The sequence below is a fragment of the Sus scrofa genome, chromosome 16 (genome assembly GCF_054392235.1).
Source record: "Sus scrofa isolate SSC_HxYL_T2T_F1_AM1 chromosome 16, Sscrofa_HxYL_maternal_Yorkshire_Landrace_v2.0, whole genome shotgun sequence".
Taxonomy (NCBI): domain Eukaryota; kingdom Metazoa; phylum Chordata; class Mammalia; order Artiodactyla; family Suidae; genus Sus; species Sus scrofa.
Window position 1 is genome coordinate 91,469,341 of NC_139398.1, and position 106,982 is coordinate 91,576,322.

General features: G+C 64.8%; 2 protein-coding genes across 12 annotated transcripts; one reads left to right on the forward strand and one right to left on the reverse strand.

Moving 5' to 3' along the window:
* The first annotated feature begins 19,823 nt into the window (after positions 1-19,823).
* Positions 19,824-59,902, forward strand: SLC12A7 (solute carrier family 12 member 7). Of its 10 annotated transcripts, none has more exons than XM_085001656.1 (25): positions 19,824-19,877; positions 25,827-25,938; positions 33,731-33,825; positions 34,208-34,330; positions 37,504-37,650; positions 38,720-38,774; positions 40,118-40,248; positions 41,413-41,654; positions 42,195-42,406; positions 43,261-43,428; positions 44,673-44,771; positions 45,037-45,094; positions 45,397-45,571; positions 46,083-46,201; positions 46,427-46,525; positions 46,851-46,970; positions 47,723-47,827; positions 48,237-48,405; positions 52,005-52,200; positions 52,587-52,756; positions 52,834-52,965; positions 53,663-53,770; positions 54,452-54,630; positions 57,482-57,615; positions 58,465-59,902. In XM_085001656.1, exons 1-25 carry the CDS (start codon positions 19,839-19,841, stop codon positions 58,554-58,556), a joined length of 3,279 nt encoding a protein of 1,092 aa, XP_084857782.1. In that variant the 5' UTR covers positions 19,824-19,838; the 3' UTR covers positions 58,557-59,902. The 10 variants fall into 10 exon arrangements, with proteins under 10 accessions (XP_084857782.1, XP_020932796.2, XP_020932797.2 ...); XM_021077137.2 differs by lacking the exons at positions 19,824-19,877; positions 25,827-25,938 and adding exons at positions 20,171-20,356; positions 55,020-55,034; XM_085001657.1 differs by lacking the exons at positions 19,824-19,877; positions 25,827-25,938 and adding exons at positions 21,552-21,663; positions 55,020-55,034.
* Positions 59,903-63,575: 3,673 nt separating this feature from the next.
* On the reverse strand, positions 63,576-83,049 carry NKD2 (NKD inhibitor of WNT signaling pathway 2). 2 transcript variants are annotated; one of them, XM_021077139.2, is made up of 10 exons: positions 82,804-83,049; positions 82,667-82,702; positions 82,262-82,362; positions 68,092-68,152; positions 66,818-66,945; positions 66,478-66,573; positions 65,782-65,929; positions 65,381-65,465; positions 64,952-65,079; positions 63,576-64,806 (listed from the first exon to the last, which is right to left on the reverse strand). In XM_021077139.2, exons 1-10 carry the CDS (start codon positions 82,826-82,828, stop codon positions 64,250-64,252), a joined length of 1,365 nt encoding a protein of 454 aa, XP_020932798.2. In that variant the 5' UTR covers positions 82,829-83,049; the 3' UTR covers positions 63,576-64,249. The 2 variants fall into 2 exon arrangements, with proteins under 2 accessions (XP_020932798.2, XP_084858109.1); XM_085001983.1 differs by lacking the exon at positions 82,667-82,702.
* Positions 83,050-106,982: the final 23,933 nt, after the last annotated feature.

The window sequence follows — 106,982 nt, forward strand, 5'->3', positions numbered from 1 at the left end:
GGGGACACCATCCACTGGCTCTCAGTATCTCCGTCCTCAGGCTGACCTGGAGACGTCCATCGCCCAGCATCCTTGATGCTGCAGGCGGGAGGAAGGGTTTCCCTGGCCCTGGGACCCCCCACCCGCTCGGTCCTTCTCAAGGGTCAGCTGTGTCCGGCGTCGGGCTCCCCCCGCCACTCCAGCTGTCAGCGTGGAACGTGTTCAGAGCCCGCGGCCACTGACAGGCATCAGCCAATAGCGAGTGGGGCTCAGCGGTGTGGGAGCCGCGGGCACAGTGCCAGCTGAGGGTCAGTCAGATGATTTACTGTCGTTCCTACCGTAGAACAAAGGGCTTATTATTTGACGCTGCTGTTAAGACAAGGTAAACGCAGTTTAAAAAAGCAAATGTGGGTTTTATTGGCGCCTTGGGCCAGAGCCAGAGAGTGGCGCACAGGCGCTTGTCCTGCACTGTCCTGTCATGCGCAGGTGTGTGGCGGGTGGCAGAGGGCGCTCTCTCACGTGGGAGCCCCCAGCCTGTGGCTGTGTCAGGAGCCGTCCCGGGCTCCTGGCCACCTGTGACCTGGAGGGACCTCCAGCGCTTGGTCTCGACCGGGCCCTCGGCGCCTCGTGGATTTGGCTGGGCTGTGCGTGTGTGGGGTGTGCGCTGGCCAGCGGCGGGGTCTCCCTCCTCTCTGCCTTGGACAGGATGCGAACCCAGCTCCTAGGGTCCCCCCACCCCCAGCCCCTGTGTCCCTGTCTCAGTCCGCGTCCCGGGGCTCCTCCGAGCAGGCCAGGGTGTGACGGTGTGCTTCAGAGCTGCGTCCATTAAGCACCATGGAGCTGACATGGTTTTGTGCTGGGGCAGGAGCAGCCTGTGGCTTCTTCACTGCGGGTGGCAGGCGTTGCTCCAGATGCCCTCCCCTCTCCCCAGGGCCCCCCATCCCGAGGGCCACATGCCTCAGAGGTCAGCTTGGCTCTGCGGGGCTCAGATTCCCCTCGGCCACGTCCCTGTCTCTGTGCCTGGGGCAGGCTGCACTTGAAACAGACTCTGAGTGGAAGGTTCTGGAAGCAAGGCCAGGGCTAGCAGACAGCCGCCATCCTTCCCCGGGGCTGCCCGTGAGGGGCGCCTCCTCCTGGGCTAATAGGGTCTGCGGGAAGCCATCCACATTGGCCAAGGGGACCCGAGGCCCAGGCAGCCTGTCCCTCTGGGTAGTGTGAGCGGGGGACCTGGTCTGGTCAGGTACTGCCCTTGGCCAGAGGAGGGTGGGCACCACTGCTGCCTGGGGGCAGGGGTTGTGTGGGAAGCCGGCAGGCAGGTGGGGGCGCAGCAGACCTTGGCCTCAGCAGTGCCCCCATTCTAGGCCTTGGAGACACCGACCTGCCTGGTCTGGGCCTGACACCCCCTCCGGGTGCCCATCTGGACAGGTTTGCTGGCCCAGGACAGCCTTCCCTCCCCCATCCTGCTGGCCAGCCACCCTCCGACTTGCTGTCTGTGGGGCTGGTGGCTCTTTTTGGGTGGCCTCCATGCAAGGTGGTGCCCAGCTCAGGAGCTGGGGGGCAGGCGGGGCCCTCCGGTGGACAAGCAGGGCCAGGATGGAGAGAACGAAGGGGAAGCTCACACACACACAGCGCAGGGCGTCTCGGGCTTTCTTTGGGAGCCATGCTGGACAGTCGGGCGCTCCGAGGGCTCACCTCCTGGGCTGTGGGGTAGTCCGGCTCCCAGAGGGACTTCGGGGATGGCTCCCAGACCTTCCCCAGGAGCAGACGGGTCGCATGTCAGGCCTATGGGGGACTCCCCAGCCACACCCGCGTCGGCCCCTGCCAGCCCCCCTAGTGAGCACCCAGGACCCAGAGCCTGCAGCGAGGACGAATGGGTGGGAAAGTCCACTTCTGTCTCTGGTTGTCCAGCCGCCTTTATCTGCGCTGAGCTCTGCTCACGTTGCCCAAAGAGTGGGGCCACCAGGAGAGTCTGGGGTGTGAGGGACAGGGCGTGTGGGGGGCATCTCATGGCCAGTGATCCAGGGCTGGCCCAGCGAGAAAAGCACTGCCTCGTTTTCTGGGCCGTATGTTCAGCATGGGGGTGGGGGACAGAGACAGAGGGACCGAGAGAGACAGGGAGATGGAGACACACAGGAGGAGGGGAGCGGAGAAGGGGGGAGGGGAGGGGAGGGACCCGCTTTCCTCCTCCTCAGGAAGCTCGTCAGGATCTGCAGACCTGGCCCCTCCCCTAGGGCCGTCAGTCCCGGGTCTGGGAAGGTGGCCGTCGGGGCCCAGAGGCTGAGCGGCGTCAGCGTGGCCCCAGTGAGGCTCGGGGGTGGGGCTGCCCACGGCTCAGACCTGAGGCTGCAGGACCAAGACCCAGGCCGTGCCCAGCTCCATGGTCTGCAGGGAGCGGCCCCTCCCCAGGTAGGGACCCCAGCCACGCCCCCTGGAGCGCTGCCGACCTGCCCACCTGAGGGAACGCGAGTGTCCCCACAGCACCCGGTTACAGTGACTCAGACGCAGGGCAGGCCGTCTCTCTCCACGTGGCTCCGGAGGCCTGCTCACAGCTGCCGTCCCTACAGCCGCCACTGGCCACAGGTGCCCACTGAGCACTTGAGACAGGGTCACTGCAACCCGGGAACTGGATTTAGCTTTTTAAATTTTTCATTAACTTAAATTTGAGCTCCGTGAAGCACATGTGCTTCGTGGCCGCAGAACTGCGCCTCCTGTTCAGGTGCCGGGCAGCAAGGAAGAGCACACGCGGTCCGGCCTGGGGCTCGGTCTGGGAGGAGACAGCGAGTGGAAGGGCTGGGGGAGCCGGGCGGGGAGGCACCAAGGACGGCTGCAAGGACCGTGCTGTGGACTGAGTTGTGTCCCCAGGTTCTGCTGTCAGAGCCACCACCCTAGGGCCTGAGCCAGTGCTGTCGTTGGAGCTGGCCCTCCGGCGGGCCACGAAGGTAAATGAGGTCACTCGGGTGGTCCTCAGCCACACAGTCCTTAGCAGGAGAGATGAGGACACAGACACGCCCAGGGGTGCGACCACACTAGGGCACAGGTGCATGTGACACCTGAGCCGCCTCCAGCCCCGAGGAGCGGGCCTGCCTGGGCTCGGCCTCCTCAGGACCCTGCCCTGCCTCACCCTGAGCCCCATCTGGTCCACCTGAGGTCACTCTGAGCTCTGCCGGCGGTACAGGGACTCTGCAGTTTGGCGCCGCGGCCTCGCCCAGACCGAGGCTTCCTGCCCCTCCCCCGCCGGCCACCTGCGCCCTCCCCCGGGGCGCTCCTCTCCCTGTTGCCTAGAGACCTGAGCGCCCTGGTCCCCCTGGACTGTGCAGCACAGCAGCCGGCACCGGGATCCTGAGCAAGGGCCGTGCGGGCCCACGTACCCCCCAACCCCGTTAACAGGACCCCCCGGGGGCTGCCGGGAGGGGCTGTGGAGCCAGCGGGTAACGCCGGCGTCCATCTCCATCCCGTCCCCCGGCCTGGGGACGCTAGTGACCCTCGGGGTGACCAGACATCCATGAGCCTGGTGTGCAGACAGCGGTCGGGACGGCCCCAGGGACCTCAGGGACCGCCAGGCCCCCTCCCCCGCCGGCAGAACCAGCCAACACCAGGGCCGCCTTCCACAGAAGGACCTGGCCAAACCCGCACAGGGGCCGAGGCTCCCTCCCCGGCACGGGGGCTGCAGGGTCCTGTGGGCCTGGGTCCCTCCACCCCCTCAGTCGGCACGAGGGGAGGCCCCCGCCTTCGGTGGACACGGCCCCTGGGTTGGACGGCAGGAAGGGGCCTGGAGCCTGTGCACCTGCCTCCTGGGCTCAGGGCCTGTGAACCGGGCCTGGCCCCGCCGCCCTGCTGCCTGTAGATGGGCCTCATCCGGGAAAGCGTCCAAAGGGTGTGGCTAGGGATGAGATGCAGTCACCCCGGAAGTCCCAGGGCCCCGAATCCAATGACAGGTGTCCTCAAGAGACACAGGGGAGGACTTCCCGTCGTGGCTCAGCTGAAAGGAGTCTGCCTGGGATCCATGAGGACGCAGGTTCGATCCCTGGCCTCACTCACTGGGTTAAGGATCCAGCGTGGCCGTGAGCTGTGGGGTAGGTCGCAGACGCGGCTCAGATCCCCATTTGCTGTGTCTGTGGTGTAGGCTGGCAATCTGTACGGCTCTGATTAGACCCCTAGCCTGGGAACCTCCATATGCCACGGGTGCGGGCCAAAACGCCAAAAAGAGACACGGAAAGAGACCCGAAGAGACGAGAAGCCACGTGAAGACAGAAATGGAGGCGGAGGGAGCACCTGCAAGCCCCGGACCGGCTGGATCCCCAGCAGCTGGAGGAGGCAGGAGGACCGGACCCCCCCACACCCCCCGCATAGCCTCCAGGGAGAGCACAGCCCTGCCCGGACTTCCAGCCCCAGAGCCGGGCGTGGGCGTCTCTGTGACAGGCCACTGGTTGTGGTTCTGGGTCATAGCAGCCGCGTGACCCTCACAGGGGCTCTCCAGGGTGGGCGTGCCAACAGGGCCTGGGTGGGTTCTCCTGGAAGTGTCTCTGGAGCCTCCAGGCCCTGGGGAGGGGGGGGCGCAGAGGGGATTGGGCTCAACGCCTGTGCTGGCCACCCTGGACCCTCCAGGGTGTTCCCATTGTGTGGCGTTGTTGTGGCCGCAGTCCAGGTGGTCTTGCACGTGCTGTTGCTCTGGGCGCTCGGTTTGGCCCTGGGGGGGCATCACCACATCAGTGTCTACAGGGCTAGAGGGGGGCCCTGGGGCAGGGGGCCCAATGCGGGCCCCCAGCCCATCCCTTGGAGACCACCCTGCAGCCCAGGGGCCCTGCACGTCCTCGCAGCACCACAGATCCACCTTCTCTGGGGCTGGGGGACTTCGTGGAGGTTTGCCTCTTGGTGGCTGTTGAGCCAGAAGACACAACCAAGCCAAAGATCGGGAGCAGGAAGCATTTATTTCCTGCAGTAAGTGAGGTGGACCAGGCATCTTTTCCAGAGCAGCGCCTCCCCAGGAGCAGACTCAAAGCTCAGGGCACATGCATATTCACAAGGGGAGTGAACGGAGGCGTGGCCTAAGCTCAGGGCACATGCATATTCATGAAGGGCGTGAGCAGAGGCGTGGTCTAAGCTCAGGGCACATGCATATTCATGAAGGGCGTGAGCAGAGGCGTGGTCTAAGCTCAGGGCACATGCATATTCACCAGGGCCGTGGACAGAGAAGCGGTGAGCCTAGAACTGGGGGCAAAGCTCCACACAGCCCAGGCCCCAGCTGACCGACCTCGGGACGGTCAGCAGCAGCGTTCACCCTCCCAGTGGGAGGGGCCTTGGCTCCTGCAGACCTCAGAGCTGTGGGTCAGCTTGTTCTGTGTCCCTGGAGGAGGAACTAGGACTGTTTTATGGCTGAATTGTTTCCCGACGGCTCCCCTCACATCCCTGAAGATCACGGATGACAGACCCGTTCAAGGCCAAGGGCTGTGTCCAGGCTCAGTTCACAGAGCAGCTCCTCTGATTGTGGAAAGCCACGCCTGGTCTCTGCCTCGGCGGACACCCATCTGCTTCCACCAGGAAGAGGAGGCTGGACCCTGCTCCCAGGCGGCCCCGGACCCCAGCAAGAGGGATCGCGGTGGGCCAGACGGCGGGGAGAGTTGGACTGAAGGGTGACCGGGAGCCCTCGGAGGCTGGGACCTGAGCCAGGAGCCCAGTGCCTAGAGCGGACCCTACATGGAGGGGCTGAGCCCCCGCCCCCAGAGTCGAGTGGCCTTGAAGCAGCCATGCAGGAGGAGGCTCCACGCTCCCCTGGACCAAAGCTTCCTCCTGTGCAGCCCCCCCGTGCAGACCAGGTCCCTCCTCCGAGCCAGCACCATGGCCGAGGGCCCCCCACGGCAGCCCCAAGGACACGGCGCAGGGCACGGGCCACTGAGTGTGTATGAATCGGCTGCTGCGTTTGCAGAAGCGAAGATGTCCCTGGAATTCGGCGGGGCCTTGTCCGTCCCTGGGCCGCCGCCTTCTGTCACCGTGGGCTGTCTGAAGTTTGCTAATGTTTGGCAACAGCCACACCTTCCCTGGGAGCTGGTTGTGGGCCTGTAACCCAGTGGGGTGAACGTCTCGCCCACCTGTTGATGCCCCACGGAGTTGGCGGTGACGTCAGCAGTGGACGGGGACGGTGGCCGTGGGGGACGCAGGTGACACCTGCCCCAGGCGCGGCCGCCGGGGCACCGTCAGGCACAGAACACAGTGAGCGGGAGGACCTGCGGGTGCCGCCGTCCAGCCCAGGGAGGACCAGCCGGCGGCGGCCGGCAGGCGGGGCAGAGGGCGCCTGTTCTCTGCGCTTTCACGTGCCGTCCCTGGTCCCAGACAGGGTGGGGAGGGGTTGTCCACTGTGTGTGGGACCTGATCCAGGGGCCGGGAACAGAGCTCGGAGCTCCGTGCTCAGCTGCCTCCACCTCGGTCCTGTGGGTCCTGAGGATGCTGTGCCATGAGCAGGAGGGGCCTCAGCTGCAAGGGCCCCTCCAGGATGCCGTGTCCTAAGCTGTCCAGTGTCCAGCCAGGACAGCCGTGCAGAGGCCCTGGGGCGGCACCAGGGCCAGGACGGGGCTGGATGTGATGAGGACCTTGCAGTGCGTGTGGGCGGCAGCCGTGGGCTGGGGACGCTGGCCCGGGGACTGGGGGCACTGGCCCGGGGACTCCGCCCTGGCCCATCACCGGCACTGGTTTGGCAGAGACCCCCAGGCGGGCAGAGACCCCCAGGCGGGCAGAGTCGGGAGAGGGTCTCAGCCGAGAGGGGGCGCAGGGGCCCTGATGGGGGTGCAGGCCAGGGAGGCCAAAGGGAGTCAGGAGCAGGCGTCCTGCGAGGTCGGTCGTGCCAGCTCATGTGGTTGGTCCTGAGCTGGGAGAGGCGTCTCTGACCAGGTCCTGGCCCCAGGACCCGTGGCGGCTGAGGCTATGGTTTGGCTTCTGGGCTGGTGGCTGCGGTGGTGGTGGGCTTGTGCCTGTGTTCTGGCCGCTGTGCACACAGTGCCTCCCAGCGCAGGTGATGGGGCCGCGTGCGGAGGCGGCTCCGGGTCCCTCCTGGACTCGGATGTTGGCTCGTTTTGAGGTGAAGAGCACCGTGTGGGGTGGACAGCCTGGCAGTGGAGGCCAGGTGACCTCCGGGGGGAGCCAGGGGCCTGGAGCCTGCGGTGACCAGGGGGCAGTCCCGCCGTGTCCTCAAGTCCCTGCAGCCGGAGACGTGACTCGGCGAGCGTGGTGAGGCCCGAGGACGCAGGCGTTCGCCTCCGTGGGAGGGCGTCCACGAGAAAGCAGAGGCCAGGCCAGCGGGAGCTCCGCGGAGTTCCCCACCCAGCGCCGCGGGCCGCCCTGCCGGGCCCACTGGTCTCGTGATTGGAGGCTGCGATTCTGTCGTGAGGAAGGAAGGTCCCTTGGACGCTGAGTCATGAGCATGTGGCCAGCGAGCAGTTCCGTCCCCAGGCAGGCCCTTGTGAGCATGCGAGTAGCTGCCTTCACCCTCCGTCACGGCCACGGTCACACCGTCATCACACGGCCGGGTCCTCAGAGGCCAGGGGAGGCCTGCTGGTCTGGAGAGGAATTCCTTTCCCGCGGGGTTTGCCAGAGCGGTGGAGACTGCCCCCCCACCCCTGCCCACAGAATGGAGGTGCCCTTTCCTCATCCACCCTCCAGTCCTTGGGGTGTGGGCCCCAGAGGGCGCTCAGCTCTGCCCGCGCCCCTTCTGTTGTCCACGTGCCACCTCCCAGTGCGCCCCCCCCGCCCCCGCTGACCCCTGTGCCACACCTGTCACAGTAAACAGCCCCACCCCCGAGGGCTGCCTGTGATGCTCGGCCTGACCTGGCCGCCCACCTGCCAGGCTGCCCTCATCTTCCTTCACGGGGCAGTGGCGAGCAGGGGCCCGGGAGGGACGGCCGCGGTGAGCGGAAGGCCAGGTGGTGCTGGGCTCGCCTGGGGGGCGGGCGGGAGCGAGGCCCAGGTACGGGGCATGTCTGTGCCTGTGTGCCTCTGTGGGTCCACGGCTCTGTGTGTGTGCCCGTGTCTGTGCCTGTGTGTCTGTGTTCATGTGTGTCTCTGTATGCACGTCTGTGTGCATCCACGTCTGTGTGTGTCCACATGTGTGCCCGGGTGTGCATGTCTGTGTGTGTGTTCACGTGCGTGTCTGCCTGGGGTGGGCTCCACTCTTGCATGGGGTCCATGTCCCCTGCACCCCCTCCCCCTCTGAGGTGGGGACACGGCCGTGTCGGGGGCACTGGCGACCCCAGGGAGTCTGCTGACGCTGTCGTCTGTGGGCCAGTTCCAGCAGCCCCTGGAGCCACACGCGACCTCCTGGCCCCGCAGACCTCTTCCTGCCTGCGCGGTGAGCGTCCAGCTCCATCTCTGTGCGGAGACGCACACCATTCAAGTTCACCGTCAGAGCCGTTTTCAGGGCACAGCTCAGCGGCCTTAAGCTCATCCACAGTCGTGTAGCCTTCACCACCGTCATCTCCAGAACTTTTTCCTTGTCCCAGACACTGTGCCCCCATCAGACACTGGCTGCCCCCCACCCCCCCCTCCATCTCCACGGCTCTGACCCCCCGGGCCCCTTACACGGGTGGATCCTACGGAAGCTGCCCTTTGTGGCTGGTTTCACGGAGCCCAGCGTCCTCGGGGCTCACTCGTGTCGTGGCCTATGACAGACTCCCCTCCTTTGTAAGGCTGAATAAGACCCCAGGGTAGGGACGGGCCACGCTGCGTGTGTCCATCATCCGTGGACGGACGCGTGGGCTGCTCCCGCCTCTGGGCCGCCGTGAACACGCTGCTGTGGACGTAGCTGTGCACGTAGCTCTGCCAGACCTGCTTTCCGTGCCTCTGCGTTTGTCCTCAGACGGCGGGTTATGTGGCGCCTCAGTGAATGTCTAGGGGCCCTCCATTCCGTTTTCCACGGCAGCCGCCCCGTTTCCCGTTCCTGCCAGTAGAGCTGGAGCTCCCGTCACCACTCACGCATCACCGTGTTCTCTTGACAGCAGCTGTCCTGATGCGTGTGGAGGGTCTTTAACACCCTGGAAGCATGTCTCTGCCCCAGACTGGGAGCCAGAGCTGCGTGGGGCGAGCGCCAGGTCCCCCAGGGCGGCAGCAAAACCCCAGAGCTTCTGGGGCAGCCGCGCTGCAGACTATGGCTCAGGAGGCCCAGGAGTCTGTCCTGAGAGAGGCTGAGGCAGAGGCCAAGCCCTGTCTCCACTGCACACGCGCTCCCTGAAGAGGCGGAGACCACCTGCCTCTGGCCACGCACCCCAGATCGCCCTCCCTGGACACATTCTGGGCGCCCCCAGCCTCTGCCGACTCCCCTTGGGCCACCCCTCCAGACTGGCCCGGGGCCCCTTGGTGCAAGATGCAAAGAGGCAGCAGCTGGCTCCTTCTGAGCCCCCCGCCTTCCCACCTCCTGTCTCTCCCTGCCCCTGTCCAGGTGCGTCCAAGGCTGCCCCGGCAGGGACGGTGCAGCCCCTCTTCCTCCCACTGCCCGACTCAGGGGTGCCCAGCAGAAGGCTGGCGGGTTCGGGGTCCAGTCACGTCCACTCTGGGGGGTTTGGAGCCCTGCTGAGCCCCTCCCTCCCTCACTTCAAGCCAACCTCCCATTGCCCTGCCCATCCATGGGGGTCCTCCCGTGTCAGGGCTCAGGGCCCCATGAGGTTTCCCCGGACACCGCAGAGGCCCCTCAGATGGGCATGCCTGCTCAGGACACTCGCCAAGGGGCACCTCCTGCAGCCAGCCTCCCCCGGGCCCCGCTGGTTGCCTGGCCGGAACCACCCACCTCTGGAGGGTTCTAGACGGTTCTGGAGAGTTCTGGAGCTGCCAGAGTTGGCCGCTTTGATGGGGCTGCAGAAAAGTCACCAGACAAGCCGAACAAAGGCACTTTTAAGCGACTTTCAGCCTGTTTTTGGAACCATGTCCAGAAGTGAACTCATGACGGTGACCTCAAAGACTTCTTGGGTTTTTCGACTTTCCTTCCTGGGAAGGTGGGGCTGGCTTGGCGCAGAGGCCCCTGCCACGAGGGCTGACGCCGCCCGCAGGCTCGGCCCAGGAGTCGGGTGACAGTGAGCAGCACAGATTCCCAGCCTCTGACGACAGCGGGATGCTGTCTCCTGTTGCGCCCCCTGGTCTCGGGGCAGCAGGGCTCCCCGGCATCTGGGAATGTGATCCCAGCCCAGGTCCTCTACCTTCTGCCTGCTTAGTCGTGTCGGCCACACCCCACCGGGGTCAGGCTGCTACTTTCCCCCAGACATGGCCTCTGGCTCCTCCTGATCATTTGCTGCAGCTCTGGAGGCCTGGCCTGGCCCTGGTCAAGGCCATTGGCATTTGGGGGGAGGAAGCCACCCTGTCCTATGCAGACCGATTTCTGAACGTTACTCTAACGAATGATCACACACGGGCGCTTAAAACGGTACAAATACCTGTCTCCCAGTCTGGAAGCTACAAGCCCTGAATCGAGTGTGTGCTCCCTTCGGAGGCTCTGGGGTGGGGGGTCTTTGCCGCTTGTCCAGCTCCTCTGCCGGCTTCTGTGGCTGCATCACCCCACCCCCGCTTCTAACGCTCACCTCCAGCCCCATAGCGCTCCTGTGGGATCTTCAAACCTCTCCCCACCTCCTTTTATTTGTCTTTTTAGGGCCGCACCTGCAGCATATGGAGGTTCGCAGGCTAGCGGTCGAATCGGAGCTACAGCTGCCGGCCTCCACCACAGCTCACGGCAACGCTGGATCCTTAACCCACTGAGCGAGGCCAGGGATTGAACCTGCGTCCTCATGGATGCTGGTCAGGTTCATTAACCACTGAGCCACATCGGGAACTCCCAAACCTCTCCTTTTAAAGCCACCAGTCGTGTTGGATCAGGCCCACCCCAGGCCCTCAACCTAAGTGTAACTCGTTGCGTCCGCAGTGGCCCTGTTTCCGGACAACGGCTGCTGGGGGCGGGCGTCAGGGCTTCTTCTGGGGGACGCGGTTCCTCCCTCTGTGTGGTCCTTGACCTTCCGCAGCATCTCCGCTGTGACCGCGCTTTACTGGGCCGTGTTTTCAGCCTCCTTTGGTTTGGAGCGTCGTCTGCGGTCAGCGGTGGTTTCTCCTGCAGCACGTGGGCCCGTGAACGTGTCGCTGAGCCTCAGTCGCCTGGGCTTCCCTCTACCGCTCAGGCTGAAGTGCCACGTGTTCCTCTGGGGTCCGGGGTGCTGCTCTGGCATTTCACGCCGAAATCGGGGGAGATTTGCTCGGGTGTCCAGAACGTGACCTGTTGTGCTCACCGCTCTATGAACTTGGAAAGAACGGGTCTGCGGTCGTTGGCGTGTGTTCTGGTGTCTGCAAGTCGGCCTCGTTACCTGTGGTTTGAATCTATCTCTGCCGGTTTGGGGGTGGGTCCATGTGTCCCCCGCTCAGTATCGTGGCTGAGGCGTGTTTCTAACTGCCGGGGTGCAAGGGCCAGCCTGCCCTTGGGGTTCTGCCTCAGGCACAGGACTGGGCTGCACCCCGGGCGTCTCCCCCTCCCCTTCTTTGGTGCCTCTGCTCTGCGCTGGTGGCTGGTCCGCGTCCTCTCGTTCTCGCTGGGGCTGCCTCTGCCTTTGGAGGGAACATGCACTCGCCTTGCGGTGCAAGACCCGGACCCCCCCACCTCCCGGGCACTGTGGCTTGTGTTCAACCTGCAAATGTATTGAGCGCTTAGTGAGTTAGACTTGCACCCACGGCTGTCGCCGGCTGCCGCAGCCCGTGGTCTGACCCATCTCCCACGTCCTCAGCCTTTTGGTGAACCCGCGGTCTGTGCTTCTGCGGGAGCCTCATTCCTCTCGTCCCCTCTCAGCTTTGCTGGATTGGAGATGTCTTTATTTTGCCCCATTTACCCACCGTGTTTGCCGGTGTGGGAACCTGGCCGGTGGCTGCTTTCCTTGGGCCCCTTAAAGACCCCTTGGTCCCCCCCGGCCCGGCCTCTGGGACCAACCCGACCCTGAAGAGGTGCATCCTCCCTGGTTTTGGTTTGCGACACGCGTCCGCTTTCTCGGAGGAGGCGGTGGCACGGTCTCGTCCCGGTGTTTCCCTCTGCGTGCAGGGCTCCTCTGCGCTGCAAGGGGCTCAGATTGACCCGTGGGCTCGGAGTTGTGACCCTGACCTACTTCCATGGCAATCAGCACGTATTGCTAAGAGGTGTTTTCAACTGACTCTGAGAAAATAGAAATTAATGACTTGCAGTATTTACACAAAAAAGCCGTTCTCTGCAGACGCAGTTACGCCCAAAGGCACAGCCCTCTCTCTGCTCTCCTGTGATTCAAGCCAAATATTTAAGGTTTGAACGAGGTAATTAAGCAGGGAGATGGTTCTCTAACTCAGAAACTGTAAATCAAACGTACTTCCCTCTCTCTGCATGGAACAGAAGCCAGCCCAGAAAGAGGCGGCTTTGCTTCAGTTTGCCGAGTAGAGCTGAAGTTTCAAACTTGCAGCCGTGGCTCAGCCAGCTTGGGAAATGGTTGGCAGAACTGACTAGAGCCGCCTCTGGCGTGTCCCCAGTCCCCGTGCTCTCCGGGACCACTGCTGCCAGCCGCGGGGGGGTCTCAGCCCAGAGCTGGGTGCGGCCCTCTGGCCCACGGGCGGCAGGTCCCCTGCCGGGGCCTCAGGACGGTTGGTGTGACCTCGGGATGGTCTCGGTCACCTTATCTGTGCTGTGGGTAATAATAGGACAGAAATCACCTTTGGGCCGGAGGGTGGCCTCTTATCTCCGGGCTGTGGCAGCTGTTTCATTTAAATGGTTGTCAGGTATTTTTGTCTCAGCGCTGCTGGCTCCGCTCTGAACTGGAGAAGGTCCAGAGAAGCCTGGGCACAGTCGGGCCTGTCCGCTCCGTCAGCGGCGGGTCCCCATCCCCGCAGAGGGTCGCGTGTGCGTGCGCCGCTGCCGTCCCGCGTGGAAACAGCAATGCCCTTGAAAGGCTTCTGTTTGTACTTGATAACTACCCTGGGACGTGTCCCTACCTCTTCCCGGGGGCGTCAGGCAGTAAAGCAGAACCGTGGGCGGGCGAGAGTGGAGCAGCCACGTGCCCGCCGCTGGCCGACGGCAAACCCCGTCCGGACCGGGAAACATGGTTCTACCTAAAAAGGAGGGCGGCCTGACACCTACCCCAGGTCGGAAGAACCTCGACACGCCGTGCTGAGCCGGTCACGGAGGACGAGCTCTGTGTGGGGTCTCCACCGAGGGTTGGAGCAGGCGGACCGCGGAGACGGAAGCGTGGGTCCCTGGGGGGTGAGCGTTTAAGGGGTCAGTTTCTCAGGATGAAAAAGTCCTGGACACAAGGGTGCTGAGTGTCGCACAACCCGGGGCGAAGGGTAAACTGAGGCTGTGTGAGCAGATGCGGGTTTGAATCTGGCAGAAGGGGTTGGGGTATCCCTCCCCAACAAGAGAGACAGAGGCTTCGTGGAGGGGACTCGATGGGGGGCCTGCGTGTGGCCCCGATGAGCTCAGTCCGTGGCCCTCCCTCTGACCGTGACTCTCTCTGACCATGGCCCTTGTACCTCCTGCCCTGATGGCCTGAGCTTCCATTTGACACTTAGGCCTCCAAGGTGCCAGAGCAACCCCATGTAGTGGCTCCTTGTTTAATGATTTTTATTTTTATTTATTTATTTTAATTTTACTTTTTTTGGGTTTTTTTTTTTTAGGGCCACACTCACGGCCTATGGAGGTTCCCAGGCTACGGGTCCAATCAGAGCTACAGCTGCCGGCCTACGCCACAGCCACAGCAACGCGGGATCCTTGACCCACTGAACGAGGCCAGGGATCAAACTTGTGTCCTCATGGTTGCTAGTCAGATTTGTTTCTGCTGAACCGTGATGGGAACTTCTCATCTTTTTTTCTAAAGGGAGAGAAAAGTCAAAAGGAGTTGCCAGTGTGCCTGAGGCTGGTGTTGAAGGTGGGCCTCGTAGCAGCCGTGACCTGGGCCACAACCCATGGTCCCCACGCCATGCTGACGTAGGCGTCACACTTGGTGGCTTTGAGGCTGCAGCCCCCGAAATCGCACCCTGTCCTCACCAGCCCTGCAAAGGGGTCAGAGGTGCACGCTGCGGTCAGCCGGGTGAGGCCCTCAGGGCAACCCATGCCCCGTGACCACTGCTCGTGGTCGCTTGGGTAGAGCTGGGCCATCAGGGCTTGTGGTCCCGAGGGAACCGAGCCCAGAAAGGATGGGAAATAAAAGAGAGCGAGGCCGGGGAAGGGGCGGCAGGGGGCTCGCTCCCGAGGCAGCATCTGGCCTGGTTCCTGTCCCCCCAGGTAAGTCAGCCCCCTGGGGTGGCTGTTTGGTGCCCTGAAGGCCACCCTCAGCTGCCCTGGGGATGTGGGTCAGGGCACAGGCCCCATGTGACCAGATCCTAGAGCAGACGCTGGCCCGGAGGAAGGCAGATGCGCTCCAGGCCTGGCCACACCGTGCTCAGGACTGCAGCCTCCTGTCCAGCTCCCCAGGCCTCAGCCATCCAAGAGCGCTGCCTGCAGTCTGCTCCCCTTGGGCCTGCACCCCAGACTGGCGCCCGTACAGGCCTCCCGCACCCGCCTGCCAGCCGAGGCCTCCTTCCCCCTCATGCCCAGTCCTTGGCCGCCTCCGTCCACCAGGCCCGGTGACTCGCCTCCTGGACCAGAAGGACCGTGGGTGTGTCCAGCCTCAGCTGCGGGGTCGGGGATGGAGCACTGACCCCCACCCTGCTGTGGCCCCTCCTGGGCTGGGGGCGCCTCCTCTGGGCCTGGCTGCGTTCTGCCTCGGCCCTGCAGCCTCAGGGGTGCAGGATGGCACAGCTCCCAGGCCCCCCCGCAGAGCCTGGCTCCTCCCACCACCACGGGCATATGCCGCCTGAAGAAGCGCACCCTCCTGCCGGCCTGTCCTGTTGCCGGGCATGGGCATCGCTCTGGGCTGGCTGAGGAATGCCGGGGGTGACGAGCCCAAGGAGCACGCCCAACACATGGGGCCATCCCCGTGCCCGCCCTCAGGTGGTCCGTGCCCTCGCCGGGCCACCTCACCTCCTCTCTGGAGTCTGCTCACGGCTTGGCCCCATCTGTCCTCAGCGGCCTCAGGGTCTGGACAGGCCGCGGGGCAGGGGGGTGGTGGCTGCCTTGACTCGGGGGTCCGCTCTCCTGCTCCAGGCGGTGTCATTGATGAGAAGTGCCCAAGGTCACTGAAGATTGCTTAGTTTCCTTTTCGTGAAGAGAGTGTTTTGCCGCCGGAAAGGTGTGCGCCGCCGTCACTTGGTATAAATCTGTGTTTGGCAGCCCTGACTTCAGGCCCTGCTCCTGCAACCTTGGGGCCTCCCTGATGGCCTTGTGCCCAGGCCCACCCGGGGGCCCCCCACGGGGTGTCCTGTGAGCAGCCCAGGGGACCCATGACGCTCTAAGGGGTGAGACGGGAGCCCGGCCAGCTCATCAGCAGAAAGGCCCAAGTTGACGCCAGTGCCACACAGCAGGACCCGCTGGCCTTTCGTGGGACCACGAGGCTGGGAACAGCCCGCATGAGGCCAGGCGGGGACGGATGGGAATTTGGAGGGAGGACAGAGCAGCAGCGGGGAGCCGTTAGCCTGAAGGAAAGTCAGAAGCGCCAGAGTTCAAAGCTGGACGTTCCTGATGCGCCCGCACAGGCAGCTGAGGCTGGCCTGTCCTGCCCACCTAGAACTTGCTGGGGACATCCAGAGGGAGCGGCTGTGTCCTTGGACTGGAGCCTCCCGGGGAAGGGTGGGGCCCTCCTTGCCCGCTCCCTGAGTGCGTCTGGCCTGGGCTGGGGGTGTGGTGGGAGCCCAGGGGGCGGGGGCTGGCGAGGCGATGGCAGAGGGGGGCTGGGTGGGAGAGACGGGAGGGGGAGCCCGGTGTCCTGAGGGCCCTGGGAGGCTGAGGCTGGGCTGGCTGCACGGGCCCTGGGCGCTGGACCACGTGAGAGAGCGCACGGCAGCTGTGCGTGGACAGGAGTGGACGTGGAGGTAGCTCCCCGCATGCGCTTCGCCCAGCAGAGCCGTGCGCCCGTGCCCAGTGTGTCTGTGGGGCTGATGGTCCAGGGGAGGCCCGTGTGGGTGCTGGCGAGGCCCTGGGCGTCTCGGCTCCAGCCGTGGCCCCTGGGACAGGGCTGGGCGAGGGCAGTGGCGGTGACCCTGGGCCTGGCCTTTGGTCCCAGGTTCTCGGTGGCTTGAAAAACGCAGCAGCATTGTCAGTGATGCTTCCCCAACCACTGCTCCAGGGGCTTAGCGTGCCCTGTGCATCCTCAGACCGCCTCAGGTCAGGGCGGGAAGGGCCTCTGCCCTCTCCCCCAGGCTCGGGTTTCAGAGACAGGCGGCTGCCGCTTTGTGGTCCTGTTGTGAAATGCCGCCTCTTCACTGACAACCCTGCAGGCCAGGCCGCTCTCCTTTTCTTAGAATAAAGCCGCCGCTAAGGATGGGCCCCCTGGCGCTGGGCCCGCCTCTCCCGCTGCCCTCCAGACCCTGCTGCCCAGGAAACCTCGCTGAGGCTGGTCCACCGCCCAGCGCCCTGTTAGAGTCCCCAGAAACGTCAGCATCTTCGGGGTTTCAGCCCAGCTCGCTGTGGTGCCGCTGTCCCCAGGTCCCCTCAGCCCTCCGGCCCCCCCAGCCCCGGGCCTCCACTCCACTCCCCCCTCCTGGTGAGACGACCCCAGTCTAGGCTGTGCCCAGAGCAGTGAGCTCTGATCCTGGCCTCTGGCTCCCAGTCAGGGTCCTGAACCTTCTGTGGTCACTGTGAGGACCCTGCAGGGTCTGGCCGTCTGCTGTCACGGAGGCGACCCCCAGCTCCCTGCGGTGCTTGGGAAGCTCTGGGCAAGTCCTCAGGTTACAGCCAGCACTTTCTCAGGAAGGAGCTCCCACTGGGTCATCACGGCTCTGATGGAAACCCTGACAGGAACGGTGACCCCCCCCCCCCGCCAAGGCTTCCTGTGCCTCCAAGGGGCTGCAATGGCTCCAGGTTCACCCCAGACTCTGGAGCTGGCTTCTGGTGGCCGGCTCAGAGCAGTCCGAGCTCACGAGGAGGCCGGGGTGGACTTTCCCTGGGTGACAGCGGACGTGCGCCCACCACTCGCCGGAGACGAGGGTGCTCGTGGAGCTGGAGGAGGGCACGGCGGGGTTGGTGGTCTTGGACTTTACAGGAAGGGGGGCCGCGGTGGGTTCTCACTCAGGTGTCTTGAGAGCAAGGTTGGTCAGGGGAACAGGCTTTCCCGCAGCACGGCGGGGGCCGCCCTTGCTAGAGGGGCCCAGGTTCAGGCGTCAGGAAGTGAGACGCCCTAGGACCCAGTCTCTGCCCTCTGGTGCTTGGATCCTCTGCCTCCCACCTTGTGTGTTCTTGTGACACGGCTTCCTTTTCTTTGCAGGAAGCAAAGCCTGGCAAGGCCTCCCCGGAGTCTGTCTGTTGGTGGGGCTCCTGCCTGCATGTTCTCAGACTCAGTCTGGCAGGTACTTCTCACTCCTGTGTGTGATCTGATCCTGGAGGCGGGGCTGGGTGGGAGGCTGGGCGAGCCCGGGACATCCCAGCACCAGGAGTGGGCCACCTGGCCACCAGGTGTACAATGGCCAGGCCAGCAGACAGCAGGAGCCAGGCAGCTCCCCGGGGGCCAAGAAGGGGGTGAGACTACAGTCTCAAGACAGGGCGTGTGTCACTTTGAAACAAGGAACTTTTGTTGGTTTGTTTGCTGGCCACACCGCGACAGGCGGAGTTCAGGGCCAGGGATCGAACCTGTGCCGCAGCAGTGACTTAAGCCACAGCGCTGACAATGCTGGGTCTTTAACTTGTTGAGCCACCAGGGAACTCCAGGAACTTTTGTTTGCTTTTGCTTGTTTTTAAATTGAAGAGCAGTTAAGTTACAAAGTTGCGTTAGTTTCAGGTGTACAGCTGCCCTCCCCTCCCGCCTGGCTCCTTGGCCCTTTCGCCTGGTGACAGCTGGGCTTTGTTTGTTTCTCAGGTGACAATGACGTGATTCAGAGGCCAGGCAATTGTTCTGCAGAACCCCAGGGCCACTAAGGTGCTGGGGCAGGTGGCCTGGCCCCCCCTGCTCAGAGAGGGTGATGGCCCTGGGGACAGGGCTTCTGAGGGGTTCAGACTGGGGTCACCACCAAGGGAGCCCAGGGAGGAGGGGCCCAGACTGGGGTCACAGTGGGAGTTGGGGGGCCGGGGGCCGGGCCTTAAGAGCTGGATGCGGGGCCCTCGAGGACGAGGGCCCCCACGAACTCAGCCCTCCACTCTGAGTGCCAGCTGCCTCTGCCGAGGCTTTACTGGCAGAGCCCAGGGCCAGAGGGCTGCCTCCTCCTCGCAGTCTGGGCGGGTCCCCGGCTGTGTTGTGACCATTAAGGGTAAAAACAAGCGTTTTACAGATGAGGAAACTGAGGCCAGAGGTCAAGGTCATTTGCAGGGGCCAGGAGAGGGTCTCTGCTCCTGTTCAGAAGCTGTGGTTGTTCCTCCAACTTTAGCAAAGACTCAGCCGCTGTTGGGAGGGTGGCCGGGGCGGGCGGGGCCGAGCGGGGTCCTTGTGGGTGAGGGGAGAGGCTTGCACCTAGCCCTCACCTCCCCCCCACGCAGCAGGGTGCAGAGCGAGGCTCTCCTCCTTCCCGCGGAGCCCGCCCCTCCCTGGAAGGACACAGGAAGCCTTCCTGTCCTTTGGGGGTGTCCCTCTCCCCACCTGCCCTGCTGCTGACCTGGTGAGGCAGCTGACAGCCACCCAGGACCTCTGCAGCCCTGCCCTCTGCCTGCTGTCACCCGGCAGAGCTTCCTTCTGCCAAGCTGGGGTGTGGGGGTGGCCTGGGCCAGCTATACCTCTTCCACCCCCCTCACCCCTGCTCCCCACCCCCCCACCCCCCCAACCTGCCACCCAAGGCTAGGGCTGGGGCAGGTGCTGGGTGGGGCTGGGTGACAGGGGAACATCCTAGGGTGGCCCTGGAGACTGGGCCTCCCTCCCTGCTTCCCGTGTCTTCCCCTGGAAGTGCTTTTTCTTTTTTTTGAGGTTTGGTTGTTGACAAGAACACAATGGGGAGGGGGACACAGGGCCTGTGATCGGGTTGGGGGTGGGAGCAGAGAGAACACAGGGCCGGGTGGTCCTGGGTGGGGGTGGGGGTGGGGTGGGTGGGGAGAAGGCAGGGCCTGTGATCCTGGGTGGGGGTGGGGGTGGGGTGGGTGGGGAGAAGGCAGGGCCTGTGATCCTGGGTGGGGGTGGGGGTGGGGGTGGGGGAGGGGGTGGGCGGGGAGAACGCAGGGCCTGTGATGCTGGGTGGGGAATGCTGGGCCCTGTGATTCTCCAGGAGATAAGCGTGGGCCTCCAGGCTTTCAGGCCCATGGAAAGGCACATATTTTCCAGGCGGTTGGGGCATCTGATCATTCCGCTACCGCGTGTCCTGACGTTGTGACCGTTTTTGTCCCATCGCTTACGTTTCTGTCACATTTTTGTAAAACCGTTTTTGGGGTGATTCGCTGCACCTAGAGATGCTACAGCTTTTTCTACTAACTTCTTTTTGACGGACTTTTGGTTTCTGCCAGATTCCATCTTTCAGAAGCTTGGAGGCTGAGTCAGGTGGCCCTGGCTAGTACGGAGCCCCTCCTTGCCCGCGTTCCCTGCTTCTCTTCCCAGCCCCCCTCTCCCCCCCGCCCCGAGTGACCCAGTGGGGCCGAGGGAGGCTCCTGGAGCCCACAGAGATGGCCTAGGGTCCCCAGTGGGCAGGGGTCCCGCCGCAGGGCCCTGATGATTTCTGTCTACTCGGTTATATCCTTTGAGCAGGAGCCGCCCCCTTCCCCGCTAACCCGGGCTGGGCTCCCTTCCGCTGGAGGCGCTTCCCAAGCCCTGGGCAGGGAGGGAGATCAGATCTCAGCCCCGGGCGGGCAGGCCCACTCTCGGAGTGAGAGGCACAGGGAGGGCAGCGGGAGTATGGCTGCGGGCCGGCGGGGGCGGTGCGGGCATCCGGAGGTGGGGAGAGAGCGGCCTGAGGCCGGCTGGGGCGGTGGGGGTGTGGGCAGCGCAGGAACCGAAAGTCAGCCGCCGGGGGGAGGGGCGCTTCGGCGCGTCGGGGGCGCGGGCCGCCCGGGCGCAGGCCGGGGAGGGGGCCCGAACGCAAGGCTACTGGCGCCGCCCGGCCCGCCCGGCCCGCTGCGCGCAAACTTTTCCTGGGCCCGCGGGGAGGCAGGTGCGGTCACGTGGGCGGGGCGGCCGCGCGGACCCCGCCCCTGCGCCCTAGTCCGGCCGCGTCGGCGGGAGCGGGCGGAGCTGAGCCGGGCGCGCGGCGCGGAGCGGGGCGCGGAGTGGCCGGAGCGCCGGGTGCGCCATGCCCACCAACTTCACCGTGGTGCCCGTGGAGGCGCGGGCGGACGGTGGCCAGGATGAGGCGGCCGAGCAGACCGAGGCGCCGGGCCCCCCCGAGGGCGCCGAGCCCGACTGCTCCAACCCGGGTGAGCGCGGGCGCACCTGCCCGCGGGACAAAGGCGGAGGCCGGGCTGCGCGGGCTGGCGGGGGTGGCCGGGGGCCGGAGGGGAGGGGACGGTGGCCCGGGAGGAAGGGACGGCCCTGAAGGGAGCGAGGGGGAGGCCCGGGAGAAGGGAGCGGCCCCGGCGGCGGGGAGGGAAGGGCGACCCGGGAGAGGCCCGGAAGAGGGGGACCCGGCCCGGCACGCCGCCCGAAGGAGGGGTGTGGGGCCGCAGCCCGCCCCTGGCCCCCCCCCCCGCGCCTTTCCCCGGGCCCCCGCCGGCTCCCCTCCTCACTAGTCCCCGCCACTTTGCCTGCTCCTGCAGTTCCCCTTTCTCCGCTCCCCACTCCCGCCCGCAGAGCCCCCCGCCAAGCTTAGTGGTGAGGGCGCAGAGCGAAGCAAGGCTTCGGGGGGCTGTGGGCGCCCAGGGCCCTTGCGGGCCCGGGAAGCACCTTTACCCCACTCGGGGTGGGGCACCGGGGAGGCAGGGCGGTGCGGGACGCCCTGGGTAGCTATGGAGACGGAGGAGGGGCTCGCTCTCCCGGGAGTTCTCAGGCCCTGCGGGTGCCCCCAGGCTGGTTGGCCGGCTGGGGCCGCGGAGCCGACCCCGGGTGAGGCTTCCGGGGCTGGAGGCCGCGCCCGCTTCCTCCCCGGCCACCTCTGCCCTGCTCTGCTCCTGCGCGCTGGGGCAAAGGGCCGCCGGTCAGAAGGCCGGGCCAAGCTTGGTGGGGACATCAGCAGAAAGAAAGGGCAGTAGGTCCTGGCGGGCGGGAGGAGCCCCCACCGCGCAGAGCGGTGCCCCAACTGAGGGTCCTGCATGCCCACGTTGCTTCTGGAATCAGGACGTCTCTGGCACTTTCACTTTCTCTTGGGGGGGGGGCATCCCCAGGCCTGCTGCTGGACATCTGGGCTCCAGCCCCCTGCTTCTCAGCAGTGGATGGCTGGGTCACCCTGAGTGAGCTCAGCACCCCTCTAGAAATTGGGGGTCACTGCCGCGTTTGGGAGGAGGCGTCCTGCTCCTAGCAGGGGAGAGGGCGAGGTCAGTGCCGGCAGCGCTGCCCGGGCCTCAGACCCTTCATGGCCCACTGTCCAGGGGCGTCCGGCACCCCGGGCACCGCTAGGAGCCCCTGAGGAGGAGGCGCCGGCCGGCCGGGCCAGGGCGGGTCCTGCCCCCGCCCTTGGGTGCCATTCTCTGCATGTGGCCGTGCAGCACGGAGGCCGAGACGAGGCAGGACTTGAGGGCAGAGGTCAGAAGCCCAGCCTTTCTCTGGGGCGCTCTGGCGGGCTTTTGGGGTGAGCTTTATCCCACCGGCCCCCGGTGGCCATCGTGTCCCCAGAGGACCCTTGGCACCTTCCTGAGTGTGTGGCTCCTGGCCTGGTGGCCCCTCCCCGGCGGCCACAGTCCCTCTGCAGATGCAAGTGTGGCTGGTTTTCGGGCTGAGGCACCTTATCTTTGCTTTCAGGGCCCTCTAGCTGGCCCCAGGGCTGCTCAGGGGTCCCCCCCCCCCGAGCCCCCCGCCCCCCCCCACTCTGAGGCCTCGCTTTCTCAGCCCTGCTGCCACCGGGGATTCCCGCTATGGCTTGTCTAGAGTCCGTTTGGCCGCCGTCTCGGAGGCGGGAGCACAGTGGATGTAGATAATCCCACACGCTTCTCAACAGACCCCACAGGGCTGGGCTCTGTTTGCGACACTTCTGAGCCGGCGCAGAGCTTGTGCCTGGGCCTTGGGTCTCTGTGTTCTACTTAGATGGCACTGGGGGGCCCGTGGGGGACCTGGGCAGGCCCCTTTGGGGTCACAGACAGGCGCCTGTTGCCTTTCAGGGCTGCTTGGCTGAGCTCCGAGTTTTAACGCAAGTCCTCAGGTCATAGTGGTGCCCAGGGAGGCCCTGAGATGGGCCCTGTGTCACCAGCGTGATGAGGGGCACTGAGCCTGGGAAGCAACCTCATGCTCTGCTCATTGAGGGGACAGTCCTGCAGGAGCCGGAAGAGCCGCCCGGAACCCCCTCAGAAGGCCCTTGTGCAGGGTCCTTGCCTGTGGTCCAGCCTGTGGCCAGGCCAGCTCACGACAGGGTCACTGAAGTTTCTTCCTGACTCTGAGGCTGGCCCTCGAGCCCCCGGGAGCCCCCATCCGCTGGTGGTGAAGCAGGTGTGAGGAGACCCTTCCTGGGTGGCTGTCGTGGAAGTAGGAGGCAGGGGCCGGGACTGTTTTCTTACAGAGCCTGTGCCGAGGGTGTGCCGAGGGTGGGTGGGCGCTGAGGCGGGGGCCGTGCTCCCTTCACAGGCCCGTCTGGCCTGAGCTGAGCTTGGGGAGAACCTGTGACACCTGCCAGGCCGTCCTGGGCTGCCCTGTGCCCCAGGCTGGCCTGCCCGGGAGCCCTGTTGTCAGCATGTGAAGCCTGGGCCTCCATCAGTCCCTTGGCTCAGCGATGGTCAGTCCCACGCATTGACCTTGAACTGCCCCTGCTGATTTGACCTTGGCGCTGCCTGCCAAGCAGCGCAGCTGGTGCGAGGGCGGTGGCTTGTGGGTGGGGCCACGGGAGGTCCGAGTGTCTGGAAGATGCTGTGTTTGCCCCGAGGGTCACTGTCCCCACGTCCCCGCCCCCACCCCCACCGGCAGCGCCCTCAGCTCTGCTTGCGTTTCCTCTGCCCTCCCGCTCTTCCTCTTTTGGCTCCTTTTCCAAGGTTTTGTGCTGTGCTGCTCAGGGGGTCTCTTCGTGCTGTCTCTCCCCCCACCCTGCTGACCCAGGCAGCCCTGGGAGTGTGACCTTTGTCCTGCTTGGGCTCAGGGGTCGCAGGGTGCACGCTCGGCGCTGCTTTGTGTGGCCCCTGCCCTCGAGGGGCTGCCGCTGGGGCAGCCGGACTCAGGGCCGCATGGCCCGAGACTCAGCTCGCAGGCTCTGTCCTGCTGGGCGAGGGCTCAGCGCTGCCCCGGCACCGGTTCCAGGAAGCAGGGGCCGCGTCCCGCGGGCGGGGGGTTGTCTGAGCAGGAAGGGCAGGCGCCGGCTGTCCCGTGGGGCTGACCCGGTCAGCGTCCGGCACCGCCTCTGTGGGAATCTCTGTAGGCGGTCGAGGCGCCGATGTCGTCCAGGGAGAGCGCGTGAGGCTGGAGGGGGGCGGGGGAGGGGCTCCTGGGTGCCGGGTTCCACCTCAAAAGGCAGAGGGCAGCCGGCAGTCGGTAGGCACAGGGAGCAGGGCGCTGCCTGCTGGGCTCCCGGGCCATCCTGGTCCTTTTCTCAGAAGCAAAGGGGAGGGTTCTGAATCCTGGCTGTCCTGTGGGCACGCCTGTGTGTGCGTGCGTGTGTGCGCGTGCATGTGCGTGTGTATGTGTGCAGGCGTGTGTGTGCGTGCGCGCAGGTGTGTGCAGGGGAGTGTGTGTGTGTGTGCAGGTGGGCGTGTGCAGGGGAGTGTGGGTGTGCCTGCGGTGGCAGGCAGAGCAGCCTGGTGGTCACCAGTGTTGGGTCACGGGTGCTGAGGCGTCGGGGTGTCTGTTCTTTCCTCGCAGCTGCCCAGGAGACCCTTCTGGTCGAAGGGCTGAGGCGCCCGTCCCCTGGCGGGCTCGAGGGCTGTGCAGGGACCTGGGCCCTGATCTGCGGTCCATCCCCCGCTCTAGCGCCCTGTGCCTGGTGCGGGGAGCCCTCTGCCCTGAGGTCCAGCCGTGCCGTCCTCCCCCCGACCTCTCTGCTGTGTGGGTGTCTGAGCTGTGGCTGCCAGGAGTGTGGGTGTAAGGGTGGTTTCCGAGGTTCCAACTCTGACAGAGCCCCTGCTCGTGGGGCCACCTCTGGTGACATGGGCACTGGGGCCCGTGGCTGTCCCTCTGTTGTGTGCTGCGCCTGGCCGCACAAGTGGCCCAGCGGCAGTCATGCACACGTTGCACCCTGGAACTCAGCGCGCCCGGTGCAGCCCCGAGGACGCAGGAGTGGTGGCGGGGCCCTGTGCCGGGACCTGGCCCGAGGCAGAGGCCCCTCGGCCGTGGGTCACGCTCTGAAGCCACGGGGCCTCGAGCTGGCCCAGGGGGATTGCAGGGACGGCAGCTTGGAGCTGCTGGGGCGGGGCTGCAGCTGTGGGCGAGTGTGGTGTGTGATTGGGGTGTGTGGTGTGTGTCTGACTGGGGCGGGCGTCTGCTGTGTAGGGGTGTGTGTCTTGTGTGCTGTGTTTGTGGTGTCTGTGTGGCCTGGACGTGTGAGTGGTGGGGGTCTGTGGCGGGTGTGTGATGTGTGGTCTGTGTGTGCCTGGTGCGTGGCTCCGGGAGGCCCCTGGCAGTGGAGCCTGTGTGCCCGGTGGGGCGTTCGCTGTTGGGGGGCGGGGGGCAGAGGTGGGCGGGGCTTGGACGTGGGATGCGGGGCCAGGGGTGCTTGGTCATGTCAGGCGCCTCTCTGCCCAGCACCCCTGGGGGGCGGGAGCAGTGGAAGTCCCTCTGTCCCCGGCCTTGGGGCCCACTCTCTGGTGGTGCCCGTGTGCCACTGCACCGGGGAGCTGCTTCTTGCCCCGGGACCTGGGAGGGACCGGGAGCCACCCGGCTCCGTCTTCCTTCCTCAGCGCGTGAGGCTTGGCGGGATCGCAGGGCGTTTCCATCCAGTCGTTGACCCCGAACGTCCTGCGCTTGGAGCCGGGCAGCCAGCTTCCCCTGCGCCCTTGGGGGTGTCGGGTGGAGGTCGTGGGGCCTCTGGAGAGGGGGTGTCTCTGGAAAGGGGAGAGAGAGTGGGTGCCTTGTGTGGCCCTGGAGCTGGGTCTTCATTCGATGCAGCTCAGGGTGTCACAGACCCTGCAGGGGACAGAGGCGTCTGCCAGGTTGGATCCTGCGGGCGAGGAGCTGGTCGCCTCCCTGCCCCTGGAGAACCTGGCTGTGGGGTGGCTTCTGCCAGGAGACCCGTGGCCACGGTCCTGAGCTGCGAGCAGGCCCTGGCGCCTGACCTGGTGGTTCCCCCTGTGCTGGGGGATGGGTAACCTCGGGCTGGGGACACCGTCTCAGGGCCACTGTCCTTGGGCCGCTGCAGACCGCCTCCCTCACGGCCGAGCGGCTGGGACGCGGGAGTGGGACCGAGGTCTGGTTTGGGGAGGAAGAGGAGAGATGGCCGGCCGCGTGGAGAGGACACGCAGGGAAGGGGGGCGGGGGGCAGAAGCCGACGTCCAGCATTAAGGATTGACTGCTGTCCTCGCAGCCAGGTGCTTTGGGGGGGTCCCTCCTGGTCACTGCAGCCACGGCCACAGCGGGGAGTGGGCCTCTGCAAGCATCTCTGGGAACCTGAGGCCGGCGGGGGGGCTCAAGCAGGAAGACCCCCTCCACTTGGGTGCGAGGCTGAGCCTGGGGTGTCTGTCCAGGGGTTTAGCGGGGCCTGAAGCTGCCTGGGGCCGTCCGGGCCTCTTTCCAGGGCTCACAGGGGCAGCGCCGCGCAGCAGGGAGAGCAGAGCCCGAAGGGTTAATACCTTTCTTTTGTGGGACGGGGCCCTCCCTGCTCAGGGCAGCCTCTGGTGTCTGGTCCGCGCAGATAAGCCTACTGCAGCTTCGGCAGCAGCGGCCGAGACCCAGCGGCTCGGCTCCCCCACCATGGAGCCTCCGGCCGGGAGCCCAGGTGAGCTGCCCTGGGCAGGTGCGCGCTGGGGGTGGGGGGTGCGAGCTGGTGCTGCCGGGGTCCTGTCCTGTTGGGCGTCTGTGTGGGGCCCCGCCCGCACCTCTGGCCAGGGTTGGAGGCCACGTTCTGGGTCCTGGGCCGGTTTCTGTTCTTGGGTCGCGTGGCTTCTTTCTGAGCGCCCAGCTGGGAGGAGGTGGCAGGGCCCTTCCTGAGCTCCGCGTGGCCTGGGGCGGGGCCTCTGACCGCGGGAGAGGCGGTTACCCGGTGGGCCGGGCGGCCCTGGGGGATCTGTCAGGTGTTGGGAGGAGAGCCGATGCTCCCAGGCCCGCGGGCGCCTCCAGTAGCCAAAGTGGCCGCCGCCTTCTGCAGCCGAGCCCGTCGGGGTGGCCTTGCACGGGGTCAGCACACGGCTGTGGCCTGGCGGCGTCCTCAGGGTGGGGGCTCCCTGTGTGCCCACGCCAGCAGTGCCCCTCAGGGTGGCGTGAGGCCCGAGGCCCACCCTGGCCATCACAGGGCTCTTGGGCCTGTATTCCCTTCTGGAGCCTGCAGGTCACAGTGGCTGCAGGTCAGGCCTGATTCTCAGGGAAGCTCTCAGACGCCCCTGGGGAGGGATCGTGTGGAGCCGAAATCAGAGGAGATGGTGCAGGCGGCTCTTGGGTTTCCTGCTCTGTAGACGAAGGGTCTAGACTGCAGCCAGATGGAGCCTGGTCGGTAACGGGAGCCGGCGTGGAGGCCGGGGAGGGCAGCCGCCTGCCTTTGCCCTCAGCAGGGCCGCCTCGCCGTCCAGAACCCTCCCCCAGCTCAGATCGCCAGTGCCGGTCCCTGAGGCGGGGGAGGCCGGAGCAGCTGTGTCACCGAGGGTCGGGGAGCTGGGCCCCCGAGTCCAGCAGAGGCAGATCTCCCAGGAGGGGCAGGTCCCACCTGGGAGGGTGGGCCGTTCAGATGCAAAGCCCCCAGATCGCACTGCTCTTGAGAAGCTCTGAGCCGTGCTCCCCGCTGACCCTGTGTGACTGAGCCTGCACACTCATGTGAGTGTGCGGGTGTGAACAGGGTGCCTGCACGCCTGCGGTGGCCTGTGTCTGTGTGTCACGTGGATGCACCCACACGTCTGGCTGGTTTCAGCACTGGCACTTCTGGCAGCTGGGCCTCCCTGCTCTCGACCCTGGAGTGTTAGATTTTAGGAGAACGTGCTGGAGCTGGTGCCTTTGCCCGGATGGTGGGGCTGAGGGCCTTGGTGGGGAGCTGTGGAAGCCGAGGAGGCGGCCGTGGCTGGCCTTGGTCCTGGCCGAAGGGCAGCTGCGTCCCTCCAGCGTCCAAAGCCATGCTCAACCTCCGAGCCCCCTGGGCCCTCGGTATTTCCCGGGAGAGCCTCGACGCCAGGCCGTGGGGCAGGGTGGGAGGTCGTGGTGGGAGGTCACGCTGGACGGTGGGGACGCAGCTGGAGTCACGCTGGAGCGTGAGGACGCTGCGGGGCCAGGTGCCCTTTATCCTGAGGCTGCGTTCGGCTCGTACCGCTTGTCCGGAGTCGAGCTGCTGGGCACCGGGTGCTTCTGAGGCTTTGAAAGTGAGGGCCCTGTCTCCTCAGGAAAGCCTGGCAGAGGTGCTGTGCCTGGGCCCTGCTGGCCCGTCCAGGCAGAGCGTCCACCCCAGGCCTGGGCTCCGGGGTGTGGGTGCGTCACCCCTGCACCTGGGGGCCCAGGCCAGGCCGTCGTGGCCTTTGGCCGTGAGCAGGGCCGCTTTGCTCGAGGTGGGGACCCGGGCAGAAGGGCGGGTGTGAGGAAAGGGGAGCCAGCGTGGCAGCCGGCGCGCTGACCCCGCAGGCCGCGTCTGGGGGCGGACGGAGAGGGTCCTCGCGTGCTCGCCTGCGGGCAGGTGCTTCTGTCGCTGGCCAGCGGGCGGGAAGGCGCCAGCCCTCGGAGGACCCGCGGGGGAGACGCCGCCGGCGGGGCTGCGGGCAGTTCTCAGCGTTTCTCTTTCCCACAGAACGGGTTTCTGTTTCAGCCAGAAACCTGCTGTTACAGCGGGACCCCGCCGCGTCTCGACACTTGGGGATCTCGGGCGCGAATACAGAGCTTTTGTCTCGGCCCTGCCTCTCCGGGCGGCGCCGGCCTAGTCTGCCAGCCGCTGGGTTGCCGGTCTGGCCACCTCCTGCCTGCAGAGCCGGAGGCCACGCGGCAAGGGTCAGAGGTCATGGGTCATGGTCCCGGGACCTGAAAACGCTTCTCCGCGAGCCCAGGTGCTGGCGTCGGGCCGGCGGACCCCCCGCGAGGAGGCCCTGTGGCCCCGGGTGGCGCAGACGGGTCGCCGCCCCTGCTGGCCTCGCTGCAGGCCCTGCGTGACCCGAACTGGGTGGCAGGGAGGGGCCTCGGCCACTGAGCCTCGGAGGCCAGGCTCTGCCCCTCCCCCCGAAGCCCTGGGCCCCCCAGGCCCGGCTGCAGGAGGGCGGCTGCAGGAGGGCGGGAGGAGGAGAGCGCAGCCTGCTCAGGGGAGGGGGTGCTCGGGGGAGGGGCGTTCGGGGGAGGGGGTGCTGGGGGGGGTGCTGGGGGGTGGCGGGTGGAGATGGGCCCGTGGAGGCCGTGCCGGCAGAGGGAGAGACGGAGGGGGCCGCGCCCTCGGCAGGAAGGGCCCCTCTGTGGCCAGCCTCTCCCCGCAGCAGGCTCAGCTCTTTTGGCTGGAGGGTGATGGGGACGCTCACTCTCCTCCAGGGACGGGAGTCCAGGGCGCCCGCGGCTTCCCGTCCCCAGGGCGCCGGGTCCTGCGCTATCTCTGGTCACTACCTCGCATTTATGGATGTCGGGGTTACATCTGCATTTGGCGCAGCCAGAAGCCAGGCATCAAACCTGATGTGGAGGAAACGGGGTGAGGGTGGGAGAGCAGAGGCTGCCCTGGGGGAGGTGGGTGGCTGCGGTGCCCTGAGCTGCATCGGGCCGCACCTGGACGGGGTGGGGCGTCGCTTGGCTGCGTGCGGGCTTCTCAGAACGGCTGTGGTGAACGGCAAGGCACGGCCCGGTCCACGGCTCAGGGCTGCCTTCACAGGGAGGAGGGGCGCTGGTCAGCGCCGAGCACCTGCCCACCGGCCCCGGTGGGCCCTGAGCCTTGGGCTCTCAGCAGCAGGCACCAGCTGTCCTGCTCAAAGTTTCCGGAGGGCTTGGCGGCGGTGGTCTTGGTGGGCCCGGCCTAGGCTCTGGGTCCCGGGCCTGGTCGGGCCTTGCTGACCTGTCGCCATTGGTCATTCTGGGAGCACTGGCTTGCCAGCCACCCCCGTCCAGGGCCATGACCTCTGGGACAGGTTGGCCTGGGTGTCGTGCCTTCATCTGGCGACGGGGGTTTTCCTTTGAGCCTTGGGGAAGACCAGCAGCTGGGCGGACCCCAAGCCTGGTCGGGCCACACTGAGGTGTAGACCGTGGCACGGGCTTCCTGGGGCTTAGGGCCAGCGGGAGGGACGGGGGAGGGGCTGTGACAGTGTCGCCGGCCTTGCTGGTCTTTGCAGCCTGCGCCATTGGGGTGCGGCAGGGCCTGCAGTGGGACATGTCTGATGTCCTTGGACCAGACGCTGTGCGGCTGCTCCAGGAGGACCCCGGAGGGAGCGTGGACTCTGCCCACCGCACGAGTCTGCTGGTCCCAGGAAACCAGGAAAGCAAAACGTGATCGTCGGAAGCCCCAGCCAGACGTGGGGCTGGTGCTCGGCGCGCATGGTTTTTCTGGGTGTTTGAATTCTGACGGCCGTTTCTGTGCTGGAGGGGCGACTGTCACGGGCTCTGGGGTCCCCGGAGGCAGCACCGGGCACGCGGGCGTGGGCACAGCCTGTGTTTCCCCGTCTGGTTCCCCGAGTCCCCCCGGTTCCCTCCTGGTCCCCTCGATCCCGGGCACCTCGATCCCAGGCCCTGAGAGACCCCTAACTGTTGCTGTTCCATGCAGTTCATCGGCTGAAGGGTCCTTGTTTTAAGGACAAATTAGCCCTTTTCCTGGGTGATGAGAGGCGCGGGTCACGTGGGGAGGTGGGGACTCTGAGGGGACCTCCTGGCCTGGCCGCGTTTCTCCCCCGACCCCCACCCACCCGCCTCCCGGAGCCGAGGCTTGTGGTTCTCGCAGGGTGGACGCTGGGGGCCCGGCTGGCAGGAGCTGCAGCCTTGGACCCCCCGAGGCCGTGATTCCTGTGTGATGCAGCCCGTGGTAGCATCTGTGTCATCAGATGAACAGGTTTAAAGCCACGTCTGAATGTGAGGCGACTGCCGGTTTTCAGAGCTGGACGTGGGGTGAGGCAGGACCAGGCCGATGGTGTAGGCTTCATCTCGTGACCTCCAGGCTGTTGCTGTGATTAAACATTCGAGACTGAGCCTGGCCCGTCCATCAGAGCGGGTGACCGCGGCCGGGTTGTCCGCCGGGAGTACGCCTGCCTGGAGACCGTAGGCGTGGGTCCTGCCCTCCTCACGCAGCCTGGCAGCCACCGCCACACAGTGTAGGCTTCTGGTGACCTTGGGGCTGTGTGCCCCGTGGGGACACTGCAGGCCACCCGCCCAGGAGGACGCAGCGGGGCTGGTGAGGCCGGGCTGCCCTCTGGCACCTGTGTCCCCAGCATTTCGTCATGTCAGGCTTGTCCTGGGTACTTGTCATCATGAACAAGCAGAGTGACGAGGGGGGCGCAGGCCCAGGCACGTGGCCCCCTGAAACCCGGGGTCTCAGCCCGAGGAGGACCCCTCCTGGCAGGTGCTCTCACCCAGGTGGGGCGGGAGAGGGTCTCCCCAGACGCCGGGGCCTGCGGAGCCCCACGCGTGGGTCAGGCCCTGGGTGGTGCTTGGGCCCAGGTTTCCTTTGTGCGGACTGACTGTAGCCTGTCCCTCCCTCGAGAAACAAACGCAGAGTCGAGTGTCCTGCGGAGGTGGGAGCAGCGGGGAGTCTGAGGACACTTCCAGGTACCGGTTCCTGGGCTTTCCGGTTTGGGGCGGGTGGGCCCTCGGGTGGAAGCAGCTGAATTCTGATGGAGAGCCTCCACGTGGCCGAGTCGAGGAGGAGGAGGCTGCTGTCAGGCTCCTGCCCGCTGCTCCCTAACCCGTCCGTGCCCCAGATGCCCGTCTCCCTTCCGCCACGTCCCCAGGCCTGTAGGGAGCGCCCCTGGGGCTGACGGACTGGACGCGTGTCAGGAAATGAAGGGACGTGTGTTCTTTTGAAGGGATGCGCCATGGTTTACGGCTCTGCGAACGGGACTCGCCGTTGGCCATGAGCTGCGTGCGGCCGGTGGAGGGACTGGGGGGCTGCCAGGGGTGTTCATCTTGCTTGTTTTGTGTGTCTTCTCCATTTTCCGCACCTGTCGCGTGTGCTGCTCTGGTTACGGCAGCAAAGTGGAGAGCCCGAGGCCACCGTCTGCCGCTCAGCCCGGCCGCCCTGCCCAGGCGTGCTGCGCGCACGTGACCTGGCCACGTCCACGCCTTGTGTGGCGTCCGCGTCATTGTTTCTGGTTTCTCGGACCCCAGGGTGGTCCTGGGACCTAGCGGCCACCTGGCCTGAGTCAGTCTGTCTGGTGGGCCTTCTGGGTCCCTCAGCGAGCGCTCGCCTGGGGGCTCCTCGTCTGTTCTGTTCCTTCCCAGTCCTCTGTTCCAGGCGTTCCCTCTGTCTTAGGGGAAGGGCGGGCCAGCTGGGCTCCTATTTGAGGCTGAGCTCCCGCTTTCCCGGCCACCCCGCCCTGGGAGCGTCAGATCAGCGTAGGAGGTTGTTTCTAGGTCCGGTGCCCGCCCCCTGAGAGCCCCCCCAGGGCCAGGCTGTGCAGAGCCAGGTGGGGGCAGAGGGCACCCGGGGAAGCTGGGGCCCGAGCTGAGCCAGGCCCTGCCCACACTTGCCGCCTCTTCCCAGCGGAGAAACACGAGTCCCAGGTGCCGAGTCCCCGGAGCCTCCCGTGACTTTGTCCAAGGTCAGGTGGCGGGGGGGCGGGGGACCTGACACCCGCCCCCCGACCCCGGGCAGCCGGGGCAGGGCCTGCACTTCCTGAGTCTGGTCTCGAGGGGTCCTCCGTTTGCTGCAGAGACGCGGACTAAGGGACTACTCGCTTCCAGGAGGGATCCGCCCGGGTGGGGAGGCCCGGGAAGGAGGTGTGGCTGAAGACCTGGCTGTGCCAGACTCCCAGGGTGGTTTATTGTTTCCTTGGAGCTAGTTGGGTTTGTAAACCTTGTCTTGACCTAACTCTTGACTCGGGAAAACCTGCAAGAGCATCCCTGCCCGGGTGAGGCCACCCGCGGCTCCCGCCACCCCCCAGGCTGGGATCGGGGCGAAGGGCCGGCAGGGTGACGCCCTCGAGGCCGTGTCTCCTGAGACAAGCTCGCCACCAAATCAGGGTCTTCACTGAAGGGCTTACCCGGATTTCATCTTCACTTTCTGGAAAGAATCGGGCTCGCTCCGCGTCCCGTCCTCCCTCTTTCCGGAACTTTCCAGAGCTGCCTGACACTCTTGGCCTCAGTCTTCTGAGCAGCCGAGGCTGTAGGTCACCCCCCCACCAGGTTCGCTTCCATCTTCCTCGTGGTGGCACTTGGGGGCCGTGACCTCATGTTCACCTTGACCCCGCGTTTAATGGGTGGACTGGCACCGCCCCTGCCCCCGTCAGGCCATGTAGGTGGCCTGTAGGCTGTGGGCGCGGCCCCGGGCACTGCCTGCCCCAAGCAGCTACCCTGTGGTGGCTGCTGGGGCTCAGCCGCGAGGGGCTCGGTCTGCAAGAGGGCGGGTCTGCCTGCCGTGTGGCTTCCTGCGTGGGCCGTGGGGACCCGGGGAGGCCCGGGAGGCTTGGTGGGGAAGGGGGAGTTGAGCGGGGTCTGCGGGTTGTCGGACCAGAGAGCTGAGGGTGTGCGTGGCAATGCCCTGGACCCAGCGTCTCCGTGTGAGGGGCCAGGGACGTGAGCTGGCGCCTCCGCGGGCACGGGCTGGGGTGTTCCCTCCGTGTGCGTCTGGGCTCTGGTTTCCTCTTGGGGATCCTGTCTGGAAGTGGGGCCGTGGTGGGTCACCCGCCGGGGCTGCGTGGGCAGGGGGTCCCCGCTCAGTTCACACTGGCCGCTGGGGTCTGGGCGCCGTTCCCCACTGTCCTCACTCCTGCCAGGGGCCAGGTCCCTCCCACGCGGGAGGCCTGTGTGGTGCTGACTTGCAGTGGGCCCCGCTCCTGAGCACGCCCCGTGTCCTTGCTGGTGGCCTCTGGGATGGCGTTGTCGCCGATCCACTGGGACGGGCAGGGCTGCGCGTTAGAGCCACGTGGCTGGGGTGTTTCTTTCCGCTTTGAATCCAGAGCCTATGCCCGACCCGCATTTGAGGATCTGGCCGGAGCTCCCAGGTGGCACTGGGGCTGATCTGCTCCCCTGTGGCCTGGCCACACTGAGCTGGGGACGGGCTGGTCAGGCCCTCCCAATAGAAACAGCCACGGAGACGGCAGGGCTGCGATGCCAGCCACGCGCCTACGTCTGGCTCCAGGATCCTCCCTGGGAGCTTTGCTCCCAACGGTTGGGGGTCCCTGTGAGGCGGCTGTGATAAACCGGGACTGGGGGCTAGGACCCTAAGCTGCTGGGGGACGAGCCTCCGCATCCCCCGTGCAGGTGCCTGTCCCTCCATGGACAGCCGTGGGCCGCTCGGGCCCTGCCGACTGGGGACGGTGTCCTGGGAGTGTCAGCAAGGCTGTCGGGCGTGGGTCCCAGAAGGGCAGGGCGGGACTTGGTCCCTGGACGGTCAACGCCTTGGCGCTCTTCACCTGGGCACCGGGAGGCGGAGCCGCCCGCCCCCAGCCCCAGGTCGCCTCCTTTCGTGACCGTGCCCTCCCCCACAGGAGATGGTGGCCCCAGGGAGGACAGCCCGTTCATCGGCGGCACGGAGGCGGACGGAGGGAGCGTGTTGGAAGGAAGAAGCATGGCTCTCTTTGAGGTACCTGCACGCTCTCCTCCAGAGCAGCAGGCCGCACGTCGAGCTCTCTCTCGTGTGGACAAGAGCAGAGGCCCCAGCCCCAAGACCCCACCTCTAACAGTGAACCGAGGCTCCCGGCATGGCCTTGGGGAGCCCCTTGGAGGGGCTGGATCCAGGCCATCGGGAGAGCCCTGTCCCCCCCGCCCCGCTGGTGGCCCCACTCGGTGTGGCCTGGAGCCCCAAGCCTGGGCCCCTGGCCTGCCCAGCCCGTGTCTGGGGCCTCCTGCCCGCTTCGGGTCTGGGGGTCTCAGGGCAGGCAGAGCTGGGCCCTGGCTCATCTGCTCGGTTTGGGGGCATCTCAGCCAGAGGTGGGTAACTGGCTCGGCGTCCTGGCCCCAAACAGGAGGAAATGGACAGCAACCCCATGGTGTCCTCGCTGCTCAACAAGCTGGCCAATTACACCAACCTGAGCCAGGGCGTCGTGGAGCACGAGGAGGACGAGGACAGCCGGAGGCGGGAAGTCAAGGTGCGTGCCCCTCCCCCAGCCCCCCCCCCAGGGCCTCCCCTCCCCCGACCCTCCCCCAGGACCCTGGGTGCGGCCTCCTCTCCCCCACCCTGTTTCTCAGTCCTGGGGCTGTGACCCTGCTACCTCTTCCCGGAAGCTGTTTCTTAGGGGGTTGTTTGTTTCTGGGGGTCCGCCCTCAGCTGCGCCCAGCTGCTGTGAGGGTTCTGTGCAGAGACCTTGGGGCAGTTCTGGAAGAGCCACCCAGGTGCCCAGGAGAAGCTGTGGGGTGAGGGCTCGCAGGGCAGGGCGGCGCCCCGAGACAAGAACCTGCTCAGGACCCGTCTCAGGGGAAATGAGACATGTCTTTCTCTCTGTCTTTCTGGCTCCCTCCCCCGAAACCGTGGCCAAAAAGTTGGCCTCCTCTCAGCAGTAGATTCTCTGTCTCTGCGCCGGGGGCTTAGTTCAGGGTGGAGGCTTCTTTCGGTTTCAAGGGGTGACTTTTTCCCGTGTTTTCTGCCGTCGGTAGAGCACAGCCTCCGGGGTCCTGTGTTCTTGGGGGCGGCTTGTGACCTGGGGCGCCCGAGGGCAGGAGGAGGGCGGTGCGGCCTGAGCCCCTGCCCCCGACTCCAGATGGCTGGATGGGACATCTGGGTGGCCCCCCAGCGCGGGAGCTGAGGCCAGGTGGGGGGTCTTGTTGCCCTCTGGCTGCCAGCCCTCTCGCTCCCTGCTGTGTCCGCCCGCCCATCCGGCCAGCCCTGGGGCCGAGGTGCCAGGAGCCCAGCGCCGCCCTCACGCTGAGGTCTAGCCTGACCCCGGTCCTGCGGCCGCAGGAGGTCAGGTCCCAGGCACGCCCTCCGTCTTTCCTTCCTCCTGCCGTGAAGCCAGCAGGTTTAGTGCTCGCCTCCTGCCCCCCGAGGGTGACTGTTTGGGGAAGAGGTTGTCCCGGAAGGGGAGTAACCGACCCTGGTCCCCCGGGGGGCCTGTGCAGGCCGCTTCCCCGGGCACGGGCGGCCCTTCAGCAGCGGCGTGTCTGTCCCTGCCTTTTCTCCCCCATGGGACCTTCCCCGGGTTCTGCTCTGGCGCGGGGACGCCGCCCTGCGGGGAGGTCACAGCTGCCGTGGTTGCGGGTCAGTCGCTCACGGGTGGGTTTCTGGGGTTTCAGACTCTTGCCTGGCACTAGGTCTCGGGGGCTGCAGGCCTTCTGTGCAGAATGTCGGGCCCTCCGCCTGTCAGCACTTGTGCCCCGGGGTCACGGGCCCTTTTTCAGCTCTCCTCGCAGCCCGCTCCGAAGTGAGGCCCGGACCTGCTGGAATCTGTTCTGAGGCTGACCTGGGTCCAGCCTGCTGACCTGTGGTGTGGACCAATGGGGACTCCTGGCACAGACCCGCAGGGCAGGCGGCCCCCTGGCCTCGGTCCCCTGGGGACTGGAGCAGGTTCCCTGGGCACACGCAGATGGGGCTCCCATTGCGGGGGTGCCTGGCTCCCTGGGCCCCACTTAGGACCTACCCTGGACCCGGGGCGGGGGGCAGAGCAGGAATTGCGCTCCTCGTCCCTCAAGTGGGGCACAGAGATGGGGCCTGGTCCCCCCAAGGCACCTTCTCTGAGGTCTGGGTGCCTCCAGCATCCTGGGCCTTGGAACCTGTCGGGTTGACCCTTCAAAGCTGTGTTTTATGAGAGTCTGGGGCCCCTTCGCGGCCTTTCAGAGTCGTCTCAGCTGCTGGACAGAGTCTGGCCATGGACCAGCTGGGTCTAGGCGGGTGGGGGTGGGGTCCCTACTCAGACCGGGGGCATGGCACCTGGTGGCTCAGGTCGCAGAGGCGGGGAAGAAGGAGCAGGCACAGCTGCCGCCTTGGGTTTGCATTTTCTGTTTTATTTATTTTTTCTATTTAGGGCTGCACCTGTGCCATGTGGAAGTTCTCAGGCTCTGGGTTGAATTGGAGCCACAGCTGCTGGCCTACACCGCAGCCACAGCAATGTGGGATCCAGGGTGAGGCCTGGGATCGAGCCTGTGTTTTCATGGATACTAGTCGGGTTTGTTTGTGCTGCACCACAGTGGAAACTCCCGGGTTTGCCTCTTTTTCATACAAATAAAAGCCCCTGAGACCTCCTCCCCCACCTCTGTGTGCAGGGTCCAGAACCATGACCAGAAAACACTGAGGTATCCTGCAGGTGGGGGGCCTGGGGCAGGCGCCCAGCATGGGAAGCCGCTGCTGGGGGCGTCCGCCCGAGGCTTCTGACCGCCTCCACTCGCTGGGCCCGGGGTCTCCGCTCCATCACCTGCCCTGAGCCAGCACACAGTGCCGGCATTCCTATGTGTCCACTTTCTGAGAAGCCCACTTGCTCCCTCGGGGGTCTGCCTCCCCCCCAGCAGGACCCCCGTCTCAGCCAGCCTGTGCCCATTCCCGGCAGGTCTTCCCAGCTCTCATTCCCGTTATACACCTCAGGTTAAGCCATGTCCCCCCCATTCAACGTCCTGTTCTTGTAGCCAGAATGCCCCAGAGTGGACCACCTGATGGGGTCACCCTGGCCGTCGGGCAGGACAGGTGTGCCCCAGCCTCGTTCCCGAGGCTTCCCCGGGCCGCTTTGCTCCGCCATGGACTGTCCAGCTTTACCGGAGCCTCCGGCGCCCCTGCTCTGTTGCCCTGGCGGGGCGAGCCCTCTGCCGGGCCGCGGCTGCCAGGCCGGGGCCTTCGGGAGGCAGCACTCACAGGTGCGCGTCCTCCAGACTCTCGCTGGTCCCCGGTCACTTCCTCCAAGTGAGTCAGTTCACGGCGGGCTTCTGTCTGGACCGGGCGTCCCGCACCCTCCGTGGCTGTGGGGCAGGGGGGCCGGTCCCTGCCTCCCCTCGCGTCAGGGTTCCTGAGGGTGCGGGCTGCAGCCGTGTGGCACAGGCCCTGGCTGGCTTGCTCCCCCTCCGTCCCGGGGTCTCCCCTCCTGCTGTGGGCCTGGCGGGGGAGGGCCGAGCCCTGCGCTCCCCGGGCTCCGTGCTCTTGGGCGGCCCGGGGGCTGTTCTGGTTCCCTCCGGCCCCGGTCTCGCCTTAGCCGTTTTCCGCGTAACGGAAGCTCGTGGCGCTCACTGGCCTGCCCTGGTCGTCCTGCCCCACGACCCCCTGTTCAGGGTCTGGGCCCCACGTGTGCGCTTGGCTCCAGGGAGGGGCTGGTCACAGCCTCGGCCCCGCCGCGCTCTCTCCTAGAACCCCCGCATGGGCACCTTCATCGGCGTCTACCTGCCCTGCCTGCAGAACATCCTGGGCGTGATCCTCTTCCTGCGCCTGACGTGGATCGTGGGGGCGGCCGGCGTCCTGGAGTCCTTCCTCATCGTGTCCATGTGCTGCACCTGCGTGAGTGGGCGCCGCGTCCTCACCCGGGCCTGCTCTGGGCCCCGGGTCCTGCTCTGAGCCCCAGGGTCCTGCTCTGAGCCCCGGGGTCCCTGCTCTGAGCCCCAGGGTCCTGCTCTGAGCCCCGGGGTCCCTGCTCTGAGCCCCAGGGTCCTGCTCTGAGCCCCGGGGTCCCTGCTCTGACCTCAGGTCCTGCTCTGAGCCCCAGGTCCCTGCTCTGAGCCCCAGGTCCTGCTCTGAGCCCCGGGTCCCTGCTCTGGGCCCCGGGGTCCCTGCTCTGAACCTCGGGCCCCTGCTCTGAGCCCCGGGGTCCCTGCTCTGAGTCCCGGCCCCCTGCTCTGAGCCCCGGACAGCCTGCCGCTGGTGCTGCTGTGGGCGTGGGACATGGCTTTGTGGGTGTTAGGCTGGGCCCAGCGGTCACCAGGTACCTTGCCCATGGGCTGGGTGAGTCTCATGGGGCTGCATCGGCAGCACGGGGGTGAGTGCCCTGGGGCTGTCAGCGCTCACAGCTGGCCTGGTCTGCACTAGACAAGGTCCCCTGCCCACTGGGGAGCATCTGGGTGTTTTCAGGGATTCCAGTTGAAGGGAGAGGCCGCTCACCGGGGCTGCGTTCAGCCGCTGGCCTCGGTGTCCCGCCTGCCTGGGAAGTAGCTTTGGAGTAGTCCCTCCCTGAGAAGGACAAAGAGCAGAGCACAGCCAGGCCTCGCGGAGCTGGGCCTGCGCCCCCAAGAACTGGTCAGGGGGCCCTTGGGCCTCACGCGTCCTGGGGCGGTTTCTTCCGCTCCTCACTTGAGGCGGGGGAGTGTGTGTGGCCGCGTTCCCACGTGGGTGGCAGGCGCCCTGGAGAGGCTCCAGCAGCCCTTGCTCCCAGGGGGCAGGGGTGGGCACTGGACCGGGCCCTGAGCCGGCTGGTCGAGGTGGCTCTCGGGAGCTTGGCCTTGGCATTTGCAGTGCCCGGCGCCCGGCTGCCTGGTGCCCAGCAGCACTGTGCTCCAGAGCCGGGGGTCAGCCGGTGGCGCTGCCCGGGCCCGGGGCTGCCTTTCTCCTCTGAGACGCTGCCCTCCCTCTGCAGACCATGCTGACCGCCATCTCCATGAGCGCCATCGCCACCAACGGCGTGGTCCCAGGTACGGGCGTCGGGGACGGGGAGTGACCGCGTGGCCTCTGCGGCATTTTGAGGCCTTCGCGCCAGGCGCCACGTCGGGAGGGGGTGGCCGGCCCTGGGGGCTTTTCCACGACCAGGGTCCTGCTGCCCTGCGGCCTGTCCCTGGAGCCTGCATGCTCGGGACTCACCGTGAAACTGGGGTTCTTTTTTTTGTGTCTTTTTAGGGCCGCACCTGCGGCATATGGAGGTTCCCAGGCTAGGGGTCAAATCGGAGCTGTAGTCTCTGGGCTACACCACAGCCACAGCAACTCGGGATCTGAGCTGTGTCTGTGACCTACACCACAGCTCATGGCAACGCTAGATCCTGAACCCACTGAGCGAGGCCAGGGATCAAACCCCCAACCTCATGGGTACTAGTCGGATTCGTTTCTGCTGAGTCATGATGGGAACTCCCACTGTTCTCTTTCAAGCTGAGTCGTTTCCAGGACCAAGGCTCCAGGGTGGACTTCTTGCCTCGGGTGCTGACCGAGGGGGTGGGGGCGGGGGCAGCCCTGACGTGGGGGTGCCTGCCGTGGCTGTGGAGTGGTGTGGTGACCGTCCCATCACTGGGGTGGGCAGTGCTGCGGGTCAGTGGCCTCGGGAGCAGAGATGCCACCAGGTGACCTGAGGACTTCTGCTCCCCGACGATTGCACAGCCCAGCTTGTCTGCGCCGCATGCTTGGGTGGCCACCCCTCCCCCAGAACTTGCCTGGAGGCAGCGGGGTGGCAGGCAGGGCCCTCGGCAGAGCAGGGAGGCCGCCCTAAGGGGTGGGCGGCCGTCTGAGGCTGGGAGGTGGCGCCCACACCCACGTCTTGAGAAGGGGGTGCGCCCCACGGGCGTGGGGAGATGGCCTTCGAGTTGGCTTTCAGGAGGCCTGCGCCCTGACACACGCCCCAGGTGGCCGGTGTCACGCAGGGTCCCTGGTCGGAGTCGGAGGGCGCCTAGCTGACCAGCAGGTGCCTGGGGTCGGGCCCTTAGGTGTGAGACAGGAGTGGTGACTGAGCGGCCCTGGGTTTCCTAAACCCTTTGGGCAGAACGAGAGGGCACCCCGGAGTCGGGTGCGGTGTCCACGGCAGACCTCGTACGGTCGAGGCCCTCGGTCCGGCCTCCTGCTTGTGGCTGCTTCCAAATCTGCCTCCAGCGAGGCGAGGGGCTGAGCTCTGCAGGTAGGGGTGCTGGGGGGTGGGGGGCAGGCTCATTGCCTGCATGTCCCCCTCCCTGCCAGGCTCCCCGTTTGGAGGCCCAGCCCAGGTGTCTTGGGGAGCCTGCCTGCGTGGTCATTGGCGCGTCGTAACCCGCTGCTCCTTGCTTTGCGTTTTTTGCAGCTGGCGGCTCCTATTACATGATATCGCGGTCCCTGGGGCCCGAGTTCGGAGGGGCTGTGGGTCTCTGCTTCTACCTGGGCACCACCTTTGCGGGGTCCATGTACATTCTGGGGACCATTGAGATTTTTTTGGTAAGTGCTTTGTTTGGGCCGGCTTCCCTCCCCTTGTCCAGCTGTAGCCACCGTCAGCAGAGGGACCCCCGGAAAGGGCACCGCGAGTCCCTGCGTCCCCTCCCTGAGGCACATTCGACCCCGCGGTGTCCCCTTGGGCTCCCAGGGGTGGTGTGTCCGATTGCTTGGCATGGGGCTGAGGCTGGACCGCTTGGCAGGGACCCGCCGTCCCTCTTAGCTGCTTTTCGGGGTGACCCCAGGCACTTGCCAGGGCAGCCTGAGCTGTTTGAGGGTTCAGGATGGTGGGGACGGAGCCCCTCGGCCAGGACTCTGTCCCTCCCGAGTTCGCTGTGCAGCGACTGGGTGCTCGGCAGGTGACGTTGGGGCCTTCTGAGTCGGGCTCGAGTGGCGTGGATGGCTGTGGAACCGCGAGGCCAGTGGGCCTGAGCTCAGGGGCACGGCCCTGCCACGCGGACCTTGGGGTCCCCGAACCGGAAACTGAAGTGGTTTGTTTTTTTGTTTTGTTTTGTTTTGTCTTTTTGCCTTTTCTAGGGCCGCTCCTGTGGCATACGGAGGTTCCCAGGCTAGGGGTCCTTTCGGAGCTGTAGCTGCCAGCCTATGCCACAGCCACAGCAACTCGGGGTCTGAGCCGTGTCTACTGCGACCTACACCACGGCTCACGGCAATGCCGGATCCTTAACCCACTGAGCAAGGGCAGGGATCAAATCCCCAACCTCGTGGTTCCTAAGTCGGATTCGTTAACCACTGAGCCACAACGGGAACTCCTGTTTTTGATGTGTTTTAAGGTGGAAGTGCCCCCGGTGTGCCAGGCCCCTCAGAGGTGCTGTCCCTCGGGGAGCCACCTGGCCTCATCCTAGCGCTGTCAGCTGTCCCTTGCCCACGCGGGCCGCTGCTGGGCCTTCCAGGCGGGACACCGCTGCCTTTTCTTTGTCGGGGAGGCAGGTCCTTGCGTTCTGATCTGCTTCCCCCGGGGTCCCGAGTTTCCCCTCAGAAGCGAGCCCTGTCCCTCGCCCTCGATGCCCCGAGGGTCCGTCCTGAGTGCGTCTGGGCTGAGGGGGGCGGGGGGGCTCGAGGAGAAGGGGGAGCCCCGCGCTGAGCCCTCAGGGCCGCTGGGGGCGCGCGTGGGTGGGTGGCGGCCCCTCCTGAGCTCACTTCGCCCCGCAGACCTACATCTCGCCCAGCGCGGCCATCGTCCAGGCCGAGGCCGCGGGTGGCGAGGCCGCGGCCATGCTGCACAACATGCGCGTGTACGGGACGGGCACGCTGCTGCTCATGGCCCTGGTGGTCTTCGTGGGCGTCAAGTACGTCAACAAGCTGGCGCTGGTCTTCCTGGCCTGCGTCGTCCTGTCCATCCTCGCCATCTACGCCGGCGTCGTCAAGACGGCCTTCCACCCGCCCGACGTCCCGTGAGTCCCCAGCCGGGTGCCGGCTCTGCTCCCTCGTCTCGCCTGTGCCTCGGGTTTCACCCCCGACCGCGTGGCTTGGGCCGGCCCCGAGTCTCCTGTCTGGCCGGGTCCAGGGAGCGCCGGGCGCGGTGCTCTCGTGGCCGCACCGTCTGCCCGGACCTGTCCACTGGCCGACCTCGGCAGCGGCTGCGCTACCCTCACAGAAGCCCCGAGTGGGGTCTTTCCTTTCCCTTTGGGTGAGGACCCCCAAGGGGGCTGGTCTGGCAGCCTGGGTGGGGCCTTGGCGCCGAGCCCTCTCCCAGCTCCCACGCTTTGCGCGCCACGTCGGGGGGCCGCGGGTTCACTCCTGCGCCCGCCACGCCCGGCTCAGCGCTGCCGAAGCGCAGAGAGACCCGCCCCTCGCAACTCAGACAAGTGTCCCCGTTGCCCTGAGTGGAGGGGGTCCGAGCTCCTTGCGTGGGACCCCCAGCCTCTACCAGCTCCCCGAGAACGGTGCTGGGGGCCAGTTGAGGAAGGTGGCTGAGCCCCACTCTCGACCAGGGTCTGTCTGCTGGGGAACCGCACGCTGTCCCGACGCGGCTTCGATGTCTGCGCCAAAGTCCACGCCGCCAGCAATGGCTCGACCCCCACTGCCCTCTGGGGCCTCTTCTGCAACAGCTCCGCAGCCAGCTCCTCCTGTGACCCGTATTTTGTGCAGAACAACGTCACGGAGGTCCAGGGCATTCCCGGCGTGGCCAGCGGCGTCCTCCTGGGTGAGCGTCCTCTCCGTGAGCGAAGGGTGAGGCTTGGCCGGGCTGGGCTGGATCACCCAGCCTGGTGCCCAGGTGCCATCCTTCTGCCCGGTCCGTGGCGGCATCACCTGTCCCCGGCAGCCAACCCTGGGCCTGTAGACGCTGGGTGTGCTGGGGGGCAGCGGCCAGAGCTTCAGGCCCGATGCCGGGTGTTCAGGGCTGTGGCGAGAGGCTGGGCCGGCTCTTCCCCGCTCAGGCCAGAGGGCAAAGGACCAAACCCTGAGCGCTGGGCCCTGGCCGCCACAGACGCTGTTCTGTGTCCCCGAGGCCGCGACTGCAGTGGATGTGACGCTGTCCTTGTCCCCGGGCCGTGCTGAGCCAAGACGCCGGTGGGGAGGGCATGGGCTGCAGAGCCCCCTCCGAGCCTTCCTGGGGCACAGGCCATGACACTCCCAGGCCCTGCCTCTGGGTTCTGGCTTCTCGGCCAGAGGCGCAGAGCAAACCTGGGAGCGGCTGGGGCAGCAGGTCACACGGGGCGGTGGCCGTGAAGGTAGCGGGGCAGGGGTGGCGGGAGGGGGGTGAGGTGTGGGGTTCTCTGCGGGGACCCCTGTGTGGGGAAGGGGTTCCGGGCGGGCCGGGGTCGTGGGCCACAGCGGGGCTGCCAGGCAGGGCTCTGCACGGGCGGGAGGTGGGCCGGGCACTGACCTCCACTGCGTGTGTCTGGGGACCCTCTCTGCCCCTTGGGGGGTCTCCCGGCTAACTCCCTCTCAACCGAGGCCTCCCTGCCTCTGGTTCGGGAAGGGGTCCCCCCAGGGCAGGAGCCCTGAGAGCAGGTTCTGGGGTGTCGTAGCCAGCCTGCCCCCTCCCCCCCACAGATAACCTGTGGAGTGCCTACGCGGACAAGGGGGCGTTCGTGGAGAAGAAGGGCGTGGCCTCGGTGCCCGCACCGGACGAGAGCGGAGCCGGCGGGCTGCCCTACGTGCTCGCCGACATCATGACCTACTTCACCATGCTGGTTGGCATCTACTTTCCCTCCGTGACCGGTGAGGCCCCAGCCGCTGGCACGGCCCTCTGCCCGCCGCCTTTTCCTCTTGGCTCAGGAGACGAGCCTGGGGTCTCTGTCCCATCTGTGCCTGAGGGAGGGGCTGGGGACAGCGAGCTTGTCTTGGCAGAAACTGCCCAGACCTTGGCAGCTAAGAGTGGACACGGGCTGTCGTGGAGGCCGGGAGCTGTGGCTGTCCTGGTCCTTGTCCTTACAAGACTCAGCTGGCCTGACGGGGAGGGGGGCTCTGTGCACGCCAGCCCCCACCCCCCCACACGCATGCGGACTGGCACACGTGCACCCGCACAGGCGTGTACCCGTACGGCTCCTAGCTGCCCGCAGCCTGGAGTTGGGGCAGGGGGTGGAGAGGCCGTGACAAGCGTTTCTCGTCACCTTCCCCTCAAAGGCGGGGGCACGGTCTCATGTAAATGGAGGCGGGAGGTGGATCTGGCGCCTTGGGGGGTCTTCCTTCTGTACCCCTGCCCCCCTGCACCTGCGGCGACAAGGGTGGGTCTGGAGGAGAATGTGGGAAGTCCTCTGTGGATGCGGCTTTCCCGCGGCCCATCGTGCCCTGACCCCCGGCTCTGTTGGGCAGCCACGCCGAGCACAGTGTCACAGCTGCTGAACCTGCCGCCGCCCCGCTTTTCTTTGACCCAGTTGAAATCACTTACAGTCTGTGTGCCCAGCGGGGTGACGGGCGGGGGTGGCGGCCAGTCACCACGTGGGCAGGGCTGGGTTTAGAGCAGCGAGGAGCCGAGGCTGAGCTGCGCCCCAACCCGGGCCTGGACTCGGGAGGAACTCGCCTTGGGTGGCCCCCTCCAGGAAGTTCTGACTCCGGCCTCGGCAATCGGACAAGCACATGCGGTGGGGCCCACAGGGGCCACGCCTGGTTCTGGGCTGAGCCACGCTTTGGCCTCACTGTGACTTGGTCACCTTGGGGGCAGCTGGCCCCAAGGAGAGTGTGGTGGGACACTTGGGTGCCTGCCCCTGTGTCCCGCGGTAGCCGTCCCATGGCGTGGATAGGAGACCAAGCCAGGTTGTGAGGCCTGATGTGGGGACAGCAGCCCGTGTAGGCTTGGGTCTTCCTGTGCGTCACTCAGAAGTCCTGGCCCCGCTCTTCCGACCCTGTCCAGACAGGCCTGGGTGGGCGGCGGCACCTCCTGGTGTGCCCGGGTGCTGCAGGCGTCACGTGGGCGGGGGCAGCATCTCGGTTTGCCGTGACGGTCGGTCTCCTTGGTCCCGCAGGCATCATGGCAGGCTCGAACCGGTCCGGGGACCTCAGGGACGCCCAGAAGTCCATCCCCACGGGCACCATCCTGGCCATCGCGACCACGTCTTTCATCTGTATCCTTGGGGCTCGAGGGGGCTTCAGGGATGGGTGGGGGGTCGTCCCTGGCTTGGACCGGCTGGTGGAACTGTCGCTGGGCTCGTCCCTTCCCAGCGAGTGAGGTGCCTGCCTGGTCCCCGTGCTGGACACGCTGCCGGCCAGGCCCGTCCCCACCGAGTGGAGGTCCCCGTAGAACCGGGGGCCGGGGGCGTCGGGGGTGGGCTGGTCCCGGCTGCCTGCAGCCCATGTGTCTGGCCCGCGCCGTCCTTGACCCGGCCACAGACCTCTCCTGCATCGTGCTTTTCGGGGCCTGCATCGAGGGTGTGGTCTTACGAGATAAGTATGTTGGTTTCACTCACAGCTTCTGGAAGCCTCTGGGGCAGCCCGCGCTGGTCTTCTAAGACGTTAGCTTTCCGGCTGAGATGCCTCAGGATTTCCAGCTTTGCGTGCGGCAGGCCTCCCTGCGGCCCATGTGAGGGGTCTGACCTTCCCTCCGTTTCCTGCTCGAGCCTGGAGGGGGGCCCTCACGTGACCTCGGACCCAGGCGCTGGGTGGGGGGCTTCCGGGAGAGGCCACTGTGGCCACTCAGGCGGGAGCACTGTGTCCAGCCCCCGTCTGAAGGCCCCCCCCCCGCCCCCGCAGGTTTGGGGAGGCCCTGCAGGGGAACCTTGTCATCGGCATGCTGGCCTGGCCGTCCCCCTGGGTCATTGTCATCGGCTCCTTCTTCTCCACCTGCGGGGCCGGCCTGCAGAGCCTGACGGGGGCCCCGCGCCTGCTGCAGGCCATCGCGCGGGACGGCATCATTCCCTTCCTCCAGGTGAGCCTCCCGCCCCGCCAGCGAGAGCAGGGCCCCGGGAAGGGCGGCGTCTGGAGGAGCCTGGGCCTCTGCCCGGGTGCCACCCTTACAGCTGAAGGCGGCGGGATCCGAGCCCCCACCCCGAGGCCTCGTCCCGTGTTGCCCTGGACGTCAGAACCGCGCGGGAGGAGGTGGGGAGGAGGAGGCTCTGCCGGCGCCCTGCCGTCCCCGTGGGGGTCCCTGTGGGTGCGGGTCCCCGCAGGAGTCTCCCAGGGCGTGTGCCCCGTGGTGTTGCCCTGCACGCTGACCGGTGCCGTACGAGGGTCGTAGGCTCTGATGGCACCCGGGCCACTCTCCACTCCCTGGGGGTCGCTTTGCTTCCCGGACGAGGTCCATCCAGGACGCGCGGTGGCGAGTCCGCCTCTGCCTCTGTCGCGTCTCGGAGGCCCTCTTGAGTTGAGCAGCCGTCTTCACGAGCTTTCGCCCGGCCTCTGCCCCGAGGCCACTGGCCCGCCTGCCCCTCTTCCTGCAGGTGTTCGGCCACGGGAAGGCCAACGGGGAGCCCACCTGGGCCCTGCTGCTCACGGCCCTCATCTGCGAGACCGGCATCCTCATCGCCTCCCTGGACAGCGTGGCCCCCATCCTCTCCATGTGAGGGTCCTGCCCGCTTGTCGGCCGCCGGAGGCCTCTGCTCCTGGGCTCGCCTCCTGCTCAGGGGACAGCAGAGCGCCAGGCGCTCGTGCCTGCGCGTGCGGAGCGGGGCGGGGTGGTGGGACGGCTGCGTAGGGAAGAGGGATGGGGCTCCCGGGCGTGGGGGCAGCGTGGGCGCCCCCTTGGGACCGGGCTCAGCCCCTCATGCTGAGCTGGCGTCCCCAGGTTTTTCCTCATGTGCTACATGTTCGTGAACCTGGCCTGTGCTCTGCAGACCCTGCTGCGCACGCCCAACTGGCGCCCTCGCTTCAAGTATTACCACTGGTGAGCCCGGTCCCCGCCAGGCCAGCTGCCGCCTGGGTCCCCGGTCGTCCCCTGTGGAAGGAGCCCAGTGGGTTGGTGAGGGCGCCGGGTCTCCGTGTGCCCAGTGTGCCTGGCGCCCTGGCGGATGCGTGAAGCCCGTTGTTGGTGCCCAGCGGGGTGGCGTCCGCCTTTGGGGTGGTGCCAGGGGAGGAGCGGAGGAGCACCTGGCTGTGTTCCTGTACGAACAGAGGGTTCCTGCGGAGGGACGGGACGTTTCAGGGCCCCTGCTCGGACGCCAGCTTGGGGCTGGCGGGGAGGCATGGCCCCACGAGCTCTGTGTCCCCAGGACCCTCTCCTTCTTGGGCATGAGCCTGTGCTTCGCCCTGATGTTCGTGTGCTCCTGGTACTACGCCCTCTTCGCCATGCTCGTGGCCGGCTGCATCTACAAGTACATCGAGTACCGCGGGTGAGCCGCGACGCCGGGGTCCCCACAGCCCGGCGCTGGGGGCCTCCCCGGGGCAGGTGCACGGGGCCCTCTGGTGACCGAGCCGGCGAAGCCCGCCTCCCCTGCCGGCCGTTCAGGGTTCCTGCCTGTGAGTCTAGTGCAAGGAGAGCGCGTTTGCTGCGGTTAAGGGGCCGCACGACTGTCCCGCGTTCGTCTCGACGTACCCGCAGGTTTAGCCGTGTCAAAGTGTGAAGGACTGTGCTTTGGGGCTTTGAAATCCAGCTGGTGACGCACTGCTGCGTGGTGGGTTTCAAAATTCCCAGGAAGTACACCGCACCAAACCGCAGTTGTGGGCAGGTTGGCTGCAGCCCAGAGCCCCTGGTCCACCACGAGGGGCGTGTCCCCCGAGGCCCTGGCCCCTCGGGGCGGCGGGGGCCCTGGGGGCACTGCCTCAGGTCCCCTCCCAGCTCTTCCAGGTGGCCATCCAGGGTCTGGGGACTGTGCTGCTCCTGCTGGTGCCCAGCCACCGCCTGCCACCGGAGTCCCCTCCCTTTGTCTGTCCATGGCCTTGGCTCTGAGGCCCCTCACGGTGCCCGCGCCACCCCCACCCAGTGCCCCTCCCCACGTCCTGCTCCTTCCTGTCCCTGGTCGGCCTCGGAAGCCCCCTGCGCTGCCCCAGAAGTGCTGAGAGACCCCAAGGGCCTCCCCGGGGCTGCCCGGGTACCAGCTGGATGTGCTGCGGGGAGGGCTCACGGCTGCCCCTACCCACCCAGGGCCGAGAAGGAGTGGGGCGACGGCATCCGGGGGCTGTCGCTGAACGCCGCCCACTACGCCCTGCTGCGCGTGGAGCATGGCACCCCCCACACCAAGAACTGGAGGTGAGTGCCCACCCTCACGCCCTTTGAGCCCACGGGCGTGTCCGTCCCCAGGCTTGGTGGCAAGAAGCTCACCCCCAGTTAGGTTGTCAAGGAAGCTGCCATGGCCTTGTTCATGGTGCTTCCCCCCCCATCACCGCCCTCCCCGCGCGTGATCAGCTCGATCTGATCGTTGGTTGAGGAGACATTGCGAGGGTGGAGGTGGGGGATTGGGGTGAGGTCATCTTTGGGGACCTGCTGTGGACAGAGGACACCTGCCAGGCTTCTCGGGTCTGGGAGGGGGTGGGGAGCTGCCCCTCTGAGCTGCCCCGTGCTGGAGGCCCCTTGCCCTCCATCCCCCGGGCAGAGGTGGGGGGGCGCGCCTGCCGAGTGCAGTGTCCCGTCGTCATGGTAACCGCTGCTCCCCACCCAGGCCGCAGGTGCTGGTGTTGCTGAACCTGGACGCCGAGTGGCGCGCGAAGCACCCCCGCCTGCTGTCGCTCACCTCGCAGCTCAAGGCCGGCAAGGGCCTGACCATCGTGGGCTCCGTGCTGGAGGGGACCTTCCTGGACCAACACGCAGAGGCCCAGCAGGCCGAGGAGGTGGGGCTGGGCGCCAGCGTGTGGGGGTTCGAACGAGCAGGATGGAAACCTGCTGGGAACGTCTGCCGTGCGAGGCCCGGGCGCCCGTGACCCTCGGGGACGCCGTCGGGCATCGAGAGTGGCCGCGGGGGGCCAGTCCCTGCTCGTTTGCTTCGGCAGCGGAGGACAGAGGGTGAGCGGGGCGCATGTGCCGGCGCCTCCCGCCCTGGGTCCTGGCACAGACCCGCCGCACAACGTCTTTTCATCCCAAACGCCGAGTCTGTCTCTGCAACGGCATCCGAACGGCATCCCCACTGTCGCCCAGTCCCCAGGCCGCGTCCAGACCCCCGCTTGCCTCCAGCCCAGCTCCGTGTCAGCCGGGCCGCGTCTCTGGGTGTCGCTCTGGGTGGGCCCCTCGCCTGCATCCTGCATCCAGGCGTCCGGGGCACCCCTGCTGTCTGTGGGGCTGTGAGCCGGACTGCATCACAGCCAGGCCTTCCCGGGTGGGCACGGCTGCTCCAGGGGGTTGTGGCCGGCAAAACCCGGTGCATCAACACCCCCTCCGGTCAGCTGGCCCGCCGGCCCCGCGGGGCCTGGGTGGCTGGTTCAGGGCGCCCGTTGCATCCTTTCCTTGTCTCTCCAGAGGCGCTGGCCGTTCTCTGACCCGGGGGTTTAACGTGGCCACTGCTCGCCTGGGCCTGGGTGTGCACACTGGGGTTGTGGCTGTGAGCCTGGCTGTAGACGTGGCATGTTGCCCTCGCGATGTGCTGGCGGGCAGCCTCTTAGCTGGTGCCCTAGGCCTCTCGGTGGCTCCTTGCGTGCGTGGCGAAGCTCAGGCTCACCTTGTGCGTTTCCTGCTTTGACCCGTTTCCAAGGGCGGGAGGGGCCTGGTTCTCATGTCTGACTGTGGCCTCTGGCCCCCGGGGGCGACACACTTGTGGCTCCTTTTGTCCCCCAGCATTTCCAGGGAACCGGGAGGCAGAGCCGGCGGGGGGCAGACAGGCACCCGGCCACCAGCTCCGAGTGTGCATCGGGGGCTCCGAGCTTGTGCAAAAGGGCACTGACGTGGCTCAATTCACAGCCTTTTCCAGACGCGAGTGTTGTCATCTGATGTGTTCTTCTGGGTATTTTCCTGTTGCCGTTTTGCACAAACAATCCTGCAGAACACATTCGGCTCACACACTCACGTGCTTCCAAGCCGTGTCTTCCGGTTGGCTGGGTGCCTGATTCGTTTCCTACGGCTGTGTGGTGTTTGTTGCCGGGTGCTCTGAGGTTTGTTCCACGAAATTGTGGTTCCTGAAACGGCGGGGGTTCCATCACTGTCAGGTCAGGAGCGTGGTGGTGTAAGTGACTGCAGACCTGCCTTGTCCACGAGAGGCTGCTTTTAGGACAAGTTCTCAGGGCTGGAGCTCCCTTGGGGCCTGGCCTCCGAGGGTCTGGCCAAGGTCAGTTCTTGCCTGCCTGGCAGTGTATGTAAACTCAGGTCCGCGTGGCCCGTGGGCATGGGGGGCTCAGGCCCGCTGTGTGTCTCTAACGGGAGGGCCGGGTCCCGTGGCCGCCGCGGAAGAGGGGGAAGCCTCGTGGAGGGGGCACGGCCGGGCTCCACCCCAGGGGCTCAGCAGGGGTGAGGCTCGGGGCCGTGTGTGTCACCAAGGGCAAGGGCTGGGTGGAGGCACTCGCTGGGGTTTCCAAAGGGGAGGACCCCCGGGGTGTCACGGTCAGGTGCACGCACAGCATCTCACTTGCAGGAGGCACCCACCTGGCTCCCACCTGCTTCGACTTTGGTTAGTGACTGAGGCGGGGGCCTCCTGAGGGGAGGCCCTGCTGCTTCCCACCGGGATCGCGGCTCTCGATCTGGTGGAAGGAGGGCGGCCGAGAGGGTCAGCCAGGGTGCAGGCAGGGCCACGCGCCTGCTTCCTGGGGCGGGGCTGAGGCCCATCTGCTGGGGTCAGAGAAGCCCCTCACGCTGACCCCAGGTTCCGCAGGGCCTTGTCTTGGGGACCCAGGGCCGGGCATGGAGCAGGGGCTGCAGAGGTTGAGGCGGCCCCCGAAACCCCACAGGGCGGTGAGGTGGGTTTTCCATCAGCGTGACTGGAGGACCCCAAACCCATGGTGGCTCCTTGAAGCTGTTGCATCGGGTCAGCCTTTCCTAAGCCAGTGACCTGAGAGCTGTGGTCTCAAAGTGGGGACATGTGGCATTTAAAGCCCCCGGAGTGGCCACCTCCTGACCCGGCTGAGCCCCTGTGCTCTGGCCTCTGGGCAGCGTGGGCCCCGCGAGCCCTGAACTGCATTTCGACCGCACTGAGGCCACCCCGTGTCACGTCCGAGGATGGGTCTGGACTCTTCCTTCTCCAGCCGCCTCGCCCTTCGATGTGGTGGCAGCTCAGGCCGGGTGGTTGAGGGGACGTGGCTCCAGCCCTTGCCACGAGGTCCTGGGACGGCCGGAACAAATACCCATCCCTTTTGTCCCAGCTCTGGGGCCAGATCCAACATGGAGGGGCCCAGGGCCGCCCTGTCCCGAGCTCAGAGCAGGTTCCAACTGCCTTTTCCAGCTGCTGGGGCTCCAGGCGGCCCTGAGCTCATGGCCCCTCCCTCTCATCTCTGCCTCTGTCTTCTCGTGGCTTTTTCTCAGTGTCTGTGTCTCGTCTGTCCCTTTGAGGACACTGCCATGGGACCTGGGGCCGCCTGGGCAATCCAGGATGGTTTTGTGTCAAGACGCCTAACTCACTCAAGATCTCTCCTGGAGGCCATGCTCCCAGGTTCTGGATTAGGACGCGGGCATATCTTTCAGGGCCAAGGTCAGCCCACTGTGGTCTGTCCTCTGGGCCCCAAGCTGCCCCTGCGTCTTCCACGTAAAAGCATGTGTCTTGTCTCGGTGTCCCCCGGGTCCCAGCCCCTCACACTGTCCGCCAAGCCCCAGATCTCGTCTTCTGCCCACCTGGCTCAGGTGCTGGGACATCCCGAGGGGCATCCACCTCCCATGTGACGCGGAGGCAAAGGGCCCTGTGGGACCTGCGCCAGGCCGTCCCAGCCCGGGAGGCGCAGGCCGGAGGAGGCGGCCACGTGGGCTCCAGCAGGGCTGTTCCGCCTGTGTCAGCCCTTCCCTGTGGTTCACAGCTGCATCGGGGGGGCCCCGAGTCAGGCCCCAGGGGCCGGTCAGTGTGGCCGGGAGGGGACCAGCAGGCACAGGTCCTTAGCGAAAGGCCCGCTGTCGTCACTGTGTGCCCGGCCTCCCCGTGACGTCCAGCTGCCCTGGGTCGGATGCCTGGCGCGTGGCCGAGGGGCAGAGCTGCACACGCCCGGCCTGTCGCTCCTGAACCTCCAGGCCCCTCGGTCCTGGTCGGGAGCGCTGTTGGGTGGATGCGTGCTGGCCGGGGGTCCGCAGACCAGGAGTAATGGACCCGGGGTCCGCGTGGAAGGGTGGGGGGGTCCGTGACCTCGCAGGTCCGAGAGTGCCTGCCGCGTGACTGCCCCACCTTCCCGAGGGCAGGGAGCACACACACGTGTGCTCGCGTGCGCATGCGTGTACTCACGTGCACACGCAGGCGGCCCTAGTCTGGACCCCGGGACCGAGGGTTGGGGTTACCCTGACCCCTGATCCTGCGCCCCTGCGTCCGCAGAACATCCGGGCCCTGATGGCGGCCGAGAAGACCAAGGGCTTCTGCCAGCTGGTGGTGTCCCCCAGCCTGCGCGACGGCGTGTCCCACCTGATCCAGTCGGCCGGCCTGGGGGCCATGCGGCACAACACGGTGCTCATGGCCTGGCCCGCAGCCTGGAAGCAGGGGGACAACCCCTTCTCCTGGAAGAACTTTGTTGGTGAGTCTCAGGGCCCCGGGCTGGGAGTCCGGGCCTCGATTGGGGTGTCGGGGCCCTGGGCTGGGTGTTGGGGTCCCAGGCTGGGTCTCAGGGCCCCGGGCCAAGAGCTGATCCCTGGGGGCCGCTGGGGGCCCTGGCTGCGCTGCTTCTCGAAGAGCCAGCCGACGTTCAGGAGCCTTGAGACGGGGCCATTTCCCTTGGCCCTGCCCTTCTCTGGCGACTCCCAGGGGCGCCAGCCGGGCCGCGGAGCGATGGGGGCGGCTGCACCCCATGTGGGGCTCTGTGTGGACCCCAGGCCCGCCCACCCCAGTCCCTGGCGGGGGCCCTGAGTCCAGGTGCCCAGTCGTGCAGGGTCTGTGACCCCTGGCCCGCCTGCCCCTCTGCAGACACCGTGCGCGACACCACGGCGGCGCATCAGGCCCTGCTGGTGGCCAAGAACGTGGATCTGTTTCCGCAAAACCAGGAGCGCTTCAGCGACGGGCACATCGACGTGTGGTGGATCGTGCACGACGGGGGGCTGCTCATGCTGCTGCCCTTCCTGCTGCGGCAGCACAAGGTGGGGCCCGGGGGCAGGGGGCGCCCCCGGCGGGCCCCGGGGCAGGGGCCGCGGCGACCGTGCCATGCCTTCCGCAGGTGTGGAGGCGCTGCCGCATGCGCATCTTCACGGTGGCCCAGGTGGACGACAACAGCATCCAGATGAAGAAGGACCTGCAGACGTTTCTGTACCACCTCCGGATCAGCGCCGAGGTGGAGGTGGTGGAGATGGTGAGGGCGCCGCCCCCACGGCTCGGCCCCGGGGGCCCCGGGACGCTGCCGGCTTCCGCCACGGCCTTCGCTGCCGTCTGGCCGGGGCTCGTCTCAGCCTCCTTCCTCCCTGGTCCCGTGGCCTTGGCCTCTTCGGGCGGGTCGGGCGGCCTCTTGCTTTAGATTTGGCTCCTGTGCTCCTCGCGGCCGGTCTGGGCCGTGGGTTTACCGGAGGAGGACCCAGCCGGACCGAACGTGCCCAAGGGCCACGTCCGCACCGAGGGACAGGCCCTGGTCGGGGTATCGGTGCTCCGCGGCCAGCGGGCCAGTTAGAGCCGAGCTCTGCCGGCGAGCTGTTCTTCGGAGCACGAAACGCCTCCTGTCCCTTGCAAGCCTGGGGCTCACACCTGCAAGTATGGTCGTGGCCACAGCAGGCGGCCGCGTCCAGAGCCCAGAGCTGGGGCGTTCTCCCCTCAGGGGCGTCTTGTGTGTTAGTGGTCATGGGTCCTGGGCCGGGCGGAGGGCGTCCAGTCGTGACAGCTGTTCGCATGCATGCAGTCACCCGCACACTCACAGCTCCCGGACCGGGGCTCCGGGGCCAAGGCGGGCGGGCCTGAGTGGGCACCCAGGCGCACAGCACGCTCCTCACGGCGCAAGGGGCGTGTGCTGGCCATGTGTCACCGTCGTGCTTGTTGACTCCCGGGTCTGGATCTGGTAGGTTGAAAACGACATCTCCGCGTTCACCTACGAGAAGACGCTGATGATGGAGCAGAGGTCCCAGATGCTGAAGCAGATGCAGCTGTCCCGGACAGAGCGCGAGAGGGAGGTGCGTGTGGCACCTGGCGCCCGTGGTCGGGGCCCCCGACGAAGCCCGGGTGTCCGTCTGCCTCCCACTGGCCTGTGCTCTTCTGCGCGCCTTGTGACTGTGGGGAACGGCCTCGTCTCCACACCTGGTTTTGTGACCGGCTGGTGGCACGGCCCCCCCACTCCGCCTCCCGTGCGGCTGCAGCGCCTCCTTCCTCGTCTTCCCCTCCCCCACGTCCACAGCGCTAACTGCCCCCACCCCACAGGGACGGGGGCCCCCTGGCGGCCCCTCTGCTGTTGTTGAGGGAGGGGCCGGATGGATGAAAAGCTGGGAGGCAGGAGGGGTGGGGGGTGAGGAGATGGAGGGATGGGGGGGTGAGGGGTGGATGGATGGGGGGGTCTGGGGGGATGAGCCGGTGAGCAGGTGGATGCTGGGTCGGCACAGAGCCACGTCAGGTGCAGTGTCACTGCCTCCCGGTGGCGTGGAGGCCCGGGGCCTGTCCCGGGGGCTTTCAGAGCCGGGGTGGGAGGCGAGACTAGAAGTGATGCTCGGTCTGGAAGCCCAGGGGGAGGGGCCTGGCCAGGGCGGGGGAGGGAGGACCAACTTGGTCCTCGGAGCGGGCCCCGCCCTCCCTCTGTGCCCTCTGGGCCCAGGTTGGCACCGGCCCATTACAGACGACTGCTGCCCCTGCTCTCCCTCCAGGCTCAGCTGATCCACGACAGGAACACAGCGTCCCACTCCGCGGGGGCCGCCAGGACCCAGGCCCCGCCCACGCCAGACAAGGTGCAGATGACCTGGACTAAGGAGAAGCTGGTCGCCGAGAAGCATCGAAGCAAGGACGCCAGCGTGTCCGGGTTCAAGGACCTCTTCAGCCTGAAGCCGTGAGTGTCGCCTTCCCGGCCACGGGAGGGGGCCCCCTGCTGCCCTGAGGAGCCACAGGCGCGGCTGCGAGAGGCGGACCCTGCCGAGGACCACGGATCCCTTTAGGGCCAGTTAGCCAGGCCGCTGTCAGGGTTCCTCCTGGAGGTCAGGGCTGCTGGCCGGGCTGGACGCCCCGTCGGGCCCGCCCCGCCGCCTCCCTGGCTCCCGCCTGTGGCGCTGAGCTGAGAGCCCCCCCGTGCTGCTGGGGGTGCTGGGGGCAGGGTCCCGGGTGGGGGAGCCAGGGCAGCATGTCCAGGTCTGTGGAGTTGGAGCTGATCCCCTCCAGGGGGCCAGGTGGCCGCTGTCCCACCCCCTCCTGAAGTGACTCTCTGTTCTCTCTTCCATGTAGACAGTGGGGACACCTGTAAGTCGCCGCCACCGCGGCCACGCAGACCTGCTTGCCTGGCACGTGCTGGCCGCACAGCCCCTCGTGAACCGCGTGTGCATGTCCAAGCGTGTGCACGGCCCCGTGTGTGTGTGCGTGTGTGCCCGTGAAGCAGTGTGCATGTCCCGCATGTGCCCGCTGCGCTTTCAGCTGTTTCCTGCTTAGTTGGCTTCCTCCGTTCGGAGGGGCTCAGGGCGCGTCCCTGAAGTTCCAGAGCCAGGAAGTGGGACGCGGTCTGGAGCTGCTCTGGACGGGCCGAAGGCTGTGTTCTGCTGGCCCGTGATTGTCCCTCACCCACAGCCACAGGTCCGGGCTTCAGGTGCCGAGTCTCAGCTCTGCCGGGGCCACATGCCCTCCTGTCTCCCCGGCACAGGTGCCCTCTGACCCGTGTGAGGCCGCCGGCTTTAACCCCTGAGACGGGCTGGGGGCGAGCCCTCTGCGTGGCCAGGCCCCCGGGCTAGTCCCAGGGCCGGCACTGGGCTGCTGTCTGTCCCTCTGTCCCGCTGACCACGCCTCTGTCTGTGCCCCTGGTGCCCCTGAATCTTCCCGGCTGTGTTCTCTTCCGCGGGAGCCCCGGCCAGCAGGCTCAGAGGAGCCCGTGACTCGGCCCCTCGACAGAGCGGGTCACACACTGGGCACACGTTGGCGCCTTGGGGAGCAGAAGCTGCAGGTGCCTCGGGAGACGTGGCCGAGCGCCGTGCTCCCTGCTGCGCATTCAGGAGCTTCCAAAGCTCCCCCAGCAAAGCCTGCCGTTACAGAGACGAGCGAGCCTGCAGATGCAGGAGCAGGGCCCCCAGAAGGCGTGTGGGTCCTGGGCCCGCGCCTGAGGGCCGCGGGACGCCAGTGGGACATGGCCTGGGGCTGGGACGCCACTCCTCACTCTGGCCTGGCTTGTCCTCAGGGCTGGGCTGGGGAAGCATCGGGAAGGTGGGAGGTCATCCCACAGGTGACGCGTACCGACTTAGGGGGTCCACGCGGGAGGGCCCCCGGGTGTGTGGTTTTCTTTCTGGTTCGTCAGCCTCCTCTGTGTCCCCACCAGGCGCCTGGGGCCTGGATTTGCCCCCCCGCCCCCCCCCGCCCGCCGCAGCCCTGGTCCTCAGCTCTGTGGGCCACGCCGCCCCTCCGGGCTCAGCGTGTGGCATTTCCCTGTTGGGCGTCTTCACGGCCTGGACATGTGGGTACTCCAGGCCTCGACCTCTGCCTGGCTGGCCTCCACGGGGCCTGGCGCCCAGGAGCCGCGGGTCTGTCCAGACCCAGACTCCTGATTGGAAGATTATAGTGTTTTTAGACTCTTGGCCTGAGAGGTCCTGTAACGTCACCCACGCTTTTCCGGAATGACTGTTGTTCCCCGAACCCTGGTGGTTGTGGTCCATCCAGGCAGCTAATTCACGGTTCTGGTAACTGAAGGTTCCCAACTGGGCCGTGATCAGAGACCCAACCTGTGATTTTGTCAGAGTTGGAGAGAAAACCAAAGGCTCCGTGTCCCCGTGTCCCTGCTGGTAGCAGGCAGCTGTGATTGGGTTTCTCGGCCCAAGGGTCCGGTCGGTCCGAGGTTGTGGCCGGGGCATGCATCCTGCAGGCCTTTCCCTGACCAGCACATGGCAGCCTCTGTCTCTCGTGTCTGAGGCACGAGTGACCTTCAGACGGCCTCCCGTGCAGGCCACAGGTTCTCGTGTGGCCCTGGCCTTGGTGATGGTGCTGGGGTGTCCGGTGCGGAGGGGGGGCGCTGGTGCCGTGAGGTGGGTCCACCCGGCCCAGGTCTGCTCTGTGCTCCCTGGAACCCAGCTCGCTGGGGAGGCCGTGCGCGGTGCCCGAGCCCTGGGCGTGCTGGTGGCACAGGGGTCGGTGTCCCCTGGAGAAGCATCAGTGCCCTGCCCGCTTTGGCAAGTGTGGAGACCAGGCGGCTGGGACAGGCGACATGGGGTCTGGGTCACCAGGTGCCAGGAGCTCTTGTCCCAGCCACATCCGGGTGGATGGACCTCACAGGGCCTGCGCTCTCGGTCAGAATCTCCCGGTTCCGTTGCAGGACCTCGGGCCTCAGGACTGGGGCTGTGGGGTGCAGGCGCCTCTGTGCAGCCGCCTGAACCCAGCCCGTGTGGGCAGGAGCAGGGGGCTATGTTGGCCTTGTTGGCAGTTCCTCTCGGGCAGCGTTTAAGGCGGGCTGAGCCTCGGGGCAGGGGTCCTGACGGGAGATGCCTGGCAGCCTAGAAACGTGTGCGCTGTGCCGTCGAAGGCGCCGCTTCGCCAGCGTGGTGGGGCTCGTGGGGCAGGAGCGTTTTCCCTGCTAACGCGTCCTCGGGCCGTCTCCCGTCCCCGCCACCTCCCACCCCGTGATTCCCGGGGTGGCGGGTCCGAGCTGTCTGCGCCTTGTCCTTCCCGCCGGGGGCGCGGCGGGCGGGCTCAGACCACCGGTGCCTGTGTCCCAGGAACCAGTCCAACGTGAGGAGGATGCACACGGCCGTCAAGCTCAACGGCGTCATCCTCGACAAGTCCCAGGACGCCCAGCTGGTCCTGCTGAACATGCCCGGGCCCCCCAGAAACCGCCAGGGGGACGAGAACTGTATCCTTTTCCTGATGCGGTCCTCAGCGGGCTCGGCTGCCGCGCGGAGGGCGGCGCCTTGTCCTCCTTGCTCAGTGGAGGCGCCTGGGGCCGGGTCGGGGACCGCGGGCGTCACCGTGGGGGCCGGGGCTGGGGAGGGCGTCCTGGGAGTCACCCGGACTGACCCTGGGGCCTGAGTGTGCGGGGAGGGGGTGCATTTGCATGACTCCGGGGACTTGGGGCGATGCTGAGCACACGTGGCAGAGGTCGCCCCCAGCGGGGGAGCCCCATCTCAGACCCTGACCCTTCCTGCTGTCGCACCAGCTCCGGGCAGCCCTGAGGGCTGAGACTGCCGGCTGCTCTGCTCCGAGCCCTCCCGGCACAGCCCCTGAAGCACCTCCCGCTGGTGGAGCCCCTCGGTCGGTCTGGCCTCAGGGGACACGGGTCAGCCCGGCCAGCTGCCCAGCTGCCTCCTCAGGGTCCAGCCCCCCTCCCCTCCCCCAGGGCCCGTGGCAGGGAGAGCAGCCTGCCTCTCGCGTGGAAGCATCTGGCTGACCACACGCTTGAGAAACCTGCCTGTGTGACCAGTAGTGGCTGGATGTGTCCCTTGCTGTGGGTCAGCGCCCCCCATGCCTTCCTTTCCCCCGCATGTCTTCTCCTCCCCCACCCTGTCCCCTCCCCCAGGCCTCCCTCTGTCCCCTCCCCTCCCCCCCCCCCCCACCGCCCCACCGCCCACCCTGAAAGGGCCTGGGGCCTGGCTGCCCCTCCCTCTACCTCTTTCTCAGGCCACGTCCTAACTGAACAGGGGCCCCCTCACGCCTTCAGCCGTATGCCGGGCGGGGTCAGCGTTGTCCTTGACTCAGCACCCAGACATGGAGTTCCTGGAGGTCCTGACCGAGGGGCTGAACAGGGTCCTCCTGGTCAGAGGCAGCGGCCGCGAGGTGGTCACCATCTACTCCTAGCGCTCAGCCGCTCCAGGCCACGCCCGGCACGGGGACGGAGCTGCGCACACCCTGACCCGTGCGTGGCGGCGTGTCGAAGTTTCTAGAATACTGCCTGGGGCTCCCCTGTCCAGGCCGTGAGCTGCGAGCCCGAGGAGGGCGTGGCCCCAGCCGCGACCTGGGCCCCGGCCCTCCTGGAGGCAGAGCAGAACGGGACGCCCTTGGATTCTGGACTCGTCTTTCCGGCTGGACCCTCCGTTGTGCAGTTACACTCACTCAGACACCCCCCTGTCCCCGCGGCCCCTCTCTGGCCGAGGGCTCGCTGCAGGCCCTGCCCTGTCCACGCCGGGTGTCTGAGATGAAGACAGGAGCCGTCCACACGGCACCAGCTCCAGCCTGGGGTGGTGTCTGCCCTCGGGTGCCTCCCGCTGGGCTTCGTGCTCCAGGAGTGGCGGGCGACAGCGGGAAGGCCTTCAGGACAGGGCCTGCCACACAGCTCAGTCTCACATGCACCTGTTCCCGCGACCTTCATGCTCAGAAAAGTGGGTGAGGCCGTAGCCGTGGGAGGCCCTGCAGTGGCCACGACGCCCGCTGGTCAGCAGGGCCTCTGTGTCGCCTCCCGCCAGCACTGGCGGCTGGTCTCAGCCACATTCAGGGCACCGGCAGGTGGTCTTGGCCATGTTCGGGGCACTGGTGGCTGATCCCGGCCACACTGAGGGCACTGAGATGATACCTTCTGAGGATCCTGCACTTGGCATACCTGGCACACTTGGCACGTCTGCCGCGTGTCATTGCAGTACCTTGTGCCTCACTTTCTGTTTGGCTTATTTATTTATTTAAGCATCTGGGGGGGGGTGTTCAGTGATGAAAGTTGTCCCTGAGGAGATTGCTTCCGTGAAAGAGACCCCAAACAGCTGGCCCCGACATCTCTGGCTTCCATGGGCTCCTCAGAGAATCAGCCTGGCACATGCGTCTGGGGTTGGGCAGGAGCCATGGGGCTGGGTCACCATCAGGGTGGCCGCAGCCAGTGTGCCAAACGCCGGGCTCAGGGGTGTGTGGGGGTTTCAGTTCAGCACTGAGTTTGGCAGCGGATCCACCTCGCTCTCACTGGGTGCCCCTCCCGGATCTGGGCGGGGCCGCCCAGCCCGGGTCCCTGTGCAGCGGCTGGCAAGCAGCCTGTGGGGACCAGGATCATCTGCCACATCCTGTGACCCCAGCTCGCCGCCCACCTCCTGCCGCGTCTGCACCCTTCCACGCGTCACCCGTGTAATCGCAGCGGCAGCCGTTTGCTGTTGCCTTCACGTTTTCCTTTTATAGGGTGTTTGTATAATTTTGTCAGTAGGAAAATAAAATTATGTAGAGCCCGAGTATGTTGAAGACTCTCCCGGGATTCATTCAGCATAAAAATCAAACATTTGGAGAAGCTGACCCCCGCCCCCTGACATCTCTTGGGGTTTATTTCAGGTCTGATCACCAGCGCAAACTCAGATGGCAGAGAAATTGCCGTGTGAGTTGGCTGGAAGGAGTAAAAACAAAACCACCCAAACCAGCCCCCTCGGACGGGGAGCAGTTCTGGGCCCGCCCCCATTTCCGTGAGTAGCGACAAAACGCTGCTGCTGAAGTGACTCAATTTCCATAAGGGTGGAACCAGCGAAGAATCTAGTTGGAAGGGATCCTCTAATCTGATGTCGGCTCACCCTGAGACACCTGCGAGGATGCAGGTGCGACTAAGACACAGAGGCGGACACGTGTGGCCCGCACGCGGGGAAACTGCGGGGGGCCCTGCGGTGCGGCTGCCAGAAAGTGGCGCTGAGCCCAACTCTGGCCGGCAGCTCTGCTCCTCGATGACACAGCCATGAGAAACGTCTAGAAGAAGGTGCAAATTCGTGCTCAGGGCACTCATAACAGCTGCCCACGCATGGACGCGACCCACGTGCCAGCAGCTGCCGGTCACAGGCGCAGGTGCGTCAATGGCATGTGACGAGGTTCCGGGGTGGCGGTGGGAGCGAGAAAGACGCCGGCGGTGACGGCTGCGCTCGGCATCCAGCAAGGGCCCCGAGCGGCACGTCAGAGAAGGTGGCGATGGTTGGGGGTGTCGCAGGAGTGCTGGGGGTGGAGAGGCCACAGTGGGCACAGGGTGAGGCAAGCATTCTAAGGTGGTTGTGAGCTTTGCCACTGACACGAGGGACACGCTGAACGGGCACGGCGTCAGGTGACTCAGGGGGCGTGTCAGCCGCCGTGTCTCCCGTGGACCCTGCACTAGGGCTTCGCGTGGGCACCAGGCCTTGGTGCAGGGGCGGGCACCGCGTCCACACCCTGGGGCCGAGTCTGGGGGGACAGGGCCGGGGGGTTGGGGCCCCCACCCTGTACAGAGGTCTGGCAGAGGAGCCAGGAAGGCCTTGCCATCTGTGGTCCTGACTCAGCCGTGCGCCTGCGGGCACACGTGTGGCAGGTTCCGTGGCCGAGCCACTTTGGGCGTGGCGGTCAGCGCAGTGGAGGGCCTCTCTGGGCCTCAGCCTCATGCTGCCTCAACGCAGGCTAGTGTGTCAACTGCTAAGAGGAAGAATCTGGATGCCAGTCCCTTAATTGATGAAAGCGGGGCCCCTGCACCCCCAATGACCTCGCCTCCTTCAGGGCTTTGTGGGGCAGGACCGCACATGTGTGCTCGAGGGGCTGGTATGCAGGCAGAAACCTCAAGCTAGGGGATCCCAGCTCCTGGGGGGGTCCCACCCCTGACATCGTCACTGTGCAGCTGAGTCACCCTTACGTCCGCCCTTGGGAGGTGCCACCCAGGACCCCATGCGAGAAAGGGGGAGCCCTGACCAGGTGGCAGGGCTGTGCTGAGACGGGAAGACCATGAGGGCTGGGCAGGGACGCCGAGGGGCGTGGGCTCGCCTGGTCTGGGGCAGCAAGAAGCTCTGCCTCTGCACACATGGACAGCTGCTGCGTCAGAGGCCTGGGCACTGGTGAGGCTGGCAGTCGTGCCAGGGAGGTTGGGCTGCAGGGCTGCCTGGACTCGGGCACCAGGAGTGATGGGCCTCTGGGCACCAGGACCCAGGCTGTGAGGTCCCGAGGGGCCGGGGCTCCAGGGCATGGCCCAGTGCCTGGGTCCACCTGAGGCCTGGGCTGGGGAGGGGGACGGTGGGTGAACCGAGGCCCGGGGCTCCTGGCCAGTCCCGGAAGGGGAGGCAGGAGCTCGCAGACCAGAACCCCCAAGTGGGATGAAGGGTGAACTTGGACGAGCTGTCGACTGCGCAGAACAGCTGGGGTGTGGGAAGTGGGCGGCGCCAGGCAGTGCCCAAGGACACCTGTGTGTGCGGTTCCGCTGATGCCCGGATAATGGACGCGCCCCCTCTGTGACCAAAGTTCCTCCAATCCCAGACCCCACGGCCTCATGCTCAGTGCTCAGGGGCCTCCACCCTCTCAGCGGCGGGGAGGCCTGCATCCGGCCCACTGGGCGCTGCCCACTCGCTTGATGGCCCTGGGTTCCCGTCCCAGAGCTGCCCCCTCCGCCTCCCCATGGCCCCATCCCAGGGTCTCCCCACCTCCCCGGCCTGGGGCCGGAGACGCAGTCACCTGGCTGCACAGCCTTCTCCCTGCGGGAGGCCAGGAAGCCAGGGGTGTGGCAGGGCGGGCCTCTTGCCAGAATTCACATCTGGTGGAACCCGGGCCAGTGGACAAGACAGGGGTGGCCCCCCAAGCCCCTCTGTGTGGCCTGAGGGGCTGTCCTGAGGCTGCCTCTAACCCGTGGCCCGCCCTGGCCACTGCCCTGCTGGCCACCTCCCACTCCCACGTTGGCGGTCTGGGCCTCCCCATTTTCCTGGTCAGGTCGGACCCCGATTCCCTCCCAGACCCCCCTCTGGTGCTGCCCTCAACTCGGGGCGCTCACGCTCTTGTCCAGCACCACCCCTTGGCGTGGACGTCAGCAACGGCTCGAACCCTGGCCCTGAGTGCTGATCGCGTCTGGGGCGTGCTGCTGGCTGCATCTCTCAAGGGTGGTGGCCCCCGCCCCGCACAGTGTGTCATGTCCTGGGGTCTTGCCGGGGGTGCAGCCGGGCCAGCACCCCCCCCACACCCCCTTCCCACAGACTGCATGTGCTTCAGAGGGCGAGGGGGCGGCCGGGGGCGCGGGCTTGCCCATGGTTTGCCCCTTGCTAGGCCGTGATCCCCAAGCCCCACCCTCCACCCTAACAGAGGTGCTGCGGGTGTCTGGGGGGAGCCTGTGGCTCGTGAGGCCCACAGGAGGCTCAAGTCCCTCTTTTCTGTGGGTGGCTGAGAAGAACCCGCATCCTTCCAGGCTTGGCCCGGGGACTGGCCAGTGTGCTCGCAGGGCTCCTGCTGCACACAGCCTGGTGCCCACGACAAGTTGCAAGCCCCAGGGGGCAGGCGCGTGCCGGGGGGCGGGGGCGGCACAGGGGTCACCTCTGGCCAGGTAAGCTTGATGGGTGTGGGCAGAGGGACTACTGGGGGTGGCGTGGGACCTGGGCAGGGTGGCCTCCTGCCACGTCCCACACAGGTGCCACACGAGAAGCCAAGGACCGGGGGCCACACCCCAGAGAACCACAGAGAACACCTTCACTCACTCAATACCAGCTTTATTTGGCAACGTCCTTTCCAGAAGGGCTTTCCTGAGGGTGCAGGACACAGCTTGGTCCAGTTCGAGATCACCCAGTACCCAAGTTACACTTAAGGCAGCAACGAGGGCCTTTGTTTCTGTGACAAAAGGCAGCTCTCCTCCACCTGGCCTGGCACCACATGGCCTTCCTGGTGGCCGGCAAGGAGGGTGGGCTTGGCATCAGAGCCTGTGGCTCCCGTGCAGCCCAGCAGCCAGGAGTGGCCCCTGAAGTTGGACGCGGCCCCGCTGACTTGCGAGGGCCTCGTCCGCTGTGTCACGGCCTTTCTCCCAGGTGGGCATCTGCTTCCCCGTGTGGTCCTGGGGGTGCAGCCAGGCCAGGGGTGCAGGGTGGTGACCACCCGATATGCCACGGGAAGGTGCCACCCAGCAGGACTGGAGACACACGAATGACACGGCACAAGGAATGACAGGTTACCAAATGCACGCTTCTTTATTATGACTGGGGAGAAGCTCCGTCACAAGGCGACCACTAATTTGTTTTATCCTTAAAGTCGGGCGGCAAGGAGGCAAATACAAAACCAGCTGCACAAATTCACAAGTTGCTCACATGGGCCAAGCGGCAGCAGCTTCCTGCCTGTGCGGGGTGGGGGGTGGGGGTGGTGGACGCCCCGGGCTTCGTGCTTTCGGCAACGTCCAGCCTCGCGAGGGAGCCACGCGTTCGCAAAGCTGCAGCTGTGCCCGCGGCGGATGCTCTCAGAGTCCATGGAGGACAGGAGCCACCTCGCGCCTGGCGGGCTGTGCGCGCGTCTGGGGGGCCCACACCTCCCGGCCCAGGCGGCCACCCTCCTCTCAGCGGTCACCCCTGACTTGGTGGCGACTCCACGAGGAGCTACCGGGCCCACCCACGTGGCCACCCAAGGGCCGACTGCTCCCCCGGGGCCTGCGGGCTCGCGCCCTCCCTGCCAGCAAAGCACTCACAGCGCGGCTCCGGGTGGACAGACACCACACGTCTGCGCGGGGCCCCTCGGGGCTGCTTTGGGGCCGGGGCGAGAGCGGGGGTGGGGGCCAAAGCTACACGCGTGCCGGCAGGTTCACACAACAGCTCTGAAGCGGGCGCACGGAAGCGGGCGGCGGGCATCTAGGCCGGGGGGTGGTGGTGGTGGTGGTGGTGGTGGTGGTGCTCGTGGTGGTGGTGGTGCTCGTGGCGCTGGACCACGGGCACCGCCAGGGCCTCGCCCAGCAGCACGGGCGGCAGGTCCCGCACCACCTCGTGCTCCAGCACTGGGGGCTGGCCCAGCGCGGCCTTGAGCGGCGAGTGGCCCTCCCTGCCCCTCTGCCGGCAGCGCCGGTGGCCGTAGGGCGGGGGCGGGGGCTGCGGGAGGTGGGGGCCGTCCTGGGGGGCCTGCGGGGTCGGGGGCGGCGGGTGGTAGCTGAAGGACCTCCCGGGCCTGCCCCCGCCTGGCGGCCTCCCCGAGCCCTGGGGGGACCTCAGGAACTGCTTCTCCTGCCCCTTCGGCCGGGGCTGCAGGTCCAGCGCCCGGGGGACGGGCTCGACAGCCAGCAGGGCGTGCTCTGGCGGCAGCTGGCACCGGCGGTGGTGCGTGGCATGCGCATCTGACTCCTGGGAGCGCGACCTGCCCTGGGGGTGCGGGGCCCTGGCCTGGTGCTCCTGCCTGGCCTGCGCCGGAGGGGACCCTGCAAATGGGAGTGCGCGTGAGACCCTCTGCAGGCCCCGGGCTGGCCCACCTGCCGTGGGTCCCCACCCGCACAGCTGCCGCTGCGGTTCGCCACAGGGACCCGGGACCCGCTGGCATCCCCCTGGCACCGTGCCCGCCCCTACCCGGCCCGAATCTGGACGTGTAGTTCTCGATCCCGGCCAGGTCCAGGTAGTGGTTCCTCCGCTCCGTGTTCTCGTCCACACAGTAGGACCCCCGCTCAGAGTAGAGGTGGGCGTCGGGGTGGGGCCTCCTGCATGGAGCACAGGGCAGGGGGCGCTGACTTCTGCTCTGACCCGCACCCCCACCCACTGGGAACCCCCTGGCCTCTGCAGCCACTGCCGGGTCACCACCACGGCCAGTGCAAAGTTGAGGCTGACCCCTCGCTGCCCTGCAAGCCCCACAGCATCTCAGACGGCAGGGAACGCGCCCCCACAGCGTCCGGCCTTCACCGGCCTGGCACGCCACCCTGAGGAGACCACCTGACGCCTGCAGGAGGCAGGGGCGGTGGGCAGCTCCCCCATGAGGAGGCGGGGCTGGGCCCGGTCCCCCACCTGATGTGCAGGTACAGCCTCTTGTCGGCCACCCTGGGGTCCTCGGCGAGCTCCCCCTCCGTCCTGCAGCGGATGGGCTCCCGGTCTGAAAGAGGCAGGCGGGCGCCCTTGTTCCCTCCCTCCCTGGCTCGCGCGCTCCTCCCCCACCCCCCACGCACACATTCATTCGCTGAACAAGCTCGAGCCTCTGCCTGGTGCCAGGCCCTTCTTTCCACGTTCAGGGCACCGTAGCGGTCTTTGTCCTGAGGGGGCACTAGGACCAAGTACCCAGGGCACGGCGAGTGGGCGCCGTGGAGAGGCCAGTGGGGGCAGGGGCGTGGGGCGGGGGGTCGGGGGCAGCTGCCGTGACAGCAGGGTCTACAGGCGTCTGAGCAGGGAGACCCGCAGCCCGAGCCCCTCACCCTGGACGGCGGGGGGCCCTTCCCTCCTCTTGCCGGCGGGCTCCGGGCTGACGGTCAGCTTCACGCGGAGGGTCTTGCTGCCGCCAGAGGAGTGGCTGACGGAGGCGTCCACCACCTCGTAGATGGTGTGCATCAGGCTCGACATGTCCTGGGGACGGGCGCGGGCGTCAGGACAGGCGGCCTGGCGGGGGAGGGCCCGCCCGGGCTGCGGCCTGTCTGGCTCAGCGTCAGCGTCCCAGCGCAGCCCGGCTGGAGCCAGAGCTCGTCTGAGCCGGCGGCCCCGGCCCCGCGGGTGGGCCCAGCGGCCAGGCCAGCGCTCAGCTAGGATCACCCGCCTCGCTCTGACAGTAAAATCTCAAACCGAGCCTGTGTTCAAGGGACTGAGCCAACAGATAAACTCCTGAAGTTGTGGTCTTGACTCAAACACGCTGGCTGCAGCCAACCAGCCTGTCTGCTTCCTTGCCGGGCACACTCTGCCCCTCGACACGCGAGCCTGCCCGATGGGTGCTGCCGGCCAGGCTGGGAGCCAGGACAGCGGGTGGCACAGACGGCTCGCCAGGTACCTGGTCCTGTGGCCCCTGCCCTGCCCCCCTCCCAGCCTAGAGAGGGGCTCAGCGTCCCCCCAGCACAAAGCCCCCGCCTCGTCATCTGCCAGTGCCCTTCAGAGGACCGCATGACCCGGACACAGCGTGTCACCTCTCTGGTGGCTTTGCCACTGTTGTCGAAGCCGTAGAGCGTGAACGTCCACTCCTGGTGGTTGTCCTCCTCCACCGAGACGTCGCACTGGAGCGCCTGCAGGGGGCGGGGGACAGAGGGGGCGGGTCGTGCTCACCCCTGCGCTGGGAGCCCTGACCCTCCAGGAAAGGGGCCCCTCCCCTCCTGGCAGGCTTCCAGGTCATTCCGCGTGCTGCACTGATGCCCGGGGAGGTCCCTCCGACCAGCCGGCGCCCCCCACCCCCGGCCGTGGTCTGGGGCTACCACAGGGAGCCGCCGGGCCCCCGGCCGCCCGCACGAGAGGAGCGGCAGGAAGACCTACGTCCACGTTGAGGCGCTTCTTGCCCAGCCACCGGGGGCCCTCGCGGTTTGCGGCTCTTTCTCCACCGTCTGTACCGAAGAGCTGTCCTGGGCCCTCCCGGCCCTCAGCCCTCTCAGGCGGCAGTGCCACTGGAGGGACAAGCGGGTGAGAAGGGCCGAGCCCGGGGGCAACGCAGGGCAGAGAGGGTGGGGAGTGTGGCCCTGAGCCACCGAGTCCTCGCCAAGCCTCTGGTCCTCTCCAGACGGGTCTCAGATGACCCTGTCCTTCGGGAACACGGACGGCAGGTGGCCCTCCTCTGCCCCCGCCCCCGGGGCCGGCAGTGGCTCCGAAGCAGGGGGGGCCCTGCCCGAGGGGCCTCCAGGACGGTCACCACAGGGCCCCGCTTCCCTCCCTCAACCCCGCGCTCTGGGCGTGGCTGGACCACGAGCTCTCTAGTTTCTGGGCTCCTTCTGCCTGGGTGTTGGGGGAGCAGGCTCGGCCCCTGGACAGGTGCTCATGCAGCTGCGGGCGGCCCTGCACCCTGGGGACTCCCCGCCCTCCCCCAGGCCTGGGCTCACCCAGCGCAGTGCACAGCTGCGCCCGCCCCCCTGAGGGGGCACATGGGCAGGGACCTGGGTGGCACGTGTCACACGCTGACCATATGGGCAGCCGGGCACTAACACAGCATGGCAGACCCACACCTGAGCCAGGGATTCGCTGATGGCCCATCCGCCTGCCTGGGGCTCATGGGACCTGAGGAGGTGGAGGCGGGGCCCCTGACTCTGCTTCTCCGAACCCCAGGTGCTGGTCCGGAGCAGCCCAAGTGAGCTGCATTTCTAAGCAGGCTTGATGGACAGCTGTTTTTGTTTTTTTTTTTTTTTTCTTTTGGTCTTTTTAAGGCTGCACTTGCGGCATATGTAAATTCCCAGGCTAGGGGATGAATCAGTGCTATAGCTGCTAGCCTACACCACAGCCACAGCCACAGCCACCCACTGAGCCAGGCCAGGGATCGAACCTGCGTCCTCATGGTTACTGGTCAGATTCATTACCACTGAGCCATGATGGGAACCCCTGGACGGACGGCTTGCTTTCAGGCCTGGGGAATGCAGCCGCCTGCACCTGCTCATGGCCGTCGTGTGGACCGCGGCTGCCCAGGGTTGGTTTGGGTTTGGCAGGTAAGTTGAGAGGGTGGGGTGTGGGCTGTGCATGTGGCCAGGGGCTCAGCTTGTTCAGGGTCCTGGGCGGGAGCCAGGGCCCAGGAGGTGGAGGCGGTGAGGCCAGGGGTCAGAACTCACCCTCCAGGGCGCACTGGTCTTCCCAGAAAGGCCCTTCCTTGAGGTCGCCGCCAGGCAGCTCCTGCGGGAGAGAGGACCGGGCCATCCGTGCCCATCCCGGCACGTGCTCCGGGGGCCGGGACCAGAACCGCCAACCTTGCCCGCCCACCAAGCCTCAGGTTTTGAAAGTCAAACGCATATCCCACGGGTTCCTGGCTCCTTCAGAACCATCTCCGGGACCAGACACGGCCCCACAGGAGCACCGCTGCTTCAAAATGAGCCCCACGGGCTGCCCGAGGGTGCCGCCGCCCTGAGAATGCCCCGGACCTGGTCTGAGCTGAGAGGCGGGCACAGGACTGGACACCCGCCTGCCCCCTGGCTCCTGTCTCATCCCGGCCAGTCACGGAAGGACAAGAACGGCAACCACCACCCTCCCCTCTGGGCCTAAGGGTCTGACAGGCACTGAGCACAGCGCCTCTGGCCAGAAGAGCAGTCGCAGGTGAAAGAGCCGAGGCCCTGGGCCGGCGGGCGGCTGGGTCCCGTGGGGCTCGGCTGAGACACCCGGGACCTCACAGGTGCGCAAAGCCACTGGAGGTTCAGGGGGTCATTCCATGTTCGGGGCTTTAAAGTAATTTGAGCGCTTGCTGTGGGGGTTGTGCTGGGTCCAGACAAGACAGCAAACGCTCTGGGTGGGGAGGGGCCAGAGTGGGGTCTGCACAGCCCTTGGCTGGACCCCGAGACGCTCGCTCGGCCCCCAGAGCACTCGGACCAGGCCAGGACCGGCAGTCTGAGCAACGCAGCCAGTGGGGCCCCCCGTTCGGCCGGACGGCAGAACGTGGACGAGCCGCCCCGACATTAGCACACGTGGTGTTTGAGCTCCAAGACAACGACCCTGGATGCAACGCAAAGCGATCGAGGAGGAGAAAGAACAGCCGCAGGTTTTCCCTTCTCGTCCCTGCGACGGGGGCGGTCAGTCACGTCCTTCCTGGTGACACAGAGATGCCCCTCCATCTGTGCTGTGTTGGCTGAATCGAAGGGCCAAGAGCTTTAACTGCAACAGGGAAAACCTACCACAGGGCTTCGGGCAGGACGCGCGGCCCCTCCCCGCCAGGGGGACCGAACCCTTGCGCAGGAAGAAGGCGCAGACCGGCCCCATCTCCAACGTCCCCCAGCAAGGGCCCCTCTCGCAGCAGTGCCTTCCAGGGCGGGCCGGCCCCACTCAGCTGAGCCTGGCGCCCCCTCCAGCTCTGAGCCCCCTGCAGATAAAACCCTCCAACCGTGCCTCTCACTCGTCTGGCCTCTGCCTTCTTGCTCCCCTGCTGCCTGAAGGGGGTCCTCCTTGGTGACACGGGGTGGCGCCCTGGACCCCGCATCCCACCCACGCTGGACCAGGGTCTGACCTCCTGCAGACCCCCGGCTGAGGAGCGCTTTCTGCGCCCGCGCCCGCCACTTGCTGTCACTCCCAGGCGTCGGCGGCCCACTTTACTCTCCCCCTTTTCCTTCGCTGCGGGGTCCCCACCGCCCCATCCCAGCCCCTCTCACCCTGCAGGGGACCCGTCAGGACCCTGGGTCACTGTCCCCAGCAGCCACCATCCTGAACCCTGCCAGACTCTGTGCTGAACTCCAGCTGACGCGCGCGCGCGCAGGTGTGTGTGTGTTTGTGTGTGTGTGTGTTGGGGGGCAGTGCTCAGAACCCGACCTTCCAGGAGCTTCTCCTCCCCCCCACGCAGCCAGAAAGCCGTGTCAAGACCCCGCCAGCAGCTCTCAGGTTAATTCAGGTTTGTTTTGTCCCAGGAAGGGCAGGCAACTCTCTTTCAAGCCTGCACTGGGCTTCCCTTCAAAGTCCCGGGTGAGCTGAACCCAAACTCTTCCCAGGGGTTGGGGGAGCCTGGGGATCGGGGCCTCAACAGACAGGATGAGGTGTGCTGGGGCGGGGGCGGGAGAGGCCCCCCGTGGGCGGAGTCCAGTCTGGGAGAGAGGAGAAGACAGGGGTCCTGTGGGTGGGGGAGGGCCTCGGGGCGGGGGGAGGGCCAGGGAGCACCAGGAGGAGGGCACAGAGTGGGCCTGTGGGGGGCGTCCTCCAGAAAAGGGCTCTCGGTAGAACAGATGCTCCCCAGGTCCCTCAGGACGCTTGGGGTCCTGCAGGGGCCAAGCCCAGGGCCACAGAAATTATCCAGAAGGTGCTGTCCACCAGGTGTCACGCAGCCGTCCACGTCCCAACACCTGCAGCAAACATGCTCCCGGGTTCCCAGGGCACCTCCCTGCGGCGGAGCGCCTGTGCCCTCCCCCGGGCTGCCCACTCAGCGTCGTTCACGCCATCCACATCCTGCAGCCCTGGAGCTCAGCCGGGACTGCATGCAGGACACTGATGGCCCTCACTGGCAAGGGTGGGGTGGGGGGCAGGAGACGCCCCGAGCAGGTAACGCAGGTGGTTCTAAAGCAGCTTGTGGGGAGGGCCCTGGGGGCGCCACACCGACTCCAGCTCCCAGTCAGGGAGCTCTCCAGAAGCCGGAGGCCAGCCCCGCCTCCTCGAGGGTGAAGGGCAGCAGCCCCAGGACTGGGCAGCCCGGGTGGGGCGGGGACCAGGGACCAGGAGCTGCCTGCCTGGTCACGGCAGATGGTGGGGACGTGGGGCTGCGGTGAGCCTCGGGGCGGCGTTTGTGGAGCTGGAAAGGCTGAGGGCCGTGGCGGGGCCCAGGGAGGGACCAGCAGGCTTGTGCGGCGGGGGACCAAGGCTGCTTCGGGGCTGTTTGGGAGGGGCCCGGGGCTGGGCAGGGGCCGGGGGTGACGTGACATCCAGGCAAGGACGACCTGGGCCACCTGGGCGCCAGGAACCCACTCAGGGCTGTCAGGTCCCTGGACGTGGGCGGGATGGGCGTGGGGAGAAGGCAAGGGCGGGACTCCAGGGCGGGGCTGGGGAGAGGCAGAGTCAAGGTCAGGGCGCAGCTGCGTGGGTGGCAAGGGGGCTTAGTGGGGCAGCAGGCGGCAGGCTGGACGTGGCCTCAGAGGCTCTTTACGAAGTCAGAGGCTGCGCCTCCACTTCGCCCACTGATGGAGGGGACACAGCTCAGAAACACCCATGAGGGAGACGGAGGCGGCTTTGGGGCTGCGGGGCAGAGCTGACTGGAGGCCCTGGAGGCTAAACAGTTTCGGACGGGCCATCGCAGCTTTACGGGCCTAGTGATCCCCTCCTCGTGCGGGGAGGCCCACGGAGCGTCTCCGTCCAGGGCCGCTGTGGCCGTGACTGTGAACTGAAGACTCAGGACCGCGAAGCCTCGGGGAGGGGCCGGTGGCCTCCCCAGACCCCAGACCCTCCGGCTTCGGCTTCAAGACCCCAGGGACATTTCTAGACCTGGACACTTCCTGGTTAGGGCTGTTTAACCAGACTCTGCAAAAAACAAATTTGCACTTTACGTCCAGAAGCTCCGTGTCTGGGGGTCAAAGGGTCTCCTGAGAGAAGCGCCCCCAACCCCGTGGGCCTGCTCGCTGCCATCCCTGCTTCCTGCGTGAGGAGGGAAAGGGGGTCCCTTCTGTCCCGCCTCCCTCCCGGCCCAGCGTGGCGGTTGGGGATCCTGCTCGTTTTAATGGGCGAAGGCGCAGGACGTGTCACACCCCGTGCACCCGGCCCACGGCAGCTTCTTTGTCGGCAGCCTCGTCCCAACCCAGACCCCTGAGAGGCCCCCGGCCCCTCGCTGGGACCCGCCAGAGAATGGCTGCCACACCTGCGGGAGGAAGGCCGGAGGCCGGCGCCCAGCACAGGGGTGAACAGGTTATGCGGGGACACCCAGGCCACCCCCGGGGAAGAACCCCCACTAGACTGTGCAGGGAAGCCTGACAACCGCAGCATCAGGAAGACGCTCTCTCTACAGCCCACATCCGCACACGCGTGCACGAACTCAGACACGTACGTGTGTGCACGGACACAGGTGTACCCACGCGTTTGTACACACCCCACCACCACCCAGTCTCTACCCCGGGTGACGGAGCAGTGGTCCTAAGATGGGCCCCAAATTCTTCAGGGATTCTGGTTCTCAGTACCTGCGACTCTGTTTCCAGTTTAACCCTCCATCACTTTGCTACGAACCTGCAGACTTGGCTTTGCTCCCCGTCACGCCCGCCTCTGCGTCTGTGTCCAGAGGTAACAGGGAGAAACCTCAGCGGAAAAGGAAGACCACAGGGATCAAGCTTCCGGCGCCCGCTCTGCCTCCGCGCTTCCCCGGCGCAAAACGCACGGAGCACAGCGCAGACCCACGGCCCCGCTCCTGTGCCGGCGACCACCGGGTTTGAGACGCAGGCCCAGAGGCGTCGTCCCCTCTCCGAATTCTTCCTCTGGAAAAACTGCCGGGCCTCTCGTTCTCTTTCCTTCGCGTCAAAGCCTCACGTCTCATGTCACAGGAAGAGTCATTCCGGAGGGAGAAGAACCCTGCGTGTTAAGTCTTGTTTTCCAGTTTAGGAGGCTCCACGTGCTAGTGTGTGATGCTGGTGCCCACAGCAGAGACACGGCTGGAAATGCCAGCAGCTTCTACGTGATTCCAGCCCCAGGACCCCACGTGCCGAGCTCCCCTGAGGAAGGTAATGAGGGTGTTGCGTCCTTTGAAAGCACCTCCAGAGCATCAGGGAAATGCCCTGCGAGGGAACACCTGCCCACCGGCCCCGGGGGCGGGCCCAGCACACACACGGGAACCGAGTCCACCCCGAGAGCAATTTGGTCTCAACCCCGACGCGAGCTGCCCTTGGCTTGTTTGGGCCTCCCGGCCCCTTTCCCACAACCAGCTTGTACTTGTCTCTCTCTGACTTAGTGGACTCAGCACAGACCCTCAAGGTCACCCATGTCTTGGCAAGACTGTCTTCTTTATGCCAAATAATATTCCTACTGTGGACACACACGTCACAACTCCATCCGTCCACCCGTCAGCGGACAATCAGGCGGCCTCCAAGTCCTGGCCGCTGTAAACAATGCTGCGATGCACATGGGGCGCATACGGCTTTTGAATTAGGGTTTTGGTTTCCTTCGGACAGACCCCCAGAGTGGGGTTGCTGGGTCACGTGACGGCTCTGTCTTGGGCTTATTCGGGATCCTCCACACTGGTTTCCGAGGAAGCCGCCCAATTTACCTCCCAGCTACAGAACGTGCAGGTGCCCTCTCTCCGCACCGCGCCACGTGGCCTGCGACATTCCTGGGCCAGGGATCGAACCTGAGCCACAGAAGGGACAAGGCTGAGTCCCTAACTGCTAGGCCACCAGGGCACTTGTCTCTTGTCTTTTGGGGGCAGCCGTCCTGACAGGTGTGAGGTTGGATCTGATGGTGACGGGGTTTGCGTGCGCCTGGTGATGCGCGATACTGAGCATCTGTTCATGTGCCTGTCGGCCACCAGAAGTCTTTGGGAAGTGTCTCTGTCAATGGTGATCTTGTCTCAGAAGCAGAGCCAGGCCCAGGACAGCCGTGTGGCGGGAGAACTCTGGGCAGCGAAGGAGATCCACTCTGGCCTTGCCGCCCTTCTCCAGCTGCCGCCGGAACCCCGAGCAGGAACGGGGTCCCTCTGTCCCAGCACCCAGGGGACGGGCTACTCCGGCCCCAGAACAAGCCACAGGACGGGCCCTTCTCCCAGGCAGCAGCCGCACTGGCGCCCCCGCCCGGGGCGGCCACCCTGAGGGGTGTGGCCTGCGCTGCAGCTGCCGTCAGGAGCCCCCAGAGCCCTGCGTTTCCCAACAGCCAAACCAGGTCTGTTTTAAGGAGACGAACCATCCCAGACAAACCAAGGGAAGCACAGAAAGGGCTCCGGCTCGGGAGGCCCCGAGATGCCAACTCGCGGGTGGTGTGGGTCCGTGTCCCCAAGCACGGCTCTCCGGGGGCTCTCCCCAGGGCTCTGCAGGTTGGGCCACCCTGGGGAACCCCCACCCCCACCTCCCGCTGCCTTGGCGTCGCCCCGCTCACAGGACCAGGGCCTCGGTGTGTCCTTGGGCCCTGCAGGCACCTGCCTCGCTCAGTTCCCGGAGCCCAGGCCAGCGTCCCTCGTCCCTCAGGAGAGGTCCCAGCAACGCCTCTGCAGGGCCAGCCTGCGGGGGGCCGGAGCCCGCGGCCCTGCGTCTGCCTCCCGCGCGGCTCCCGTCCCTCCGGAGGCCGGACCCCGACATTCTCTTCGCTGCTGTCATTTCCCCGCCCCCTTCCTCGCCCACAAACTCCAGCACTTTCTGGCTTCACGGTGCGTTTATGAGGGTGTGGGAGGGGCTGAGACACCGCGGGCAGCTGGACGGAGTGTCCCTCGCCTGGGCCCTTGGGCAGAATCCACCACAGGTTGAAAACCAGGGCCCTAGGCAGTGCCCCCAACACTGGATTCCTCAGCCCTCTGCCCGCAGCCCGAGGAGAGGGTGGCCCCTCTCTGTGGGTGACAAGCAGGTAGCAGACAGACATCTGGGCCCCCCTGTGTCTGTGTCAGGTGTGTGCCAGGGGGCCCTGTGTCTGCGTCAGGTGTGTGCTGGAGGGGGCCTGTATCTGTGTAAACTACATGCTGGGGGGACCCTGTATCTGTGTCAGGTGTGTGCGGGGGGGTGGGCCCTGTGTCTGTGTCAGGTGCGTGCTGGGGGGGGTGGCCTGTGTCTGTGTCAGGTGTGTGCTGGGGGGGCCCTGTGTCTGTGTCAGATGTGTTCTCAGGGGTGTACCCCCCTGCCCATGTGAGGTGTGTGCTCAGGATGCAGCTATCAGGGTCCCCACAGCTTTGCCAGCCCAGGACAGCACCACGGTCCCCGGGCCCCTTTCTCTGCACCCAGCCATTCAGCGCATCCTGCCAGCCCTAGGCTGTCCTGGGCACATGGGCTCAGTGCCTCTCGGACCCTACGGATGAGCCCGTGGGCAGCCCCAGATGCTCCTGGGCAGCAAGAGGCCAACAGAGACGTGGACTTGTTGTTGCCAAGAGGCCAGAAGGCTGAGCATGGAGAGAAGGACGCCAGGCTGAGAGCACCTGGACACCAGGGCTGGGGCCGGTGGGAACCAGGTGCCCAGGATGGGCCAATGGGCGACGGATGAGGTGTGCATCTTCCACCTGCCACAGCACACCACCCCTAACCTCAGGGCCCAGGGCAGAGGCAGCGCCATGATTGCTCTGGTGAGGAGCGAAGGCAGAGCCAGGGGAACCCTCCCGTTAAGCCGGGCGGGCGGGGAGGGGACGCAGGCTGTACGAGCAGCAGGAGGTCTGGTGGGCAGAGCAGTGCAGCCCAGGCCGGGGCCTCCCAGGCCAGCTGAGCCGGCAGCAGCAGGGCCACGGGACAGTCTGCGGTTGGGGGGAAGCCTCAGAGGGGCCTGGATGTGGCCTCGGAGGGCTGGACACCCACAGAGGACTGCACAAGGCAGGCTTTTGTGGGTCAGGAGATAGAATCGAACCCAGGCTGCACTCGGCCGTGAGCTTCCGCTGAGGCCGAGTCCCAGAAGTTCAGCATCACAGCACGGGGCCTGTGGATGACAGGAAGGACGGAGCCCCGAGGGCCCTGCATCGCTGACCACGTGCCCGGGACAAGGCCATGGATAGGGTGCCTGTTCTAGGTGAGCAGGAGGCCCTGGTCCTGCCACGGCAGCTCCTAGATTCACCAAGCTCAGTGGCTTGTTAAAATGATCCTGTGGGAGTTCCCGTCGTGGCGCAGTGGTTAACGAACCCAACTAGGAACCATGAGGTTGCAGGTTCGATCCCTGCCCTTGCTCAGGGGTTAACAATCCGGCGTTGCCGTGAGCTCTGCTGTAGGCTGCAGACGTGGCTCGGATCCAGCGTTGCTGTGGCTCTGGCGTAGGCTGGTGGCTACAGCTCCGAGTCGACCCCTAGCCTGGGAGCCTCCATATGCCGCGAGAGCGGCCCAAGAAATGGCAAAAAAAAAAAAAAAAAGACAAAAGATAAAATGATTCTGTGCCTTGTTGCTTCTCTGATTTCAGAGCTCAAAGCGAAGTACAATGTCCCTGGAATACGAGTCCCTCTGGCCACAGCAGGACTGAGCAGACTGTGTTCCCTGCTGGCAGCATGGTCACCAGACACACAACCACCCGGGAGAGGCTGAAATTCACGGCGAAGCCGAGGCCCCGAGGCCCAGTGGCCAGCTGCACGAGGCTGCTCTGCAGAGGCTGGCCTGGCCAGGGCTGCAGGTCAGCCTTGCCCAAACCGGACATGGCTGGGCTGTGCGATGCCCGGTGCAAGGGCCAGCGGCTCCTAACGCCATTGAAGGGGACCCACTCTCTGCCCCAGGTGCGGGGGGATCCTCGCTTGGCGTCGGGACTGCACCCGCAAGGCCCCTCGGGCTCCTGGGAGCAGCTGGTCACCAGCTCAGCAGCAGCACCACGGGGAGGAGGGGGCAGAGGCCTGGGGTGGGGGGCCCTGCAGGGAGGTGACACTGGAGATGGGGAGCCTTATCCCGCCTGGGGCCGGCAGCTTCCTCCCTGCTAAGGAGGGACAGTCTCAACCTCAGGGGCACCAGGGACGTGATGCCCAGACCCCTCCAGAATCCACCTGCCGAGAGGCTTCCTGGGTTCCCTGCTGGAGCACTCAGTAATTCAGTGCCCTCAGACTGGCTGTAAGCTAATCAAGTCATCGTGCCAAAGGCAGCCACAACCACGTCTGCAATCCTGCTGCCCGGGCTGGAGCTGAGCTGGGGCTGGGCTGGAGCTGGGCTGGGCTGAGTTAAGACGAGGTCACTGGGGTGGACCCTGATCCCAAGGGCCTGTGTCCTGACACGAGAACATCCCCTCTGGGGGTTGGCCCAGTGAGCATGTGGGGAGGGGAGGCCCCGGGGAAGCAGTCGCCCACCCTGGGACTTCCGGCCTCCAGGGCGGAGATAAGAAGTCCACTGTCTGAGCCACCCCGTCAGTCTGTCTGTCCACGGGACTCCATTACAGCCGCCACAGCAAACCCTAGGCTGTCGGCTGCAGAGGCTGCCCCCTGGTGAGGGCTGCACCTGCCCCCCTCCTTGGCTGGGGCTTCTGCTGTGACACTGTCAGCCCCTCGCCCCACACGCGGAATCGCCCAGCGGGCGCCCTACTGGGCAGGAGGGGCCGTGGGGAGAGCAGACTGCTGCCCCGTCCCGGGACCCACCTCCCCATCCCTCGGCCCTGCAGGGCTGTGCTCTCCGCCTCCCCCCATGGAGAGCCCTCTGGGGGGCACGGGCGGGCAGGTGGGCATCCGTACCCCAGGCCTGCCTCAGGAGCCCTGGGCACTCCAGGCAACATGGGTTTTTCCTTCCGGTGCCTTTGGCTGCGTCCACGCAGGTGAGGCTCCACCTGGAGCCCAGGCGGCGCTTCCCTCGAATCCTGGCTGCTGGGCAAACGCAGGAGATGGATCCACCCTTCCAGAACAGCTGCTCCCGCAAACCGGGTCCCTGCTCTGGAGGTGGCGGCCACAGCTTTTCCTTCAGGGAGAAGGAGGCAGGGGCCACGGTGACCCCACATCCGCCACGCCTGCCCGGAGCACCGGGGTTGGGGGGCGCTGCCGACTCTTGGGCGCAGCTCACAGCTCCTGGTGTGGGCAGGGCGCTCGCTCCTCCTGCCTGGGGGCACCTAGCGTAAGAGCCGAGATCAGCACCACCTGTCTTACTGAGCAGCGGGCGGCCCTTGCGCCCGGCACCGGGATGAGAACAGGGACCCTGTGCCCGGCAGCCCCAGCGCGGGTTCTGTTCTGCTCTCTGCAAAGCAGTCACCGCATCTTTCCTTGTCGGACCCAAGCTGAAGCATGCAGCCTAGGGCCATGGAGGACAGGCTGGGGCCCAGAGAACTGAGCGTGAGGGACGGCTGGCATCTGGCCGGGTCTGGGTGGCTCTGGGCCACCATGCCAGCCTCGTCTCCTAACAAGGGGACAGAGGAAGCCCCGGGCAGGGTGAGCCCTCATTCTCAAGTAGCCATGGACTGGGGTTCCCAGCCATTGTCTGCCCCCAGGATTTCTTTGACAAGATTGTTGGGGCTGAATGGGGGTCACCCCCTGGCCAACGGTGGGGGTGAGAACAAGGGACACTCGTGGCCTCAACGTCTCACATCCTGAGAAGGAGACGACCAAACCCCTGACCCCAAGCGAGGCAGGTTGGGGAGGCGGGGAGTTCGGTCCAGCCCCACCCAGGCCGGGTCGCCCTGCCCGCCGGCTCTGCACGGGCACTGGCCGCCCAGACGACGTGGCTGAAGGAGAACCGGGTGCCGCCTGCAAGGGAGACGCAACCGCAATACAGATCTTGGCCACTATTTTGCTCCAAGGAGGTCAGCCCAGCCCCGCACACGCCGCGCGGTCACGTCTTCCAGAAGCGCTGAGACTGGGTGCGGTGCACATACTGCGGTGCCTCGGCTCAGGTGAACCTGTCCGCTTCCGCGAGCAGATGACACGCAGCTGCCCCTGCTCAGGGCAAGGAGCCACCGGCCACCGTGTTGTCACTGCTTTGACAAACTTCGGCAACAGCGGTGCCCAGGAAGCTCATTCCAGAGGCCAGGAGTCCTGAGAGTGTGGTGGTCACGGTGCCCAGGACAGAACCCCCGCTGGCGCACCTCGAGCTCGCTGCCCCCCCTCCAGTTAGGGCTGAAGGGCTACTTGATCTTCACCAGGGCGCCCAGGGCGCCACGTGGGACTGCGGGGCAGGGGCCTCAGCTGACATCCGGTCACCCCGCAGCCAGCCGGAACCGCCGCCCCCGAGCTGACACTGCAGCTGCGCCTCTGCGCACAGCCTGTTTCAAAGTGGCACCATTTGGCCAGACAGAGGGCCGACGCCCGCCTACCCGCCCGGACTGTCTAAGAAATGATAGAGTGAAGCTCTCCTACCAAACCACTTCTCCACAAGCGACAACCAGGCGAGGCGACGGGCAGGTGCTGCTCAGATGTGGCACCCACCGCGCTTGCCACGGTGGCACCATGGCTCTTCCCTCACTCCTTTGGCAGAAGCTGGGCCTTAGACCAGTGGCGGTCCCACGGCTCCTCCTCGCTCTGTGGAATCTGGCCCCAGAGCGGGGCTCCGAGGGCCTCCCCCGACTAAGCACAGGTTGGCAGGGCCGCCTGCAATTCCAGACCCTGGGCCAGGGAGGGGCACGTCTACCGCCCGACCCTGGGAGGCTCCCCCACTGACCCACAAGGTCTGGGCCCCCAGGCCCATGTCAGGGGGGCCCCCAGGCTCTGCGCACATCTGCGCTGGCCTCCCACACGGCTGGGCCCTACCCAAAGGCAGAAACAGGGCTGCTGGTCCCCAAGGCCTGGGTGTGCAGTGGGCGCCCGAGAGAAAGCACAGCACTCCTGGCAGGGTCCCTTCTCGGGCCAGGACTGCAGAGGTCACAGCATCCCCAGCACAGGGCCGAGGAAGCCTGGCACTCAGTCTGTGGACCTGCGCCCTGGCCAGAGCGCCCACCACCCAGCTGGCTGGAAGGCACACGGGCCACTCGTTGCACGTGGCTGTGGCCTGGTGGCTGCACAGGAGCTGGGCACCCACAGCGTAGGACACAGCCTGTCCCTCCTGGGTGCTTACCCCCTGCAGCTCTGCGCTGATGGGACATGGAGGGGGGAGGCGTCTGGGCTGCGGGCAAAGCCCCAGAGGGGCTTCCCACTCACGACCCAAGTCTCAGTTAAAATACCGTCTCTGCAGCGGGCTGCAGAGTCCCCCTTTCAGGTTTCCCTAAGAGAAATCCGTGTTCGAGTCGCAGCAAGTTTCCATTTTTAGGGGTGATTCTCGACTTCTAACCTCTGGTGCCCCTCAGGGGGCACAGGAGGAATCCAACAGACAGGCAGTGAGCAAGCGTGTGCCGAGAAGGATGAAACTCCAGGAGCCCCGCCAGGACCCCGTGGCCCCACCCTGGCAATAGCACCGCCAGTGCCCGCCCCCCCCCCCCCCCGATGACTCTAACGCCCACACAACCTCCGTCACTCCCTTCCTGGATCCTCTGTAACGCTCCGGCACCTGGCACAGCCCTGGCCCCTGGGGGCGCCTGGCAATGAAGTGGCGTCTCTCAGAACTGACGAGAGACTATTCTAGATCCTGCAGCAGGTAGTCCCCCCCCCGCCCCGAAAACACTGCCATTTGTCGGAGATCTTTCAGACGTGCACTAAGCAGGCAGCAGCCGGCACAGCTCACTAATTAGCGGGCAAAACCAACCTCATCTCTCTCTGGGGGGTGGGGAGGACAGGCGAGTTGGGCGGGTGGTGGACACACACTTCCTTTCCACAGGGTCATTTGCCACGGGTCTTGGGGCACCATGGCACACGGGGGCTGACCTGCGTGGAAGCTCCAAATAGGAGGACGTGTCGCCCCCGGCCCCAGTCAGACGTCCTGGATGCCCTGTGTGGTCAGCCTGGCCATGCCCGGGGCACCCCTGGGAAGGCAGGGCTCTGGACACCGCACAGAGAAGGGGCCGCGATGTCCCCAACCGAGCAATGTCCGGGCACAACCAGGAGAAGGGGTGGTGGGCGAGTCTGGGGCTCGGCTGGGCACGCGTGCCTGGAGAGGGAGGAGCCGTGAGGTATCTGAGCCCCTGGCCCAGAAGGTCCAACTCCAGGCCGGCGCCCGGCAGGGGCACCTCACAGCCCCACGGCCAAGAGGAAACGGGGCGCAGATGGGGAGACTGGGTGTGATTGAAAGGACCACCCCTCAGTCTGCGAGCGTGCTCCCTCCTCATCCCGCTGAAAAGCGCCACAACGAGGCCGCCGGCTCGGTCGGCTCGGGTTGCCGTGACAACGCACCGCAGACCGAGCTTATACACGGCAGAAAGTGACCGCTCCCAGTCCTGGAGGCCGGACGTTCGAGACCAAGGGGCCGGCAGATCCTGTGTCTGCTGAGGGCCCCTTCCTGAGTCACTGATGGGGCCTTCTGGCTGTAACCTTGTGACGGACAGAACAAGGGCGCTCTCAGGGACTCTCGAGGGCTAAGGCCATCGCAAGGGCTCTGCCCCCGCGTCCGAGTCACCTCCCGAAAGGCCCCCCACCGAACACCATCACCCTGGGGTTCGATCCCAACATAGGAGTTTGGGAGGACACAGGACATCCAGCCCATGGCAGGACAAGGACGAGAGGACAGCTCAGGCCGAACCCACGCTGTTCGTTTAAACACGGCCCAGACCGTGGAGTCCACTGCAGTCCTGGTCTACAACCTCAGAGCAACAGCAGAAGCATTGCTGTTTTCCAGAGCACGTGTGGGCGCCCCTTTCTGAACTAAAGAGTGCCCGCCGGCCACCCACCTGCGCATCCCCAGGCCCATGCTGCCCACGCCCCGGGAGAAGGCCCCCAGGCGGACAGCTGGCAGTGCAGGGCCAGCCTGAGCCTGGGCCACTCTGAGCTCCGCGCCGACCACCTCAGAGTCATCGCCCAGGGAGGGCCGAGCTCCACACACGCAGGCGACCCCGCTGTGGGCACCCAGCACGTCGCTTACAACGCAGCTTCCTCCCGTCTCTACAGGGACGCGAGGCGGAGAGCGGCACGGGCACGCGTGCATGTGTTTCATTTCAGGGCATTTTGCGGCCCCTTCCCAGGACAAAGCCGCCAGGTGTGTGCAAACACACTCAGAACGGTGCATTGATCAACCAGCCAGAAGAGGGTCTTCCCAAAAGGGAGCTGCCGTGCCCGTGAGCGGTGCCCTCTGCAGTGGCCTCTGGGGCCAAGGTGGGGAGCAGGCAGTGGGAGAGGGGGGTGCTCAGCCGTCTGCATGGCCACCTCCCTACCCAAATCCAGTTCACATTCGTGCCCCGGCCACCCAGCGGCCCCCCTCCACCCTGGCAAATTTGTGCATTGTGTTCCCTCTGCTGCCTGGGCCCTCCTCTGCTTCTGGACGCAGCACCTTCCAGACCCACCCAAAGGGACGCTGAGCCCTGACAGGGACCCCTGCGGCCCCTGACAGCACCTGCAGTCTGGGTGGCCTTGGCTGTCGGTCTGGAGCCTGGCTCTCCCATGAGCTCCCCTGCAGGCCAGGGGTCACCCTCAAGGCAGATAGGCAGCATGGTGGCCTTTGATTCTGGCCATCACTGCTGCCCAGTGCAGGGACGCTAAAGCAATTCTTGGCCCAGGCCCCCACCCCTCCAGCCTGGACCACTGAGGCCTTGCCACAGGGCCACCAGTGACAGGGGCAGATGGCTCTCTTCGCCCAGCCGGCGTCACTGTCGCCGGCCATCTGGCTTTTGCCTTCTGTTGCCCGGTGGGGTCAGGGTGGCGCAGCTAGTACTCTCCCGCTCCCCCCCTGCCCCAGTGGCCACTGGGCCCACCACGCCTACCTGCTTGTCCCACGCACTGTGCTCCACGCCGCCGCCCCGACGTTCTGCCTCCTCCATGCCTTTGCGGCCACTCGTGTACGCAGACACCACGAAGCTGTCCCCTGCAGTCCGTGGGCGGACGCGCGGGAAACAGGGCACCAAAGAGGGAGGGAGACGCCGGGTAAGCCCTGGGCGCTGCGCCTTGGCCGTGCCCGCCGCCCCGCGCGCCCACCCTTCTCCGCGCGCGCGCGCGGCCTGGGGCGAAGGGCTTGGGCCGGGCCGGGCCGGGCCGGCTCTGCGGCGGGGAGACCTGCGCGCTCCCGGGGGCCCCGCGGCCGTGTCCCCCACCCGCGCGCTCCAGGTCAGGACGCGCATCGCGCTCTGGGCTCCGGGTCCCGCGCCCCGGCCGCCGCCCCGCGCGCTCACCTTCGGGGCTCTCTCTCCGCTTGAAGGCTGCAGAGGCTGCGGCGCGGCCGGAGGGCGCGGGGAAGAGGGAAGGGACAGTGAGTGGCCGCCGCGCGCCCCCCGCCGCCCCCGGCCCGCCGCCCCGGCCCGCATCTCACCGTGCTTGGACTGGAATTTCCCCATGTCGCCCCCGGGCCCCGGCCCGCCCGCCCGCCCGCCTGCGCTCCCGGCACCGCGCTCAGGTGCAGGGCTGGGGTCCGGTGCGGGCTCCCGGCATGCGCGGGGCCGCAGGGACCGGGCGGCCGGGGTCCGGCGCCGCCGCGGGGCGCTGGGCGGGCGGGCGGGCGGGGGCGCGGCGGCGGCGGCGGCGGCCCGGCTCCCTCTGAGCGCGCGCGCCCGCGCCTGGGCTTTAACCGCGGCCCCCGCAGCGCCCCCCGCGGCCGCCGCCCGCAGCGCACCCGCCCCCGGCCTCCCGCCCGCCACCGCCGCCGCCGCAGGGGAGCCCGCCCCGCCCGCCCCGCTGGGCCGCCCGCCAAACCCGGGATGTGGCGGGGGTCGGCGCCCGCCAACGACGAGGACCTGGGAGGGTGTCAGGGGCTGCAGTGGACCCTTTCTTTCCGGGGCAGCTCCCCAGGCCTCTCCGCCTCTTCCCAGTCTGGCGTCCGGATTCTAGAACAGCTCTGCAGGGGAGGACCCTGGGCCACCACCCTGGACTTGATAAGCAACCGGCATCTCTGTCCGGAGTGGTGGTGATGACGGTGGGCCCTGGAGGAGGGGGGGGGGATCGGAGGGGACAGGGAGCCGGCACAGGAGGGCCCGTTGCAAGGACAGGCACAGGAGGGGGAGTCTGGGAAAACCCAGGCCAGTCCTGGCCTGGCTGGTGTGGCTTCTTCCTGAAGGTGCGGCTTCAGCCTTTTTGTGCCTCACACTGGTGTTTTTGTGACAACGGCAATAATAATGCCATTGTGTGTTCTGCAAAGTGACAGCTTGGAGATGTTACAGGCTTTCCAAATGCACCGTGTTTATATCCACGCCAGGCAGCAACTCAGGGACAGGCATGCCACCCGGTGTGCAGATGCACCCCTGGATGGAGCCCTGCCTGACACCCATGCTCTCACCGCTGCAGACACTGGGGAGCCCGGCTCCACGCACTCCACGGAGGGGCGCTGGCTGGGGTCCCCGGCCAGGTGTGCTGGCAGATGCCACTGAGCCTCATTCCCCCTGGCAGAGGCTCTAGTCTTTGTTACCTGCAGACGTCACGCGGTCTGGAGAAGGCCCAGGGGGTGAGCAAGGGTCCTGGGCCAGCAGGTGTGGCACGGCTGGCCTGCCCAGGGCTGCCCGGTGTCTGTCCTCACACCCCCTTGTCACGCAGCGATCGGCAGCAGGCCCACAAAGCCTGTCATGGGTCTCATGTTGACCTGGACGAGTTGGCAATGGTTTCCATTTAGTCTTAGTTTTACTGAGATCTAGTGCACGCGGCCTACGGTCTACCCACGTGGCGTGTGCCATTCATGCTGTCCTCGAGGCCTGTGGGAGTTCCCAGGCAGGGGTCAAACTCTCACCCCAGCAGTGACAATGCTGGATCCTTAATCTGCTGAGCCACCAGGGAACTCCTCTTTGGGCCTTAATTTTTGACTTTTTGCCCATGTGTTTGCATCAGGAGGCAGAGCACAGCTAGCAAGCCTGGGAAGTCCCTTGAGGTGATTGGTGGCAGGAATTTTTTTTTTTTTTTGGGGGGCCACACCTGCAGCATGCGGAAGTTTCTGGGCCAGGGATCGAACCTCAACACAGCAGCCACCTGAGCCACAGCAGTAACACCAGATCCTTAACCCACTGAGCCACCAGGGAAAGCCTAGTGATGGGAACTCTTGACTGGGGGAAACTCCCCTCAGTCTCACTGAACCCCAAACAGGGTCACATACCTGCCGGGTGGGCAGAGGTGGGGCTTATGTGGGGGCCATTGGGCAGGAACTTAGCCACCAGGACCCTGGGGCATCTGTCTGCCAGGCACCTCTGGACTTCCAGCTCCTGGCAGCCATACCCAGAAACCAGGAAGGTCCTGCCAGGAGGGTCCCAAGACAAGGCGTGTGTGCAGGGTGGCCAGCCCTCACTCTCCAGCCCGCGCTTAGGGGGATGATGGCAGGAGGGGGTCGTGCTGGACAGATGTGGGCAATAGCCACCACCTCATAGAGCCAGGACAGCAGAGCCCCAGCCTCCCGCCTCCCGTGCCCAGGAGTGCAGACTCGAAATCCAGAATCATCTGTGTGGAGCCCAGGCAGAAGTGCTGACTATCTGCAGTGTGCTGTGTCCCCCACAAACCCTGCTCTGGATGTGCAGTGGCCCGGGGCTCCTCAGCCTCACTGAGCGAGGCCACCAGGTGGCCCACAGTGGGTGCAAAAACAGAATGGCTGTGGCCAGCCACCCCACCCCCTGCTAGCCCGCTGCCCTCACCTGGACAGACAGGTCACTGGCGTGAGAGGACAGGCAGCAGACAAGGTCCGGGGCTCCCCTGCGCCCCAAGGCCCGAGTCCCAGGCGACAATCAGTGGCCCCAGGGTCCTCACACCACTTCCCCACGTGGCCAGCAAGCAGCTCAGGTGGCCACAGGCTGCATGTGGCTTGGTGCTCCTGTGTCCGGTGCCCTCATCGCTCAGCCGGGGCCCCCTCGCCTGTCCTCAGAAAGGCCCCCATGGCTTTAAGAGGTCCGCACCCCATTCCCACCAGGAAAGTTACCCCGCCCAATGCCACATGGTCCCAAAGGTGCTGCTGACGCCAAAGCTGCCTGGAGGTGCTCGGGCTCCTTGCTCACCTGGGTCCCCGGCCCGTCTGGTGGACAAGGCTGTGGCTGCATCCCTTCTGTGCACACGGCGCCGTCCACCTGCCCCAGGGGTGACGCCAGCCCTGCCCTTCCCAGCCCCCGACTCAGATTGGCGTCTCGGCACCCTGAGGAACAGGAGGGGCCCAGACCTTCCAGCTCAGGCCTTGGGCCCGGCTGTCAGCCGTTCACGGGCACCTCCCACCTGGGTGACTCTGGACCCTACAGCACACAGGTGCCCCCCGCCCTGCTCAGGTGGGTCTCTGTGCCCTCATCATCCACGCAGGGTGTTTGGCAAACCCTTGGGGCCCCAGCATCAGACTCAAGGGGAGGTGAGGGGAGCTCAGTGTGCAGCCTTCCCTGAGGAGCACCCCACAGATTTTGGGGGGCACTTGCTGTGTGAGCTCAGGAAGGAGGGGCTGGAACTCCACTCAGAACACCAGGCTTCTGTCCAGCTCTTGGGCTGACCAGCCCCGACCAGGCACTTTGGCCTTCGAGGCCCTTTGCTCCGTAAAAGACGCTGAAAATTACATCTGGTAACTGTGCCAGCCTGGTCCGATGGCGTTGCTTCCTCCATGTCCCCACCAAGGGCTGAGTCCTGGCCATTCAGCCAGCTCGGTGACTGTCCCTGCGGCGCCCCAGACCCCCAGACCCTTCAGTGGAATCGAGTTCAGGCTGAGTCCCCCATCTTCGTGCTGCCAGCAGACCCCCCGCCCCCTGCCTCGGCCTCCTAGTCCTACAGGCTTCTGGGGGGCGGGGGGCGGCAGCCAGACTCCAGCCAAGCCCAGGCTCCCGAGAGAGGCTCCGCCCGGCCCAGGGACACCGATGCAGGAAAGGCAGGTCCTTCTCAGCTCCCAATTGTGTCCCAATTATGTTCGCTTGGGGAGGAAGCTCCAAGCTAAGATCCATAGATTGCTCTTTAATGATGCAAACGATGAGCTCAGGCTGAAACCCATCTGGCAGCAAGGCTGGGTGTCTGACCAACCCTTGTTGAGTGCTGGCCACACCCGGATGCCACCTTGTCACAGAGGTGCCACTCCCCCTGGAGAGGGACGGAGATGCCAAGGAGCCCTGAGGGTGGGCGTGCGTGTGCTGACGCTGAGCCAGCTCACAGTTCCTCCCCAGGCCCCAGGGGGAGCTCATCTGTCTGCCACCTGGGAGGGGCCGGATCCCTGGGGGGGGGCACCCCAGCTGAATCCAGACCCCTCCCCCGCCCACCCCCACCCAGCCTGCAACCCCAGCTCAGTGGTGATGCCAGACGCAGCCGCCCCAGCCCTGTGCCTGCTGGGCCCTCCCCCCCCCGCCCCCTGGGCAGACCGTCCCCTGGGGCCGAGCCTAGCTGGGTGCCTCTGAAAACGTCACCAGCTCATGGGCTTCCACATCTCTGAGCCTCCGGCCTGGAGCCACTCCGATGGCCCAGCACAAGGTGGCCTTGTCCCCTTTGTCACTCCGGCTGCTGGTCACCATCCGGGCCCCAGACTTTCTCTGGGTCAGCCCCTCCTTGTCCATGGTTAGGTGGGCATCCTGCTCATGCTGGTGCTGCCCCCATGATGTGACCCTGTGAGGTGGTGCCTGCTTTCCCACAGGTCTCAGACCAGGTGCTTCGGTGTGCCCCCGCGCCGACCACCAACTGGCCTCTGGACCCGCTGTCTTCCTGAGGCCCCGCCCCTCCCGAGCTCAGTCCCTCGGAGTGTCCTGGTCCCCTGGATGGGTGGGAGGGTGGGACACTCGTCCTGTCACTGCAGATGGAGACCAGCTCAGGCTGGAGCCCCGGGCCCTGCACGTCCAGGCTCCCGGGCGGGGCGGGAGTGAAGCCCGCAGGAGGCGGGTGGGTGGAGCCCCGCCTGCGCCCCCCTCGTCCTCCCTCCAGGTCCGGAGCCTGTGAGACAATTTCGCTGTTGATAAGATCGGGTCTCAGGACTTGAAAGAGAAGAGCTGTGTGGGAGCCAGGCCCTTGGTCATTAATCTGAGTCCTTGCAGCCTTTGAAGGCGCCTTCTCGGGACCAGCGCGCTCCGGGGACCTGACGAGGGGCTGGTCTCTAAGATGCGGAGCCGCGCCCTGAGGGTGGGGCGAGCCCGTCGGTCTGCATTCCGCTGGCGCCCATCTGTAGTTACGTTTCTGCTGCTATTACGGTTTTTATTGATGAGTGTAAGAAGGATACGTTTGTCCAGTCGTTTTGCTGCCTTCTCCCAGTTTGCTCGTGGACTGGCTGTGGGCTTTGCTTCTGAGTCACTGAAGTGTGACATCTCTGTGTGGTGAAAATACCGACATTCTCACATTTCCTTCCATTGAGCAGTGTTCGTCCTCGGAGAGTCTTTCGCCCCTTGGAGCGGCTGCTTGATGGGGGCTGCCCAGTGGCTTGCACACGCGCTCACATACCTGTGCACCACAGGCGCACATGCACCCAGAGGTGCGGGCATGCGTGGAAACTGGTGCCCTTGGCGTTTCTCCGGGGTCTGCCCTCACACCCCCACTTCCTGGGCCTGTGCGCCTCTCAACGCCCTGCTGTCACTGTCTTGAAAGCCTCAGTGGTGTTTAAACAGGGGGCTCTGTGCTCCCGTCCTGCTGGTCCTCCTGCCTGTGTAGGGCCTCCTGGGGTCCCCGCCCGCCCCTCTCTCTCCCCCAGGACCCACAGGGCCCCCCACTGCCGCCCCAGGAAGAGGTCCTTTTGCAGCTTTCCCCCCCTCGTGGTTTCTGGCTGCATCACAGTTGCGCGATTTGCATTCACACTTCAGAATTTGGGAGCTTATCTTGAGACAGGGGCAGTGCTCTTGGGACCCTGGTTCTACTTCCTGCAGGGACCCACCCGGGCTGGCAGCCGAGGTGGGGCTGCGACCTCAAGACGCCAAAACTCTGAATCAACCAAGAAACTGAAGCGGGTCTGAGGCTCTCACCACCGCTTCCCTGTTGCTTCCTGTTTGCACAAGATTGTGAAGAAATAACCACAAATTCCATGCTCCTGGCTGCCTCCGGGGGCTGAACCCTGCCCTCCTGCCCTCTGCCCACTCAGTGCCCCTCCCATCAGTGGAGTCCTGCCCCAACACCCAGGACACGGGCGAGGAGGCGGCCCGGGCTCGGCCAGCGGCAGCAGCCGCTCAGGCCGCCCTGGCCGCCGGGATCGTCCCCTTCATCCGCACAAGGACCCTGACCCCAGCCCAGGGCGCTCTGGCTGCGGCCGAGGGATCCCCGAGAGCGAGTCTGCGCAGGGCCGCGGGGGCCTCGGGCGGGGATGTGCCTCCTTGCCGCCTCTGGAGCGTCCTCAGAGCCTCGGAGCCACCAGCCCCGCAGAGACATAGACTGGCCTGGTGCCCCTGGTCCCCAAGGCAGCCCCAGCTCACCCAGGGCCACAGCAGGGGCCTGAGAGCTGTGCTGCATGGTCCACTGAGCTGACCTCCTCTTTCCTGGTTTCCGGGGGTCCTGGACACCCCAAGCTGCCATGTCCTTTGAAAATCGAGTCCTTCCCTGGCCCAGTGCGCCCCCCCCTCCCCAGCCGCTGGTTACCTGGCTCGATACCCTCAGGGGAGCAGGCGGCTCAGCAGGCCCCTGCCCTCCGGCCACCTGGGAGGCCTTTCCCCTTCATTGGTGCCACCCTGTCCCTGCCCCAGCAGCCCTCCTGCTGGCCTCAAGGAGGAGTCAGGCGACCCCCACGTCTCAACCCCCGCGTCCCATGGGGCTGAGGACAGACCTGGAGCTCTGCTAGCTGAGCGTCTCCTGCACCCCCTTCCTATCCCAGGACTGGGGACGGGGGAGCCCAGTCTTTCCTCCCCTGTGGGCTCCCCCAGACACAGGCTCCACCGGCAGAAGCTCATCTCACCTCCCAACTGTCGCCACGGGGTGAGGCTTCAGTGCAGGGTCTCGGGCTCCGTCACCTGCGGGCAACGGAAATGCGCCCAGTCGAGCACTTTAAGCGCCTGGGGGTTGCTGTGGTGCTGGGGGCCTGAGCATCTTTCAAACCCCGCGTAGAAGGCGGGGCTTCTCTGCCTTGTGAGTGGCTTCCCCGGGCCACCTGTTCTGGGAACCTGGACATGTCAGATTATTCACATCAAGTCAGGTGGCCACATCAGGCAATTTGCAAGTGGACAGCAGCCGAGGTGGGAGACAGGGGAGCACGTCTCATGGCCCCAGCCCTGAAATGTCCTCTCGGGAGCCCCGAGGCTGTGGTCCAAGCTGCCTCCTTGCACTGTTTCTCCGTCGGGGGATAGAACAGGGTCCCAGGGGTGAACGGCTCCAAGCACCATGTCCCTCTTCCTCGGGACACCAGGATGTCTGGGGAGAGGGGGCGGCGAAGGCCAAGGGTCCCAGTGTGTCCAGGGCAGAGGTCGGCCTTCTCTGGCCCCAGGGTCGGCCAGCATCCTTGTGCTGTGTCCTGTTCTCGAGGGCATCAGGAGCTCCAGGTTCAAGGGGAGGGGATGCCCCCCCCTTGGTGTGGAGAGGGTGCAATGAGATTCCTGCAGGGACGCCCTCAGCGTGAGGACAGATCCATGTGATGGCTCAGTCCTCCTGGAGAGAGTAGAGCTTCTTAGAAGGAGGGCTAGCACCTCCAGGAAGCCCTCCGGGAAGTCCTCCAGGAAGCACCTCCAGGAAGCCCTCCAGGAAGTCCTCCAGGAAGAACCTCCAGGAAGCATCTCCAGGAAGCCCTCTAGGAAGTCCTCCAGGAAGCCCTCCAGGAAGCATCTCCAGGAAGCACCTCCAGGAAGCATCTCCAGGAAGCCCTCTAGGAAGTCCTCCAGGAAGCCCTCCAGGAAGCATCTCCAGGAAGCACCTCCAGGAAGCATCTCCAGGAAGCCCTCTAGGAAGTCCTCCAGGAAGCACCTCCAGGAAGCCCTCTAGGAAGTCCTCCAGGAAGCATCTCCAGGAAGCCCTCTAGGAAGCACCTCCAGGAAGCATCTCCAGGAAGCCCTCCAGGAAGCATCTCCAGGAAGCACCTCCAGGAAGCATCTCCAGGAAGCCCTCTAGGAAGTCCTCCAGGAAGCCCTCCAGGAAGCATCTCCAGGAAGCCGTCCAGGAAGGACCTCCAGGAAGCCCTTGGGCCTTCGTGAGGAGCTTTCACACACCTGGGGCCCTTTCTCACCCCAGACCGAGATAAACATTGTTGGGGTGCTCACTGCCTGGGGCTGTTTTCTGGGCACCACCAGGCAAGTGCGGCCTGGGAGAATTTGCAGGTAGAGGCAGAGGACCGAGGAAGGATGGCTGCAGGGTTGGTGGCAGCCGCCACGCCCCTGCAGCCTCTCCTTTCTGCAGGTGACAGGGCACAAATTGGCACCCAGTCAAGTCCATGGGAGCCACAGCCCAGCCCCTTGAGCCTGCAGGCTGCTTGGTCTTCTGGACTTCGGAGCCCTCGGGGTCACCAGGTTTTGGGCGTGGGCCCTCTCAGTGCTGCTTTGAGTTCCCAGGGCATGGCCAGGCAAGTCCACCCGAGGGCCTGAGCCCCCCATCTCAAGGCCGGCTGGGAGTTCCTGTCGTGGCTCAGTGGTTAATGCACCTGACTAGAATCCATGAGGATGTGGGTTTGATCCCTGGCCTCGCACAGTGGGTTAAGGATCCAGCGTTGCTGTGAGCTGTGGTGTAGGTCACAGATGCAGCCTGGATCCTGAGTTGCTGTGGCTGTGGTGTAGGCCAACAGCTATAGCTCTGATTGGACGCCTAGCCTGGGAACCTCCATATGCTGTGGGTGCAGCCCTGAAAAAGGAAAAAAAAAAGAAAAAAGTCAAGGCCAGCCAACCCCACTTGGCAGATGTGACTGGCTTCCCAGACCTGCTGGGTCCACCCCCAGGGCCACTGCCATCCTGCGTCCTTCCTGACAGCGACCTGCTACCCGGACAGTGTGGCTCTGGCCATGACGTCAGTGTCCACGGCTGGTGGCGAGAAGTCAGTTCGGTTCCACGTGTCTGGGGACCGGGGAGGAGCCGGGCTGAGCCCAGGCCCGGTGCCTGCCTCTCAGAAGCCGGTGGCCTGGCCCAGCTCTGGCCTCTGACAAGCGATGCTGCCGGAGGTGAGGGACACGGAGCGCTGACCTCAGCGCACTTTGTTGAGCTCCGTGGCAGGGCCGCGAGTCTCGGGCGGGCCCTGGACACAACGGGATGGAGGGGACGTGGCCTCAGGGCTCGTGGCCACTTCTCTCAGCAGACGGGTTTGTCCTGGGAGGAGTCTGGGCTGAAGTGAGGAGGTGTCAGCCCTGAGATTCAGCTCAGGGAGTGCGTGCTGCTCCTCCGGGGCAGGGTGCCGCTCGCGGGAGCTTCTGCAGACACATTTGTGTGCACGTGAGTGTGCTCATGTGTGTGCATGTGCCTACGTGTGAGTGTGTGTGCGTGTGCACATGTGACTGCGCATGTGGATGCATGTGTGTGCGCACGCGAGTGCATGATGCGCAGCACGTGCATGCATGTCAGACACACGTGCGTGTGCGTGTGTGCACGTGTGAGTTGCATGTATGTGTGCACGTGTGTGTCCTTGTTGCATCCCTGCTTTTAAGTAGATAAAATGACTGGAAAGAGCCAATGTCCACCAATGGGTACAAGGACACCCGCCACGCCCGCCTGGCAGGACGGCGCGCAGCGCCTCAAACACTCAAGATCTGAGCCAACTCGTGAGGAAGAACGTCCAGGACTTACTGCTGAGGGAAAAAAGCTGGTCTCAGAACATATGTTTGCTGTGATCCTATTTGTACAAAAACAACCCCATTTGCAGGGAATGTCTGGAAAGACGCAGTTGAATCGTTCGCAGAAGTCGCTTCTATTCGGAGACAAGGGGAGAGTTTTGTTTCAGCTCCGGACTTCTTTTCCCCCAGCACACACATACTTTTTTAGTAGATGGGGGGGAGCTGCTTAAAAATGACCAGTTGAAGGAGAGGCCAAAGGCAGGGGGTCTGCCCCTTTCACCCAGAGGGTCGGCTCCGGGAAACGTGGGTGGGTTGATGGGAGCAAGGGTCCCTCACAGTGGAGGGTCCCTCGGAGGACTGGTTAGCTGGTAACTAGTCCTCCAGCAGTGTCCTTGGGCCCTGCAGGGGTGGGGGGACCTGGGGCACGAGGGCACTTGGAGACGCAATTTCCTTGAAGACCAGGGCTCGGCCGGGAGCGGGGCCCGGGGTGCGGTCTTATCGCTCCTTCGGCTTTAAAGGAACTAAAAGCGATAAAGCACCAAGATTTTGGGCCGAAGGCGGGGATCATCGGACAGGAGGTCCCCATGGTCCGGCTGGGCTTTCTCGTCGTCACCAGCGTGTCAACTCAGCAGCCGGGCTCCAGGCCCACCCCTCCTGTGCGGGCTGGTTCTCTGACCAGCGGGGGCTGGAACCCGGCCCCCCGCCCCTGGCCTGCCTCCCAGAGACAGACCTGGAGGAAGGAGGGCCCAGCGGGGACAGCCAGGAGCACGCCTTTCTCTTCCCAGGCGATCTGTAAATCAGCCACGCAACCTTCTGGGAAAAGGGGGTTTTCTTCTGCTAATAAAGAAAAGGATAAGCAGCTTGTTTGTGCTGTGTTGTTGGCCTGAACCAGGTCGATACCCAGAGACACCTGAAGGAGGCGCTGCCGTGACCGGCCTGGGCGCCGAGGCAGAGGGTCCCACCCCCAGCCCTGCTGAGGCGGGTGGGTGCCCGGGTCATGCCGGGGCTCCCTGCCCTGCCCCGCTGGCCCTGGAATTTCCTCCGAGCCCAGGCCTGAGAAGGTGCCCCGGGCCGACCGGCAGCGGGAGGAGCCGGCTGGCTTTAGAGCCCAGGGAGCCCTAGGTGCGTCCAGGCCATCTCAGGACGGTGACGCACCACTGCGCCCAGGCCCGGGGGTGGGGTTGGGCAAGACCCTCCGAGAGCCCAAGAGGCGGCTGCGAGGAGCCTGCTCAGGGGTGTGCTTAGAGGCATCGGCAGGGGTGGCCTCGACAAGGCCCAGGACTGTCCCTGCTGAGCGTGAGCTGGGCAACGATGGCCCTGGCTCCCCACGGCCCCACAGTTGGGGTCACAGGAAATGCCTTCTGAGAGACGGAGCAGCAGGCGCACCTGCCTCTGGGAGACACTTACTCCCTTTTTTCTTCAAACGTTTTTCAAATTCAGTCCAATTTCTTTAATTTAGTAGTTTTAGGTCTAGAATTTATTCCCAGGGAGCTGTTGGAAAGGGCTATTGCCCAGAGGCCTTGGACGGGGCCCTCGGCAGCGGAGGCCTGGCTGCACCAGCAGAGGGATGAGGCTGGCATCGGTCAGGGGCTCACATTCAGCCAGGACGGCCGACATGGGGCCAGAAAAGCAGTGCAAAACTGGGGTTGCCAGCCAGCAGGAAGAGTTGTGGTCTTCTTCGTAGCTTTCCGCATTTAAAATTTCTCTGCAGGAGTTCCCGTTGTGGCTTAGTGGTTACTGAATCTGACCAGGAATCATGAGGTTGCAGGTTCGATCCCTGGCTTCGCTCAGCGGGTCGGGGACATGGCGTTGCCGTGAGCTGTGGTGTAGGTGGCAGACGTGGCTGGGATCCTGTGTTGCTGGGGCTGTGGTGCAGGCTGGCAGCTGTAGCTCCCATTAGACCCCCAGCCTGGGAACTTCCATATGCTATGGGTATGGCCCTAGAAAAGGAAAAAAAAAAAAATTTCCCTGCAATGAACATACGTTGTTTTAATTTTTAAATGTCTACTTCAAAATGTTACTTTTATTTTTTCTAGTTGTGGGAGGTTATTGTGTTCAGAGGTTTTTAATTTTTAATTTTTTGAGGGACAGAGAGCTCCTCTGAGGAGCTTCAGGATCTCCCGGGTTCCTTCTGCCAAATCCCGTTCCTGGTCTCACCCCCCCGCCCCCGGCACAGCCCCCAGCAGCCCCGGCCCCTCCTGATGGGCTGCGTGAGTGGCTGAGATTGGTCAGTGCCAGGTGGGGCCTGGAGGGACAGACACAGGGAGAGAGACAGCAGCACAGAGATAGAGAGAGTGACACGGAGAGACACAGAGACAGAGACACACAGAGAGACAGAGACAGACAGACACAGAGAGACAGTGAGACAGACACACGAAGAGATAGAGACAGATGGAGACAGAGAGAGACAGACACACAGAGACAGTGAGAGAGACACAGAGACAATGGCAGAGTCAGAGACAGAGAGACGCAGAGAGAGACAGAGAGAGACGCAGAGAGTGGCAGGCCTCCTGTAAAGGCGCCAGGCTGCGGCGCCAGGCTGTGCCAGGGCTCCCCGAGGCCCTGGAAACCTGATCTGGAAGCAGGCAGCTAAGCGTTTGCCCCGAGGACGTGTTCACCTCGTGTCTTTGTTTCCCAGTCCCTTTTAACCGAGGGAGCAAATCAGGGCCAGAAGCAGCAGCGCCCGCGGGGGTGCGGGTCGCGCCCAGACACACCTGCGGTTTGGGAGGAAAGCTGCTCCCCAACAACGCGCGTCTGTTTAGCCTCCTCAGCGGGGCGGGGGCGCAGCAGCCCGCAGAGATGCGGGTCCCAGGCGGCGCCCACCAGCGCCCCGGCCCCTGCTGGCCCCGAGCCTGAGCCCCTGCCCGGCAGGGCGTCCATCCCTGCCCTGCCTTGCACCTGCCGCTTCGGGCCGTGCAGCTCCCGGGATGCTGTGGCCTTGCGGGGCGGGCCCTGACCTCACCCTCGGGCCGCCAGCCTTGGTGGGAGAGGGGCCCGTGGGGCAGGTGATGCACCCAGGCTCGCCCTCCCTTGGCCCCACCCGCCCCTTGGCAGCTGCAGAGTCGCCCCTGCCGTCCGCGCTGTGTCTCCCTGGATGTGGGCCGAGCCCTGGCTGCGCTGGGAACACCCGGGAGCGAATTCCCGCCCTGCTCAGCCCCGACAGCGGCAGCCCCTTGCCTCTGGCTGGTGTCTCCCCAGAGGCCTCGGTTTTAGTAAAGTCCCAGGGGTCCTGCTCTTCCACCGCGCGCGGAGTGATCCAGTCCGGTTTGGTTGGGGATCTGCCCGGGGTCGTGAGGGCGTTTTGTTTCCTTTCAGGAGCTGCTTGTTTTTGAGTCCCCAGGCAGGTGCATGATCCCTTGTCCGTCTATTTTTGTTTTCGAGGTGCAGCGTAGGTCTAGGTACTGCCCCCCGCCCCGTGCAGATATTCAGCCCAGTGGCACCATTTATGGCACTGCCTTCCCTGGTTTGCTGTGTGCCTTGGTCACGGCCTCGGCCTGGCCCCGGGCGAGGATAGGCGGGGAGAAGCTGGGTGGGCCTCCCCGGCCGTCTCCCACCGCCCACGGAGGCCTTCCTGAGCCGCAGGGCGTCCAAGAGCTGGGAAGAGCAGAATGCATTGTCTTCTGGGAAAGCCTTCAACGGGGCTTCCCAGCCAAGACAGCACCAGGGAAAGAAAGAAGGCACAATCAACCCTTTATTCGAAAACGTTCCCAACTCCGGTGTTTTTACAGACGCCTTGAGCGGGCCTCGCGGCTCACCGGCTTTCATGGTGAGCAGGCTGCTGCCTCCCCTTGACTATAGGCTGTTGAATGAGGATGTGGGTTCGATCCCGGCTTCCTCTCAGTGGGTCAAAGACCTGACATTGCTGGGAGCTGTGGTGTAGGCCAGCAGATAAAGCTCCGATGAGACCCCTAGCCAGGGAGTTTCCTTATGCCGCAGGCACAGCCCTAAAAAGACCAAAAAAAAAAAGAAAAGAGAAGGAAAAAAGGAAGCTAAGAAAGCTGTCCATTTTCTTCTCACTGTAGACCGACTTAGATCACCCACATTTTTTATGCTTCTTGCTTTATCAGCATCCAATTCAAAATATTTTTTAGTGTCCAGGGAATTCTCTTCAACGGCTCACTCAGGACGACGTCGTCACATTCTCCTCGGCCGCTCAGGATGTTCCCCCACGATGCTTTCTGTGGCTGACTTCAAGGTGAATGGCAGTGTGGCCACAGACGAGTGCGTTTTCAACACTTCGAAATTTATCAAGGGTTGTTAATGACACAGCGGGTCATCGGGTTTGGAGAATGTTCCTTGTGCACTTGGGGGAGCCGCACACAGGAGGTGCAGGCTCTGTCTGCGTCAACAGGTCAGATCTGTTTATCGTGTTTTTTCCACGTCTTCGCTATTTCCACCGGTTTCTGTCTGTTTGCAGGGGGGACCCCCCCTTTATTTATTTACTCACACCCACGTGTGTCGTTTGGAAGAACAACTCTTTGTTTTGTTGTGTTTTTTTTGTAACCCAGCCCAACAATCTGTCTTCAATTAGAGGGTTAATGTGCTTTAATGATGTAACAAAATAATGATTCTGTGATTTTGGTGTAACTAGCAGTACATTTGTGTCAAATTTACCACATTACAGTTTGCGTTGTATTGGTCTCCTCTGTCCCTTGTAAATCTTTCTCTGCCGGATTTTGACTGATCAGATAGCTCTCATTATTCCCCCCAATCCAGTTTCTGTTATTCTTTTAATGATTTCCCACACGCATCCTTGAGGGGTCAGCACGAGAACGCTCAGGCCTCCTGGATAAAGCAACCCCACTTCAACTCTGCAATCTCATTTACCCATGCCAGTAGGGCTTTTGTATCCTAATTTTACGTATATTTAAATTCGGCAAGACGTTGTTATTGCTGCAGAGAGCGGCCGGCTGGGTTTCTCCACATGCTTTCCCTGCCTGTGATTTTCCACGGCCGTCTCTATTTTCTTGCTTTTTTTTTTTTTTTTTTGGGTCTGGGAAATCAAACCATTTCACCTTTTATATAACTAACAAATCCATAATTGTGAATGGGGAATGCATGAAAAATTCTAAAGTGCCCCTAATTGCCTGTAGGTTCTATACCGTTCTGTTTTTGTTATTTTTTTTTATTACTCAATGAATTTATTACATGCATAGCTGTGCAATGATCATCACAATCCAATTTTATAGCATTTCCATCCCACACCTCCAGCGCGTCCCCCCACCCCCCAAACTGCCTCCTTTGGGAACCGTAAGTTTTTCAAAGTCTGTGAGTCAGTATCTGTTCTGCAAAGTTCATTGTGTCCTTTTTTCAGATTCCACATGTCAGTGAAAGTATTTGATGCTGGTGTCTCATTGTCTGACTGACTTCACTTAGCATGATAATTTCTAGGTCCAGCCATGTTGCTAAAAATGCAGGTATTTCATTCCTCTTCATGGCTGAGTAATATTCCATTGCATATATGTACCACATCTTCTTGATCCACTCCTCTGTCAATGGGCATTTAGGCGGCTTCCATGTCTTCGCTTTTCTATTTTCTTGCTTTAAAAAACCAAGATGTCCTTTCTGCTGGCAAATTTTCGTTTACCATTATTTTGGTGAAAATTGCTGTTCACAAATTCTCTCAACTTTTGTCCATTTGAATGCATCTTAATGTCATGTTTTTTTTTTTTTTCCAAAAGCATTTTTAACTGGCTAGAGAGTTCTAGGTGAGCTGTCATGTCCCTGAATTTTGAATAAATCCTTCAATTGTCTCCCAGCAGCCATCGTTTCTGTGCCAAGGTCAGGCGTCTGTCACTGTCACAGTCTTCTGGTTTCCTTTCTGACAGCTGGACTGTGACCCGTGGTCTTCTTCATGTCCGTAGATTTTCTCAGATAAACAGCTTGATGGCCTCCACTGGCTTGGGAATTTCCTGACCAGGGTTTCTTCAAATCTTTCTCCCCCGCGTGTCTCCCCTTGCCTTCTGGGGCTCCCATCCACATGGGTTAGAGCTTTTTATGGTGCCTCAGGTGTTTTAGGCTATTTTTTGATATTTTCTGCCAATTTACTATTCTGAGCTCTAACCCATCACCAAATCCACCTTTCAAGTACTTAGCTTTGATTAGTGTAGATTTTTGTTCCAGTATTTCCATTGACTAAAAAATGAATTCAGTACTCCTGTGAAATCTTTCATCTTGTCATATTGCTGTGTATATTAACAGTTAATTTGACCACTAAAAATCAGCAGAGAAAGATTAAAAACAGTTTATTTAAAATCCATAGCTAGAGCTCCCATTCGCTCAGTGGGTTCAGAACCCGACACAGTGTCCATGAGGATGTGGGTTCCGTCCCTGGCCTCGCTCAGTGGGTTAAGGATGCAACATTGCCTCAAGCTGTGGCATGGGTCACAGATGCAGCTCAGATCCCACATGGCTGTGGCTGTGGTGTAGTGTGAGAGCTGCAGCCCCAATTCGACCCCTAGCCTGGAAACTTCTATATGCCACAGGTGCAGCCCTAAAAAGAAAAATAAAATAAAATCTCTATCTGGTAACTTCAATTTGTTTATTTGTCTTTCTGTCTCATGGTATTTGGCCACTTGGTCCTTTGGTATGGTTGGAAATTTTGAGTGTATTTTTTGTTTGTTTTTTTGTGCTATTTTAGGCCTGCACCCAAGACATACGGAGCTTCCCAGGCTAGGGGTCGAACTGGTGCTACAGCTGCCGGCCTGCATCACAGCCACGGCAGTGCAGGATCTGAGCGGCATCTGCGACCTACGCCACTGCTCACGGCAACACCAGATCCTCCACCCTCCGAGCCAGGCCAGGGATTGATCCCACATCCTCATGGATCCTAGCTGGGTTTGTTAAGCCCCGAGCCACGGAGGGAACGCCCCTTGAGAGTGTTTCGGATGCCATGCAAGGAAATAGAGGTTTTGGATGGTTTATTTCCCTCCAAGGTCCATTTAATTCCCTTCTGGGGGAGTCAAGCTCTGAGTCAAGGAATCTAAACACCCAAGAAGTTTAGAAAAATCACAAACAAAAAGCCGCAAATGAGGGAGCTTATAACATCTGAAGCAGAAGCGTTAGGACAGACAAATTATTTGATGTAAGTATGACAAATACCCTTTTTGTTGTTGTTGTTGTTGTTGTTGTTGTTGTTGTTGTTGTTGCTATTTCTTGGGCCGCACCCACGGCATATGGAGGTTCCCAGGCTAGGGGTCGAATCGGAGCTGTAGCCGCCGGCCTACGCCAGAGCCACAGCAACGCGGGATCCGAGCCGTGTCTGCAACCTACACCACAGCTCACGGCAACGCTGGATCGTTAACCCACTGAGCAAGGGCAGGGACCGAACCCGCAACCTCATGGTTCCTAGTCGGATTCGTTAACCACTGCACCACAACGAGAACTCCACAAATATCCTTTTAAAATAAGGGGAGACACTAGCAATTGGGGCAAAAAATACCCTGAAAAAAAGAAGAAAGTAGAAATAGTAGGTACACAATAGTTGAAAGAACAAACTATTTTGAAGGCACAATAAAACTATTACGAGGCTCAAAAGGTTGCCAACAAAACCCACAATGAAAAGTTTTTGGAGGAAACCTCAAAATGAAAACAAACCCAGAAAAACTGCAAGAGATACAAGGAGGAAAAAAAAGAAAGATTAAAACTATATCTTTATAAGGTTTATTGTTGTCTTAAGAAAAAACTAAGACCAAAGAAAAGAAACACCTACACATATGCCCACGACCCCAGAACAAAAACCCTCGGTAGTGCTGAGAGATGTGGAGACCAGAGGCCCTGGTCTGGCCGCGCCTTTGCTCTCAATGGGAATAAAGGCAAAAAGAAAAATGACAGGAAAGCTGGGGCAGATGGGAATCCCAGCAATGCTGGAAAGTCAGCGATCTCTGCGAAGCTGGGCGCCCCCCCCCACCCCCATGTGCGCTGGATGCCCCTCCAAGGTCCCTTCCCCCACTGACCACTCCTCCTGGCCTCGGCCTCGGAGTCCAGGCGCCCAGGGCTTTGTACTGGGCTCCCGGGCTGTGTCTCAGGAGAGGCGCCATCTCCTGGTCCCTGGGCACGAGACAGCCTTGGCTCCTCTCCAGGGTGCCAGCCTGGGCGCCCCTCCCTCCAGCAGCCCACCCAGCGTGAGCCCTATCGCTCGTCCCCGCTCTCACGGCCAGCACCTCCTCCTCTAGGGGCTCCAGACAAAACCCCAGCTCATCCTGTCCCGTCCCTCCCCTGAGCCATCAGTGCCCAGCTCTCCTTCCAACGCCCCCACCGGATCCCCCTTCCAGGCCCCATCCGCTGCCCTGGGCGCTGGCCACAGCCTCCCGTGCCCCCATCGCACAGCCTCCAAGGGGCCAAGGGATCCGTAGAACTGAGCTGCAGGCCCCCACTAACAGATGAACACGTGCTGCCCTGCAGAAACAGAGCCCGCGCCCTGCCGTCCAGCCCCAGGCCAGGGGTCTCCGCCTGAGCCCACGGCCTGGTCCCGCACCATGGGTTTCAGTTCAGGTTGCACCCGGACGCACCACCCGTCCTGTCCTCTGCCTCCACGGCTGCCGCGTGGACACTGCAGGCACAGACACACTCCCAGCGGGCAGCCTGGCCAGGCGGCTGACCCCGGGCCAGGGCAGGGCCAGTGCCCTGGGCGGAGGTGACCGAGAAGGCCCCTCCTGTCCATCCCTGGACTCTCAGACCCCTTCCGCTTCCTGGGGCCACCTCCCGCTCCGTCCCCGGGTCGGAGGCCCTGTCTGCCTGGTGGGGTCACCTTACCCGCGCCCTCCTTGGATCCACGGTCTGCGCTCGGCGTGTCCCTGTGGGGAAGGCCCTTCTGAAGGCGGGACCCCACCTCACTGCTGCAGCCCCAGAGCCTGGAGGAGGTGCTCCCACCACGGGGGCCCCAGAAATGGCTGAGATGGGGGACAAAGAAGGAAAGACAGGGGATTGAGTCGGGGACGCTGGCTGTTCTGTGAGGCCCGGGGCCGGGGGTCTGGGCTCTGCCCCAGCTCCCACGGGTGGGGGGGTCTGCGGGGGGGGGTGCCTTCATCACTGCTGTCCTGGACCCCGTGCTCCCCCAAACCCCGGCTGGACCGCAGAGCTGTGGCTGGTCCCCAAGGCCGTGTGGCACTCGTCAGGGTCCCACCAGTCCTGTGCCCTCGTGTGGGGGCAACGTGAAGATGCAGGTTCTTGTTTCAAGTTATGAAGCAAACGTTCTCCTCGCGCCACACGTCCAGCCACGGGTGAGGGTTCGAATTCCAACTTCAGGGAAGTTAAATTCCTTCTAAACCATAGCGAGAAAGTTTGTAACAAGTGGGTGCCACATTCTGCTGCCAGTTAAAGCGACTGTTGGACCTGTTCCGTGGAGTCATTTGAATCTGGGCACATGCTACGCCCTTCGCAAAGCCTTAAAGTCGTGAACCCAAGTACAAACTTCAAAAATAATGAATGCAATTTAAGGACAATAAATAAACTTCAAAGCCCTGAAAAACAGCAGAACCTCATCAAAGCAGAGAAAACAAATCTGTTTCCAGTTCAGATTTGAAACCCGACCAGTGGCTCCGAGTCGGATGTTGAGGAACGGCTTGCGAAACCCTTTGGAACGAGGGCTGGCCCCCTCCCCCCGCAGTCACGGCGCGGAGCTGTGCCCGGAGGGCGGCCGCGGTCACTGTCCTAGCGAGGGGTGCGCAGGCGCCGACGGCGAGGACCGGTCCCTCGAGGGGAGGCTGCGGGACGTCTGCCGTGCGGCGGTTCTGAGAGCAGCCCCTTCTCCATGCTGGGCACCTGCCAGCAGCGTCAGCTCAGGGCCTCCCTGCGGCCGAGCGCCCCCTCCCGCGCCGGGGACACGGGGAGCAGAGCCAGACACGGGGTGGTCAGCAAGACGAGCCGCGGGTTCAATGCGCAAAGACGGCTTTTGATGGGCGCCCTGCGGACCTGCTGAGAATCAGTAACTGGCCCCGCACGAGGGCCCTGTAGTGACGGAGCACACACAGCCACACACACTCGCGCGCGTCTCTCCCCGCGACCCTGGTGGCCCAGAAGGGTCAGAAGCCGCCAAGTTCCAGGCCCTCAGGCCGCGGCCTCTGCCAAGAACGGACCACAGGGCCGGCCTTCTGGGACGTGGCCCTTCCGCTCCAGCTCCGGCCGGGGGTCATTCTCCGCCAGCGTCTCGGTGACACAGCGCCTCGCGTCGCTCAAGGTGGAAACGGGCCCGGGGGTCGCGGGCCGGCGGCTGAGCCACGGCCTGAGCTCTCAGGGGTTCTGATGCCACCATGGCCCCGACTTTCTGTCTCAACCACCTCCTTCGCTGCCGCTCGGACCCGTGTCTCCCGTCTCACCAGCGTCCGGGAGGTGCCCGTCTTGCTCCGAGACCCTCCTCGGCCACCCCGGAGGCAGCGCGGCCACCGCGTCTTCGAGGAAACGGACGCACTCACTGTCACCGCGACCCTCCTCTGGCGGGTCACCCTCGCCGTGGGCGACGCCACCCGCAGAAAGGCCGGCGGGGCTGCCAACCTGCCCCGAGCCGCCAGGGCCCAAGCGGCCGCTCAGCTGCCCTCTCCCCACGCTTACCCAGTGCCTGCCAGGCGCGGGGCCCCGACGACGGTGTCCGGGAACCGGCTCCTGCTGTCAGGGCCCCGGCAGCCCTGAGGGAGTAACGTCCCTCTGCCGGCCGCAGGCTCCCGAGCCTTGAACCTGAGCTGCCCTCCGCAGGGACATGGGAGCCGCTGCAGTCGATTCCTAACCCACTGGGCCACAGGGGGAGCTCCTGCAGGAGCGTTGTAATTACAGCTTCATTTCCCTTTTATTTATTTATTTTTTTTTTTGTCTTTTGTCCTTTTAGGGCCACACCCACGGCATATGGAGGTCCCCAGGCTAGGGGTCTAATTGGAGCTACAGCTGCTGGACTGCTCCACAGCCACAGCAAGAGGGGTGCGAGCCCCATCTGCGACCTACACCCCTGAGCGAGGCCAGGGATCGTACCCGCAACTTCATGGATCCCAGTCGGATTCGTTTCCCCTGCGCCCCGACGACAGGAGCTCCGACGGCTTCATCTCCTTAAGTGACTCCCATTCCTCCTTTTTTTCCTGCCTGAGTTTTGGAAATTTGTGTTTATTGAGGAATTCATCCATTTCCTTTGTGTTTTCAAATCAAACGGGAGAAAAGGGTTACAAAGTACTCTCTTCAGGCCTTAACTGTCCCATAGAAAGTCATTTTTCACTTGCTAATTCTTTAACTTTGGCCGCTCCCACGGCATGTGGAAGTTCCTGGGCCAGGGATCACACCTGTGCCGCAGCAGTGGCGGCGCCGTATTCTTAACAGCGAGGCCACCAGGGAGCTGCACCACTTTCTATTTTCAGCATTAGTAATTCGGGCTTTTTCTCCATCAGTTGGCTTCTGCCAGGGTTTTGTCGGTGTGCTCAGTCTTTCCAAAGAGCCGACTTTTAAAAACCGTGCTTTACCGGGAGGTCTCTATTTGCTCAGCTTCCATCCTTGCCTGTCTTCTGTCTTTCCTACCACTTTTCAGTGGCTTAATTTGCTCTTCTTTAATTTCCTAAGATCAGTAATTAGGTCTTCAGGAGCTCCCTGCGAGCCTCAGAGGTTAACAAACTCAACTAGTACCCATGAGGATGTGGGTTTGATCCCCGGCCTCGCTCAGTGGGTTAAGGATCCGGTGTTGCCGTGAGCTGTGGTGTGGATTGCAGTCGAGGCTTGGACCTGGCGTTGCTGTGGCTGTGGTGTAGGTCACAGAGGAGGCTGAGTTCTGATGTGGCTGTGGCTGTGGTGTAGGTGGGCAGCTGCAGCTCCAGCTGGACCCCTAGCCTGGGAGCCTCCATGTGCCGCAGGTAAGGTACTAAAAAAAAAAAAATGGAAAAGCTCATTGGTCCTCAGTCTTTTCCCTTAAATACTCATTTAAGGGTTTAAACTTCCCACAAGTTTAAATTTGTCATTTTTTATCATTCTATTCAAAAGTTTCTCAGTTCCGCTGTGATTTATTTTTGGACCCGGGGTTTATCTAAAAGTTTATTGCTTAATTTCCCAACACTGGTGGTTTCCTTCTTTTTCTCTCTCTTTTTTTTTTTTTTTTTGGTCTTTTGTCTTTTTAGGGCCACACCCACGGCATATGGAGGTTCCCAGGCTAGGGACTGAATCTGAGCTATAGCTGCCGGCCACGGCCACGGCCAGAGCCACGCGGAACCCGAGCTGCGTCTGCGACCTACACCACAGCTCAGGGCAACACTGGATCCTTAATCCGCTGAGGAGGCCAGGAGTCGAATCCGAAACCTCATGGTTACTAGTCAGGTGCGTTAACCACTGAGCATGACGGGAACTCCCGGCGGTTTCTTAAGTCGTGTTTCTGCGGGTCCTCGGTGGTCGGAGAAAATCGGCCCCAGGCGCGCAGAACCTCCAGTCCTGTGGCGTCTTTTGCTCTATGACCCGCTTGCTGCCGCGTCAGTTACGGGTTCTGCCTGGTGTTTTAGGCAATGAATCGCTGTTCTGCGTGTATCAATTATGTAAATATCTTCTGGCCGTTTGTCACCAGCTGCTAAGTCCTGCTGAGGGCCGCTGCCAGGACTTTGTCCTGTAAACTCTGACGTCCCCTCTTGGGCTTTGCTGGTGTGCACAGATGCACGGCCCCGCCTGGTGGATGGTCTGTGCAGCACCGGGAAGGCCTTGACCTTAGAGGCCAGACGACGGCCGCCGCGCCGGCCCCTCGTGTGGCGTGTGTCCCGTGGGCCGCAGCTCGTGTCCCACAGGCCCCGCAGCTGCACAGCGTCCACCTGCACTGGGATTTGCGACGGGTCGGCCCCTCCGTGGCTCCACGCCCGCTGCGCCCCTCTGGGGCCTCCACCCAGGACATGCCCCCTGCCTGAGTAAGCCACCTGGTGCCCTGTTGGCACCCGTCCTGGCAGTGGTGCCTCTCTGGCTTTCAGGGTGGACGGTGCCCCCTCCACCACCACTGCCCACACAGGCAGGAAGTCTGGTCGTGCTCACATCCTCAGCCCCACGAAGACGCCCGTCTGTTCTTCTCTGGGCTCCACCATGTTGTGGCTCCTTTTGAAGTGATATTTCTGCTCTCCTCTGACCTCTAAATACGGCCCCTGTCCTTGGTGTTCAGCAGGTTTCCTGTGGCCTCTCGACACACGGCTTTCTCGTGCTGACCTTGGCGTTGGCCCTGCGTCCGCACTCTCTCCGGGGCTCGAAACACACGCCCGGCGTCCCACGTTGCCATCGCGTCTTCATCTGTTAAATGACAATGACTGTGCACGTTCTCTTTTTCCCTCTGTTCTTCAGCCCAAGTGTTTTCTCGGCCTCTCAGTCCGGCTTCCCGGCCCGCTCTCCTCTGTCTAATCTGCCTGTTAAGATTCGTCTTAAAATTTTCTTACAACTTTATGGAGGAAAAATCGGCATACAAAAATTTGAAAAGTGATTGTGTGTGTATATAAAAAACAATATATACATATAAACATAAAAAACCAGATATGTATAACTACATTTAAAAACAAACGATACATATGTATACATATGTATCGTTTGTTTTTACTGGGCTGTACCCACAGCATGTGGACATTCCCAGCCACATCAGAGCGACAGCTGCCGGCCTACACCACGGCCACAGCAACGCGGGATCCGAGATGCATCTGTGACCTACACCACAACTCACGGCAACACCAGATGCTTAATCCCCTGAGAGAGACCAGGGATCGAACCTGTGTCCTCATGGGTACTAGTTGGGTTTGTTACCACTGGGCCACGACAAGGAGTCCTGAACGTGATTGTATCTAAAGTGTGATAGGTGAGTTTCAACACACAGATACAACCTGTGAAGCCACCACTACGAACAGGACCCTGAGCCCACCTACGTACGGCCCAGGTACCCGTGAGGTTGGTCAGTTCAGGTGCCTGTTCCCCAGCCCATGAAATACCACCCGGGGAGACCCTGTCCCCCCACAGAGCCCCTGCAAGGCTCCCCACGCTCCCTGGTCACTCCCCTGGTCACTCCCCTGGTCACTCCCTCCCCTCCTCGGCCATCGGGGAGGGACGCAGGACCGGCCTGGGGGCCACAAGCCGCAGGCGGTGTCCACTCAGGTGTGAACGGGTCAGAATTGTGCCGTCACGGGTCATGTGGCCTGGCCGCCGCCTGGGACAAGGCTGGATGCCCGGGAGCCTTTGGTGGGAGCTGTGAGCCCTAGGGGCAGAGCTTGCGGGGAGGGACGGGCTGGCGCGAGTCTTCGGGCCCCGCCAAGCCTCTCCCCCCGGCCCTGCCTCTGGCCTTCTCCCCGGGTCTGGCTGCGCCATGGAGCTGCCCCAGCGGCCTTTCCAGGCGCGTCCCAAGTCTGGGGAGCCCTCGGGCCACAGTGCCCTCTGGAGGCCGCCTCTCAGGTTGGGGCCCAGAGGAGAGGCTGCGACAGCCCCACTTTCTGGGTGGAGCTGGTCCCACCTGGTGGCCTAGCGGCTCCCACTGACCACTCACTGCCCCGCGAGGCTGCAGGCTGCCCCCAGAGGCCGGCGTCCCAGGCCTGCGTCCCTGAGACGGACCCGTTTTCCAGGTGGGGAAGCTGAGCTGCTTCGTGACCCACAGCTGTTCTAGGCAGCGGGGGTCCAGCAGCAACGGACGACCCTGGAGCCGACGCTAACGGAGTGGGGAAGCCAGGCCTCCAGCTTACAGACAACGTCCGAGTCCCTCAACCGTCATCCATGAAGAAATTCCCGGCCGGCTAAGAATAGAAAGGCATTTCCTTAACTGGACGAAGGGTTTCTGCAAAAATCCTTCACAAGTACACACTAAAGGCCGACGCGTAGCCGGCGTTCCTGCGCAGAACGGAAGCGATGGGCTCGCTGCCAATGGCTACATTGCCAGAGAACGGAGCTGCCCAAGCCTTGGCCGGGGAAAGAGACAGAGACCAGAGACAGAGGGAGACAGAGACAGAGGAGGACAGAGAGAC

Excerpts from the sequence above, each read along its gene's own strand:
- SLC12A7 (XM_085001655.1), top strand. The coding sequence starts at position 24,155 with ATGGGCACTGGGGCCCGTGGCTGTCCCTCTGTTGTGTGCTGCGCCTGG. Across the intron at positions 44,772-45,036 it reads CGCGACCACGTCTTTCATCT|ACCTCTCCTGCATCGTGCTT; the intron begins GTATCCTTGGGG and ends ACCCGGCCACAG. Across the intron at positions 45,095-45,396 it reads GGTGTGGTCTTACGAGATAA|GTTTGGGGAGGCCCTGCAGG; the intron begins GTATGTTGGTTT and ends CCGCCCCCGCAG.
- NKD2 (XM_021077139.2), bottom strand. The coding sequence starts at position 82,828 with ATGGGGAAATTCCAGTCCAAGCACG. Across the intron at positions 66,946-68,091 it reads AGACCAGTGCGCCCTGGAGG|TGGCACTGCCGCCTGAGAGG; the intron begins GTGAGTTCTGAC and ends TTGTCCCTCCAG. Across the intron at positions 65,080-65,380 it reads AGGCTGTACCTGCACATCAG|GAGGCCCCACCCCGACGCCC; the intron begins GTGGGGGACCGG and ends TGCTCCATGCAG.